The sequence below is a fragment of the Larus michahellis genome, chromosome 2 (genome assembly GCF_964199755.1).
Source record: "Larus michahellis chromosome 2, bLarMic1.1, whole genome shotgun sequence".
NCBI lineage: Eukaryota > Metazoa > Chordata > Aves > Charadriiformes > Laridae > Larus > Larus michahellis.
The window spans coordinates 137,191,312-137,335,490 of record NC_133897.1 but is presented as its reverse complement, the minus strand read 5'-3'; the positions used below and the strand labels follow the sequence as shown (position 1 = coordinate 137,335,490).

Genomic DNA, 144,179 nt, shown 5'->3' with positions numbered 1-144,179 from the left:
CCTAGGGACCATGAAGGAGTTACAAGAAATAACCATACAAATGATGTTAAACTGTAGTAACCTCCAGGGAAAAAACAGAGTAGTTTTCTCCTCTATTTTTAGACTATTTTTAGTAGGTTTCTACATTAACATGAAGACACAGTAGAAATAGCTATGGCAATCTTTTAGGGCATTGTAATTTTGCCTTTCTAAGAATAGCCCAGTGAGTGGTGCATGTTTGCCCTTTACTGCAGTCAACTGAATAATCTATCTGCAGAGACTGAAAGGTGGAGTGGATAGTTGGGTATCATGACTATTTGGCTGAAACAGTGAAAATATATTAATAATTATAGTGGCGAGGTATTAATGGGTTAAAAGATACCTATCTCATTAACTCATAGCATAAAAAGAGTAACCTTCTCAATAAATAAGTGCCTGGAAAAAAAAAATCGTTTCACCCATTAAAAGGAGTAATACAATCTTAGCTTATTGATACACTGTAGAAAGAAACATATCACTTATTTTAAACAAAGTGACATTAATGATGAAAATAATGTGAAAATAATGATATGAACTAGTCTTTTTGCTGCAGGAAAGCACTGAATACTCTTGGTTCATATTTACTTGAATCAAGCTTCATGTTTATTTGATTCAAATGCAATTTTGCTGTGAGCTAGCAAAGTAATCTGCAAGACAAGTTTTGGGACTAATATTTGAGAGAAGCAGAATTTAGCACTACTGCGGGAAGAATCAAAGATTCACCAAGAACTTCAGAAAAAGGTAAGACTGGAATGAAGGCGTTCAAACAGCCACCTCTGAGACAAGGAAGAGCTGATATGTATGCCACTTTGAAGGCACTTTCCATATTTAATAACTCTGCTTGACACAAAATGTGAATTGAAACTCTCACCAAGAATCGTACAAGGAAGTGACTATATACTGAATGGAAAAAGGGCTCAGGAAACAGGATGAGAAAGACACACAAAGCAAGAAGGCAATCAGGGGTGAGCTGTGCTGCACGGTGGTGGTAAGTACTTCTCTGTAGCAGGTTTGTTCTGAGGAGTCAAGTTTCCCCATAGCCCGTCTGTTTACGTCCTGTGACGCCAAAATCGTTACTGTGATCCTATGCAGCGTTTTCTATCATGTTACAGCTGTCTCATCAGTCCACAACAAAAAATAGAGAGGACTCCAGTGTTATCAGTTCAGGCCCAGCAGTGGAGCTCTTCCATAGGGTTTAAGTTACCTCATTCTCTTCTCCATTGCCTCTGACATGTAAGTTGGGTTTTTTTGGCAAAAATATATGCTACTTAAAAGAGCAGAGCAGGAATCCAGTGTAAAAAGTGTCAGAGATATCTCTATTTTCCAGAAGCTGAGTGTGGCACTTGGTCTCAGTGTGTTATTCTCGTACCAGCAGAGCATAGCAAGGAAGGGAGATCCTGCAGATGATACAGGGAGAATACTGTCACCTTCGGCAAAAGCAGCCTCTGATTGTTCGGTTGGCTTTATTAAAGTTTTTATTTATGTTATATCTGAGGATGAGGGAACAGGTTCCATTAAAATAGGTAATAACTCATGGAAAGATGTCTCAGGATCACAGGTAACAGTAAATCTCCACTGGATCTGGCAGTCATCTAGGTATTGTGGGAGAATATCTGGCTTGTCCTGGCTATGCAGGATATAAAATTATATTGGAGAACGGCCTTCATCTAACCATGATTCTCATACAATCTCTCACTGTAGTTTATAAAAATTATATATATAGGCAAACAACTATGCTACTGGCAGGTATCAACTTAAAAAAAAAAGGAGAGCAATTTTCTAGTAAAGTTCACAATAAATTGGCATTTTACTCTCCATTGTATTTGATTTTCTTGACCGGAGTATTGAAAACTCCACCACAGAGAAGGCATTTGTACTACTGGAACTGTTAAGAACCATCTCATACATATCCACGTTGTTCCCTTATTCTGGAAAAGTAAGATCTCATTGCTCCTCTCACTCCCCTGCTGAAGTAAAAAAAAAACAAATTTGAGTGCAGTTAGAGTGCTATGACAGCTATTACAGCTGTTTCCCTCCATAACAGGACAAAGGGCTGTCAAAGACTCAAAGGCATACAAAACCTTCTCCAGTAGAACAGCTTGCCCATGTACCTTAATACATACCTAAGTTTATTTCCCTCTGTGCAATGAAGAGCAAAGGAATTGAGGAAATGGATACTTCAGAGTTTCTCTGAAATAAACAGATCTTATAGGAAGCAGGTATTTAAATGTTTTGCTCAGTTCAGGTTAGAGCTGACCAATCCTAGAGAAACAGAAGACTGTGGGTTTTATTACCGTCTCTTTAATGTAAGCTAAATCACTTGGGTTTGATGTTTTTAATCAGTGGTTTTACATGAAATCAATAGAAAAAATAGATTTGTGACCTAAACAAGGAAACACTAACACAACTATCACCTATGACCTCCTTTTTTATTGTCTCAGAAGATGAGCAAGAGCCATGCTATATAAAGCTATCTTTCTTTTTTACTACATGCTGTAGTGGCACAGCAACAGAAAGGTTACTAAGAAAGCGGTCCAAGTTTCTTAAGCCAAAAATATAACTGTATTTCAGCCTATCCTATGAATAGTGTTCTTTTAACTAAGGCAGTTTTTGAGGACTGTCAAATATTTGTATATGTAATTTTAAGAGTTTAAACCAATGTGATTTACAGCAGTAAATCATGAAAAATATCTTTCAACTCCCTGTCCTTTCACATCATTTGAGATTAAGTTTCCAGCATCTCTGTCACAGTATTTTAATGGTCTGTTAGCACTGACCTTCCATTTTCAGAGCCAACAAGAGAAGTAAAAGTTAAGAACTGTAACATAAATAAATGCTAAAATGAGATTACCCAAGTCTTAAAAGCTGATGCAGTATGCTAAATTTTAAATGTCTCTCTCACATCCACAGTGCAATGTAAGTCCTACCTGCTTTTTATTGTATTGAATTCTTTGATCCTGAGAAAGTCTAGTTAGTGTTTTATATTCTTCAGTTAAGTGTGATGGAATACAAGGAAGAATGCTTTCTTGAATGACAAAAATTAGAGTTACATAGTATCCAACTTTCTAAAAAAATGTGCAGCCATCATACTCTAGTAATCTTTCTGGTTTTGTCACTTGTGTATATGGCAGATGGTAAGCATGGAGCCAGTCACTTGGCTCAGCAATTGAGTCAATTATACAAATTTTGACTTACAAGAGGTAGAATTCTCTTATGGGATTTCAGTCTTAAATGGCATCAGAGCATGGATGTTAGTCTTCACATCATTTATTTTCTAGACATTGAAAACTGAAATCTGTTACTGATTCAGGGAAGTGAGAGGAAGGAGTGGAGAACTGCATTTCAGGGTAATTTTTCTAAAATTGGTCCAAGACCTGGAAACTTTTGCAGTTCTGCAATCCGTCAGAAGACTTGATTTTCAAGACTAGGCATGTCCAGTATGAGCACAACAATTCATTTTGTCTGTGTGCCAGCAAATGAATTGCTAGCAGCATCATTAGGCTTTTAGTTACACAAACACCAATATGAACATATAAATGGAAATTTGGGTTTGAAACCCTCTGCGTCCCCTAAAATACCTCCAGCTACCACTAAGTATACCTATTTCTACCCAACAGGAATATCCAGGTAAATTGCTTAATTTTTATCTATATTCCTTCACAAAAGAAATAGTATTCTACTTTTTGAATCAGCTGTATTTTTCAGGTAGTCCTAGAAAGGGGAAGCACATGATTTTACAACTTCAGTAAAAATAGAAATATACATTTTGATTCATAAATTCATAGTGAAATTCACAGCTTTCCACTTATTCTGTAGTAGCCATGTGCTGGCTTACATTTCTTTCCTTTCAACAGCTGTAATGTGCTCCACCCAATAACTCTCCTTCTTTGACCATGTGTGCAGGGGAGAAGAAACAGGAGCCCTTTGGATGTGTATAACTGAAGCCAAACAATTCATATTCCCCCATCAACTAGAAATCAAGAGGTTTTCATCTACACAGCCATGAGGAGATCATCCAGAGACACCCCTTCACAGAGCTGCCAGCCCCAAGAGCTGTAGGGCCTCTGCTTTGGGGAAGGAAGCCACAGAAAGTTCCCCCAGGGCATACCATAGCTTCAACAAAAATCTGCTCATTACAAGATATTTTCTCTGAATTATTCTCTGCTGAATGAATAAGCTTTCTCGAATGAATCATTTTTATCACAACTTGCACAACAACTGTAAGTGGAGTGCCCAGATCATTGTACTATGAAGAACCACACAATTAAGACCAGAAGGTTGAGGTATTCTAAACTTTTAATCCCAGGCTTTTGAAGCTGCATTTGAATTTATTTCTCTTGTGCTATCCCTACAGGGCAGAAGTTATCTAACAACGCACTTATACACTTCTAAATGTTTCATGCTGACAATTTACTCTGACTTGTAGAAGGGTACCAGCATTCTTAATACCACTTTAACCTTGAGCTGTCTAGGAATTTCTTTCTGTTTCTATTAAAATTTTGTAAAAATAATAAAATGATTAAGAAATCTAAGGACAATGTAGCCACATTATTTTTATTTTATTTTTGAATTGCACAATTCGTCATAAATTAGGAGTAGTTAAATGCAACCAATTCAGGCTAGCAAGCAATACTAAGGTTCAACAAGCAGCTAGGTCATGCATCACTTTTATGTTCTGTAACAAGCATTGCCCTGAATACATTCCCTTTCCTTACCTTCCTGTTACACACTTACTATTGCCCACACGTATATTTGTTTAAACATGCGTGTAAATTATACCTGCACAACTGGAAAATAAATATCTAAGTGGAATAATCACTTTTGCTGCTGTTCTCAAAGCAACTACCTCACAGCAAAAGCTCACACCTCTTGAGGTGACGACCTGCCTAGTGAGAAGGTGCTGGATGGCAGCAGCGACCACCTTTGACAAAGGAAGCTTCTGGCTTCATTTGCATCAAGTGCAATGGGAGGTAGAAGCTGTTCTTATACAGGGACAGAGTCCTCTCAGAATTTTGTTGGACTTTGGCCAGGGATGGTGCTTGTTCTCCTGAAGAATATTCATTAGTGTCTTTCAGTTCTTTAAAATCCTTCCAAAGCAGCCTGCCCACAATGTGGAATCATAGAATCATGGAATTATTTTGGTTGGAAAAGACCTTTAAGATCGCCAACTCCAACCATTAACCTTACACTTCCAAGTTACCACTAAACCATGTCCATAAGCACCACATCTACACATCTTTCAAATACCTCCTGGGATGGTGGCTCAATCACTTCCCTGGGCAGCCTGTTCCAATGCTTGATAACCCTCCCAGTGAAAAGATTTTTCCTAATATCCAATCTAAACCTTCCCTGGGACAAATGGAGGCCATTTCCTCTTGTCCTATCACCTCTTACTTGGGAGAAGAGACCAACACCCACCTCGCTACAACTTCCTCTCATGTAGTTTTAGACAGGTCTTCCCCCAGCCTCTTTTTCTCCAGACTAAACAACCCCAGTTCCTTCAGCTGCTCCTTATAAGACTTGTTCTCCAGACCCCTCACCAGTTTTGTTGCACTTTTCTGCCCACGGTCCAGCACCTCAATGTCTTTCTTGTAGTGAGGGGCCCAGAACTGAACACAGTATTTGTGTCCAGCCTCACCAGTGCCAAGTACAGAGGTACAATCACTCTCCTAGTCCTGCTGGCCACACTGTTTCTGATACAAGCCAAGATGCTGCTGGCCTTCTTGGCCACCTGGGCACACGGCTGGTTCATATTAAGTCAGATTTTGACCAACACACCCAGGTTCTTTTCTGCCAGGCACGTCTGCAGCCACTCTTCCCCAAGCCTGTAGCGTTGCATGGAATTATTGTGGTCCAAGTGCAGGACCCATCACTTGGACTTGTTGAATCTCATAGCATTGGCCTCAGCCCATTGATCCAGCCTGTCCAGATCCCTCTGTAGAACCTTCCTACCCTCATATTGACACTCCTGCCCAATGTGGTGTTGTCTGCAAACTTACTGAGGGTGCACTCGATCCCCTTGTCCAGATCATTGATAAAGATATTAAAGAGAATTGTCCCCAATATTGAGACCTAGGAAACACCACTTGTGAATGGCCACCAACTGGATTCACCACAACTCTTTGGGCACAGCCATCCAGCCAGCTTTTTTACTCATCAAAATGTACGTCCATCCAAGCCATGAGCAGACAGTTTCTCCAGGAGAATGCTGTGGGAAATGGTGTCAAAAGCTTTTCTAAAGTTCAGGTAGGCAACATCCACAGCCTTTCCCTAATCCACTAAGCAGGACGAGATAAGGCAGCTGCCCAGGTGCAAATCATGGTTTAATTGTACTGCCTGTAAACAAGCAGTTGCATTGACTTCAGATGAGTCAGCTTGTATCAGAAAGAAGTGTAACCATCTTCGCAGGTCAGTACTCTCAGCTATTGAAGCTAACGTTGGCTTCCTTTTTTTGTTGGGTTTTTTTGTTTTTATTTTTTTTTCTTTTTTCTATGACAGCCTCATTGAGGGACTATATATCTTAGTTTAAATAGAGTCTGTGTTTATTCGTGCAATTCTTTTCACATGTTATTTCAACTAATTGACACTTGACTATATATGTGTTTCTGGAATATCTAAACACATTCTGTCACCTAGAGTTACATTTCTTGTGTGTTCAATTGTTAATTAAAGCTAGAAGCCAAGATTGCTGCTTTTTCCTTTTCTTTAAGCTTTAGGAATAAGAAGCAGAAACCAAGCGGGTTTTTTTAGGAAATGTTTCCTGGATAGGGACAGACTAGATAAACCAAAACTGTATTTGCTATAAATAATAGTTCACACTAACCAACACTAACCACAGATTACCTATTCTTTTTTTCTTATATATTTCAGTGATAAATATTTATAGAACCATAGAATCATAGAATCTCCATGGTTAGAAAGGACCTTGGAGATCATTGAGTCCAACCATACATGCACCAAAAAAAACCCCTACAATCTCTGCCACTAGAGCATGCCCTGAAGTGCCAAATCTACACGTTTCTTAAACATCTCTAGGGATGGTGAGTCAACCACCTCCCTGGGCAGGCTGTTCCAGGGTCTGACCACTCTTTCAGTAAAGTAATTCTTTTTAATATCTAACCTAAACCTCTCCTGCCGCAACTTCAGACCATTTCCTCTGGTCCTGTCATTATTCACCTGGGAGAAGAGGCCAACACCCACCTCTCTACAACCTCCTTTCAGGTAGTTGTAGAGGGCAATGAGATCTCCCCTCAGCCTCCTCTTCTCCAAGCTAAACATGCCCAGCTCCCTCAGCCTCTCCTCATATCACTTGGTCTCCAGACCCCTCACCAGCCTGGCAGCTCTCCTCTGGACACGCTCCAGAGCTGCAATGTCCCTCTTGTACAGAGGGGCCCAGAACCGAACACAGTACTCGAGGTGAGGCCTCACCAGTGCCCAGTACAGAGGCACGATCACTTCCCTACTCCTGCTGGCCACGCTATTCCTGATACAAGCCAGAATGCTGTTGGCCTTCTTGGCCACCTGGGCACACTGCTGGCTCATGTTAAGCTGGCCGTCCACCAGCACCCCCAGGTCCTTTTCCGCTGGGCAGCTTTCCAGCCACTCTTCCCCAAGCCTGTAGCGTTGTTTGGGGTTGTTGTGACCGAAATGCAGGACCTGGCACTTAGCCTTGTTAAACATCATACAGTTGGCCTTGGCCCATCGATCCAGCCTGTCCAGGTCCCTCTGTAGAGCCTTCCTACCCTCAAGCAGATCAACACTCCCACCTAGCTTGGTGTCATCTGCAAACTTACTGAGGGTGCACTCAATCCCCTCATCCACATCATTGATAAAGGTATTAAACAAAACTGGCCCCAAAACTGAGCCCTGAGGGACACCACTGGTGACCGGCCGCCAAGAGGATTTCACCCCATTAATCACAACTCTCTGGGCACAGCCATCCAGCCAGTTTTTAACCCAGCAAAGAGTACACTTGCCTATGCCATGATTTGCCAGCTTCTCCAGGAGAATACTGTGGGGGACAGTGTCAAAGGCCTTACCAAAGTCCAGATAGACAACGTCCACAGCCTTCCCCACATCCAGAAGGCGGGTCACATGGTCATAGAAAGAGATCAGGTTGGTTAAGCAGGACCTTCCTTTCCTAAACCCATGCTGGCTGGCCCTGATCCCTTGGCTGCCCTGCACTTGCCATGAGAGCTCACTCAAGATGATCCTCTCCATGATCTTTCCTGGTACCGAGGTCAGGCTGACAGGCCTGTAGTTCCCTGGATCCTCCTTCTGACCCTTCTTGTAGATGGGTGTCACATTAGCCACCCTCCAGTCATCTGGTGCCTCCCCTGTTGACCAAGATTGTTGATAAATGATGGAGAGAGGCTTGGTGAGCTCTCCCGCCAACTCCTTGAGTACTCCTGGGTGATAGTCATGCCCCATTTTTATTCATATTAATGTTGAAGACAGCTTATAAATATCTTGATTTCTCACAATTTTAACTGTACCAGCTAGACAAGCACTGTAAGTTTTGTTGGTAGTAACCACAAAAGGATTTTGGTGTTTTTACTCCTGTGGATTATGCTCTGATATATCTAGAAAGCAATCAGCCAGTCATATTCTAAATTAACTCTAAAATTTGGGATAGAATAGCAACAGCAAAGTAAATCATGCTGGTATAGCGACAGATTCCTGCCTTAAGATTTCCTCTTGATTCCTTTCTCATGCTTTTTATGAGTGCATTCAATTCACTTTATCTCTAGCTGTGGTCTAAATTCTGTTAGAGAGGATTTTTTTTTAAAATGTAGATAATTTGGTCTCAGAATGTGCCATGTCTCAAAAGATTGAGAACAGGATATTATCACAAATGTGAAATCACCTGGCAGTACATTTCTCCCCTTTCACTTTAAATGGATAACTCTCAGGCTAATTTTCAAAGGACCTGAATGATGCAGCTCCTGAGAAAGTCAAGCCTATGTAAAAGCAGCTCCCAAGTTTTTTGTGAGATACATTTTATTCTTTGCTAAACAAATATAACTTTTAGTAAGTTTTAGTAATACTACTTTTATTGCTCATTCTACATTGGGAATGTTTATTGACAAATCCAATGTTTTCTCTGTGTTTCCCTGACATAACAACATCTGCTATGCTATTAGGTCACCTAGTCCTGCACCGACTTATTTAAAACAACATGCTTTTGGTTTATACAGTTGTCCTTTGTTGTAACTCTGTATTTAATAATAGTGCATATACTGAGTCTCTTCTGGCTACATCTTAGCTCTCAAAGCCATTCTAGTCATATTAACAATTTGCTTTGCTTGATAGTTCTGGTTGTTGTTTGAAATCGAGCCTAGCTGTGAATATATGCCCAATCTTTGGATGCTTTCAGAGTCAGAGTGTTTTCCATGGAAATATAAATCAAAGGTGTGTAGTTTTTCCAAATAACCATTCCCAGCTCCTGTGTTTCAAAAAAATGACATCTGATGTGTCTTTCTCAGACTGAAATTCTCTTAATCTTTACAAATAACAAATGTTATCGTTATTCTTTCTCTCACTAGCACCCCAGTTCCCCTGCCATGCGTGCAGACTCTTGGATGAAAAATTCTGATACTTTTTTGTGTTGCACTTAGTCCACTGCCAGCAGAAGTTTTAGGGTGAGGGGAAGATGTCAAGCTCTTTCAGGGAATCTGTACATTTCTGGTACTGCTTTTGTAGAAGCTTATGAATAAAAATTAGGAAAAGCACTTGACAATTCCATGCCATTTGTATTTCAGCCTGGACCCACAACAGACATTTTTCCATCCAAATCTGTATGGCAGAACTCCAGTTATAGTCTATCCTACAGAGCAAGTAGACGGAACTTCCTCCAGACAAGCTAGATGTAGAGATAATATTCAGCATTTTCAATTTCTCATATTAAAAAACTATATAAATATTCAAAAATGTTGTGATGAACATTAGTAATGGAGTAATACAAAGGGCAGAAACATTAGCTACCTGACTGTCTCTATTACGAGGAATAATGAGTGACTGCAAACAACAGAGGGCAAAGATTATAATCATAAATGAAGAATAGTTTTCTCAATATCACACTGTGATTGAAGGAAAGATTCTCCTGAGGACCTTGTTAGCTGCTGCTGCATCTTACTATTTTTTCAGGTTTTTTTCATTTATTTCTTTTTTAGAAAAGAAAACCCCAGGGAAGAAAAGAACACCAAATAGCAAGGCTGGCAAGAATGAATTTTTTAATACAGATTTGACTGAATAACCCTCAGCTGCGATTCTGCTCTTGCTTTGGTTCTACTTTCAGGTTTTGATTTGCCTACATAAAATTTGAAAAAGTAAATAAATCTTGAAGAATGCATTCCCTTTATATGCTCACTTACGCCTGTTTCTCAGAGTCAAGCCAGAATTTTATAGCCTGATCCAACTTTTTCTTTACTTCCACCCTTCCTGAATGGCAGCGGTATTTCTCTCTGGAGATTTTTGAATGTCCCATTGAAAAAAAGTGTATCAGAACAGTGTTCTTTGAACATATGTCTATCAGGTTACACAAATATCTGCTCTAAGCATAAGCAGTTGGACTGATGCTGACTGCTTATTAGGAGGGTTCCCTCAGCCCTTTTTGACAGTGGGAGTGGAAATTGCCAGGACACTGCCCATCCTACATCTTCCAGAGTGCCAAGTTTCTGAACACAGGGTTGCCTTTTGTCCCCACGGACGGTAAATGCTTTTCACGACAGTCTGCTGCCCAGTTACTATGAAGCGTGGTTACAGTTTAGGCAGGAAAGGCTGTAGAATCATGTGTTCCTGCTATGCACAAATGGATTCATTCTGGATCCCACGCCAGAAGTCTGCCACAAATTTCACTTGGCAGAGCCTTCTGGCAAGCCATCCTAGTCTTTGGTATATTTGCAAAGAAGCCATCAAGATCAGACATGACAACAATAGTATGGAAGGTTGGTTTTGTAATGCTTTTCTGTCTTCATTTTGGAAATCAAGAAAAAACCCTGAAGGTTTTTCAGTTGGAAACTTTGTTTTTCACCTCACTGTTTAACCAGTTTAGTGTTTAACCAATTGCCACAATGATATATTACTCTACTGTAACCACGCTCCCACATTTTTAATAACAAGGGCAAACAACTGTTTGTCTTGCTGCCTTCTCTTTTTTTTTGCCAGTAATATGACTGGAGAGGAAATATAAAGAAAACAAATATAAAACAGAATAAATAAAGGATAAAGATGTCATTACAGAAGGAAATGTTGATTTATGAATTACTCTGACAGTAACTATAAACATACAGCCTGGGTAGAACTTTGTCCTGTTTTGGAAGGCTCAATTCAAGTCCTTACTAGTACAAAATATTGTTAGGCTTACTAATGCATATATAATACATGTGGGAGCATTATACCTCTCACAAAGGACTAATGCCTTGTTTACATATTGTAGGTTATTTTCCCATGAAAAGACAACACAAATACATATTCTGATAGTTTTAAAGAAGAGCACAAACAGTAGGAGAGAAGATCAAATGGTTTGGATTAGGGATTGCAAAATGGAATCTGTAAAAAAGCCCTTTTGTGTCCCTAATCCTCAGAGTTTATCCATGCAGCATCATTTGACATGTACAGGAAATACTGCAGATTGACAGTCAGAGCATCAGACGTTTAATGCAGCACCATTTCTTTACTGATAATTAAAAGACAAAACCGAAATAGTCATTTATCATATGGAAGTGTCACCCTACATACTTTTTACTACAGTCAGGTTCTAGTATAATTATGTCATACATGTCAGCATTTAGAACTTGAAAAGTAAAATGATGAAATAACTGAAAATTTAGTTTAGTCTATAAAACACATAACCCGTAAAGAAAATAAAACTAAAACCAAAATAAAACAACTTCATTTGCTTGCTCCGATTAGTAAGAATTGAAAAGACTGGGGCACCAAATAGGGATTGCTAAATCCCAGTGTTTAAATGTCAAGTTCCAAAATAAGTTAGAAAATATAACTGTTTAAAACATGAGTCATAAGATGTGCAACAGCATGCTTCCTTTTGCTCTAGTTAGATTCATTAAAGCTACATGGATCCTTCATCAAAAAGATACTACATAAGAGATGTAACTTCATTTAGGTTATTCATAGTTCTATACAGATTAAATAGGAAATGTTTTTATTTGGGTTGAATAACATATTTTTTTTCTCCTATGTAAATTAGCATAATGCTATAGTACAAGACCTTAGACGGTAACCTATGTACTCAGAAAAGAAGTCACATGAGAGCCCTACTTACATGATCTATGTCACCTGAAGCTAATGGAATGCAGTAGAGATTTTGGGTTGCATGGAACTAAATGCAGAAGCAAGCTCTTCATATTGAATATTTTTGTACCACAACAGAAGATATTCCAGGCTTGTTTACATATTCACTACAAAACGTGCTAAGCTAGACCATGTCACTGCTGCAAAAGTGAGTACAGCGGTAGAAATTCCCTGTCCCAGGATGGTTATTGGTACTGATGATTCTTGTTCTTCTTCCAGGAATCAACACAGATGTATGCTCAGCTTCACAACGCCAGCCCTGCCTTCATTCATGGCTTTCTCTGTGACAGAGGAAGATTAAGGTGCCCACGAGTCCTGTTCTTCATGGTAATTTTATTAGAGGCAAAACCCATTTGAGCGTTTCCCATTCTTTTAACCATTTACTCTTCCATACATAGAGCAACATACGCATAACTGAAGAAAACTGAAATATGAATGAGTAAAGTGGAGAAGAATGACCAGATGGAAGTAAGCAAAGATGAAATATCTTTTTAAATGGCATTACCACTTGTAAAATGTTAGCATTACACTGGAGCCTGAGCATGGTATCCACAAAGGTTAGCACACTGCATATGGATGCTCCTTGTAGGAGATGGGGGATTTGAAGAACCTTGCTTTTCTCCAGGATTTGAATGCAAAGCTCTGTAAAGGAAGGAGACACCTTCTCCTGATGAGGATTTGAAGGCATGGACCTCCTCACTGAGGTAATCACTTCCTCCTTTTTGCCCAAAGCTCAAAAGATAAAAAGATGACAGTCTTTATACCAACAGTTCAACAACTCAAATGTTCGCTCACAAGCAGAGAAATTCAACTTTTCTCCTGCATTTCCTGAGAGAGCAGCAAACTAAGCCAAAATCTCCTATTTGTCAGAACAGGGCATTAAGCTCTGGGGTAAGGGGGTGTCCTATTCCAGATCACCCTCAGTTGCTCTTGTTAAAGCTCATCTATTTACTTCATATTTCCACTGGGACAAGGAATGGATCATGAGTCATATATACAACTGGCTAGCTACCAGGCTGCAAAAATTCTTGGCCCTCCATATTTTTGGCTCAATAGTTTTGACACATGATACTGCTGTAAAACATAAAAACTGAAGGACACGGCTTCCCACAGCTCCATAATACAGGATCCTATTACTTTCTACATTGCTTACCATTATTATTACAATTTTAGAGAAAAAAAAGAAGAACCAACAAAAGTACTATTTTTCCCTACAGTTTCCACCTGACGTAAGAAAAGCGATGCATCAGTCTTACAGAGCAGAGGCCTAAGAGGATTAAAAGGAATTTTATTTGTATCTGTAATTCAGAGTTTGACTCACAGTGCACCATTTTAAAGCCTTGTATGCTAGAGATCAGACTTTTCCTAGAAGATCCAGAGAAATGTCCAGTGGCTTCTCACATGCCTTCTGTTCTCAGGGTCCACTACGCAGGTGCTTGTGACAGTGAGTAACTGAACACAAAAATTCAGATGGCACCCTTGTGTTATACTCCTGAAGGCTTCACATTTTTTAAAAAGCATTTTATTGGAATATTTTCACAGGCTGTCGGAAAGTGAGAATCACTTTCGCTCAGAAAGGCAGAAAAAAAATATCTGGCAGCATTGATGGATTTTATGCTGCTTGATCAAAAATTTATCTTGCTGTTTGCAGTTCTGGCTCTGCAAAGAGTTTGTATTAATTGCCTGAATTTCAGTGTCATTTACATTGTAAACAACAAATGAGATGCAGTTGCAAGATTATCCCTCAGAATATAATAATGCTCCCAAACGAGGAAAACAAAAAGGCACAGGCTTTATCATAGTATTTTCACTGAGGGTACCCTGTTGGGTTTAATGATCTTCATAACCTCTCAGCATTAAATAAAACATTGCCATAAGATCCATGGGTGGGTGAAAAATTAATCTCCAGTTATGACAACTATTGTGGTTAGACAACTTTTAGGGCTGTTTTCGTGACAATCAGCAATCTGCCAGGTTTTGATCGACTTCAGCTTCTGAATAGATTTAAGCTCCTCAGTCTTTTATAATCTATACATCTTTCAGATCTTGCGGCAATTAAAATTCAAGGTGAGAGAGACATGAATAGCAGAAGCAATCTGAACAAATGGCTGCAGCCTTCTGATCAGTCAATGTTGAAATGTTACTTCCTGATGACTGTCCCTACCTGACTACCAAGTAAGTGGTGAACCAAAGCCACTTTTACCTGATTTCACCTAACAGAATGTAATTACAACTATAAGTTCCACAGGTTTAGACACAAAAAGGGATAAAAAACAAAGACACTGCATCCGCAGATAACCAGTTTCTAAAGTTCTAAGTACTGAGAACTCTTTATTGGCTGCCCTGAAATTAAAATATCATGCATCACAGGTGAGAGCCCATATGACTTATTTTTTAATTTTGTTCTAACTCTTCCTCTCAAAACTTCCTCTCAAACTTTTGCTGTGAAGTTCTGAAGGAAAGATCCTCATCCTAAAATTTACTTTTCATCCACTTGAGAAGGTTTTTTCAACTTTTCTATCCATTTTATCAAGAGGCGCACTGTAGGATAATTTTAATCACGAATACTTCCTTCTCATCACTAGGAGGAGAAAAACTTCACAGGGAAAAAGATGTGGAATAAAGACTGCCAGGGTTAGAAGCAAACCCTAAGAGCCCTACAAAGTTCGTCTTGCATTTTGTGGAGGTTTTTTTATTTTTTTCTTTCCTAAATCTGTCTATCAAGAAGGGAAAAGGAAACCGCAAAGCTGCCAAAGGAAACAAGAATCTCAACAAAGTAATGTTTGGTTTTTTTTATTATAACTCAGATTTTCACAGAAAGCAGAAAGTATTTAGGCAGATCAAGAAAAGTGCCACTTTCACAGTGGCTTAGTCTCAAAATTCTAGGGTCTTACATCACGTTTTCTAGTCCTATCTATTCATTGCCTTATACTTTAGTCTTTAATTATTATTGAGCACTGATGGAAGATTTTTATGTAAGTTTTGAGCTAATTATTACTTTTAGAAAAGGACTAGGTTTCACTTGGCTCAAAGGAGACAAAAGTTTATGCTAGATCTCATCTCACAGTGCTGGCATTTGCCTACCTGGAAAGGTAGTTAAAAGGAATGCATAAAGCAGATGCAGCACCAGAACTAAATGGAATACATACTGGGACCTTTTTTTTTTAATATTAACAACAACGCAAATGTGCAGCCTTTGGCATCAATAGCTTTTTAATTGCTGTCAAGGACCAAGGAAATATCAAGGAAGCTGGAGAATTACTCAAAGGAAATAATGTACACTATTGCATATATATATATATATTTATCATTCTGACTTTTGTGAAGGCAAAACAGGTGAATGTGTGTACAGGTAAAAGGAGCACACTCTTTAGAAATGTTCGGAATAACAGGCAAATATCAATTTCTGAAAAGCAAAGCAATGTATTGCCAGAGTTATTTTTGCATTTATTGGAAATCAGGAGACAAAAGAGAGAACAAACCAAACATGTTTGAAGAAACACTCTGCCACGGAAAAAGATGGGTCTACTAAGGTGATAAGTAAGGTAGGAGAAGAGAGATACAGATATTATCTGGGAAACAGATTCCACAGGGAGAACAAAAAGCTGGATTAGGGGGTAGTGCTTCAGGGTTCGGGAAATCGTTACCTTGTTATCGGGTACATAAGTGATACTTAAGAATCTATACTTTAGAAAAGTAAAATGCGCTGATGGTAACACACTGTAGCCAAGTATGAAGTAACATATTTATGAATCAAACGTGATAAAATCTTACATTTAAAAAAATGGCCATATACCAGCTCATAAAAGGTTGAACTAGTCTGAATTGTATTTCCCTGTAAAATTAGTTAGGAAGCTTTTTGACTTATTGAAGGATATTGCCTCTGAAAAAGTTGAAAATCAATGACCTGGACGAGGGGATAGAGTGCACCCTCAGCAAGTTTGTCAATGACACAAAGCTGGGGGGGTTGGTTGACACACTGGAAGGCTATGCTGCCATACAGAGAGCCCTGGACAGGCTGGAGAGTTGGGCAGAGATAAACCTTATGAAATTCAATAAGGGCAAGTGTAGGGTGCTGCACCAGGGGAGGAATAACCCCATGCACCAGTACAGGTTGGGGGCTGACCTGCTGGAGAGCAGCTTGGTGGAAAGAGACCTGGGAGTCCTGGTGGACAACAGGATGACCATGAGCCAGCGATGTGCCCTTGTGGCCAAGAAAGACAATGGCATCCTGGGGTGCGTCAAGAAGAGTGTGGCCAGCAGGTTGAGGGAGGTCATCCTCCTCCTCTACTCTGCCTTGGCGAGGCCGCACCTGGAGTACTGTGTCCAGTTCTGGGCTCCCCAGTTCAAGAAGGACGGGGAACTGCTGGAGAGGGTGCAGCAAAGGGCTACCAAGATGATTAGGGGACTGGAACACCTCTCTTATGAAGAAAGACTGAGGGATTTGGGTCTCTTCAGTGTGGAAAAAAGATGGTTGGGGAGGGCCCTTATCAACACTTCTAAATACTTAAAGGGTGGGTGTCAGGAGGATGGGGCCAGGCTCTTTTCAGTGGTGCCCAGCAACAGGACAAGAGGTAATGGGTACAAACTTGAGTATAGGAAGTTCCCCCTGAACATGAGGAGGAACTTCTTTACTTTGCGGGTGGCAGAGCACTGGAACAGGCTGCCCAGAGAGCTGGTGGAGTCTCCAACTCTGGAGACATTCCAAACCCGCCTGGAGGCATTCCTGTGCCACCTGCTCTAGGTGACCCTGCTCTGGCAGGGGGGTTGGACTAGATGATCTCCAGAGGTCCCTTCCAACCCTATGATTCTATGATTTTATGATTCTAAGTTAGAAAGCTTTCACCAAAAGAAAAATGCATGAACTAAACACCTACGGGTACATGGTTGTCACATATTGAAATAGACCAACATTATGCCAACACAGCAGAAATACTAACTGAATCGATAGCAATGGAAGTAATGGAATAAAATTAATGTATTATAATTTCCACTGCCACTAACATTCAGATGTCAAGTTTGAACAGTATCATAAATCATCTTCAGGTTAGAGAGCAAGATCGGACAGAAAAGGAATTTTTGACAGAGAGAACTCCAGATAAAACAATGACCAGGAGTTGAAGGCAGTGTAGGAAAATTTCTGAAAGTTTTATTCTTCATCTTTTCTACTTCTTTTTAGGCAATGGTTTGTAATTACAGAGCAGAGATTCGTGCCTTAAGAATTTTTTTTCTTGTATTTGTAATAAAGCTATCCTTACAATCACTTAAGCTTTTGTAGGCAAAACTGAAAGCTTTAAAACTACAGGGCACTGTAACCTCTTGTTCTTAAGGGCTAGTTTCAGTTTATCAGAAAATTAACAATGATAAACTGAGGTGGAGTAGATATGTGGAAAGGTCATGACATTTCGTCAGGAGGAAGATGTTGTTCTAAGGCAATGGGGCCTGTAAATACATGCCATTGTGGGAATTTCTGCTACTCCAGCTGCTGCCAGTTTGGGAAATGTTCTTAAATGCTGTTTATCCCTATTCTAGTAAACCTGTTTCTATTAAAAAAAAAAAGATTCTAACCAAAATATAATTTCAAAGAAATTGATCAATTCAGATTAGCAACACTAGTCCAGAAATCTTGTGTTACTGTCAAAACTTTATTTATTTTGTTTATTCGGTTCCATGTTATTTCTGGAATGTCAGTTTACATTATTACAATTCATATGTATTTCAGCCCAGATAGGGCCTATAACAAATAGATAAACAACTTATGAGCCTGAGAAGCCACATACCTTGTAATCTAAGGAATATAATTTAGCAACAGCATATTTTAAGCTATTTTATTCTGATCCTTACAAGTTTTAATTTCTTCCTTTCATACTCTTCAGAAATATAGGAATGTGTAGAGAGGTAAGAAGGGAAAATTTAATAGCAATTAAGTGGGCTGCAGGCGGGCTAATCAATGGCATGAAATTTTGCAAGGCAATGAAGGCCACTTGTCATGAACACTGACACATGTTCGTGACGCGTCAAACCACGACAAGGTGTGTTGCACTGTGGGATACTCATGTTTCTTCCCATACAGGGGGAAAAAAAAAAAGAAAAAAACCACGAAATCTCTGACTAAAAAACAATTCTTCATTCCTGCTGATGAATAGGATTCCATAAAGCTGCCCCTCTGTTTTTAATTTCTGTGCTTCCATGGATCAGTAAATGTAGCTATTTGGAGAAATCTATTCTTAGCTCTTCAAAGCGGAAGTCATGTTTCAGGGCTCAGGGAGAAATGCAGTCACCTTTAACAGAGGAAAAAAATGAACACATATACAAAAGGTACATTTGCTCCATTAATCATGCTCTTAGGGTGTCAGGAGTTCTCTGTTGTATCTAGTATTGGCAATGGGGAAGGAGAAGGAAAACGATATAGTACTGGCAGTGTGCAGTTCTAAACTCAGCTGGGCCTTGGGAGCCACTGCCTCACACCATGACAGGCTATCTTTGGTGGTCTTCTCTGGGCAGAGAAGTGGCTCTGGGCTCTGGTTTGAAGGTTACCATGGAGTACACATGGAGTGATGCCCTTGCCTGAGGTTCCAGCTCACACCAGTCTCCTCTGCGATGCCCACGGAAAGGAACTCAGCAGAGGTTGGAGTCCCTTTTCCCCTGGAGAGGCCATCTCTGACTCCATGAGCAGCAGCCATTCCCACTGACTTCCTACAGGCATGCAGAAAACAAACTATTGCCCCCCCAATCAAATGGCATTGTGGTAGTCTCCAAAATGAATCATAAGCTACCTCTAGAGTTATGAATCAGCATATGATATGATGGAGTTATGGGGGTAACAGGATATTTAGCAATCTATCTGTCACAAAAATTCACCCATAGATTAAGCAGGCAGGAGAAAACAGTGATTATAAGTGATATTTTTTTTAGAGGAAAATATATCATGCCACATCCAACAGCTCAAGATAGGAGAGGTTACTGCAGCTCCATGTCCCCGGGTCCAACCAGTAGCGAGGCTGAAGATGTATTTCCAGCTGGTGCATGCACACAGAGCACACTTATACGTCACATATATACATGGTTGGCCCCACAGATCACAGACAGACACTCAGAACACCCACACAAACACAGACAGCACCGACAGTGTCACCCTGCACCCCTCTCTGGCTCACCAGGGTGGAGGTCTACCAGTCAGAATATACATATACGCATATGTAAAAGGTGGATCCCTGCAGCAATTGGCCTCACTCAGTCTGCCCAGTAGCTGGGGGAAGCTACTCACACACACGCTCTCACTCCCTTACAGACCCACTCATCCCCTGATCTCCCAAGGCCACTTCACCCACTCACCAGTTCCATTTTCGCTGGTCACCACTCGCTCACATCTACGCCCGCAAGCACCGCAGTCGCTGCCCCTCCAACTCACTGTCTGTTCCTGATGCTGCAGTCAGACCCTCATACACACACATGCACACAGAATAGAAACTCCCAGGAGAGTTAGAAAGGAATTTACTAAGACAGAACAGACTGCACTGATCTGGCACCGGGCAAAGGCAGACAAGCAACAATACTAACTGTGTAAGTGTAATAGCAAGAATTCAACCTACACACTTTGCAATTATTAGCAGTTCCAGTGATGGGCACAGTAACTCATAAATTTAATGTATCTTTCCTTAAATAATTGGCCTTCCATGACTGATTTATTGAGTGAGGCCAATACTATGGATTAACATAGCTGCCTACAGGCCAAGAATGGTATTCTCTGCCATATAAAACATCGCTTCCAAAAAAATGCCTACTGTTATCAGCTGAACTGGAGCACAGCTCTAATAGTGCAGAGTAGCTTTCCTAAAGGGAGAAAAACTAGTTCAGTAGCGGCAGGTGGAAATTTCAGAGAAAATAATCAGGTTCTGCCAGCTTCCTATCAACGGCACTGTGCTCTGTAATTACTTTCATTGATCTATGGGACTATTCATGCAGTAATGTTCTTTGTGTAATGGAACAAAACTGGTTCCATGTAAATTCAAACTCAACATGGTTAAGGTGTACAATCTGGCTCGTTTGTTTTGTAGCTACAACCCACTGGCTTTCCAAATTATTGTGGAAGTATCAACAGCTGTTCTCTCCACCCAGCAATTCAACACTGAGCTGGAATGCACGCTAATCCATCAGTAATGAGAATCAACCCCTTCACAGAATATCATTAAGCAAAGAAAATCTTACTGAAAAACTGGATATGTAAAAAGACACTTATAGATAAAAATAAACTAACTGTGTTTTGGAGAAAATAATATATAGATGATTCACATGAACAAACACCCTTGTGAAATGGGGGAAAAAAAGAATGTTCTTTTCCTGCGCTCGGCGTTTGAAAATCTTTGTCAAATTTGTGAAGACAGATTCATCCATTCCCCTGGGATAGAAAGGTATTAGCATTCACACACACAAAAAGACAGCTACTAATATCTGAAACTCATTATTTCCTTCTGATCCTTAGTTGTCAAGGGACTTACAGATAGTCCAAGACAGAAGGACATAACAAATGCAAGGAAAAATCCTGCACTGCAAAACATTTCACAGCAAAGACAGAATTCTCACAAAAATATTTTTACAGTATTTAAGGTGTGAAACACCACTGAAATACCTCAAAGGAATTTAGAGGTTTAGAGGAGTTCCTCTAAGAAGGTGACAAGAGCAACAGCCCAGCTGAAGTGCCTTCACACCAATACGCGCAGCATGGGGAACAAACAGGGGGAGCTGGAAACGACCATGCTGCTAGAAAGTTATGACCTAGTCGCCATTACTGAAACTCGAAGAGACGAATTCCATCACTGGATTAGAGTTATTGATGGCTATAGGCTCTTCAGAAGGAACAGGCAAGGAAGGAGGGGCGGAAACACTGCCCTCTACATCAAGAAACGGATAGATTGTGAAGCACTGTCTCTGAAGAAATAGCCACGAGCGGATTGAAAGCTTATGGGTGAGAATTTAGAAACTGAGGCAACAAAGGGAACCTTGTGGTTGGTGTCTACTACACGATGCCTGATCAAGGGGAGCCTACTGATGAAGCCTTCTTACTCCAGCTACAGGAGGCATTGCACTCGCAGGCTCTCGTCCTGCTGAGGGACTTCAGCCACCCTGAATTCTGCTGGGAAAGCAGCACAGCGAGCTGTAGGCAATCCAAGAGGCTCGTGGAGTGCATTGAGGATAACTTCTTAAGCCATGTAATAGACAGCCCTACCACAGGGGATGAGATACTGAACCTGTTGGTCACCAACACAAGTGAGCTAATTGGTGACGTCAAGATTGGAGGCAGCCCGGACTCCAGTGATGACACACTGGTGGAGTCTGCAGTCCTGAGGGACATGGGTCAGGCAAAGAGTAAAGTCAGGACCCTGAATTTTAGGAAAGCTAAATTCCAGCTCTTCAAGCAGTTAGTCCATAGGAGACCCTGGGAAACTGCCCTCGGGGACAAGGGAGAAGACCAGAGCTGGCAGATCTTTAAGGACACTTTCCACAGAGTGCAAGAGCTCTTGATCCCCAGGTGTAAGAAATCAGGAAAGGAAGGCAAGAGACCAGCATGGCTGGGTCAAGACCTGCTGGTCAAACTAGAGGACAAAAAGGAAATGTACAGGCAGTGGAAGCAGGGACAGGCCTCCGGGGAAGAGTGTAGCGATGCTGCCCGGTTGTGTAGGGATGGGGTCAGGAAAGCCAAGGCGCAACTGGAGCTGAACTTGGCAAGGGACTCAAAGAATAATAAGAAGGGCTTCTACAGTTATGTCAGCCAGAAAAGGAAGGTCAAAGAAAGTGTACCCCCCTTGATGAGCAAGACCGGCAAACTAGTAACGACAGCCGAGGAGAAGGCTGAGGTACTCAACAATTTTTTTTGCCTTTGTCTTCACTGGCAACCTCTCCCCACACCTCTCAAGTGGACGGCAGGGCAGGCAAGGCAGGGAGTGGAGAAGCAAAGTCCCTCCCACTGTAAGAGAAAAGTGTCCAGGTTAACTCATATGTCTGATTGGTTTTGACTTTCTATGGAAAATATTGAATCATAGAATCATAGACTCATTTACGTTGGAAAACATCTTTAAGATCATCAAGTCCAACTGTTAAAACTTAGCACGGCCTCTCTCGAGTCTTTGGTCGTGTTCAGTGAGAAAGCGAAATGACTAGTGCAGTTTATTTAAACAACAGATATACAGGTTCTTTAGGATTGCCAGTGATAAATACACTGTCTGCAAAGCACGTGCAAATAAAGATATTGTTAAGCATACAAAACGCACGACAAAATTATAAACGATACAGCCTGGCTATAAATGTAGGGTAGAGATTCTCTAGAGAAATTTCTAAGTCCCTGAGAAAGCGCTCGGTGTAATTGAAGTCTTACCCAAAGGCGTCCCTATGCGGGGTAAGAAAGGCTCAGCCCGTCGACTGATCCCGGAAATCAGCAATGGAATTCTTCGCGATGGTGTCTTCCCTGGCATCCCGTCTCTCTTGGGCTATTTTTATACTATTTTTTTATCTTCAAAGTGGAGTTTGAGTGACTTTAGTCATACGTACTTCTATTATGATTAATCTACTCAAGGAGGAGTGTTCGCACCTCGGGGGGCAGATAGTCTCTGGGATGGAGGTGTGTTTTGGTACATTGTAGTGAGCAAAGTTCGCACAAAGGACAGCATTTCATCAACATTTGACAAAATGTTGGCTTGGGTAGCATGCAGGCCGCTTATCTGTTCCGTGGTACCATCTCGTCCCCATATCTGCTATTCGTCACAAGGGAAGGCCACGGAACAAGCACGTTCCGTTCCATCCCTCGTGTAGTTTCACAAACAACCTTGTACAGGGAATCGCAGATGTTGCATTCTTCGCATGCCAGCTGCGGCTGTATTCTACCTCAGAAGCCTCTTGATTTTATGACTTTCCTTAATGTGTGAACAATGCTGTATTTTTGTATTCTTGGCCAATTTAGTAATTATTCCACGATGACTCAACCATTTCCCTGGGCAGCCTGTTCCAATGCTTGATAACCCTCCCAGTGAAAAAAATTTTCCTAATATCCAATCTAAACCTCCCCTGGTGCAACATGAGGCCGTTTCATCTTGTCCTATCGCCTGTTACTTGGGAGAAGAGACCAGCACCCACCTCACTACAACTTCTTTCCAGGTAGTTGTAGAGAGCGATAATGTCTCCCCTCAGCCCCTTTTCTCCAGGCTGGACAACCCCAGTTCCATCAGCTGTTCCTCATAAGACTTGTTCTCCAGACCCCTCACCAGCTTCATTGCCCTTCTCCGGACCTGCTCCAGCACCTCAATGTCTTTCTTGTAGTGATGGGCCCAAAACTGAACTCAGTATTTGAGATGCGGCCTCACCAGTGCTGAGTAGAGAGGTACAATCACTTTCCTAGTCCTGCTGGCCACACTGTTTCTGATACAAGCCAGGATCCTACTGGTCGCCTTGGCTGGCTCATATTCAGCTGCTGTCAAACAGCACTCCCAGGTCTTTTTCTGCCGGGCAGAAATTTTTATATTGAAAAGGATCATTTATAAAAAACACAATCAAATCTAAAATTTAGTCATTGAGTTCCAAAATGTTGCATTAGTCTATGCCCAGAGTGATTTGCTGGCAGTAAAACAGGAGAGTCACAAGATACACAAGAGGATACCTGAGTGGACCTCCGGGGAAAAGGGTGGTAGCAACAGTCATTTTAAGAACAAGCTACAGCCAAGTTCGAACCAATTCCTCCTGAGACAACCCCAGAACTAGTGGTAGTGCAGAGGCACCCACGCTCAACACATGGAAATGCCCACAGACAAGTGTTGTGAATGGCAGGACTAGTCAGCTCATGGGTACTGCAACGTCTGCGCAGCTACACTGGCTTGGATCTGAGCTGTTCACTCCACACAGTGCTACATTATCTGGACTCCAATGTTTGGGTGAGCTCCATATCCAAGCTTTTCACAGTAAGACAGCTTTGACTGAGATGTAGCTATTGTGATTTCTTAGAATTTTCGGAGAGTTATAGTTTTGCATTTACAAATAAATTATATTTAAAGAGAACCAGTTGTCAGAGAAAGATTGTTTAGATTTTGAATTAGTACACTGTTATGAGTTAACATAGACTTAGTGTAACAGCTATATTTTTCAGTGTTATATTTAATGAAAAAACTCATATTCTTAGTTGCTTTATATTTGTTATATTCTTGAAAAAAAATTCCTTTCCAATGAAAATGGGTCAAATTGTAACCAATTTTTGGCTAAAAATGCATTATTGCAATAAAACCTTCTATTTCAATTTGCTGTGGCTTCCAAAATGTTGCTGTTCATTATTCACAATTGATGTTTGTGCATTCTAATGAAAAAATATGCATACTAGCTACTCATTAACTCATCAGTAATCTCCTATAATACATATTGAGGCAAGGAACAGAAAAAGCATCACATGATTTATGGTTGTATTACTTACAAAAAGTTTAAGGTGTATATAAAATGCATCTGATAATTGTACTTAACACTTTTCTATACACTATCAGATGTTAACAGCCTTACGCTAACTTAACATTATCCTGCAGTAAACACCAGGAACACAGTTAATGCCCTTTTGCATTCTTTAAGCTTTAAGTTGCATTTCCAATCTGTTTGCAGGCCGTAGAATAACAACTGAAGAGAACAGACTGCATATTGCCTGCCCGAATTAGGAGGATATCCTTGTACTGGATCAGGCATGACTACTTGATACTGGCAAGAGGCAAAGGTAGGAGGTAAACTAAAGATCTCTAGCAAGTACATCTAGGCTGTGATTTAAGCAATTGTCAACCTGTTCAAACATGTCTCTTGTTCTCCATCTTTACCTGATAATGGGAGATAACGAAGGAGAAAATGTGGATCCTTGCTACTCAATGCATACAGTTCAGGGGAATGAGAATGGCGTTACGCATCTCATCTGCCCTCGTTATGTTGTTGAGGATGGAGAGCCATTTGGTCATGTAAGCTTTTCCAGAATTGCCCAATTCTGCAAGCTGACAGAGTAATGGGATTTATGGCCAGTGCATGCTAAAGCTCTCTTTGAATAATATAGGGTCATAAGTGCTCAGCTACAGGCACCACAAAACTGTCAGTGCAAGTCCAAAGAGCTACATTAGCAAATAAACGGGCACTGTTTATCCAGTATAAAAAGATGGACATGCAGATGGGGTCCAAATGATAACTGCTTACTCTCCATCATTGCTACCAAAAGGAGGAGTGTCCCATATTCAGTAGTTAGAAGGGTAAAGAGCAGTGGATTACTAACTGTTCTTTGCTGCATCCAGCTGACACAGGGCAAGATGAAATTAATCCCTCAAGCTAAGCAAATTCATAAGAAAACTATTTCTGACTGCAAGCCATCTGTGGCTGTAACTGTTCTGTGAATAGCAGTTTTTACAAAACCTGTTTGAAATTACTGTGTAGGTTAGCAAGGCTATTTGGCCTAAGGTTTCAACAGAGGATTTTTAGCTGAACCGCTGAACTGGTCTGACAGTTCACTGACTCCATCCAGCATTTCAGTCCTCAATGCATTCATAGGTGATGAACACCAAATGCTCAGAGTGAGATCAGCAAAAACAACAGTAGGATGAAAACTGCAAAACACCAATCCCAATTAGAGAAGTAGTGACTATGTTCTATTCCTGGGAAAGGTAAGAGCTTCAAAAGTCCTAAGACACCCATCCTCATCACCTGAGCATTCCTGACGCTCTCAAAACTGTCTTTCTGTGGTCATCAGTGTGAAACTGAGGGAGATGCTCTGCTCATGCTGCCTCGTAGCTCCCTGCCTGCTCTGAATCTCATCCTGGAGTAGGATGAGTTAAAACGTCCCTTTTCCACACAAGGAAAAGTCCCACATTGCAAAACATGGTCTTGTGACGATGTGAAATGAAAAAAATTATCTTCAGCTTTCACTCATCCAAAAAATATTGGGGAAAAAGAGACTTTTTATAGAGCTCTAAACATTCATTTTGACTTTTCATATTATTTTTCCATTATTTGACAGCATGCCTCTCTTGTGCATATTAAGCACCTAATGCTATTGTAGCCTTTTTATTTAAGATAGTTAAAATGGTTATAACATTCTATGCTTTTGTTGTTTAAAAAAAATTAGAATCCTTAAGACAGCTTCTACCTAACAGTGATTGAAACATCTTCTTTTCTAGATCAAAGTGTCTTTGTGTCAATATTGAAATAATTTTCACAAGCAGGAAACACTTTAGTGGTAAAAAAACAATTACTAAAACCATTTTTAAGGGATAGATATTGCAACAACAACCAAAATGATGCACAAATTCTTTGAAGATCTGAGCCCAAATTCTTAGGTAATGAATAGCTCAACCAAAAGTAGTTTTTCTTAGCAGTCCAAGTGTTTCGTTTCATCTTCTGTTTACAAAAGAAAAACAAAGAAAAATATTTGGCTGTCAAAACTTCTCCTTCTATATGGCTAGATGCCAAATTAGCAGTTACATGATATATAGCTGTCCTGAGATAGATTAGGAATGTGAATTAAAGTGAAGTCTGTTGTTCGTCCCTTCATTCACTCTGATGTGTTGAATTGACTTGACTTACATTATAAAGTTCCACTTTATACGCTCAAAGTAATGACGGGCATTAGGAGAGATTCTGAAAGATATCCCACATTTCTGTACTTCATGGAAAGAGGGGCTGCTGTAATACCACGCAATTAGATACACTAAGACTGTTAGAAACCAAATGTCAGAGAAAAGGAGAAAACACATCAAAAATTAGTACATATTCATAAAATATTTGGTCCTTAATCCACTCACAACCTGTTTATTTAGTTCTTTGCACAGTAGAAGATGTTGCAGGATTTACATCTGTCTCTCTCTCTGCATGCACACAAGCACCCAACCACAGCCACACCCATGCATGGTTTATAAAACTCCTCTTATTGATCTTCAAATTAGTGCCCTTTAATTTAATATATTACTTTCACTAAAATATGGTACAGTAAAAAGAAAAAAAAATATTTCTGAGCCCTTCATCATTTGCAGTGTCTCAGTCAAGTGCTCTCTAATTCTTCTGTGCTCCAGGCAGAATAATACTGGTGATCTATTTGCGGTTTCTCATTGTAATATGATGATATTTTCCCCTACAGAGACCTATAATTCTTCTATTGTTCATCTAGGCTATTATCCACAGGAGACTTCTTTTAAACCTGAGAAAGAGAAACTATTTTTGAGATAACTGATACTCAGCATTTGTGATTAGATGTAAACAAGATCAATGCAAAGACCATTAATGGTTACAAAGACACATTTTGAATCATAACAAAAGTTCACTAGAAATACATGGGAAAATTAATTAATTCCATATTTGTTTGCCTAACTTTGATAATAAGAAAAAAGTCACAGGAGCGCAGAGACTTGCGGATGAAATAAAGTCCAGATCTTTCCTCACTGCCTGTTTCGGTGATTTTTATGAAGGGATAATAGCATGATCTTGCATACAAATCCTCCAGACTTTCTGATCTAGATCCAATAGTACTTATGGCAGTCCTGTGAGTTTGGTTATTCATTATTTGTAAAGCTTTTTGTAGACAATTGCAATACCTAACCATGCTTGCTGTGTTTGGCTAACAGAAATGTCATGAGCAACACTGGGCAGCCAAATGAAGCACGACACCTCCACAAAGTGCGAATGCCTTTTTCCACCACACGCTGTGAGAAGAAGATGATAGATGCAAGCTTGTCTAATTTTCAAGCCTTATTGAGCTGAGAAGAAATCCTCCAGAAAATGTCGTCAAAACTGATATATCCAAGCCAACAAGAACAGGGGCTGGAGACGAGTAACTCCATTTTTAAAGGTTTTTTCTGTCCTGAGAACTAGGGAAATGAACAATTTCTGTGTCAAAAGAACAAACCCTTCGTAGGGAGAGGTTGTGGAATAGATTAAAACACAGCTCATGAACGATATGTGTGGCTCATGGCTGTGATAAAATATTCTTTGATGTGAGTCATAACTGGCAACTCTGATGAATAACAAAGCAACAGCTAGAAAAGGTCATGAGAAAGGGAAAGAAATACATGCCCGGCTCTTGCAAAGTACTAATTCTGTCTCTCACTGCAACAGCCTCTACCTGCCTGTTCCTGGGGTTTTTCACCCCAGTGCAAACCTCTTTAAGGCAAGTAGACACTTACATCCTGAGTATTATTTTATTCTAATAGCTCTGGTATATACTGAGAAGGTGGGGGGAACTGCTCATGACGCCCTGTCATGGTTTCAGCTGGGATAGAGTTGACTTTTTTACTAGCAGCTGGTATAGTGCTGTTTTGGATTTGGGATGAAAATAGTGTTGGTAACACACTGATGTTTTCAGTTGTTGCTAAGTTCTCAAGGTCTTTTCTGCTCCTCACACCGTCCCACCAGCGAGTAGTCTGGGAGTGCACAAAAAGTTGGGAGGAGACATGGCTGGGACAGCTGACCCCAACTGACCAAAGGGATATTCCATGCCATATGACATCATGCTCAGTATATAAAGCTGGGGGAAGAAGAAGGAAGGGGGGACGTTCAGAGTGATGGCATTTGTCTTCCCTAGTAACCATCACACATGATGGAGCCCTGCTTTCCTCGAGATGGCTGAACACCTGCCTACTGATGGGAAGCAGTGAATGAATTCCTTGTTTTGCTTTGCTTGCATGTGCAGCTTCTGCTCTACCTATTCGACTGTCTTGAGCAACCCATGAAGTTTTTTTCCTTTCCCCTCCTTTTCTCTCTCTTCTCCCCACCCTTTGGGGGAAGGAGGGTGCGAGCGAGAGGCTGCGTAGTCCTAGCTCTTGGCTGGGGTTAGACCACGACACAACCAAATGTCTACTTCTTCTTGCAGTAAAGTCAAGCACTGTTATGGATGCTTTCCCTGGATATAAGCACTGATGAAGGGTAACTTGCAGCATGAGTTACAGAAATAACATCATGGACAAGACCCAGACTTGTCTGCTTGTTCTCTCCAGTGAACTTGTATAACAAAGGGGCATGAAGAGGAAAAGAAATATGAGAGGGAAAAAATGTTCTCATCTTATATAAATAAAAAAAGAAGTATGAGACTGTTCCTCAGTAAATCAAACAGAGGAAGCAAAGTGGTTGCTGCCAAAACACATGAAAGACAATCCTTGCAGAGCGTCAGGGCAATGATACCTTCATTCATCGTGTGTCTGGGGAGATCACAGCCAACAGCATATTCCAGATTGACGGATTGTCCAGATATAAGATAAGTGCTTCTGTTAACACAGGGCAACAGAAAAACTCGTGTATTATGTGTTCATCAAATTGTCACAGTTTTTTTTGTAAAAGAAAACCACAGAGGCTGAATGGTATATCACAGTTTACTTTTTAAAAAGCGCTATATAAAATATTAAAGTTTTTTTTTTAAAGATTATTTTCTTGCTCAGTTTCATAGTAATCTATCACATCTTTAAACCAAGGCCAAAACAGAGACTAATATATTCATGGATCAATAAAAATCACATGCCTTTATAAATCATTCCTCTTGCTGGAGAAAAATCACTGTCATAGGATTTTGAACATCTTTTCAGGCAATATTGTTTCTTTTCAAAAGCAGAATACAAATGCAGACACAGTTTTACATCTTACCAACTTCCCGAGGTCTACTTTCTTCTACCTACAGCTTATTTATAGAGAGGTCCAAGGGTGCAGATAGGGAATTTGTATGAAAACTGCAACAGCTTAGTCCCAGATTATGATGCAGCTCAGAGATGATGGCCCTGAATCAATTTGTTCACAATATCCATTTTGCTTCTTTGAGCAAAATCCTTCGAGAAAATCACCAGTGGTGACTTACCGTCCCATCTTCTGGTTCAGCAACTCTCGCCAGTAACTTCTTAGGGATATTTATGAGGGATGAATATCTCCTCCATCAACTCCAGAAAAGGAATGGAGGAATGGTGGGGTGGGGGAGATTGTTTTGCAAACCTGGACAAGCTTATGGAAGCTCACAGGGACTTTTGAAGCCATTCGTATTCCCATTGAAGCTGGCTGAAAGTCTAGCCCAATGATTTCCAAGCACAGACACCAGCAGCCATGAAGATTTTCAGATGTTTTACAGAACCACTGAACAGGTTCTATTAAAATTTCTAGAGACAATTCACTGCAGTTTCTAGATTATGAACTTGAGTTTCTTGCCTGTAAGCAAGCAGAGCCTCTTAGCTTTGCCTATATCACTCATTCCTGCCCTCCTTGAACATTTTGGTGAAGCATTGTTCTGCCGTTACTTGCTTGTCAGTTCTCCTTATTGCCCTGTCATCTCCTTCTGTGGCTCAGTTAACCTTCCTAGTATTTCATCAAATGAAGCACAGTGTCTCAATAGAGCTGGCAGACTTAGGGCCACCTGCTACAATGACAGTTAATACTTTGTAGAACCTTTCATGCTTCACAAACCCAAATTAACATTTGAATTGTATATACGTGTATATATATATAAAAAAATGGGGATGTGTGTATTATCGCATAAATTACATATGACAACAATGCATGATATTTTGGGGCAGAACATGGGGAGTGCGGTAGCTAATTGAGGCGTTACACAGAAATAAGGCAAGTTCAGGTTACTGCCTGATTTAGTGTTTGTCAATCACTAGTGCTCAGTATACCTGTCCAAATAAAACCTACTCTACAGCTACATCAGGCCCTAAAACATACTCTGCGCCTATGATAGTTTCCGCAAACTTGCTGGTCCTCAGACAACAAAAACAAGTAAGGCAGTACTTTGCTTTCCTTACAGGTCTGGGTAAGAAAATGCATCTGCAGAAAGCACAATACCACAGTTTCAGAAGCTGTAGGGCTCTCTGTTTTATAACACTGGCAATGAGCAGAAGTGGCTCTGCTTTACCTCTCCTTTAGTAAAGAATCTCTAGCAGCCACATTTCCCTTAGCATTGTGTTGAACTACAGGTCTACTCTAACATTAGTTCTGATACTGAAATGACTTACATCAGTCAATGGGATTGCTTGTCAGCTGCTTACAATCACAAGTATCTGTGAGTCAGAGTAACAAGAATATGCAGGGATGACTACCGCTTTCCACTGCAGGAACTACTTAAGTAAGCTTTGAAGATGTTCTGTTCAGGACGCTGGTCCACTCCAAGCTCACTTCGTTTGGAAGATTTGACAAAAGTTGTTTCAAATCTCTATTGCTTCTATTTCTTTCAGGAGTTCTAATCCTATCAGAGCAAGACCATGCCCAACGTGACAAATCATGAGCCAGCACAGCAGATGTTCAGATGCTAAAGCCACTTTTGATCAAGCAGCATGGGTATTGTCAGAGAGAGAGTAAGCCTTCCAAGAGGTCAAAGTTCATGTGTAACATCAGAGCTTCAGCCAAAAGAGCAATTTTGTTCTTGCCTCTACTTCTCAGCAAACTGATTTCCCTTAATAGTTATCACTGTTGTGCTGAACCTTAATTACAGGTCAAGTAGATTGCAACATCACTAAAAGAATACATATGGCTGATTAATTTCTCCATATAAAAGTTAATAGCTTACTCATTGCACAAGCTATTTTAGGATAGCTGAATGCATAGATTCAAACATTTTCAGGAACGAGGGCTTGGCTGCTACCCGTGGGATGATTTTTACTTGCAGTCATTGTGACAACAGCTCTTTGCAGGACAGTTTGTGAATCCTCAGCAGCTTCAGACAGCCTGTATAAATGCTCTTAAGTCTTAACTACAAACAAGTCTCTGTTACTGAGTTCTGTCCAAACCCCAAGAACCGCTGGTAGCAGAGTGTCATCAGCCTCGCCCTCCTTTGCTCCCAGCCGAGGAGCCAGGGCTGCTGCCTTGCCTCTTGCCAGCACTGCTGCGGCCCAGGGAGCGGAACGAGACCCAGGTTGCAATGCCAAATGGCAGAGTGAGAAAGGGACTGAGATACTCGTATGCACGTGTATCTATCGGTGGACACGCACATTGGATTTATTTGCCTCTAAAACAATCTTTAATGGTTTAGTACTTCCAAGTTACATACGCTTATCCTGGACTTGCGTCACTGAAAACAACTCCTGGAAGAGGGACAGAATTAGACCAGCATGAAAGCATATTCCTAGCACCGTTACGCTCATTGACACATGCAGTGTGTTCTCCACTTTCTACTATTGTTCCCACGACTTGTCAGGACCTGGTTTGCATTGAATGCAAGTTGCTCTGGGCAAAGTGTGTGTGTACGTGCCCATATCTGCAGCTCCCTGATCCTGGCTTGGGGCTTAATTATTTCTATTGTGAGTAATCCGTGATAAAATTACTCACATAACCCAAGAGAACAAATACCACTAGGCTGTTTCTAAACAACCTGCAGATGGGAATTATTCATACAAACGATTCTGCAAGCATTCAGGATGAAACATTTGACGAAAGTAAAAAGGCCTTATGTGTTGCTAACTATAGGCAAAACTGTCCATGGCAAACTTAAACAAAACTCTGGTTTGTGTGAAAAGGTTTTATTTCCAATTGCTTAGAATTTTTCTAAATGTTAACAATTTTAAATGAAAGTTTTCTATTATACCTGTTAATCAAATTGTATCTTTTTTCCCCCCTAACATTTCTGTCTGAATATTTCAACCATTTCTGAGAATGAGGGTGGGAGACAAAAAAAACAACCTGCTGTTTAGTCTCGTATGAGAATATTTTAAAACTATTCAGCATTTTTAAATTTGAAAGGGAACATCATGCTCTTTATCATGATCAAAAACACAAATCAAAAGCAGTTCTGTTAAGAAATATTTAGAAATATTTTTATGAAAACCATGTGCATTGTGAATACTTTTTTAATGTCTTTGTTCAATATATATTATTACTGTTAGAGAATATAACCAGTGAAAATAAGTTGTGTATCTTCTGGTTATTGACAAAAGGAGTACATATACCTTGCTAATTATCAAAAGTCAGGAGGATCCAAAGCATGTTGTTAGAGCTGGTATGTTAATGATTTGTATCTTAGTGACTACAGCGTATGTCAACAAGATCAAGCTAACCCACAGTCTTGTAATATAAAACAAATGATCTTTCTTTTTGCCTTTTCCACAGAAGCAATTCCATATTCACAAACTTATTGGAAATGAGGGCAAATCAATATGTCTAAAGAAAAAGGTAGTCAAGCTTTATACCGGTAGAGCTAGCATAGTCGCTTACCTAAAAGTATAGTACAATTATGAAAAAAAGATCAATATATTTGTCCTCTGGTCTCGTGTTCAAAATTGAAGGCATTTCCATTCCCCAGGAGGGCTCTGCTATGTATTTTCTTAATGCAACTAGCAGCAATTAATGGATTTTACAAGTTGCTATTTATGAACCTTGGTATCTCGTTTCTTGTATCTCCTTCCCAATCAAGTCTATGATTAAAAGCAATCATATCTGTCAACTCTTCATCATATCTGACTCCTCTTCTGTAGTACACAATACTCAGAGGGCTTAATGTGAAGTCTGGGGCTACACCTACACCAGTAAATACAATGAAGTGCAAGCAACACCGTGGTGTACATCCAAATGGCTGAACTCTTTTTTCCTTCCCATATCCTGTGTTATTCCTTTCAGTGCCTGAGCAGAGACCTTTTTGGCATGGATATGGGCTAACACTGTTCCTTGGAGCTTGTTAACAATTTAAGACAATAAACAATTCTGGGTAGGGCATAAGCCCAAGTGTGGGCCATGCTATGTGTCCTGATAGAGAGGTAGCCCTAGAGTCTAAATTCAGTTCCCTTTCCTGTCCAGACCGTGAGTGTACTCCAAACCACAGATCACCCTTGGGGAACAGTTTTTGACCTACACCACATTTCTCTGCAGGGATGCATGTAACATTTCCTCCACACAACATTTTCTTGTGGTGCACTCAAGATTGTTGTTTATTTACAAGTCACAACCTTGCAAAGATGATTACTTGTATTAGAGTAAGCTGTGTCTTCACTCCTAACGTTTGTAACAATTATGATAAAGTTGTCACAGAAACTGGCAATTCCTGGTGGCAGCTGAACCTGAAAGGAAGAAGACTTCATGATTTAGACAGGACTGGCAAAAGAAAGGCACTAGGGCAGTATATATACACTAGGGCATTATATATACACCAGGGCATTATATATATTTATATATCTTTTATTTTTATGTCTTTGTGTTATTTGCAACAAGATTTTACTTGCTTCTGGAAAAAAAAAAAGCTCCTGATTCTGATCTTACTGAACATGCAGGTTCATGCATTCCAATGACATAAAATATTAAGATCATAATTTCTAAAGTTTATGTAAGATAATTTCTGAAAAGCTAAAGTAAATGGCAAGAGAATTGTAGAACTAAAATTAGCATCTCAAGAAGAACTATAGAATATACACAAGGAAATCTGAATTCTGTATTACATTCTTAATGTTAATGATGAATGACAAAGATCAGCAGTGTTCCAGATAATAAGTTTCTAGACACAATTTACTTCATGTGAAGTATCACGAACAATCCAATTTATATCCTCTGTCATTTTGGAGAGGAGAGACAGTAGAGGTGGTTTGGTTTTATCTATGTCTGTTTGCTGTACAAATTACAGTTGAAAGTTTGAGAAAGACACAGTGAGTCTATGTTCAAGGCATGACAGAGCTGGATCAAGATCTAACAGTATCTTAAAGTCAAACTGTATTGTAGAAGGTCATCAAGGGTTGCATAGCCCTAAAAGGGACTTTAGGTGAAATCTCAGTGCCTCACCTCCTCTGTAAATCTAGCCCCAGGAACAATTTTATCAACCTTCTATAATCTGCATTTCTTTATGGGCATGAGACATTACTTCTCGGCATTTGGAGGACTCAGTAGAGGTATTATAATTGGATTAAATGTTAGTAAAACAGATGCAAAACACAAATGACACAGAACTGACAGAAAAGTAGTTCTTCAGAGGAGACAGGCCACAGTAAAAGTAGAATATACTTTTTATTTCTTAACCTAGTCATTCCTGATCAACAGGTTGTATCACAGAAGACAACTACAAAGGCAGTGAGGCTTTACAGATTTTATTACATTTCCTTTAGTAAAGACAGATTCCTTCCTTTTCTAGTTGCCAAATCACTGTAGACTTTGAAATTCAAGTATTATCTGCCAAACATTCAGAATACACAGGGTCAGATACATATCTCAATAAAACTCACTTTCTATTTTATACTCTGATATTGATAGGGAAAAAAATCATAACATTTTCAAAAACTTCTGTTTCTGCTATAGGGACCAACCACAGAAAAGCTGAGAAACTCAACAACTATTCCCTTGGACATTGTCTGTTCTTTGCAAAGGTGAGCACTCAAAAAGATAGCTCATGAATGAGCCCAAATTTGTTATGTCTTCACAAGACTTTTTTTTTTGCTTTTTTGGCTGGATTTTCTTGTACTTCTAAGTTGTTTTGAAGATAAGAAAATATAATAATAATAACTCTGTGTGCCACTGATCGGTGTCTGGGTTTAAAAAAATACCAGGGAATTTAAAATGTTTTATGCTATTAATATTCACAGCATATTATATTAAATTATAATATTATTAACTTCCCACGCAATATTCAGTGCTGCAATAGAAAAGATACCGTGTCATTGGAGAGGTCTGTCATTACCATAAAAAAAGCACATGCAATGATATGCAGCAGTTCTGAACACCACAATTTATTGGCCTTGATTCAGGATAAGACTGAAGCATATACTTACTAGGACAAAGCTTGAATGCTTTGCTATTGGCACTTCATTAAATTTGAGGAAAAGTTTAGCCTGCTTTTTTTTTTTTTTAATTCAAGAACTGTGCTATGGAAATTATTATCTTTTCCTTTAGCTGAATGGAGGAAAAACCAGGTAGAAGCTAGGATTTTCCTGGTTCATATGAACCATACATGAAAAAGTAAGATTAATTTACACTACATAATCTATTCTAAAAAATACAAAGAAGAACACCTGTGAGTATTTTATTCCCCCTTGCTTTCCCCTCCTTTTTGCTTCCAAATACGTTTCAGTTAGGAGTTCTTTAAAAACTACCAGAAGAAATCCTTTGGGATTGGTGATGATTTGGCAATGCCCTTAGTTCCCCATCTGGTTCAGCCTTTTTTTTCCTATCTCAGAGCAGAATCACTGAAGTAACTTTCAATGCTAGACTAATAATGCTCCCTGAGAGCACTCTGACAGTGCATATGTGAATAAATGACATATCTTACACTTTGCAAATTTCAAACTGTGAGAACTAAAGCAATTTAATACCATTTATTGCCTATTTAGAATCCTCCTCTTCTGTTTGTTCCCTCTCTCTAACCTTCCTTTCAATCCATAAACCTATGCAGAATTGACGGATTGCACGATTTTGCTCAGGAGTATATCCATTGTTTTAGGAAAGGAAAAGTTATTTTTCAAAGCAGTCATCCAGAAACTTGGCTGCAAGGGGCCTGATCATAATGGTACTCTAGATCCCTTAGGATCCCTCCCTTTTGTTCTAGAAAAGAAGACATTAGAGAATATTTAATTACCAAAAAAAAATCAAACCAAAACACAAAAAAACCCTCAAACCCTACATATGGTAATGAAAAGCAAATAGACATTGGAATATTTTGCTTTTGTGAATAATTATGTTCCTGAATTGGGTACGACAAGTGTGCTGAAGAGAGCAATTGGATGCTTGACTAGGTCTGAGTGTCCTAAATTAATGCCTTTTTTCAGTTTGGGAGTGGGGTTCTGAGACAAATCTTCTGATTATCCCCACTTACCAGTTAGATTCACACAGGGAGCAGGCTCTGAGTGCTCAGCCTCGGTTCCTTTCAGACGAAACCAAGCCAGAACATGTGCTCTGAAAGCATGCTTCTCCAGACCCTAAAATATTTAGTCCACAGCCTGCTAAGTAAAGTAAACTTCCCTTAAAATGCATATAGTATGAACGTCAGATCCTTAGCACACGTTCATTTGCTCTCCAAATGCTTCTGTAGTGCTGTACTGATTGCCACTATGAACCCTGCCTCTAAGGCCACATTAGGATACAATTTGTGCACACGGTCATGAAACCTATTTGTGCAAATAAGAAAGAATTTTGCCTACGGCCATTCTGGGAAATCAGGTTCAGTGAGCGCTCTTTCTCTGAAACAGTTACTCTCCAAGTGCTGCAGGGCAGGATTTCAACACCTATGACAGAGAGACTATAGCCGAGACCAATAAAGGCAGAAACCTCGGGGGTTTTTTAATCTCTTAAAATGAAAATGTTAAGACATTTTTTTTATTTGTATATCAGGATATGTCTAACAGAAATTACCGCGCTGAGATTTTCAAAAGATGTCATTTTTATCACAATTTTAATTGTTGTTATATTTTCATGAGTAGCTGCATACTTATAACTACCTACAATTGCAAATTGATGAACTGACAACTCATTTGATTAAAAAGACTACTTGTAGATCCATGTTCACAGTGCTTCCATATGCCTATAAAGGGAAAATCACAGCAAATTACTGCAAAATCTGATCTAAATTTCCAGAAGCAGTAAAATTCTTGTTTGTTGCCAACCCTGACATAAGGTACCCCAAGAACAACATTTGGGACAAGTATATGTTTATGAACACATGAGAATGATCAGAGAAAGCTGGATGAATTACTCTATGAAAGCAGCAATGTCTTGTTATGTAAAGAAACCAGAGGCTGGCATAAACAAGCATTTCTGCATACCGAAGAAATGGAAGATGCATGTGTGAGTTGTTTCAAAAGCTGAGGTCATGATAGTTGTATGTTATATTCCAGACTTTTTTGTGAATATGAAAGTATAATTGCGCCAGTCTTTAAAAGAAGGAAGTAGGTAAAAAAAAAGAGTCCACATTTTCACTGTCTTTGGGAAGCACACGGGTAAGAGCTAAAAATAGTTACTAATGAGAAAAGTTTTGTAAAAAGACTATTGCTCCTTGTGAGAGGTGGAAGACAGAACGGTACGACAGCATATCAATGTGCACAGCTAATTAGGAAGAATTTTTAAGTCAGGAAATATCTTAAGAGTGGGAGGAAAAAGTGTTGCTCTGCTGTAGAGTTTTCTCAGAGACGTAAAGCCCTATATTTTTATGCAATACATTACAGAGCAAGCAGTTAGTATACTGTAGAAATGAACTTGCATTTGTAGGACGTTGAACAGGAAAGAATGTAATAGGTCTTTTTCAATCCAAATATGGTGTACTTTCCCTTGCAGAAATTGATTTTGTTAAACAGGTCTATAAATAGTTCTCTACCATGCTAGTGTAGTGAAGTGTAGATCACAGTTCCAGAGCCAGAGCCGCAAAACTCAACAAAGATTATGCTGTTGAGTATAACCAGGGACCTAGGCTACAATAGAAGAAATACAGTTTAATGCAACTGGCTTCTCATCACTTTTTCAGAAGACATGGTAAAGTTATTTCAGACAAACTATAAAATGTGAAGAAAGATCACAACACTCAAGTACACTTTTAAGGATTCTTTAATTATCTTGTTTCAGACATTTCAAACTCCTGATAAAGACTACTCCAAGTCAGACAAGTCACATTAATATATTTTTCTTACAAGTACTGCAGGCTGAAGTGAGAGATTTAGTTAAACTAACCTATGTTAGTGTCTTTGGAATACTGTTGTCTTTTTCCTCAGTGATGCCATTGTACAGAAGCTGATCAAAGAATAAATACAGGGTGATTACTCAAACTGTTGTGGTTTCAATGTTAGACTGGAGCACAGTTTCAGTGGCAGATATTATATAAGAAACACTGTTGTATACAAACAGTGATTTTATCAAGATGGAGAAGACGACTCCAAAGGAGTCCCCAAAGGTCTTCAAAGAAGAAAAAATCTTCATATTTTCAAACATACCAGATTCATCTTTTTGATTACACTCTAAGGTTCATTTGATGTAGGCAGGTCCTACGTTTAGACCAGTAAATCAGTTATACAAGAGTCCAGTCAGACCCTTAAGCACCAGAAAGCAGATCAAGCCTGTTCCCTTAGCCTTTGCCCTCCACACCCTCAATTTATTTGTGCTTTGTTTACATGGAAATCTGTGATAGGGAGTGTGTTACTTTACTGAAGTGATATTTAATAGATTAAAATGATCAAACGGCATTTTGGTGAAGATGGCTTGGACTGGAATTCATATATTGGTGACTGATCAGGATCAGGGTTTGGGAACAGAACTGGTGAAATAGCATGATTAAAAATGCTCCAACGTGACTGGAATTATTAATTAAGGACTCACACGAAATTCAGCTTTCCCTAATGCTGAAAGGCATCAGTCTGGAGCTTTTTTGTTGGGCTTGCAGCTCATTTCTTGCAAGACTTTGTTGCTTTTAGGTTAAATACTTGCACTACAATCGCTTACATTTATAATGGCATTCTAGAAGGAGAGCTGTCAGAAAAGCTAGGACCGCTTGCTAGTTCAATAACAAGAAGAGTTAGGGCAACTTGCTAGTTCAATATTTTGTTGAAAAGCCTTTTAAGGAGTCTGTGAAAAACAACATCACTTGTATCTGTTCTGCTAAGACCATCGTTGTCTTTGTCCCACAATATGGTACTTTGTCCTTCAATGCTCCAGCATGGTAAAACCTGGTGATACGTTTCCCCTTAAAACACTGCAATAGTCCAACAGCGGAGAAAAAACCCCACTACTTTATGAAAAACATACTGAGAAACAAATATGACTTTTTGGAAATGCTGCAGAAGTTTTATGTGTAAAAATCAATTGAATCATAGTGATAAACCCCCATATTCTTTACATTACACATTAATGATGTGCCATTCAAAAAAAATTACCCTTGGTTGCTCCAAAGAAAAAGTATAGATTACTTCAAAATTTTGGCAATGCCTTTTAAGTACCATGTTTCACTGTGTGAATATAAGTTTCAGCAAAACATTTATCACAGATTCACCAGCTCTGATTCCATATTGGTGATTTATACTTTTATATAGGACTAACTGTTGCCATCTCACTTTTCATAAATATATGTAGAGTTAACCCTTCATGACATAATTTTTCAAGTGATGCTTCAATTGGCCATGCAATGATATTATTACCCCTGGAGGTATTTAAAAGATGTGTAGATGTAGCACTTAGGGACATGGCTTAGTGGTGGATTGGCTGCGTTAGGTTAATAGTTGGGCTTGACGATCTTAAGGGTCTTTTCCAACCTAAATTATTTTATGATTCCATTGCCATAATGGCTTTGCAAAGGCAATTGTTTTGAATGCTCCTTTCTGGAATTTCACTCCGACCAGAGTCCACAGCTGGGATTATTTGGTTCAGGTAAAAAAAAAAAAGAAAAAAAAAAACCACACACACAAAAACCAACAAACATTTTTCTCTTTGGATTCGTACCATGTGGAACAATTTTTGCTCATGAGGTCAGAGCAGAAGGACAACTGCGGATCACAGGAGGATCACTTTGGGCACTGTGACACAGCAGTCCTGCTGATGGAGTGCAGAGTCAGGTTGGAGCTCCCTGATGAAATGGTGCACAGCTGAAGAAGCAGCATCAGAGACTTTGCGGATGGAGTATTAGAGATCACGGCATTAGCCACAGGAGTATTGCAGGAGCTGACTGCAATGCAGCTCCTCTACAGGCCATTTTACCCTACTTGCTGAAAATAACAAAAAAATCAGTCTTCATTCATATTGAATAAGATGGAGCCTTTTCATTTCTGATTCTCCAGATTTTCAATGTTCATTGTTTAAAATTGGTCACCTAGCACCAGTATATTTATAAAAACTGATTAATCACATCAACCTAGCAGTTGGCTTGTTTATGAGGTTTGTCTGTGATTTACAAAACAGGAAATTAAACTTGGCATAGGGAGTAAAATTTGATTGTTACTATTCCAATCATTAATTGTATTTCACTTGTAATTTTCATGCTGTCAAAAATATATTCCAGCTTGTAATTAGTTTAATAGCTATTGTTTATTCCACCATATCAACTTTCCTCTTAAATTTAAAGAATGTTTACATTTCCTAATCTGAAGACTATAATTTCTGATAAAATTATGATTACAAGGCTGATAATCCTTTCCAAGGAAGTGTTTAATTATTTGGGATGGATTGAACTAAGCGTTCTGGAAGAAAAACTGAGGACAGAATACAGTATCATTTACTTGATATTTTGGCATCAATATGGACTTCAGTTACTTATTCTGACCTGGATTCTCAAACAGTCCTACAGATGCAAAACATGCCTGCTCACATACAGCCTGGATAGTCCATATGCAGAAAGAGAAATTTAAATGTATAACCAGTCCCACACACAAGTACACTTCTTATGTACATCTGTTGTTACTTATCTCTAATCATGTCAGTCTAAATCTACTTAGAAAATTACTTACCTTCTCGTGTTGTCTACGCAAGCATAGGAAAATGCAGCTATAAATGCAGACTCACCCCAGTAAGTAGAACTACTTACCCCAATAGTTTGGACACATGATAGGCACTTCCCATCTATTTTCCGACATATTTATTTTCCATCTCAATATGAAGTACTCTGTTACTTTTAAGAGATAATATATTTTTCATACAAATATCATGCATTTTATGAAGATCCATCTTTAAAACATAAGTGAAATTGGTCAGATTACAAAAAAAGGTAAATAAAAATATTGACAAATATTTCAGTAAAAATTTATCCAGTGGAGCAGAGTAAATTAGGATAGGACCTTGATTAATATTGTCTGATAATTATTTATGAATGTTACATAATCTGTTATGTATAGGTGCCCTTAATATTTTTTAAGTATTCCTCCAGCACTTAGAGCAGCTAGTATGTTTTATAAGGAAGGGCAATCCCAAAGATTAAGTATTTTTACAATGGTTTCATTCTGCTGAAAAAAATACAGTCTATGCTACTGTAAGTCAAGTGTTTGTACCCAGTTAGGGGCCTAGCACTGGGGACTTCTGAATTACCTCAGTCCTGGAAAGTTCATCCATTTCTTCCACTCCTGCTCTGTGAGCTGTTTCAATAAAAGATAGTGCTTCAACCTATAAACTCACCTTCCCTCTTAGATAACATCTGGATGTTATTAATTTCCTTTTTATAACAGAAAAATATATAAGAAAAGCTTTGCAAATTTAGCTTTATCCTAGAATAAGCTGGTTAAAAACAATTTTCAAGTGGAAAATGGAAATTTCCATTGGAAATACGAAGCCTTATCACTTAGCTCACAAAGCAGCACAATCTTTCCTGAAAAAACATACAATCTTTTATATAAGAGTAGCATTCATATCACAGAACACAAATTATTTTAAATAAAGAGACAGACCAACATGTACAAAGGGACTCCTACCTTCTGCATATTTAACATATTTGTCATAAGCATCTCCTATGCAAAGTTAATGGGATCTCATGAGCTCACTTAAGCCCTGTTCTCTTGACGGTCCAGGAGCACAAATTCCACCAACTTTGAAGTCAAAGGATGTAAACCATCCAGCTTTTTGACATCCTACTTTGTGCCACACTCAGTCTTTAGGAACCTGCATACCTTTGAAATCAAGATTTTGAAAGTTATATTTTAGGATAGCTACACCCTCTCATAGTTACATTGGGAAAAGAACAGGTGGATTTCTCTCACCTGATTTTAACTACTTCTAACTACCATTTAACTACCACTACTGCTACCAAACATGGAGTTAGCTCTCCAGTTGTGGAGTCAATGCAGAAGCCAAACACCTCCAAAGGAGTGATTTATCCCTGGCTGTTTCATACAGTTCTTCTGGGATGAGATGAATCAGCCTCTGGCGGTGGTGGATTTTAGACAACTGGTCTAAGTTAGATGCCTAAATTTCAGATATCTGAATTTAGGTAAATTGAGGAGAGTTTTAATTCTCTTTAACTTAATATTGCAAGATCTTCGTTGATAATCTCTAATGTAAGTCATCTCTTCCAGTTGTTGAGGTTTCTGAATGTAAACAGTCTGAATTTATTTTGACTTCAGCATCTTTCACTGTCACATATTATAGACCATTCAGATGAATGTGGTTCTGTTCTATTCTTAAAATATTTTTCAAAACCATTTCACCATAGGGATATATAAACAATGCGGAAATCATCTTGTTTCCCCTACTATTTCTCTTCCAGTACAAGCTAGCCCATTGTTTTCATTTAAACAAGGTTGATGATTGTTAACTGATGTGACTGTAATAACTCAATACTATATCACCACTTCATTTAGCGCACTGTGCTTACATTAGCAACTACTGCTAAAAAGTATTCGTAACAACTATTTATACTGTTACCTACTCTGAAAGACACCTTTCTTTAGATCATGTATCATATCTAAGCATTCGAAATCTCTGAAATAGTACTATGGAACCTGGAAAAGGACCTAGCCATTATATCATAAACACCTATACGTTGATATTACATTTTAAAGTTTTTATCTCCATCACCTACAGTTCAGTGGAAGACATTCAGCGGGCACACTAACATTCATGCAGGTAGAATACGAATGTTTACTAGACAATTAGTGTAGTTTTCATTTTATACATAAGGTTAACCTCAACAGCATTTGCAAGTTGTAATGAATTACAGAGATTGAAATGGTTGCATAGTCAGGACAGTAAGAGCAGGAAATATTACAAAGAGAACAAAAGGTAACCATTACTGACATTTTAGCAGCTATTCCTTGTTTTGCTGTGACTGCACAAAGTGGCTAAGAACAGACAATTGCTGAAAGCATCATACTTTATAAATGTTACCCTATAGGCTTGTCCAAAGCCTCAATAAGAGCTAAGTGTTGTAACTGTATTGAGATAAGGCATCACAGGATGCACTTGTACAAGTAATTTAAAGCAACTGGGCATTTATAACTACCTGTCCAAGGCTGCAGCTGTAGCTACTGGAGAAATACTGGACAGACTCTCCGAAGCCTTTCAGTCTAACTTTTGTTACTGACTTCCCATACAACATTGGCCAAGTTACTTAATTTTTCTCTGCTTTGAGTCCTCCTCCTGCAAAGCAGAGCCAATTATACCTGTAACATGCTGTAAAGCATGCAAGCAAATGACATTCATCATGCCAGATGTGGACAAACTGGCTTTCCTGGGGAGAAAAATGTTACAGAGACACAACCTGGAATTCTTGGGGTAGGCACTTTGTAAGTCACTTCCATGCTCTCGGCTTGCAAGAGAACACTTTGTTAAATCCAAGTGGCATAATTTCCTTAAAGTTTCATGCAAATGTCTGGACTTCCTCTTTTTGTGTAATTTCTTAGTCAAAAAGCATCATGTTAAAGATGTTATTCACTTCTATGCTAGCCTTGGTGCATTGGAGTTCTGGTCTGGCTTTGCAATGAAGGCTTAAATCACATCTGTGTTCTTGGTGGTTGCAGGGGTTATTTGTGTATCTTTCTAGTTTATGTTGGTACGTAGTTATAGGCTACCGAAGCAGAATGAATACAAGCACCTGAAGAGTTGGTTTCTTCTGGCCCCGCCAGAGCATGAAGAAAAGCATGTAATTCCTACCTGAAAGGTAGAGCTGTCTTCCTAAAACTGAGAGACATGAAATTAAATGGAGATGTTTCTATAGATCTTAAGGCTGACTTGGAAACTTTAAGGCGTTTCAAAAGCCAATCAGAACATCAGAAATTGTTAAAATACTTCTAACATCCATAGAATTAATGTTACCATCAATTAACCTTTGCTGTATGCACTGATAAATTATTCAGTCACTTAATGGCATTTAAATTTAAGTACAATTGTATAGGTCCCTAGATTGTAGTTATAATTGGGTTTTAGATGCAGAGTCTGAAATGCACTTAAGTGGAGCACTGAAGGGCAGTGAAATCTGAAAGGCTAAAACCACGCAAGAGTGGCTACAGGTAGGATGGAGCAAGTGAGCAAAAGGGGTGCTCTCCTTTCATTCTTCTAGGCAAGAGGTGAGCTCTTTACAGATCGGCTTCCCAGGCCCTTTCCACTCGAGGAAGGGTAATGAACACTTCTACAAGCAGAATTCTTCGCCAAGAGTAGATACAGAGCTAAAGAAGGACTACTCTATTTTGTCTACCTCCAAAAGACATGAATGCCTCAACAGTGCAGAGAAAAGAAGTGGTGTGACCTGAAGATACAAACATACTATATAAGTACATTGTAAAAATGTGTTGAAATAATTTCATTCATCTGAATGAACCCAGTGCCTTGGAATTCAGTGTCCTGATCATTCTTTCCCTCCCACCTGGGAAGTGCTGGGGCACAACATAACAGAGTGGAACTCAATCAACCTTTTCCCTGTATATTTTCCTCCGATACAAACACTCTGCAAATTAAAGTCCCTATTTGCATTGCAGTTTAATGCTAGAATAGCAGATCCTGACTGAGACTCTGATGTTTATATACTATAATTATATCTCATTCAGCCACTTTTGCCTGTTTTACAAAGAATTTGTAAAATCTAATGTTAGTCACGCTACTAAAAATTGAATAGTTCAGAAGTATAATTTGGAAAACTAAGCTATGAGACTTCTGAATGGAGAGCTAGTCACTTAAGAATGTGTTTGTTTGTCGTTTGGCTAAATCAGACCCAGACAATGTAAGTATCACCAGCTGGAAAGTATTACTATAATAAAAATAAATTTAAAAAAAGAACTCCAGAGAGGTATACTTGAGTACGCACTGGCCTATATTGCTACTTAGATACTCACATGAAACCTGTGGAACTAAATATCCATGTAGGGTCATCCTGAAATTTGCAAGAGCATGGAGCAGCCTTCACTGAAGGAGTTCAATTTCTTTTGAAAGACAGTGTGGAAAACTCCAGCCAAGTTTTATAACGGCTGGGTGAAACAGTCACAGTAATTGAATCTTTCTCCAGCATAAAAACTAGATGGCTTGTAATCCAGTATTACTGCATCGGACCATATGTGCTGGATCATTAAAGGCAGTTAAATTAAACAGATAAGCAGGAAATCCAGGCTGGCTTTACAAATCTGAAGTGCAATCAGCTACTTCCACAAAGCTAGTATAAGTGTCCCAGAGCTCAGCAATCTGAACTATGAAAAATGTTCACGCATTTAACTCATAAATTGTCCTTCACAGAATGCTTGGGACATGGGAAAAAAATGTTAGGTTTGTGACCTTGAGAGAACAAGTATTCTTAGTCCATAATAAATATATATTTTCAAGTCCGCTCTTTAAAAAGCTAAATACATTAACAAGGAAATAGGGTCCGTTACTGAAACAAATAGGGCAGTACGGGCATGCAATACTGAAAACAATGGCAAAAGCGCTGACTGAGTGAGGTGAAAACTGAAGTCTCACTTGTTTGGATCTAAAATTCTTGTAAGGGGATCATGCAAAACCTGAGCTTGTCACTTCTGAAAATATAGTCATGCCTGTCCTACAAGAGAGTGGTCTGCAGCTTGAACTGCCAGAGCTGGGAACAGCCAGAATTTCCATGGCAGAGGAAGGAGATCCTCCCCACGTCCCGGTCCTCAGACAGTCAGGAGTTCTTTAAGGTTTCAACCGCTGATCCTGTATGCAAGGGCTTCTTAGGAGAGCTGAGGTACACAACAGCCTTTACAGGCTGATGCTGGGAATCAGCCACAGAGCCACAGATAATCAACATGAAAAGCTGAAGTTAGAACTTCAGCGGTGAAAAAATGAAAAGTTTACAAAAAAAAAAAAAATGTTTGCATCAACTTAAAATTCTGAAGCTGCCTCTTGGTGGAACAAACTCCCTCAATTTCATTTCAGGCCCTGTTCTCTTTCTCATTCAACTTTGGAAGAAATGTCTCGCTTTTTTTGCAGCCACCAAAAACATGCTCAGAACCTGGAATACTGTTCTTCCTATTTCATATCTGCCGTGACAGCCCATAAATATCTTTTACCAAATGGCTAAACAAAGGTTTATATTGCACTACAGCACAGGGTATTCATGGAAATCAAGAAATATGAGTATTCTATTTTTCAGTGATTTTTTTTAAGAATATTAATGAAAGAAAAATATTAATTAAGGGATTTTACCTAATGTAAGGTACATTCAGCCAGCTAGCATATCTAGGTGATAGTTATCCAGAACGCATGGCCTTCTTCAAATGGTCTGCTGAAAGCAGACCTCTGAAGATGAGCCAGAAATACACATTCTGAGGAAGAAACAGAAGAAAGAGAAACCAGGCTGATTATTTAAAAGACAGATGTTATATATTGGTATTTTTAACCCATCATTATTTATTTTGCCTGGAAGCCTGCCATTTTCATACCATTTGTTGGGGGTTTTTTAACAGTTTTATGCCACCGGGTAGTATCTACTGATGAAATGCGGTCAGAAGAGCTGTTTGTGTAATTGCACTTTCAGTGAAACAGTTAAATCCTCTCCTTCATGACTCGCTTGCTCTCACACCCACATACTCTTATTCGTATGCAGTGTCTTATCTCTTGCTGTCTGGCCTGTGAATTATGTGTCTGCTTTTATGTTTTCTGCCACTGTTTGCTCATCACTGGTTGGTCATTTTTCACCTCCTGAGATACACAGTCATCACAGTTACCAGTTGTACTTCCATGATAGAAAATGAAAAGTATGTCCCTTCACTTCAATATTTAACCCTGCTTGTGCTAAAAGCGGCTGAGGACTACTCGAGTCCCAACATGCTTTTTTTTCTAATTGAGATCAATCTGAAGCTGAAAAATTAGGTAATAATTACTTAGTATTTTGCTACTAAAGTTACTAGTGTCAGCAGCAGCCTTGGTCTCTTGTTTATGAAATAGATAATAGATCACTGTGGGGTTAAGTCTGCTCTTCCATGTTACTGTACATAGCAGGCTGAGTGGGGGAGAAACAAATTAAATGGAGATGCACACCAAGCGTGTGCGAATCAGAGAGTGCTGTAGGGCAGCAAATGGTTTCCTAAAAGGAGCGAGAGGCACTTAATCAGAGGGACCATGTGAGCAGCAGGAATTACTTGCTCCCAAAGGCGGGAGATGCTAGAGCATCTGGCTCCAACACTGTCATTAAGCCACCATAACTCCCCCCACATGCAGTGCAAAGAATCAGATACTGGTGGAGTGACTGTCTTCCTGCTACTGCTGCCAAAAATACTTCAAGGGCATGTGTGAATGGAGGAAAAAAAACCCAACAGGTGGCTTTTCAGCCTGAATTACTGGCACAAAAATGCATGCATTTTAATGAAAATTCTGTTCACGGAAGAGCGTTCAAGAAATTCGAATACCTATGGGATTTCCAATAGCATATCTTAAGGGTTTTCCTCTATTTACTGTGATTTTTATTAAGAAATTAATTGCGACAAATTTATCACACATTGCGTGCATAGATCTTCAGTCATCTTTAGCTGTGTGTTTCTTTACAGTGCTTTGTTCTTGACAACATCAGAAAAGTCTCTAGGGGTGCCAATAACAGCAATACTTATGCAAATTGCTTGGCCACAACTAGATGTCAACAGAAAAAAAGACAAGTTAACACTTTGCTAGTAAAACACCAGTATTGCTTACAAAGGAAAAAACAGCCTTAAATAATTATCCATTTATAAAAAGCTGAATCATGGACCCACATATGCCAGAAACCTTGCCAGGATATTTTTCCCATCCTGCCTGGGTTTTTTCAGTAGGCTTTAAGGGATTGATAGAAATGAATACTTTCTCCAGATCACCAAATCTTTGGAAGCAGCTATTAGGAAAACAAACCCATCTCCACCTAGGAAATTACAGTTTGCCAGCCCTCTCCCCGCTGCAAACCCCTCTCCCTCTGCGGTCTGACATGGGTTGGACTCCAACTTCAGAAGCGGGAGGCTGTCCAACCCCAAAATGTGTCCAGTCCAAAATGGGTTATCTGAGCAGAGAGGAGGTACTCACTGACCCCAACAGTACTGGTCATGGCTTCACCGCAATACCATTAATGCTTCAACCCAGTCAGACCCAAAAGGCAGCAACCCCACCAGGAGGTAGCTCTGGGGAAAAACCCCTCCTTGCCCACCCATGAGTCTAGCACCCTGCTAACACAGGCAAAGCTGAGCTGATCAGAAGCGTAATTAATGTGGTCAAACACCACAATGAAGCTGCCCATACCTTAGAGAGCTACAGGCTTTAGTAGCCGGAAATCGTTGCTCTTGGTTTCTTGCAGGCACCCAAGGAAGAACAGCACCTGTGGCGAGGTCGGGGGAATGCCAGACAGGACAACACTTCTGAAACACTTCCAGTTAAAGTTTACTTTTATGGCACAAAAGAAAAGAAGTAAAAAGTTGCTTTTCTGCAGACTTGAGCTAAATCACAAGGCACTCAGCGGTTTGCTCCCCAGGAGGGTTCCAGGAACAATCAGTACATTTGCTGCTGGAAAGCATAAAAGGCAACATATTCCCAACTATGGTTAGAATTCCTGAAATGGCTGCGCTGCCAGCAGTGGTCTATAAAGTCTGTATATTCAGTGTTCAAAGTGCTCTTTCTTTCACGAGAGCTAGAATTAGTGTGAGAACATTAAGGCAAAGGCTGTCTGGTATGAATTAAAGCCATATGCAAACAAGACTGGAGAAATGAATATGCAAAAATCCATGTTCTTGTCTTCTTCTGCAGTGTGCAGCAGCGTAAGTATACATCTCCGACCTTGTAAGCCTGAAAATGTACTGGAAGCTCAGTTGAGTAAAACAGCTGTTGTAGAGCATGGGACTTCTACTGCTTCAAAATATAGTTGTATAGCTAAATAGTGCTGCTGGTGGGAGCCTTCTTTATAAGACCAAAACAAAAGAATGGGAGCAACCTCTGGACAAGACACCTCGGGTTTTGCCTGACTGAACTCTGCTGCCAACACTCTTCTGACAGGAGACTCATTTTCAAGTGTACAGAGAGAAGAGCATGCTAAACGAGGCATGCTCCTGGCAAGCAGACCTAGCTCAAAACCTAGGAATCTTGGGGTTTACAGAGCAAAAGTCTAGGCAAAGCTGGGAATTTTAATATGGTTTGAAAGTTTCAGAGGGGAAAAATATATGCTTTCTCTCAGAACCTAAGAGCATCTCCCACAGTCACAGTAAAAGGCCTTATTTTTTTCACCCGTCCTGGCTTGAGGTAAAATGGAATGAAGTTTCTGTTCAGTAATTTTACTTTTCAGTTAAGTCTAACTAACTGCACTCTCTGAAATTAATGGCATATTTTTCAGACACTATCCACTTCTAGCAGAGATAAGGCCTGATGTTTGCAGTTAATACCAAGGAATTGTGCTCAGAGAGGCTCTTGTTTATACTTATTGCTATAATAACCAAGGTCAGCTAACAGGTGGCCCAAACTGACCAACACGGGTATTCCATCCCATCTGCCCAATGCTCAGTGTAAGAGCTGAGGGATCACAGGGTCAGCCTCTTTTCTTCAACGGCCGTTGTCCAAGGAGGGCAGTCTGTTCATCTGCCTTTGATCCTGATCCATGTCTTCCTGAATCCAGTTCCTGAATTCAGCTCTGCTCCATCGCTGGGACTTCCCAGTGCCTGCCAGTGACGTGATCATCATGTCATCCTGGGAGCTCGGTACTGGTTTCGCATATATTGTACATATTTTATTATTTTCTTTTTTGATGTTATCTTTCTTTTTATTATTAATATTTCATTGAAGTAGTTTCGTTTCTTTTAAACTCATAAGTCTCTTTCTCTCTTACCCTTCTCTACCTCAACGGAGAGGTTTGGGAAGAGCACCTTTCATTCATTTCAGTGGCCAGTCTTGCCCAAACCACAACATCACCTTCTAGGTTTTTGGAGTACAGATAGGCCACTTTTTAGAAAATTCATATTTACATTTTGTGACATTCTGATGAAACAAGGCATTGCATTCTGGTCAGCTTTGTCAAACAGTCAAGATCAACATCCTAATATTTGAAAAGTTCTCATATGACACATGAATTTTCCTGAGGGCTGAAAGATTTTTAGGACATGCCTTTTAAATGAGTAATCCGTTGAGAACTATCATCTTCTGCCATCTGCAATTTTGGAGTATGTGACTGAGTTCTAGTGCCCTTGAAGAGAAGAAAAAAAGCTGTTTTTCTCTTGCTCTGGAGACTGAAACCACTGAAAGTACATGGTTTTCTAATGCAAGAGCCAATTTCTATACTGAACATCTGGAAAACAAAAACAACCTAAACTTTTCATCACTTTGAATATATTCTAGAATAAGCAAACCTATTTTATTTCACGCTTGTTATTTTGACTTCACAAACATCATGGGTTCAAAAAGTGGAGCAGATGGGAAAACAAAAAAATAAGAAATACCAAAAAGAGAAGGAAAAAAGAAACCGCAGAAAACAAAGATGATGGAATGTTCATTTGCATAAAAATCTGGAGAAAAGGGGAAATAACCTCTTCCCTACCCCAAAAGGCTGATTCCTAGTGCCTGGGTTTCTGTACCAATGGTGACCTTTCCAGTTTTGCAAGGGATGCTAATGCAGCAAGCCCTTGCCTTCCTCTCTACTCCGCAGCAGGGGTGACAGTCATGCCGGGGAGACAATAACACAGGTTGGGAGGCGGCCAGGCTGCCTTAGCTTTGGAAAGCCCTCATCTCCTCCCCAGGGGTGCCTCTCCCAGCTGGCACCCCCTGAAGGGTCCCACCATGCCTTCACATCAGTTCCCACCACTGCTGGACGACTCTCAAATGCTTTGCTAGGGGTAGCTAGTAGGGTATCAACTCCAGGATGTGAGCAAGGGTTGGGGGAAGATATTCCACGTGAATAAGGCATAATTTCAGGTAAAGGCCTCTATGTGCTGCTGAGTAAGCTGTGCAATTGCTTCCCATCTCCCTGTGTGATAAGGACTGCGACAGCCCGTTGTGGCAGTGACCCAAGGTATTTTCCAAAGCACAACGGGTAAGAAAAACAAGAAATGGAAAGAGATTACATTTCATTCCCTAGCTGCTGCCACAAATTGTGATCCAAGGTAAAAGATTATGTGCGTCTGGCATGTGCATTGATACACACATACATACCCTCCATGCCATAGGGAGCAGCCACTATCTAGTGTTGCCAGTAATTGCCGTTTCTGTTGCCTTTCAGAACAAAAGCAACAGAAAGGAGAAGGCACTGAAGCATAATTTTGGTCTGAGAGATGTAATTACATGCTTCCACTTTTTTTTTTTTCAAGTCGGTAGCTTTCTAGCAAGTTTTGGAAGCACTACAAGTTATGCCAAATCAACAGCATACGGTTGCGGACACGCTCCTCTGAAAAGTGAAAGCAGCTCTTATTCCTGATCCATTTGATGTGACCAAAATTCAAAAAGCAATTGTGAAAAAGGAATTGTGCAAACTCTGCTAAACCAGACTCATTGCTGTTGAGAACTTTTAAATCCCCTATTACTTTTCATTACCCGGAATTATAAGGTTAAAATCACATATTTAATAGGTTATTTTTCAGTAATTAGGCAAATCCTTTCCCAGGCAATCACAGAAGTTTTTGAAGAAATTATTACTGCGAATGCTGTGTGTATACTGTTCTGCATTTCTACTTCAATCTTTTTCATATAAATTGACTTTTATCATTTCCTTTTTTAAACAAGTACATCAGGAGTCATGAATATTCTGAAATAACATGAAATTATCTTTCATGTTTCAACCATCTTTCATGTTTCAACCTTCATCCTTCAGCTACTCTTAAAAAAAGTAGAAAAAATGTCTTGCATAACATTTAATTAAAACGTGACGTTAACATTTAGAGACACAAACAGGAAAATACCCATATCAGATGAAAATCCACCAGGCTACTAAAACGTTCTCTGATTCAACAGATATAAAATAGTGTAATATAAAATTAACTGCATGCTGCCAGATAAATCAGCATGTGTCATACTCACATGTTACTACGTATTCTGTTACTACAGTTAAGCAAATGTTCACTTGAACCAAACATTATGAAAAAAAAAAAAGTATGTACAAATGCATGTATATACATTATGGTGGCATTAGTCGTAGCTCTATAATTAAAACTGAGCTGAATTTTGCATGAAAAGGAGGAATTCACCTCACCTTCAATACTCCACAAAAGTAATTTCAGCCTGCAAACATCAGCCCCACATTCAAGAACTCACAGGAGAACTTTGTATCAGGGAGGGATTCGGCTGACTTTTGCCTATTAGTCCTCTTTTATTCCTGAATATATTAAAGCAATATATTATTGTTTATATGTTCCAGAACAGCTTGTATTCCCTTATCTGCTTTTGGATAAAAGCTTTTTTTTCCTTACTCTTTTCATAGTCAATGGAGATTTCCTTTTATTTTTAGGTTTACCTCAATTGTTCACTTCAAGTTGTCAGATGACTTGTATTCAGTGTTATTACCTGTATTCAGTTCTTATATACTTTTATGCCACAGAGTCAAACCCCAATAATTTTTGAGTTTCTGATTGTATCAACACCACCAGCAGGTATTGAAGTCCTGTTTGTTATCACTATGATAATTATTATTTTGTACTACTCCTGGGAAAATTCCCAGAAGAAGCCCAGATTCTTTTGTTCCTATTCACAGATTAAAGAGAGCGGCTTTTCTGCTATAGATCAAACGTACTTTTTGAAGAGTTCACCAGTCTCAGTGTACAAACAAGATATTTCCTTCAGCTCCTTTTCAGCCTTACTGTCTGTGGTTCTGTGAGTTGGCATCTGATTTTATGTAGGTTTGTATATACATATTCATAAATAATATATACAGACATTTCTTGGTATTTCATTATTACTGTCATGTAAAGAAGATAGATTATTTTACTGCAAATCCTGAATTTCTCTTATTTCATATAACCATACATCTCTGTACCACAACACAACTGTTTGTTAGTAGGTTTGTTTCCCTGGAAGGTAAACTGGGATAAATATTTTGTAATGATTCATCTGTTTTTATACAGTAATGATGTTTTCTCTGACAAATAATTTACTTGTGGTAAGCTAACCATACAGGTTTTGAACAGTCAGTTCCTAAATTCTAATTTCTATAAGTCATTGAATTTACACCACCCCCCAGGCACCACCATGAAATCTATTTGCAATAGTATATATTTATTTTCTTTCAGAAATACAGAGCTTCAGCTACATATGCTCTTTGCAAATCCGTATTGCCACAGGTTTATGTACAGAAACACATTTTACTCTAGCAATGGGATACACCGTTGGCAAGGGTGGCAGAGCCCTGGAACAGGCTGCCCAGAGATATGGTGGAGTCTCCAGCTCTGGAGACATTCAAAACCCACCTGGACGCGTTCCTGTGCAACCTGCTCTAGGTGACCCTGCTCTGGCAGGGGGGTTGGACTAGATGATGTCCAGAGGTCCCTTCCAACCCCTACCATTCTGTGATTCTGTGATGATGTAAGGCTCCGTACAGTAACACCATGAAGAGTTGGCTCAAAATTTACATTGCAGTTACACTCGCCTTCCACTAGATGCCAATATATTATAGCATAAATTACAATGGAGGTCAAATCATACTAACTCAAGAATAAGGAGAATAATACACTTTTTTTCATATATGATCTTGGCCTGATCTGGATTAAAACTTCTACAGTTAACACTCCATCAGATTTGTATGCACCACCACTCCTTGTCACGGTCTTAATTGGAGTCCATTATGACCAAGTGTAATTTAAAGGTTCTCTAAATTAAATAAGTAAATTCATTAGACACCTAACCAGACAGTGTTCTGGGGCCTTCTGAACTACCATCAACCTGCTTAGCGAGCTTGGGCAGAACTGGGGTAGGCAATCATGTTTCCATTTCGCCCAAACTTTAGGTACCATTTGATCTGGCGTGATCGCCGGTGTGCCGTGCAAATCATGATAAGCTATATCCATCATACAGATAAGCAGCAAATCAATGTCTGCCCAACACTATCTGCATGCAGCACCACTGAGGTGGGCTTAGCACCACTAAGACATTTTATACTCACCATGAAATATATCGTGGCAGTGATTACAGGCTTTGGTTCCACAATATTTCATTGCATTGGAAACTCCTAATTTAAGTACAACCCATAGCCTATACTGAGGAGCCTACAGACATGAAAGAGAGACTTATAAAAAAAAAAAAAAGCAACTTGAAGCCTCCCATTTGTCTTACAAAACCATGGAGCTGCCCCATTCTACAAACTGGATTTTAGATCTGCTACACAACTGCTGCTAAACAGGTTGGGAACTGTGCTACCATTACAGCCCAGCTTCTGAAAGCTATGATATAACCTTTACATTGGCTATGCCTGAAGACTTTAAAGAGCATAGTGCGTGGCAAAGGCTCCAAAGGACTTGCTTGCTGATTGCCACCACTTGGGGAAGTTATGTTGATACAGTCTAACCACTAAGGCATTAGCACTTCACAACACTCTGCAATATACAGCTGCCACATTCTGAGCCTCTGACTCCTGTTTGATTTCTGCCTAATTTGTTTTCTCTGGCTGTGACACTGGCTGGTGGTGCCCAGGCTCCTGCAGCAGCAGCTCCCCAGTTGCTGGTGGGTGACCAGGGTGACCAGGTCACCAGGTGACCATGGGTGACCAAGAGCAGCGTGGGGTTGGTAAGGAGAAGCACGCACTGGGGTCTCGCTTCGGGGGAAGGGACAACGCATCCCACCCACCTCATCCCCAACCTGACGGCAACGGAGAAGGCACAACACGTGAACCAGAGTGAGCTCCCAGTTACCAGACACATGGGATGCTCTACAGACATCAGAATGATCTGTACCAAAACACTTTTAACTTAAATTGCTTAACTGGAGTTATTTTTAACTCTTACACTTTAGTTTCACAGAATAAAGCGCTGTTTAGTTAGATTTTGAAGTCAGCATGGGAGAGCTAGGCTACCTTCCCTCTTTGTATTCTGCTCACTACTCACCGTGCTGGGTGTTTAGGCATTGCAATTTCATTTTTATATTGATTCAGCTATTTTATTGGGAGCTCGTATCTTCTTATGTAGCAAGATTCTTCTTCCCCCTTCAGTTTTACAAGTTTCATTTGAATTCCTTTGAATGAGAGCACTGCATAATCCGAATAAAGCCACGGTCTCATTAATACTTTTTTAAATAATAACTTTTTGCAACCATGGTGTTTTGACTGACTTTATAAGAGAAGTTTTAATGAACAAAAGAGAAAATCTATAGTCATGCAATCTACTGAAAGGAAAACCAAGGAAGAAACACAAGCTGCTAAAGCTGCTTTGGAAGTTTTCTATCTCATCATATGAAGTCAGGATGCCTTTTTTATATAATATGTATTTTCTTTTTCTTTATATAAATATGTACCCCAGTTTGGGGTTCCTAAATTTCATAGGTTAATCAGCTATCATACAGTACAATAATTTGTATTTACATACTCAGTTGCTATAATACTATTGTCTGGACTGTGATTACTCCTATATCCATCAGAGATTCCTAATTTTCACTCTTTGCTTTAGCAAATACTGATTATCTATATCTATTTTTTTATATCCAGATATGCATTGGGAACCAGAAAAAACTTTTTGCATAAGCAGATAAAAAGCTTGCTTAAGATTTTTGAAATGTAACACAGTGATTAACAATACAATGTCTGCAATACAGAGCAGACATGGAGATTTATGTAGTATAATAATGAGAACACGAAATTTGGAATTATGTGCACAGTAAGAAGAATAAATATTGGAAGAAAAACAATAAATATTTTACACTAAAAGATTACTTCGAAACCCTAACAGATAGCTAGCTTATTGGATTAAACTAATTGTGGTAGAGTATTTTATAGTTTCTGTAAATGAGATGTTCTGTGTAAGTACGCCTTTAGCCTTAGAGAAACAACAGCCGTAAGGTTGCATTTCACTCACTGGGATAACAGATGACTTTAACATCCTCCTTCACTGCCCTTAACTGTTGAGTAGGATAGCTTCCCGTCTGGCAGAAAAAAACTTCTCTCCCCATGGATCTGTTCTTCCATAAAGGTCAGCACAGCCTCTGCTCTGCCTTTGTCACATAAAACAAAAAAGAAGTCAGTACGTATATCAGTATATTCTCTAACCCTTGAGTTCCTAGGGGTATTTTTCCCTTTTTTTTAAAAAGACGTATGCTGAATATATTGCTTGGTTGGTTTGGGGGTTTTTTTAGGAAAAAATGAGAGAAAGATATTTCTCATTGAAAATGTTTGCTTTATGATTTCGTAATATTTGTATAAAAGCAATATTCTAAAAAAACCCATATTGGTATTTGGCAAGTATTTCTCCCCTTGCCAGACAGAAAGTTATTTTTACTTAACAAATGAGGCACTTGCTAAGATGCTTCCTCAAAGATATTTCTTCCCACACAACTATTTTGTCATACGACTGCTAACATCAAAAAGAGAATATTTGTACTGCACTAACTTTTAAGAGATGTTTTCAATAAAACAAGCTGGCTGAAGAAAAATCTGAGTACAGTTTCAATTGTTGGGCGCTTGATATTTTAAATGCATTTTGGTGCTATACAATGTTACAGTTGTTTGCATTAGCTGGTAATATTAGCCTTGATTATAAGTTTTAGCCACACATGACTTTGTGTCTGAGCTCTCTAGTGATGCACTTTGTATTTTTAAGAATCAGTCATAATTCATACAGCATGCAAAGCTAAAAAAGAAGCCTGAATTATAACCCTGCTCAGTGTAATTTGAAGTGGCACTGTGAGCCACATGCAAATGTCAATATTATTCTCTATATGCAAATATTCCCTTTGTTTGCATAATCCTCAAGAGTATCATGTTTCAATATTTGGCTGCTTCTATCAGACCAAAGGGCAAAGTGGTGGAGACACCAGCAGTAATGTGTATTAGGAGAAGCTTTCGAACACAAAAAGCTTTTTGGCCTTCGGAAAACCAAAGTTATCAAACTCAGTCTCTGGTTACGAGTAGGTCAGTTTTACACATGTCAAGTGAAGTTTTCAGGAGTCAAACAGATGAGATACTGCCCAGCGCTTCACCCTCCTCCCACAGCCCCCATTGCCCTCAGCACAAGTAAGAGGAAGACACACCAAGAATTCCACCCTGGGGCGTGATACAGCAAGTGTTTGTACATACACACACACACACAAATAAATAAAAATAACACTTTACAATGCAGAACGTATCCCCTGCCTTAAGTCTTTTTTTTTTTTTTCATTCTTTTAACCAGTCTTTGCTGCCCCTCAACACTGGCCCTCGGGTGCATCAGACACCAGGCTCAGGCCACCAAGACGGACTTCACACATAAGCAAACCCACCGCAGATCACAGTAGCAAGGCAGCTTGCTTTGCACACTAGTCTAAGTAGCCACCAACCAGTTATTGTGTGCAGTGATTGAGATGTTTTGCCTCTTGAGTGAACTGCAAGTGTTGTACTACCTCTTTCACATGCGCTTAGATGCCAAAGCCTGAAATCTTTCCACCTCATGCCCAAAGAAGTGGGTTTTTTTGGTTTGTAACATCCAATGATGCAATAAACAATACTTTTCTCTGCAAAAATGAGAATGTTCTTACTTAATATTGTTGACTTGAAAACAGAAGTATTTCTACACTTTGCCTATTTAAAACTTTTCCATAATTTCTCATTTTTGTTATGTACCTACAGGTTTTCATACTCGCAGGTCTCTGTCTTTGGTGTTGGACACTTCCCTGACCCAGGAATCTCCCTGGAAAGGCTTCTTCGCAGGCCTCCCTCAGCATACACCCTTGCTCAGTTAGCTCCACATTTCCAGCATAGGATTCAGCTTAAGCTTCATGTGTTCAACCAGCAGTTCCAGCCGACCTTCTTAACGGACACTTACTTGCCAGAGGAAGGTTTTTTTTTTAGCTGTAGTACTCTTCCTTCAAACCAGTTATTTTTTATTGCAGTTAATTTCAAAACTCTGTGTCATTCCGAAAGTCATTATCATCCACGATCCGATTTTATAAGTCTGGGGTTTTTTTCCCATGTAGCACATGTATTCCTGGAAGAAGGTTCTAGTTAGTGGTTTTGTTTAAGTCAATATTAAGTACGGCTTTACACAGCCAACTCAATGATCCAAAAACTATTCTTTTTATTGCACAGTGAGGCGCTGCATGTTTTATTTCCAGCTTCACCCCCCAGTTCACCCCCCACATTTATTGCCTCAGATATGCAGCACAATAAACTAACCTTGCAGATAAGGAACTGTTTTGTTGTGGGTTTTTTTTGTGCTAATTATCCAAACAGGGCTAATAGCAGTGAGACACTTGCATCTTTGCACAGCCGTAGCACAATTTCTTCGCACTGCTCGTAATTCCTTGGCACAGTACACATCATGATATAGGGGGATATATACCCTCTGACCCGAGGGTGGGCAAAGCCCGTGGAGGAGCAGCTCGTTGCGTACAGCCTTTCAGCTCAAACACTGGCTTTGTCAGAAAATAACGTAAGCGCTTCAAGTCGAGTTTAGGCGGTGCTATTTGCCAGGCTTTCCTGCTAACGTTTTAAAGACAGTTCTAGCTCCCTCTGGTGGAGGATTAGCCACAGGCAACGTTTTCCTTACGAACAGGACATACTGGTTACACATTTGTATATTCCTGGCCCTAAAGTTTATATACTAATAAGATAAACTCTTTTATTAAACAGATTAAAATTACCTCACACTCTAATTTCTAAATAAAAAGTTATTTCATCTGCACTATCTTCCTACGCTAAACCACCCTGTTCATTTCTTCATCAAACTTCAGCAAAGCTTTGCAAGGCTCCTTTTCTCTTCTCAGGGCTTCCCCATCTCTGTCTGTGTGATATCCACCTTGCCGGCTGACCTCTAGCTCTTGCTCGCACCCTAGCTGAAGGTGGAAGGTGCTCTTCTTGCCAGAGCTCTCCCTCGGCACTCAGCATCGCGCCAAATGACAACTGCCTCTAGGATAAACCAAACCAACCGAGCTCTTTTTGAAGACTATATTTATACTTTGTTCTTGTGGTTGTTTTCTGAGCTGTTTCTGGTTTTTTTTTTTACCTTTTTTTTTTTACAGTATCTCTTTCATAGCTGTGATTGACAGAAAAAATGACACTGCGATCCGGTAAGAGAATAGCTGATGCCACATACAGAAGTAATACACATTTCCCTGTTCTTCCTTCATATTTCCATTCAGCTCTCCATGGATGCATAAAATACGAAGATGACATCATCTTCCTAAGTGCTCATGTTTATTTGATGGTCCTTCATGATCTGAAGCCCTTTCTTTCCTTCATTAAACAGAAGAAAAAGCAAAGTGAAACAAGAACCGGGGGGGAGAAGAATCATCTAGACTTAAATGCTTAAAAGTGGCTCCTACACTGTGTCTGACTGGTGAGAAACTACTTTGCTGTTTCATTTTTACAAGATGTCTTCTATTTATGTAAGGTATTGATATTGGATATCAAAAAAAGCGATATTTTGTTAAGGTCAGAATTCCACCGTGTGTCATGTTCATCACTGCACTTAAAGTACAGACCACATGCAAGAAGTCCATTTTTTGTATGAAAACTATTTTTTAAAAAAGAAGTTGTACAGCCTTATAGATACAAAAAGGAAAATGATTGCATAACAGCAGTGTTTGCTGTTCATTAACACATTAAAACAAGTAATTTTTATATGATGTGTTTTGTTGTTGTCTATAGAGTGGTAATATATATTGCAGCTGATAAGTAAAAAAAAAAAAGAAAAATCACCCACAAGACTGTTGTAAGAGAGGTGGATGATTTTACACAGAAGCATCCCTCAGAAACATTTTCCCAGCCTCCACTGAGGAAGTGAAACGGTTCCAGCACAGCGAAATGTTGAAATTCACCTCCGTGGCTGCAAAGTGAGCAAATACAACAGCAGCTTCCTAGGAAAGTGCAGCTAAAATGAGTAATATGGGTGCTCCTGAAGAAATAGTGGACACCTCCTACACCTCCCACATGTACTCTAGACTTGAAAATATCTGTAGTCCCAATCCAGTCCACTGCAAGCTACTTGATTATCCCAGGTTCAACTATTTGGACAGCCTAATCTTTGTTACTGTGTGAACACTCATGCCAGCGATAAAGTAAATAATAATAGTAATGGTGAGTACAATCTCCCCTGAGAGAATTTAATAATTTTGTTTTGAAACTTCTGTACTAGTGAAATCTGACAGAAACAATAAAAATATTTTGAAAATTCATGCTCCTCATAAACTAAGGATTTAATATGGTAATATATCTTCTCTTACATTTGCTATGTGCCTTATTTTCACTTTAATTTTCAGAAAAACAATTGCCCCTTGTAAAGAATCTAATTTGCAATAACATAATTCTGTGAAAGCACAAATGAAGCTTAGTAAATAAGAACAACATACTTTCATTATGGTTCTTGTGACTGGTCTTTGCAATGTCTTATTTCAGTATTTTGAGGCAGCTCACAATCAGCGAATTCACATCCACCAGGAATTTACCCTCCTACTCAGATGAACTGGAAGAAATAAGTGGCAAATACTGATTCTGCCAGTGTCAGTGGTGCTCGGCCAGCCAGAGCTCCCAGCAAAGAAGACTTGCACAGAATAATTTAAATTTTTTTCTGGCAAAAATATTTTTTTTAGATGATATTACAGGATTAAAAACAAAACAAAACCCCAAGTGTGCCCCCTTATTCTACCCTTGAACGTAAACACAAAGTACATCCTACAAATTGTTCCATACATTAACTGAAATTTGCAAGGGGCTTACAGAAATGCCAAAAATGATGTACATGTCTTGTTAAAACCTCCAAAACTCTGATAAAATCATAACCTTTGCCTTGCTACCATCATTACAGGCCAAGGCAATATTTTATTTGTACAGAAGTAATCAAATTATATCTTAATTGCTTGTCACTTGGCAACCATTGATTTTAAGATGAGTGTTCAATTCTTGGGGACAAAGAATATGCTAAATATAACCAGGAGTTACCAGTTAGCCCTTTAAATAATCATTAAAACCAAAGAATCACTCTTTTATCTCCCCAGAAAACTACTCTTTTTAACTCACAGCTTCAAAGAATCAGAGAAGTTACATTTGTGTGGTTTTGCTAAATCAATCCCTGCTTTTAATTATGTATGGGATATAAAAAAATTTGTAAATTTTTTTGTAAATTTGTAATTCTTTTCTAAAAAGAAAATGAAAGTGAGTATGAGAGAAACAGGCTTTAGTGTATCGTAAATCTTTTCTAAAGCTCAAGACTGGAAGGTATTATTGGGTCATTTTATTGTGTCTCCTACAACCTCCTAGCAAGAGTATTTTCATATTGCCCCTCCACTTTTTTTTGGGTCTCTTTTTCTCGCTGCCACAACATAGCCTAAATGCTTCTTTTAGTGGAAACTCCTCCAGAAATACGTTTTCTCCCTTGGTTAGCAGTCGTCTTCCAGTGTCTAGCCTGAAGTTATTTGTAACCTATTTACAGGCATTTGTTCTGGCATCAGTCACCCATTAGTTTACCTAGCTCTTCCACATTGTGCTCAGTCTCTAGATTTACCTATGAGTAACAATCCCATTCTCTGGCTTTGGTAAGCAAAGAGCTGATGCCTTTTAGCTTCATTTTGCACAAGAGGATCTCTGCCCTCGTAATCTCAAGCGTCTGCATCAGTTCTTGTCAACTTTCATTTTTCTGCGATACACTCCCGTTCCCTTCTTCCAGATCTGTATTTCAATAGTGCCTTACCACTAATATTTCCTCTCTTCATGGGAAATGTCTTTCATGATGACCTGACAGTTATATCTGACTAGAAGTGAGAAAGACATCTAGCATGATTATTCCTTAAAATAAGTGATACGAGGTGGCAAGGAAACAAAACCAAACGGTCCTTTGACAGAACGCTTCAGACATCTGTACCAATGAAAGAAATGTAGGAAACTGAATAGAAGACCCTGAACGTGTTAAATATTAAGTCTGATTACCTTTGCCAATTAGCATAACTGAGAATGGATGGGGTAATTCGTGCAGGCTGGATGTACAGCAGAGTGAGCCTGTTCAGGAAGACAGCTGGGGTGAGGGAAGAGACATGCCAGGGGAGCAAGGGGACCTTGTGCCGGGGGAGCACCTTGGCAAGGGGGGAGCGGAAGATGTTATGCTGAAAATGAGCAGAGAAAGGTGAGGAGAACCAGGACCCGCTCAGAAGAGTGACCCATATAGCTGTCCGAAAATCTGTCTCCTCGTGTTGGGAAAGAAAGGCAAATTCTATTAATGATTTCGGAGGGACACACACACATACACACAACACACAGTTTGACAGAGAAGGTGAAGACAGGAATGAGAGGAGGAGACTCCCAATGGTCAGCAGCACTTCTAGAAGAATCAGCTGTGCATACATAGGCAGCTCAAGTAGCTGAAACATTACATGCTAGTTTAGCATTTCTAGGAAAAAAAGAGGAAGAAGAAGAACAGTGGACACCAAGATAAAAGACGCCAATTTCGAGGAATTGATTACATTTCGCTGGCAGAAAAGTAGTACACTTCCTCAGAGAAAAATTAAAGCAATTGCACCACCTGAAAAAAAGAACGAGGAAACTTGACAAGAGATCATCTTGACAAAGTCGTGGGTCCTCAATAATCTGAACTCACGAAAAAAGTATACAACAGGAAATGAATGCAGAGAAAAAAAGTTTTTGAAGCATGACGGTCAGAATGAGACTGTCCAAGGCACAAAAGCAGATCCAACACGTGTGGCTCGACACAACTTGTTGAATATAATTCATCTCATTTTGATCTTTCAACTACTTACGCATATTTGGAATTTTTATTCTATAATTTATCTGGAAATTGAAGTTAGTTGACTGGTCTACAACTGCCCATCCACCCTTTCTCTTCCTCCTTTCCTTCCTCCGCTTCCCAACTAAAAGTCAGTACCACATGCATTTCCTCAGTGCTTTCCCTGTCTTCCAAGTGTGTAGTCAGTGCAAACAGATCTGATTTTCAAACAGTTTCAAAGAATTTTAATTTGGGGGTCCCCAAAATGTTGGCTGACACAACATCCTGCCTCTTCATTGCTGCTATGAATTGTATTACTGGAGAAAAGCAATAGCTCTTAATGGTATAAATTACAGACATGCCTCCCTACAAAGATTATTTCCAAATAGCTCAAAATCAGAGGCAGAATCAGAGGCAAACAAACAAACCTCTGTGGAAATTAAGACTAGGTGTAGAAATTCCAGAAGTTTGCACTTCACAAACAGTAAAAAATTAACAGGAATATGTGAAAATAATCAGTAAATATTCTGTTTATCTTTTATGTAAGGGTCTATCAGATACCCTAGTTTAAAAAAAATGAAAAGAAAGAAGACTGGGAACAGAAAGTGAAAAAGATTAATATATTACAGTACTGTGTTTACAATCATGAAGGTCATAAAAAAGGACATGGATACTATATAATTTACTTCACGGTATATTTTTGTTTTCTCTCCTCATTTCTAAATGAAAGTACTTGAATAGGCAAATACTTCTAATCACTACATTACCAAAGGCAGACCAGAGAAGCCTGGGAAAGAAGAGTCTTGGGTGAAATTGAGGACAAGAAAGAAATCCACATCTTGTAACAGATGTCTAGTCTTTGACATTTTAAATATTCTTTATTCATGCTTGCTGACTCATTCCTTGACTCTCTTTTTCCTGGAAGTCTTAGCTACTCACTGTCACATCCTTCACTCATGTATCTTCTGAACAAGAACATAATTTTTACCCAGTGCTGACAGCTTGTCCTCTTCCTCCCAAGTATTCATACTGACAGACTCTGATCTTGCGGTATATCCAGGATTGAAAGAATCTGCTTTTGGTTTTTGCTTACTAAGCTAAAATCAATAAACGACTCTGATACACGAGGTTGCACTGAAGTACTGAAATCCATTTTTGTTCATGCCTCTTTCTTCTCGGTGCAATTCTTTATTTTTTAATCTCTTTATGTAAGCATCCCTTCATGGAACCCTGTTTTGCAAAGCTGGTGGAATACACAGAACTCGAACAGAGTTATGCTACTTCTTCTAGTTACTTGTAACAGCTGTGTTTGACCTCCTCTCAGGAGAAAGTCCCCTGGAGTCATTTTGCTGTTCCTCCTTCCTCATTCTTTCTCCAGTGACAGGTTCAGAAATAAAGGGCTAGCCTGCAGAAACTCTGGACTTACATTGTCAGCAGTTCTCAAGCCTGAAGAGTTGTTAAAAAATTCCACATCATTCAGACATGGCTATACCCAAAGTCATGTCAATAGAGGCAAAGACTCAGTACCTTGGAGATTTGCTTGTATAAAATAATCCTCACTAATTAGACTGGGGGAACATCTATGTTAAATACATCTCATGCATTAGACCACCATGATGTCATGTCATACCTCTGAACAAGATGAAGTTTAACCAATAAAAAAAAAAAAATATATATATATATGGAGAGTAGAGTGGATATACAAAAGAGCAAGTAAAATCATATAAAATTAATGGTTTGCTCAAGTTTGTTTAGTTGCTTTTTATTAAGAAGGAAGCCTTGGGTGGCTGTAATTTTATTGCATGGAGTGTCACCCTTATTTAACATTAGAATGGGAGTTCACAAATGCTTTTATCATGGGGCTGTATCTCAACGGATATACGGAGATCACTACTTCCTTTTGCAGTCACACAAGATCCGTATCTGCCCTGCAGAACCGCATGAGATACCATTCTGTAAGCACTTAGTGTCTGGAGCGGCGCCTACTCAACATGATCAGACAGCTGTCCTAAGGCCACCAACAAGTGTTCTGCAGACCAGTAATTCCAAAACCCTTCAATGAACAAATATTTAGAGCATACATGTCCGCAAAAATGTTTTCTTACTATGTTTTTCAAACCCACATAACAACCTTCAAAGAGACATAAAGGCGGCAAAAGGGCTCCAGAAAGCACTATTGCAACAGCAGTATTCCTTTTAAGCTCTGCAAAACTCATACATGGATGCTCATACAAACTCATACATGCACATAAATGCAATCTATCGTAATTCGCCAAGGCAACACAAACTTGGGGCCAAAACTATGAGCACACTATAGTGTCATTCACTTTTGACCTTTCCTGTTCAGAAAAGGGCAAACAACTTCTGGTTCTGCTCCATTAGGAAAAAACATCATGAAGAATCCTACAGCTCTGTTAGGACACTTCAGACATAGCCCTAAGCCCTGCTCCACCACAGAGTGATGGTAGTACAGTGCCATGTACAGAAAAAAAACACCCACAAATGCACAACCACGCCTGGTTTTCTCTAGCTTTGCCTATCATGTTGGCTGCAAACTGCGAGGTTTCATAATTCTCTCTCTCATGTTGATTCTCTGATGTACAACAAATTGCAAGTTTATATTGAAGCCACTTCTTCAGTCAAGGCATCGGGTTTCTTCCACCCAGCTGCCAATTTTCACAAAACTTCAAGGAACTGCGTATCTTCGTGATTGCCGACTTGCTGCTCACATCAACTGACGAAAACAGCATTTTGGGATAACAAGGTACAAATCCAGTGAGAGCACTGCTGAAAAGGTAGCATTAGGCTAAGAAGAGGAGGCTGCAGTGACGATGTAGTGGGTGGGGATGGGCTCCTTGCAAAATATATGTGTTTATAAGCCAAATACTAACTGGCTCTAAATAAGCTCTCTTTAGAAAAGTACTGACAACAATTCAACATTTCCAAAATTGGTTTAAGTTGATTATAGTTCTAAAGTTTGGAAATCTTGGTTCTAACAAACTTATTTATTCTATTGAGCCTTTGAAATTTTTTCTCCTGACCACAAGAACTAATTTCTCATTTATTTTTGGCAGAGAAAAGAGCTGATAATGGGGTTTGTCTAATTCTTATATAATCCTTTTACTAAAAAGGAAGAGGCTCTAAAGGAAAAAGTAAATACTGTAAATGTTTTATAGTCTGAGACTACACACAAAATATTACTAGTACTCTGACAAGTTTTGGTTGCATATTGGTAATTGGTTTAAAACCAACTGTAGAATAACTTAAAAATACATTATATATATAAAATCCATAGCAGGATTCTATCAAAAAAGAAAGTTAAACCTGTGCTTTTTAAAAGACACTGAAGGACACCTTTGTGATATTCAGATGGTAGGTATTGTTTATGCTCTAACTCTGAAAGAAGCTTACCAGACCTATGTCCAACAACTACTGCATTATAGCATGACCTAGTGCTACAGGGAAGTCAATTATTTAATAAATGTTTGAATCACTGAAATTTATAAGAGAAGATTTTGCATCCTTCACTGTCAGCAGTTCACACCCTCACATATAAAAAAAAAATTTAAAAAATCATTAGGTCACCACTTCTAGGCGTAGTAGCCTGAAGAGATTTGTAGACCAAAACTTTAAGATAAATTAGGAAGACAATAGGTATTCCAGAAACTGACCCACTTCTGCACAGGTTATTTTGTTAATTTTTTCTACATGCATTCTTTCCAAGAATGTAATATCTAGATCCAGAAGGAGACACCTGTAAAATATGGCACATTAGGAAAGTCTGGTGTATTTGGAAGGAGTTAGTAAAAGTTAAATTACTATGAAAAGTCATCTAATACCTTTATAAAGCACATCATACAATTTCAGATAGCTACATACAACAGGAGGTCAGAGTATTATAATCTCAACTAAAGCAGCAGCTATAGAAATATTTATTAAAACTCCTAGAAGTCCACGGCATATCTGACCTTATTAAACTGGCATCCATTAAGGATATGGCCTATGCCAGCGATGAGCTATGGAGAAAGTTCCATACCCACTGCGGTGTACAAATTCGATGCATAAAACATCAGCCACATCAATTTCCAAATTGGTGAGACTACAGCTCCTGTTATCAGAGCACAGTATTTGATGTAATCTCCCAAACATGTTTTGTAGCTAACAAAAAGGTAAACATGTCTACGCAGAATTTAACTTCGCAGCCTACCTAGACTGCCAAATTTCAGCTGGTATGTGTTGACCAAAATCTGTTACACTAAACAAGCATTGTGTAACACGTCTCTCCCAACCTCTGCGCTGGGATCCTCTCACCTAAATTAGGAGATGAAAGACAAGGACTCAGAATGACTGTCAGGCATCTGTGGCTTTGGAGACGAGACTGAGGTTGTATTCTCATTTTCGCAAGTTGCTGAATTTAGGCAACTTTCTTTGTTAAAGGATTCGCAAATGTGATTTCAGGTAAGACCAAAACTGCATTCATCTCTACCATAGAAGGGGGGTAATCAAAAGCAGAAAGCATATTTATTGAATAAATCTTTTTTATTGTGAGCTTAAACAGTTTTTGTTCTACAAAAGCATCTGAAATAACATGGCATCCTGAGATGCACAATTATGCTCTTCAATTAAAAAATATCGGGTGCTTTATGACCACCAGTATTAGTCAATACCTAAGCGGCAGAGTTCAGAAGCTTTTGGCATACTGACCTGTTTGACTTGAAGCTCCACCAGAGATAATATATGCATAACATAAATAATTCTTCTGGTTTCTAACAGGTCTTCATATCCCATTATTAGCTTCTGCTTTGTGAAACTGTAGAGCATTTCTTCTACCTAATGGGTTATTTTCTTCAGGGCAAGAGGCAAATGACCTATTAAGTAAAAAATAATTGTATCTGCATGCTGCTTTTTCCATGTCAAAGGAACGATCAGGAGGGCACTTAGTAGTGGTAGATCTGAGTGTAGCAGCCACCGCATTAATTATTAATGACAGTACTGAGCGACAGTGGTACTTAGCTGAAGCAGTAACCGGATAATAATCCCTGTGGTGCATGCCATTGGATTCATTTAGCGTTACACTTACCAGTTTATCAGTTTATCACTCTACAAATCAAATAAACTATCTTTCAGCCTTGGCACTTCTACTGATACTACTTTTTTTGTGTATCTTATTTAGAAGTATGTATCTCTGAAATCAGTCTGCGTTCATGCTCTTACGAGGGCAAAAAATCGATTGTCTCGCAGATGGCACAGAAAGGGGAAAGCAAACAAAATCTTCATTGGTTATTGAAAAGGAGGAAGGGAAATCAGATTGGTTTTTGATAAAGGACAAAACAAATAATAAAGTACATGAGAAACAGCATGCAAATGTTTCCATCATACGCAACACCTTTTATTTTGGCCCTACCTATGTGAAGCAATGAACATCTTTCCACAAGCCTTTGCCATGTGCTTTCCATGTGGCTCTGGAGCAGAGGTCCTTCTTTCCCATCCCACTGCAAGCATCCTCGAACAGCCACGGAAGGGCACCCTTTAACATTTGCACTCCCAGGCAGAGCCAGCAAACACTGACAGATAATCTGCAAAAGCCAGCACAAACATTTGCTACAGCTGACAGATCACATCACGTTTTAACTGGAACATTAAAACTGCTTTGTGTGAGCCGTGCCAAATCTTCTCCCGATGTGGGCAGCTAGACTGAACGAGTTACATGCGTCTTAACAAGTATTTTTCTTCAATATTTGTCCTCCTTTCTAAAGTCAACCAGCCTGTTTTTACTTAACTTTTCCTAAATTAATCTATCAATAATATCGTCAGGCTGGGAACAGACATGCCTTTCTTCAGTTTAAAAGTAAAGGGATGCAAGACTAAAGCAGCAGCCAAGTTGTTGGATCATCAATTTTACATATAATTAATACTAAGCATTACAATCATCGTAGGGGCTTTCTCTAGCTTAAAAACTCTACTCTAGTCTATTTCCTTCCCTCCCAATAGCCTTGGAAGGGAAACAAAGACCTTCAACCTTTTTTTTTTGTGAAGATATTTTTAGTGAAGGATGATTTGCGAGTTATCCTGGTAATAATAGGAGCTAGAGATGTCTTACTTAGTGAAGCATGCTTTATTCACTTTTCCCATACCTGTATTGTGTAAATTTGTGTAATCGCCCATCTCTTCAGCACTTCTTACGGATACATTGAAAAATAAAAGCTATATGTGAATCCCAGTCCTCACTTCCAGGAGTACTTCCAAATTGTAAGAAATGGAGAATTTAATTTTGAAAAGCATGAACACTGTGGGGAGCAGCAGCAGCCAGATCTCCCCTAGTGAGCAAGGCATCATACAAGCAATTTCTTTCTCTTGGGGCCAAAGTATCCTGCATTCCTGGCTGCACTTTTAGCTTTCGCAGACTGTCTAGCTTATAGCCTTGACCCGGAAATCTCCACGTGGTCCATAATGCAGCAAAAGCTGCACCTTCTCATGTCATACATGCTAGCAACCCCTTTCCAGCCTGCCCGCTTCTTCAGGTACACCTCACACCTGTCTTACCATTTTGTTTTGCTGCTAACTCTGTTGGATTGACATGCAGCACGTGGCAGTCATTTCACATGTGACAGTCATTTCACATATGGCACAACCAAAACCTGTCTCACCTCCAGAGCAACATCCAGAGAGCTGCCTGGGTGAAAGATGAGGGTGATTCCCAGCCTACCCACTTCTTCCCCTCCTCCTCCTCCCTTTTGTCTGGTGCCTCTGTTCAAACAGGACCTGTCAAATGTGGTGATGTAATTTAACAAGAAAAAACCGACACGGGAGCTGGCTGCGGCTGACACCCACGGTGCCAGCTAGCCCTGCACACGTATGCAGGGTTTTGCCATTTTATTCCTAAACAACTACATTCCTTGTTTGCTCCGAGCGCAGTGATGCCAATACACCATAAGAGTTAAAAGGCCCTGAGCAGCGGCTAAGCCCCTGACAGACACACATAGCCCAGGACATGAGCAGAGCTTCATCCTGGCTCTTACCCCTGGGGTTCTCAGCATGGGCAAGTCATGAATGGACCCCCCACCTCTGTCCCACTCAGCCATCAGCCCATCTCCTGCCACGATAGACAGGTTCTCGCCTATGTCTCAGGCTACCTCTGCAGGGGTTTACACCAGGCAGGCTTCTTAGGGACAGCTAAGAGAGCTGGCTAGGGGAAAAGAAACAGGCTAGCCCTTGAGTTTATTCAGAGGATCTCCAACATTTTCGCAATTAGTGTTGTGTGGGAAAAGTCATGCCTACTTCGCCTTCTTGTTATTTTTTTTAAACACTATTTAAAAAGAATTATCGATCTGCCATATTTATGATCTTCAATTCCTGCCTGTGGTGAGGCAAGATAACCTCAAAATATTCTCACAAAGTGTTTCTGGAGTGAAAAGCAAAATGCTGTAGCCGTCTACTCCCCTGTGCCCATAGATCATGCAGACAACCTGGGAAGGGAAGGTTGTCACACCCCAGCTCCCTGTGAACACCAACCACCTTATCATCCATGTGGAGCCGGTTACTTCTCAGCGCTCTCACGCTGGCGCACCAGGGCGTGAATCCCCAGTGCACACCCTGGGTGCAGGGCTGAAACAGGAGGGATGGAATCTCTGAGTAATTAATAAGTCTGTTTACCATCTGGGCTGTCCTTGTCCTGCCTTTGCGTACTCCCTCTGGTTCATCCTACGGCACTCATCCAAGGAATGCTCCAGGGCTTAGTAGCAGGGACTCTGACCTTGACAATCCTGAGAACTTTTTACTTTTCTGGAACTGGAAGCTTTTTGAAATGCTTCTAGAAAAGGGGGAAGAATAGATTTAACTGGCACCAGAAAGACCTGGGAGGCAGGGATCCCACTGAATTCAGAGAGCCAAGGGATGGAAGAAGGCATCCCATTTGATTCTCTGCAGATGTACCTCAGGGAAAAAGCCTTGATCACTTTCCAAAGCTCCTGTTGGAAACACCTCCTGGGCAGGGACCAGAAGGATGACCTCCTGTTCCCCCTCCCTAACGGGCCTGCCCTGTCTTGTTCTGACAACAGCAATTTCTTGACTGCCTGGGTAGCAGATCCCCATCTGGGATTTAGACAAGCCTGATAGGTCACTGTAGGATGTGGGTTTCCTTGGAGGGCTCCTAGGTAATTTGCCTACCAAAAGTACTGACAACGGAGGGCTTCTTTGCAGGCCAATGACTAAGGAGATATCTTTTTACAGACTCAATGAGAGGCAGGTTTCCAGCAACTTAAGCCTGATTCCAGCACCTGGTTTCAGATTATTTCAAGATACTTCCTCAGGTGGCTTCTAGATGAATAGAGGACACTTGTTACACGAGGAACACAGCCTTGTGCTATGCACACACTCCAGCCAGTGTGAACAGGAAGGACAGAAGAGGAAGAGGCTTATAATCTTTCAATGAGCAAAACGGAAAAAACTGGTAATTGCTAGCACTTCCCATACTTCCCAACTGTTGGTAACTAATATGAACACTAATATCCATGCTGAAGTGCATCTAGAACCTAGCCCAAGAAAGATCAGTCCTTGGGAAATAGAGTCTAACTGGTGGTGATGACAGTGGTGCTCACACACCATTATATCTTCACGTTGTTCTTCATGCAGACCAGTTTCAAAGAAAAATACTCCTGATATTTCACTCCAAACTCTTTATAATGTTAGCTTTGCAGTTACATATGCACCGCTGTATCAACTAAAATACTGCTCGTGAGACAGACTTGGCTTTTTAACAATTTTGCAAGCTGCTCACATAGCACAGGTTTATTTCTGCTGTTTTGCTCAGCTTTGGTGAGGCAGCAGAAGAGGCCGTCATGGTCACTGCTGCCATGGAGCCAAAGGAGTTCTCCATACCACACTGAGACCTTGAGTCCTACTTTTTATGGGTACATTCTCTGTTTACCATCTACAACTACTAAGAGCCAAGGTGTCCTGGTTTATACAACAGTAAATATGTTTTTTCTTTTAACATAATTAGAACATTTGGTACTTTATTTGTATCTTGCCTCCTAGAGACTCACTTCCCTAGAACCTCTTTTCCTAAAAACACATAAACCCATGTCTTCCACTTGTGAAACTGAGTAACGGTGAGCTCTGATTATAGCCTACAGGCTGTTTCCAGTGAAGAGGAGAGGTTTAAATGCCAGGGAAATGGACGAAACAGCAGTTTTAGCTTGTGCCCCAGGATCTGTGGGTAGTGGAAGCTGGTCATACGGCTCCTGAATATCCCACTCCAAACCCACGGAAGAAAATGTGTAAGCTTTTGACCTGCTAGTACATACACCAATAAGCATTTGGGAAGACTTTTTGCACAGGCTCACAAGCTGTGTTATGAGCACCACTGGGTAATGTTTACATTCAAACAAGATCCTTATGAGCAGAGGACTAGGAATATTGAGTTAGGGCAGGATAAGTGCAAGAAGGATGCCACGTGGATTTGAGACTCATGTTTTGTCCAGGAGTACTCTGTGTATGGGTGCACCAGCAGTACCAGAAGTGCCTTAAGGTATCTTAACAGAAATGTGAGAATGCTATGGCACAGGGATTCCTTTCTAGGGTGTTCCTCAGAAGCAAATGAAGACAGTGTATATGATGCCATGATGTCTGCAAGACTCTGCCTTCATGCAAGAAAATGTGGCAGTTCCACCGCCTTATAAAACCACTCCTAATTCGGGAGACCAGGTTGCCAGTAATGGACTGGCATTCCCAAGGAGACCCATGGCTCCCTACTGCAACCCCCATTCATCTCCTTAAATGTCCCAGTCACACAGTCTTACCTAGACACATCTTTAGCTGCCTTGCTCACAGCCATGCCCTAATCTTAACCATACACAGAAAAAGGCACTACATTTTATCATCTGCGTCAGACAAGATAACAGACAACACTGGGTGTGACACACGGAAAATGCCACAGCTTCTCAGGACCCATATAAAAACACATCAAATAAAAGAGGTGGCAAAATGGAAGTCTGCCTGTGAAACGGCCTGTGAATTACTAGCAAGTTATTCTTCCTTCCAAAACTGTATGGCCCAGAAATCAAACAAATAAGCCAGGGAAAAGAAATGAGAGGTGTACAGTATATTTCTTCAACACCTCTAGAGAGAAAGGGGCTAAAAACTGCTGACTTGAGAAACCTTTACTATCGATTTACTAACATTCATTAGCTGCTTGTGCTATTGCTGTTGTTCCTTCAAACTGAAATGCTTTTTTATAGGCATCTACCTTGAAAGGGACTCAAATCTTCAATGCAATGTAGGGCATTCTAGAACACGTTTCTGAAATCACAACAGCTTATTAAAGACCAATTAATTTTAGATGGTAGTAATTGCGGTGTGGGGGAAAGAGAGTCTGGGCAACCATGTTTAGCTTTGTCTTTCACCATCATTTTAAAAATGTGACTTGAATATTTTGAGAACAATTTCTGGATGTCATTTAAAACAAAAAAAGCTACTATTGATAGCTCACTCATTTCTTCCTCATAGAGTTTACACCATTATTTGATACATTTTTGTACGTTAAAACCATTTATAGCTCTTCATACATTTTCATTTCAGGTCACTTGCCACTCTTGAGAGACAATGTTGTTACCTCTGCTGAAGGAGAGAACACAGATCAAAGAAAAGTTGAAGTCTCAAATGCCACGGAACAAGCACACATGTATCCATTCACTGCTTCAAAGTCAGGCCTTTAAAATGTTTATGATAAAACAGAATACACAGTACCTGAGCACTGTGCTTATGAAATACATTTGCTAGATTTTTATGTAATATTTAAGTGCACTTGGTCTGTTAAAAAAAAAAAAAAATTCAAGTCTCAGCTTGCACCAGCTCTTCTGATTTGCCAAGTGACATTTATCGAATAAATTGCATCGGCACACTATATTTTGATTGTAATTTTGCTTCCTTCATAACTACCCCCTCCCACTCTAACCACACATGGATCTTACGCTCGCAGCAAACAAGAAGAGAAAGGCACATTTGTAATGGGGATCTTCAAAGACAGAGACGTGTCTGCAATTATTTTAAGGTAACTCCAGACAGCTGCAAAATAAATGTCAGAAAGAAGTCAAAGCTTCGAAGTGGAGATGCTCTATTTTCAGCTGAGCTTCAAATCTTCAAACTAATCTTTTGCTTAAAAATTAGCATGTAATCTAGGCATGCAGAAACCAGGGCTATGCAGACACATGCTTGCAAGATTAGCTTCACAAAGTTCATGTTTATATTAAGTGATCTCTGTTTTAACCAATTTCTTTGTATCAATTGATTTTTTTAAAAACTAATTTTAAAAACAGACTTCCTCTTCAAGCTATTTTATTACCATGCAATAAAAGCAGCTCCTTGATAGTGAAGAGTGCGTTTCCTAAGATTTTTTAAGTGCTTGGATTTAAACATGTTGGTCGACTAAATAAGTCAAGTAAAAGTTGTCAAGACTGGGAAGGCATGGTTAGCAAAAGAAAAATCCCTGAAGTTCACATAAGTCTTCACATTAAAGTTTGTTTTCACACTTGGAGAAACTAGTCAGCTTTTTTTTATGTATTAAAGACACAGAATATCCTTTCCTAAAATAACCATTTATTCAGAGAAGGGATTTTACAAAAAAAATAAAAATCCCTATGATGGAAAAAAAAAGTCTTTCAATTAATTTAGTAACACACCTAAATCCTTCGTCAGAATAGTTGTAATGGGATACATACATTATTAATATACATCCAAAGCAAAAAGAAAATAACCATTAGCACCCTGAAACATATTTCCAAGATTTAAGACCTGAAACGTATTCCTTGGGTAGACTCTGGTTGTACAAAATTGCAGATATTTAATTTTACTCCCTGGCACTGTGGCTCCACTGAAGTTGTTGTCGCTTTCCAGGGTGACCCTCTGCCTGCTTCTGAAATTGAGAGGAAGACTCACAGTTCTCTTAAAAAAAAAAAAAAAAAAAAAAAGAGGAAAAGAAAGAAAGTAATATTTTAGGGACAGTTTGCCATGGGTATTACTCACCAACCACATTTTATCAAGATAAATAATGGACAATGAAGAGGAGGAGAGGAGAGGAGAGGAGAGGAGAGGAGAGGAGAGGAGAGGAGAGGAGAGGAGAGGAGAGGAGAGGAGAGGAGAGGAGAGGAGAGGAGAGGAGAGGAGAGGAGAGGAGAGGAGAGGAGAGGAGAGGAGAGGAGAGGAGAGGAGAGGAGAGGAGAGGAGAGGAGAGGAGAGGAGAGGAGAGGATAAAAAAGGAAAAGTTCAATAAATGCCCTTTTGTATTTGTATATGTAACATTGTAAAAAAGAGCCACCACTAAAAGACACGTAAGTTCACACAAATCATAAACTACAATTGATTATAATTTTGGAAAAAAACTTTTAAAAGCACAACACCAAAACCAAATGAACCTCCAAGACCTTGAAATGCAACGAAATTTTTCATAACTTTAACATGGGAGAATATCTGCAAAGACCGTTGCTGCTACCAAACCTCCCACCCCCCGGCCCCTGAAACTGCACTTTTTAAAGTGGGAAAAGCAAGAGAAAATCCATGAACAGAAACTTATCTCCCCCAGCCCCTTCTTCATTCTGTGTCTCACTGAAGCAGAAGCAGGATTTTCATAATTTGTCCTGGATGAAATATTAATTTCTGCCACATTCAAGAGCCTCGTCCGAGGCACCAAAACAGACAACAACCGGCTCAAAAACCTCTACCCGCTGAAGGCGACAACCCCACCAGAGCCCCTCATTGCCATGGAGTTGACATCAGCGGCTGATGTGAGCCCCAGGCACTGTAAGGGCTGGATCGCGGGCACACCCCGGGCACCGGCAAATGGTGAAACTTCCTTGGTGAACCGCACTAGCACCCCACTTTCTACCTGCAATCAAACCTCAATTACAGTAATTCAACAGCAAGGAGGAGAGCTTTAACAGGAGGGGCGGTGAGAACCCAGAAGGTGGTGGCAAGGGCTGTTTCTTGCTCCTCGGGTTGAGCGTGCTGACCCACAGGTTGGGAGCCCAGTGAGGTACCAGCCCTCAGGCCATCGTACCGGCATGGGCAAATCCTGACTTACACACCGGGCTCTGGGATGGATTCACAGCTGGGAATGTGGGTAGTACCCCCGGCAGCCAGGAGTGAGAAGCCTGACTCCCACTACTACTGCCTTACACCACACCACCTCCTCAACGTGGGTAGTACTGCTCTTAGGAAACTCTCCCTTCCCAGTGGTGGTTTATCAAAATCCTTTTATTTGGCATGTTGTTCTTGATAAAATCTTTATTAGCATCTTCCTGTAGTGCAAGACAGGAAGATAAAATAATTGCCACTTTCTATTAAAGGAATAAGCTTTCCAACAGCTTGATAATAAAAATTTCCTGTGAGCTTCCCACGCTTCCACAATTCGTATCTTAATAGTTTTCCAGAAATATTTTTTTTTTCTTTCCTAACCTCCATTGGGAAAATTGCCTTGAATTCCCCCCCCCAAAAAAAAAAAGAGACGTAAACATTACATTTGAGTGAATGTAAGATATAATTGTGCACTAAAAAAAAGTGTATCAGTTAGTTCATGTTTTTTTCAGCACACAGGACAAATGATTTGCACAGAAAAAGTAGCAACAGTAATTCAGCAAAATGGGCATTCTGGTGCGATGACAAAATTAGGTCCTTCGGTTTTGCTTAAATACGAGAGAAGATTAGAACTTCCCAGACCTGAGTATCAATGGGAGCTTTGGGCGCACAATAAACTTAACTCTGAATCTCAGTGAAGTATTTTACTCCAAAATAAAATAAAATAAAATAAAATAAAATAAAATAAAATAAAATAAAATAAAATAAAATAAAAGTATAACTTTTCAACTATTTTTATCCAATAATACAATCATTCACTAATGGTACTGTGAGTTTGCCCGCAGCCTAAAGTCAAACCTAAAGTCACCAGCAAAAGATCTTGTCAAGCTGACGAGCAACAGCTGCAGAAGGACAGCAACATTCTCAGAAGCACTTGGGCTTTCGAGAACTGAATCTTAACAAGAAATCATGTGCTTTGCAATCACGTAGCTACGCAGGAATACTGGTATTCCCGAGGAGGTTAATATGTAATGCCAAAATAGCTGCTTTTCTAATAATAAATTTGACCAGGTCAGGAGACAATTGGATCTTTAAATTGAAACTTGTTCAGAGAAACTATCCTCGGAAAATGGACAGAATCACGGAATATGCTCATCCATGAAGAAATAAAATTACTGGTGCCTTTCGGTTGTTAGCTACGTAATTTGCAGCACTCCTTTTACATTTTTAAAAGTTATTTTTGAAAGCTGGGTGAAAGAGAAAACTGCACACATTTGCACTGATGCCCTGCATTAGACTACATCTTTTCAGAAGTAACTTATTTGTAATTTTACTTAAACAAATTATTTACATAGTAAAGCTAATGCATCTCTTATTAAAACAGGCAGCCCTATAAATTGTCAAGGTATTAAAAAGAAGTGGGACAGCTAACACATGAGAAATTCTACAGAAATATTTCAGTTTTATTCGTTCCCCAAAGGTTTTACCCACAGCCACAGTGAAGCCGTAGCTTAAACCAGCTCCAGAGAGAGAGCGCTCCATTTACAGCTCCGCAGCAACTGCGTTTCGCACCATGGGCAAACTGGTGTCCATCATTTAGACTGGGTAAGTCTCAGATGGGATAAACTTTTATACCAGTCCTTCAAGACTCCTTTCATGAGTTCTTGACTGAAATGGGCTATTAAGATGATATTCGTATAATCAATCTTAATTTTTTTCTTTTACTGTTTCAACTGGATGGTGTCTGTTCTTTCTTTAAAAAATTGGCAATTGCGTCTGCTGAACAGACAATCTTCTGAAGACTTGGATTTGATCTTTCTGCAGTAATTTTTTCAAAAAAAAATCATTGCTAAATCACTAAAAATACTTTGAAAACGAAGTGCACATAACGATTCGAAATATTTTAAAAAGCACGTAAAAGTTACAGTCAGCGCTTGAATATTTAAGCATCTTCCACACACAAATACATCAAATAACATCTATATCGTAAGTGTATGCCACAGTCCAGGGTTAGGTCACATAACAGGGATTGATTGTCATCTAAATACACGATTAGGGTCACAGTAGGGTCACACAATCTATTCGTCACTTTGACTAAAGAAAAAGTTCCGCGTACGTTCAACAGACAGACTCTTCATCTGCTTAAAAAACAGAAGAGAAGACCCTGCCACTGCCAAAGAAAAGAGCAAAACTCCTATTAACACTCCAGCGTCACCTTTCAGAGTTGTGTTCCCCTTAATGCGTAAAGCTTCTACGCTGACTTGTTCCATCAATCACACTATTTTTAAAAAAGTTAAGTTGAAGCAATTATCAGTCTCTCTGATGTTTCAGCCAGAAAACTAGCATAACCAGCAGTTAACCAGCAGCTACGGAAGCTTTTTTTTATATTTTACACCCTGACAATTTACTAGCATCTACACAAAGTACCTCATTTTGTGAGCACACATGTACTATCATATGAAATTGGAAGAACTACTTGCCTAGAAGAAAAGTTGATCTTGTGGATAAGGTTTTGCATGACTGGAGCTTTATAGTACAGCTTTTTCAAAACATTCGAGTTTTGAAAGTGATGGTCTCTACGTGCCAGACCCCGGAAACAGACAGTCATAAATTTGCTTGCATTACACCAGGTACTATTCCCCCCCCAATAAAAAGCGTTCTGTGGCATTTTCTGACCAGCCCACACCAGCAAATTCAAACATTCACTGAGGGATGTTTTCAGACAATATTTGGCAGAAGAGGGAAAAGAAGACAATAAATGAAAAAAAGGAGAACAACTTAAGACACATTTTAAGAACTAGATCGTGTAGCTATTAGTGAGGCAAAATCCATGTCCAAATTCAAGATCTGAGCCATCCATCGCACCCAGCCTGGCACACATTAATGGAACAAGCAAGGACCGGTGCTTGCTCTCTGTATGGAGCTGTGTTGATATCGATCACTGTGTCCCTTGCACAATGCACAAACAGTACGGTAGTGATGTGAAATTATTACTAAAGTCAACCCGCGGTGAGCTGAAGGGGTGGAAAGCACCCTCACTCCTGAATCTTGTGAGCATACTTCTGAAGAAGGATTGATTAAATTTTTCCCAGAGAAAAAGTCATGAGAAATGTACACACAATCCAAAGCAGAGCGTAGCCCAGAGACAAGTAAAGAGGGCTAAGTACCTCCTCGTAAGTGAATGAAGTGGCACAATTCCAGTACGAGAGAACGGGAGGAAATCATCCTGAGCATCTACACCTTAGCCAGCTCCATGTATTTGCTCCTTGATATTCACACTCCACTATCTATTTCCCCCTTGGATAAGCACCCTTATGAGAAGGGAGAGGGGTTATAGAATCAGCTCTCTGTGCTCATGCAGAGCAGGAAAAGTGGTGTGGGACTCAAAAAGTGTGTCAGGCAGGAGATGTGAAGGGGATGCTGCAAAGACATTTCATACACTATTTCATTCCAAGCCTTTTCACCTGCACCAAAGCATCAGGTTTTGCATTCTGAATTTACCTAGAAAAAACACACCTGGCTATAGCTCCGTCTTTTAGAACTTGAGTTTCTTCTACACTAAAACACCTTCATAAGCCATTCACCGTCTCTTCTTAATCCTCTCAGATTTCTCAAGATCTGAGGGGGGGATGGGGGGGAAGCCTACAGAAGATCATCCACCTTGCGCTGTTGTCCCGCTGCCAGCAGCCTGGGGTAACCCTCGACCTGAGACGGAGCCCTCGGGGCAGTCCCGCCTCCCGCGACCCAGCCAGGGTCACAGCTGAGCGAGGGACAGGGCACTGCGGGAGCAGCTCGGAAACCAAGTCTCCCTCCTCCAAAAGAGCGACTCCACAACACGGTTGTTGGGTTTTTTTCACCCTCTTTTTTTTTTTTTTTTAATTTTTTTTTTTTTTTTTTTTTTTTAAGGATTTCCTCCCCGCGGATGAGCGGCTCTTTCCACGCGCACTGCCAAGGTCCATCCTTCCCTCCCTGGCCGCGCACCCGGCACTGGGCGTGTAACCGGGGCTCTATGTAACCACCGCCGGCGCGGCGCGGCCCCGCCACAGCCGCTGCGGGACGCCCGCGGGGACCCATCCCGCCGCTCTCGCCCTCCTCCGGCCCCGGCCCCGGACCGACGCCGGTCCCATTCTCTCCACCCGGCCCGGGACTCTTTGCCGACCTCCCCGGTGGCGGAGCGGGGGGATGCCACCTCCCCTGGCGCCCGGCCAGCCGCCCGCGCCGGCCTCGCCGCGCTGAGGCCGGGGAGCCCGGCGGGCAGCACCGCGGCTGCCGGCGGAGCAGAAAGTGAAAGTACCTGCCGCCGGCGGAAGCCCCATGGGAAAAGCAAAGCCCGGCCGCCCGGCAGCTGCCTCCGACCGCGCCGGGTCCCCCCAAGGCAGGCGGGCGGCGGGGGGCTGCTGAGCCCCGCCCGGCTCCTTTCGCCCCCGGCTTGCGCGGCGCTCCGCGGGCACCATGGGCGAGACGGCGCCGCCACCATGACCGCGGAGCCGCCGGCGCAGCTCCCTGCCACTCTCCCCGCGGACCATGTTCCATGGTAAGGAGCGCGCACCGCACCGCACCGCACCGCACCGCACCGCTCCGCGCCCCTCCGCAGGCGGCGGCGGGCAGAGGCGCGCGGGGCGCCCCCGCTCCACCTGCGCCCGGGCTGCGCTGGGGTGGGCTGGGCTCCGCCATTCGCTCCGCTCCGCGCCGCTCCGCACCCCCGGCCGCGCTGGTTCCTCACCGGCTCCGCTGTCTCCGCGCTCCCGGCCCCGCCGCCTCGCCTGCTGCGGCGGCGGCGCGATGCCGCCCGGTGCCCTTTTAAACCGGCGGTGACGGCCGGGGAAATTCCCAGTTTTACTTTTCGGTTTTGGTTTGGTTTGTGGTGGTTTTTTTTTCATTTTCCCCGTGGAATGAAAGCAAAAGCGCCCGGTTCCCATCCCGCCCGCTGCTGGGAAGCGGGGCCCGGGGAGCGGCGGAGGCGGCGGGACGGTGTGAGGGGCGGGGGAGCTGCGGGGGACCCTCGCTCCGCGCCGCTCCGCGGGCACCTGCCGCCCCGCCGTCCACGCCCGGCGCAGGTGCCGCTCAGCACCGGGGACGCCCCGTCTCCGCGCCCGCGGAGCCGCGGCGCAGCCCGTCCGCACCTTTGCCACGGGTTCAGCGAGGCAGAGGGAGAAAAAGCGGCTGTTCACGGCTGGCCGCGGGGGTTGCGGGCCGCGGAGCGGGGCTGGGCGGCCGGGGCGGGGGGCTGAGGGTGTCACCCGCCGAGGTGCGGATGGTTTGCGGGGACACCGGGCAGTTTTGGGGCGGGGCAGGAGCCCGGTGGGGACCGGGGGGGAGCGCACGCCTCAGGCGCCAGCGTGCTTGGGGTGCCGCTTCCAAGCTGCGTGCACAGAAGGGGGTTTTTAATTAAAAACAAAACAAAACAAATAAATAAATAAATAAAAAAACCCCAAAAAGCCAAGAGGGGCTTTTTTACGTTTGGAAATACTGGAATGCTAACTCTTCCCGGCTTTTCTCTGAGAATTTTTTGGGGCTTTCCAGATATGACTTAGGAGGTTTTGTGAGTTTACTGAAAAGATGGGCTACTACCGGTAATACATGCTCCCTTTCTTTTGGAGTGCTGGTCGTATGGAGCACTATCAGTTCCACTTCTTTTGAAAATACTTCATTTTAAGAAAAATCCTTTCAATTCTCAGGCCAAAGGTCCAGAAACTTTTTATGACATTCGTCTAACGTGTTCCGGAGAACTCATTTAGGAATGGCTGAGAAGGTTTCATTGCGATCCTGCGATGGGTCAAGGGACTTCATAAGTGTGCAGCATCCCTTTCAGAATTATCTGCTTTGATTCTGTAATTTACTCATTTGAAAAAGATTCACAGTCTGTACAATACAGAGAAAGTAAAAATAAAGAAATAGAATTGACTTTGCAGTTTTCATCTATTATCTCCACTTGTTGCTGGACAAAGCAACTTTTAAGTGATGGAATCAGTTATATTGATTTTAATTTAGAAGAATCTTATTTGTATCTTTTGAAGCGTATTTTTGACGTAGCATATCCATGTTGCTTGTATCACTGTTATTTGGAAACAAGCATTGCAGTTCTCTTTTTTTGCACTGGAATCACAGATGTTAGGTGGCTCAGTAAAGATTATTTCATTCCTTTCTTCTTAGTTATTCAAGATTTCTCTCTGAGGCTGGGATTTACTAGTGACATCCAAGTCTAGAGACGCCCATCTATGAGAGCTGGACAGGCTGTACCCAATACTCCCACCCTCGTTGGAGAGGAAGGAAAGTAGCAGCTGGGGTCAGGGCACCCCTTTTGCCTTTCCTGGCTGCAACTCCACAGTTACTTTGTATGCTGCTGTTGCTCTTACTTGAGTAGCAGAGATGGGTAGAAACAGCTCATACTGGTCCAGGAAAGATGCTGTGATCTTTGCTAATCCTCCAACCTAAATTTCTAGCTTTGTGTTTTTTCAAAACCTTCCATTTAAGCATCATCCTAGCCAGTCTGGCTGTAGGCCGGAGTCCAACTATGAATTTGCTAATCTTGATAACGTCCTGTACCCAGTCTCCCTCATTCCCAGCAACAGGCCAGTCACCTGCAGCCTCCAGTTACCTTGCTAGTCCCTTCAGGGTCTTTTTATATTTTAGTCTTTTCTCTCTGTCCAACCTCACAAAACGTCTTTTTTTCTGGATGTCATGCAAGGACAGAAGACCAAAGACCTGGACAAATCAAGATGTTCCACTGAAGGGAGAAACAAAGTGAGGGGCAATGAGATTTGCTCCAAAAGATCGCAAAAGTCTTGCAGAGAAGGGTGTATTTGCTGCCTTATCTCATGTTACGGCCGCTCGTATGGAATTGTACATTTGGTCAGTCCAAAAACGTGTTTAAACACACTTTTGATGTAAAGGCATGTTCGTGGGCATTTGTAGAATTTATCATATGAAAATTTGATAATTACAATGGGATTCTTCTGCAGATTAAGACACTTGAATGTCTACACCTATCTGACTAAGACACTTACTTGTCTACATATGTACTAGGTGGCTATGGTCCAATTATGGCCAATGGAGAGACCCTGTCAATGCGCACAGTGAAGCCTGGAGATGAATTCAGCCCAAGTAGACACCAAGTGCCTGCTCAGCAAAATAGCTGTAGGCTTTTAACCACGCTGGCTAAACCATGAGTAAGAGGGAATTTAGACACCCAAATAGTGTCTTAATCTGGATCTGAATCCTTTCCTCAGGGTACAAGTCATTTGGTTATACAAAGGTCCCTTTTAAACTGTGTAAACGGATTACAGAATGTATTTGTTAACACAGCATACACTCTATGACATTTAATACGTACTTAATTGCTCTTGTTATCCAGCCTTTTTTAGATCTATCTTTCGGGTTCTGCCACTGCTCCTTGTTCTGTCTCCAGTGAATTCTTCTAGTTGTGCGATGGGAAATAAAACAACCGAAATCCGTGTGAAGTATGAGAATATACTAAGCCACGACATCGATGAGCTGGTAAGTAATAGCTCTTCGGCTTTCGAGAAGTGTTGATTGTTTTTAGATGATGGCAAATAATAGTAACAAAAAGCTCTAATTTTGACATACGGTAAAAGACCAATTTAAAATCACACATTATCCTGGAATGGTGGCTTTATTTGAGGGAGTGCAAAAATTCAGTCTTTTTAAAATCTCTGAAATCTGTGGATGCTGCCAATTTGCATGTACAAATACTGTGATGCAGGTATTTGTGCCTGTGCACCATGTAGTTCAACACATGTACCATTTGGCCCTAGATAGAATATTATATTAAAAAGTACTCTTTTCTGAAGTAATTTCATTACTACTTCCATTTATATCTTCTTATCAAGAGCAGAAAGCATTAGACAACCTGTAATTTATTCTGCAAATTGTAGACTTCTTGACTGAAGCTTTATGTTGTCCATTGAATACAAATGCACAGAGGCACAAAATCCATACAACAATAAAAGTGTCTTTGTATTTTACCTGCTAATATATCTTGTTTAGCCAACAAAGAGTCAGCTTTTCTAGATGGCACCAGAGAAAAACTTAACTTTCACAGTTGTAAATCTCCTCCTTTATGGCTTTATCAGCCAGATTTATTACAGCTTTGCAAGAAAGTATCATAACAGTTTACCGATCCATGCCCAAAACCTACCTTCCAACTCTTCATCATGAATTGTTAACAATTAAATTCATCTGTCAAGAACACTTTCATGGGAGAAAGCACTTTCCACGGTTGGATTAGCAGAGGCATTTCCACGAAAATGGGATTTTTCTGACAGTTTGTCACTAAACAAGAACCCACCAATCTGTTGCAGTGTTAAATCAAAATCTATTTGCATGAAATACAAGCAATACAGAGTGCTTTTCCAAAGTTGTCTGATGTGTCCATATGCATGCTTAAGTAAGGACATCTAACATGATCATGGAATCATAGAATAGTTTGGGTTGAAATAGATCTTCAAAGGTCATCTAGTCCAACATCCCCTCTGCAATGAGCAGGGACATCTTCAACTAGATCAGGTTGCTCAGAGCCCCCTCCAATGTGACCTTGAATGTTTCCAGGCATGGGGCAGCTATCACCTCTCCAGGCAGCATATGCCAGTGTTTCACCACGCTCATTGTAAATAATTTTTTCTGAATATCTAGTCTAAATCTACCCTCTTTTAGTTTAAAGCCATTACCCTTTGTCCTATTGCAACAGGCTCTGCTAAGAAGTTTGTCCCCGTCTTTCCTGTAGGCCCCCTTTTAAGTACTGAAAGGCCACAATTTGGTCTCCCCAGAGCTGAACAACTGCAACTCTCTCAGCCTGTCTTCACAGGAGAAGTGCTCCAGCCCTCTGATCATTTTTGTGGCCCTCGTCTGGACTTGCTCCAACAGGTCCATGTCTTTCCTACGCTGAGGGCTCCAGAGTTGGACGCAGTACTCCAGGTGGGGTCTCACCAGAGCAGAGCAGAGGGGCAGAATCCCCACCCTTGACCTGCTGGCCACGCTTCTTTTGATGCAGCCCAGGATATGGTTGGCTTTCTGGCTGTGAGTGCACATTGTCAGCTCATGTCCAGCTTTTCATCCACCAGTACTCCTAAGTCCTTCTTGGCAGGCCTGCTCTCAATCCCTTCATCCCCCAGCCTGTATTGATTCTGGGGGTTGCCCTGACCCAGGAGCAGGACCTTGCACTTGGCCTTGTTGAACCTCTTGAAGTTCACATGGGCCGACTTCTCGAGACTGTACGGGTCCTTCTGGCTGGCATCCTGTCCCTCAGGCCTGTCAACCACATCACTCATCTTGGTGTCATCCACAAACTTGTTGAGGGTGCACTTGATCCCACTGTCTATGTCACTGATGAGGAAATATACTGAACAGTACTGGTCCCAATACAGACTCCTGAGGGACACCACTCGTCACTGATCTCCATCTGGACATTGAGATGTTGATCACTATCCTCTGGATGTGACCATTCAACTGAATAGTCCACCCATCAAATCCATATCTCTCCAATTTAAAGAGAAGGATGTTGTGGGGGACCGTGTCAAAGGCCTTAGAGAAGTCCAGATAGACAACATCCCTAGCTCTTCCCTTGTCCACTGAAGTAGTTGCTCCATCATAGCAGGCCACTAGATTGGTCAGGCACAATTTCCCCTCGGTGAAGCAATGCTGGCTGTCTCGAATCATCTCCCTGTCCTGCATGTGCCTTAGCATAGCTTCTAGGAGGATTTGTTCCATGATCTTCCCAGGCACAGAGGTGAGGCTGACAGGCTGGTAGTTCTCAGAATCCCCCTTTCTACCCTTCTTAAAAATGGGTGCAATGTTTCCCTTTTTCCAGTCACTGGGGACTTCACCTGACTGCCACGACTTTTCAAATATCATGGATAGTGCCCTGGCAACTATGTCAGCCAGTTCCCTCAGGACTTTGGGATGCATCTTGTCAGCTCCCATGGACTTCTGTACGTTCAGATTCTTCAAGTGGTCACGAACCTGATGTTCTCTTACAGTGGGAGGGACTTTGCTCCCTAGTCCCTGTCTTGTGGTCCATCCACTTGAGAGGTGTGGGGAGAGGTTGCCAGTGAAGACAAAGGCAAAAAGAAGTTGTTGAGTACCTCAGCCTTCTCCTTGGCTGTTGTTACTAGTTTGCTAGACTTGCTCATCAGGGAGGGCACGCTTTCTTTGACCTTCCTTTTCTGGCTGACATACCTGTAGAAGCCCTTCTTATTATTCTTTGAGTCCCTTGCCAAGTTCAGCTCCAGTTGCGCCTTGGCTTTCCTTACCCCATCCCTACACAACCGGGCAGCATCGCTACACTCTTCCCCGGAGGCCTGTCCCTGCTTCCACTGCCTGTACATTTCCTTTTTGTCCTCTAGTTTGACCAGCAGGTCTTGACCCAGCCATGCTGGTCTCTTGCCTTCCTTTCCTGATTTCTTACACCTGGGGATCAAGAGCTCTTGCACTCTGTGGAAAGTGTCCTTAAAGATCTGCCAGCTCTGGTCTTTTCCCTTGTCCCCGAGGGCAGTTTCCCAGGGTCTCCTATGGACTAACTGCTTGAAGAGCTGGAATTTAGCTTTCCTAAAATTCAGGGTCCTGACTTTACTCTTTGCCTGACCCATGTCCCTCAGGACTGCAGACTCCACCAGTGTGTCATCACTGGAGTCCGGGCTGCCTCCAATCTTGACGTCACCAATTAGCTCACTTGTGTTGGTGACCAACAGGTTCAGTATCTCATCCCCTGTGGTAGGGCTGTCTATTACATGGCTTAAGAAGTTATCCTCAATGCACTCCACGAGGCTCTTGGATTGCCTACAGCTCGCTGTGCTGCTTTCCCAGCAGAATTCAGGGTGGCTGAAGTCCCTCAGCAGGACGAGAGCCTGCGAGTGCAATGCCTCCTGTAGCCGGAGTAAGAAGGCTTCATCAGTAGGCTCCCCTTGATCAAGTGACCTGTAGTAGACACCAACCACAAGGTTCCCTTTGTTGCCTCAGTCTCTAATCCTTACCCATAGGCTTTCAACAATAATATTTTCATGAGCTGCCTTTTTTAAAGCCCTGCTGGTTGTACTAGGTTAGCTGGATATAGGCTGAAGACGAAAGCGAAGGAATTCTTTTCAGTTGGGTTCAGTTGTCATCTCAATGACAAGTATGAGAGTAGAAGAGAAAATAACCCGGAGAATGAACCGTTGGTAAAAGATTGTGGTCATGCAAAGTGAGCAAGTGGTATTGCTTAGGACTTCTTCTGTTAGTGCCTGTGCAAAGTGAGTGCTCCAATCTGTTTAGATGCCTGGGGCATGTATTTATTGAGGCAAACATTGACAAATATTGTATTTGATGTCTGCGTAAGTTTTAAATATTCCTGTATGTTTTAAAATGCCAAAGAACCAAATAATTCGATTGAATGTGAAAGTTTAAAATGAATATATCTGTGTCCAGTTCTGGGCTCGCCCATACGAGAGAAATACGGAGCTATTAGAGAGAGTCCAGCAAAGGGCCATGAAGATGCAAGATGCTGAAGGGGCTGGAGCACCTCTCCTGTGAGGGGAGGTTGAGAGAGCTGGGACTGTTCAGCCTGGAGAAGAGAAGGCTCAGGGAGAATCTTATCAATGTCCATAAATAACTGAAGGGAGGGTGCAAAGAGGATAGAGCCAGGCTCTTTTCAGTGGTGCCCAGTGACAGGACAAGGGGCAATGGGTGCACACTGAAACACAGGAGGTTCTCTCTGAATATCAGGAAAGCGTTTTCCACTGTGAGGGTGACCAAGCACTGGCACAGGTTGCCCAGGGAGAAGGTGGAGTCTCCATCCTTGGAGATATTCAAAAGCCACCTGGACATGGTCCTGGGCAACCAGTTCTAGGTGGCCCTGTTTGAGCAGGGGGTAGGACCAGATGACCTCCAGAGGCCCCTTCCCACCTCAACCATTCTGTGATTCTGTGTGATTTTGTGAATACCTTTAGAAATTGTAGCTGGATTGGCATTTTCTTTGCCTGCTTGCCAAGGAAAAGATCCGAATTGTACACTGACCCTGCTACACCCCAGGAGATGCTACAGAACAATTTAGTGTCGACATCTCCATCTGTTTGTGAGAAACTTCTCAATTGATTAAAAGTACTTCCATGTTTAAACATATATGATATTTTACAGGTAAATATGTCTGCAGAGTATCGTGACAGGTGCTGCAAGAATAAAAGACATGAAAATAACAAAGTGTTTTTCTGCAATGATACTCAGGTAAAATTTAACTTCTCAGAATTTACTTTAGAGAATAAAAACTCAAATGCGCTCTTTGTACAGTCCAGTCTCTGAATAACATACTGTGATAGAGAGGAATATTACCTTTTAATAGTCAAATCATGATATTCAGCATTGTTCCTTTTTTGAATTTGGAATCAAACAACTTGTCAAATAAATTGGTATTTTAAAAATTAAAATAGTAAGCAATCCCATACCCGAGAAATGCTTTTTTTTCCTACTATAACGATTCTTTTATGTTTTTATTCAAAAATATACAGAAAACTTACTTTATTTTGCTAGTGGGAGTAAACATAAACATTTCTCAACATCTGTTTTCATTTTTCTTCAGAAAATCTTATGAGCTAAGCATTTCACTTCAAATCTGAAAGCTTTGAGTGTAATAGTTTGGGCGGATCTCAAATGACAGAAAGCACAATTGTCAGCTGTTGCTCCACATTTTATCATGACTTGATAAAAGGACTGACGCCAAAAATCATTCATTGTTTTCCTAACTGCATCAGCTGGTTTCATTACGGCTGTGATTTCTCCCTAACATCCTTACGCTGTTATTATTACTACTATAAATTGGTACTTTAAATATTTTGAAGAGATGGCGGGTAGGTCAGATTAGTCATGTGTTTTATTGGAAAAGATTGGCACTATGAAAGCAAAAGAAACTAATGGTGGATGATGGAGCGTTTTTTAAAAGACAAACCAACATTATAAAGAATTAACGGTGCACAGACTTCTCAGGACGTATTTTTCTTGCTGTCTTTACAGGAAGTAGAATCACTACAGAGTATGGCGTGCAACATGCTCAGATTCTTTCATAAGCAAAAAATCAGCAGAGACTTTAGATGGAAAGCAGCATTAGTCTCATGTGGGACATTACAGGTTCTACAGTGCAAATGTGAAAGACTTAAAAAAGAAAAGGTGAGTGGTAGTGGTGGTCTACAGCTTATTGGAAGTATGTGACATTCCTTAGAGCTCTTCAGTGCAGCCTATCGTATCAACCTCTCAAAGGTACAATTATCATGCACATGTTACACGCATGATGAATTTTGCTCTGTATAGCGTACGACTTGTAATAGACATCAAGCCCAGTGCAAAGACTAAGACAATGATGTGGAAGTCTATAGTGAAGATATATACTCTGGTTCAGTGCTGAAATACCTGAGTTAATTCTCCAGTAAAAGACAAAGACCACACTTGTGTGAAGAAGGCCTTTAATTTCTCTAATGTATAAAATCATAGTTGCTACTTCTCATCGGGGTTCTACCCTAAGATTAATGTTTAATTTGGTTTGTTTCAACAAACAGTGGGAGTTTCTCTCCTTTCCATAATCCCTTTGATCTTTATTTTAACCACAATATCTCAAACTCAACAAGAATGGTTAGATAGGAAAATATTTGGATTTTTAGTCATTGGCAAGATCTGCTCTTTGATGTCACTCAAATCTAGCGCAATGATCTACTGACTACCATAGCAAAGGAAGACCGTTCTTCTAAGTGTGGTTCAAAGCTATTTTTTGAACACAAAACTATTGATCAACATCAAAAAGCCTTCCCATAGGCACCAAAGGATATAATTCTTTATGACTGGCTTAAATAGTTGGATGGAAGGCTGCATTTAACTCATTCTTTTTCTCCTTGAAATGGAGAAGCTCTTATAATCTAGGACCAAGTCTTCAAAGTAATGTTGACACCTATATTTCGCTTAGCAACCTGTGGTGAATCCAACATTTGCCTTACCATAAAAGGTATCCCAGTGTTGTGGTTTAACTGCAGCCAGCAACTAGGACCGCGCATCTGTTTGCTTGCCCCCTTCCTTTTTCCCCCTCCAAAAAGAATCGGAGTAGGGGGGAAGAGCGGAAAAAAGGAGGGGAAATGGAGGAATAAAGACACTTCTGTGGGTTGGGATAGTTTAATAGAAAAAAATAACAGAAAAGTAATAATAACAATAATAATAACAATACAAGAATAATAATGACATGGGTCACTCTCATCATCCTGAGCAGTGATTGCAGATCCCGCCCCCCAGCCAGCCCCTGTTTATATACTGAGCGTGACATCCATGGCGTAGAATATTTCATTGGCCATTCTATCATTCTGTCTATACTTCTACGGGAAGCTGGAAAAAGTCCTGGAACATTGTTGTGTTGTGTCCTAACAACAATAGGTATTATTAGCATTCCTCTCACAGAAAGAAAATTAATTCTTTCCCAGCCAAAACCAGGACACCCAGTTACGTCATAGAAGCCAAAGAGTGTCACCCTTGGAACTCCTGCCTAACCTTGTGGATGCCTGGTTTTATTTAAAGACCAATTAAAGTCATTTGGTAAAAGTCATCAACAGTCATTGAATGTGGACAAGAACCACGGTCATCTTGTCTCTGGGTGAGATCCTGAACGCTAGGCCATAGCACCAGCCCCTGGGAACAGGTCTGTCTTGTCCCACCAGGCTCAAGGTACCACACACGTAGTCATACCTTTTGAAGTTTGGGTCACAATTTAATTGGCTTCATTTTACCAGTCCTTCCAATAACAGAGGATAAATTTTAAACCACTGACAGAGGATGTACACGTTCTCAGTTGCATGCACACCGGTTTCAGCTGTCCACGTTAAAAGCCGCACTGTCCCAGTCCAGTGGGCAGGGGCGGCCACACGGCTGTGCTCAGAGTGAGAACATCAGAGTGATGCAGGCCATGTACCGCCACGGCATGTTTTGTGAGTAGCCCAGCTTTCTGGCTTAATGACCATGGAAGGTACCTCCATTATTTATTGAGATGTAAGACTCAGATTGTTTTAAAATAGGTCTATATGAAAAGAAGAAGCACGTCTCAATTAACAATACAAACTATTCCTTTTCAGGTTTGCACGCAGGTAAATACACATAATGAAGATACACAAACAGGTGAACAGTCCAGAAAGAAATGCAACCAAGAATTTTGTGAACTGAAAGAAAATATATCTAGCCTTCGATCCTGCTGGAATAAATTTGAAAAAATAATTTCCAGGTGATTCCAGGTGCATCCCGCTCTTTTCTTTCGAAGTGGCATTACTTGGTATCTTTGCATTTTATATGCATTCTTCGAGTAACTCTGTTCGCTTATATGAACACTTTATGCCAGAATACTGATGGAAAGCTACTGTACCTTGTTCCTGGAGATGGAATAAACAGAAACAGCTAAACCAAGCTGCTGAAGTCCAAGAAGTGGAAATAAAAGACCAGCATTCAAAGCAAAGAGCTCTGCAGAAGACTGTGTCCCATCTTCATGCTCTGGAAACTACTTTGAATTTTCTGATCTTTCGAGTAACTTTATAATACCGTCATATGAAAGCAATCTACTTACATGTCTACTGCAATTTATAAAACCACCTTAGAAGCTGCAGGTGAAGAAAACAGCATGGAAAAGTAGCTGGTGTCTTTATATCCATGTAAAACACATCAAGGACCAAAAGGAACAATTCACCAAACAAGCAGCTGATCTTGGGTCTATTCTGCTGATGCAATAATGTTATAATGTTTTCAGCGTGGGTACCTAATGGATCTGCAAACTGACTTAGGTTTGGAAAAATAGGGAAAAGATTAACTTTTTGAAAACCTTAGGAAGGGCACTGATTTTTGAGGGATGTAGCACTGTCTGAAGTAGAGGCAAGACAGCGAGACCTATGGAAGGCCAAAAAGGAGACGCCTGAATGTAAGTTTGTTCAGCTGACTGGAAGCAGCACTAGCCTTACGTATTTGGTTATTCTAGAGTTAGCTGCAGGAGGAGCTAGAATTTCTTACCTTCAGATTGTGATTTCTTATATGCCATTATTTTATATAACGCGTTTAACATGTTAGACAAACATGACTTAAAATGTGTGAATATTTTCAGAGAATAATATATTGGCATTTAACTAATAAAGCGTTCATATTTAATTTTGGATAAATAGAAGTATTTTTATAGTTGTTTGTAACTCTTTTGCAGTTTCTTACTTTGATATTATAACTCTTTTGGTAATAAAATATTTGTCTTCTATGGAATTGGGTTGTTGACTTTTTGGGTGTTATTACTCCTTTTTTAGCGTTGTTTCACAGCTAGTTATTAAAAGCTAACCTCCAGCTGCTTGGGACTTCCCATTATAAAATACTTACTTCTTGGTTGCTTATAACCTGGCCAGTTTAGGTAGACACTTCCATCCCAGGTATCTCCCTTGGATTAAATATTTTGGGAAATCTTTAGTTAAGTCAGCCTGTCATTTCCTGTTTCAGAGTGAAGTAACAAATATTGTTTTAGCTGTGCTAAAATAAATTTTCTGTGGAACTACTCTGAAAAATTTTTGATACTCAGAACAAAGACCTGAAAAATTGGTGGGACATGCTTCAAAGAACTGTATAGAACTCCTTTGACTATAACAAGATCTGAAACCCAGTGTGCCCTGCTGCTAATGGTGAAGGAAGAGGGTAAGTGCAAAGCAAACACATTGTTATGCTTTCCTGAAATACGCTCCCCGCCAGCCCCCGCATCATATATGGTGAAGAGGTAGGAGTAGTATCTATGTAAAACTGTGATTGAGACTTTCACATATTCTCTTTAGCTCTTGATGTAAGAGATTGCAACTTTAACTGAAAATGGTGGAAAAAAACCCCACCAACCAACCCAGCCTATAACTCTTTTATGTAATAGGAAAGGGAAACAGATTTCCTAATATCATACTGCAAATCAGAGAACATAACCACTATTGTAAGGACTTCTCTGGAAATTCCTTCTGCTGAAAGAAATCCCAGGAGACTGAGAATTAAATTTGTCTGAAAATGAAGAACAGTTGCTTTTTTTTTTTGGAAATTCAGGAACAGTTTTAATGCCAGGATTTATTTCCTAATAACCACTTGGCAAGGAAAAGTCAGTGGGAAGTAAAAGAAAAACACACAGCTGCAATATTAGCTACTACAAAACTGTAAGTTCCGTCAGCTTAAAAGACTAAAACAGCAGTCCACAACTTAAATCTTGAGGCAAATCAAGCAGTTTCAGGCCTGTCCTGGGGAAAAGACCAAGGTTAGATCCAGAGCAGTATTTTAAACTGAGTGATTATGAAATTGTGGGGTTTTTTATGATGGCTTCTCTTAATAAATATCCTGCCCGCCTGATTCTTATTGCCAAATTTCCTGAGTCAACACTTATATGCAAAGACTAACCGCTAAACGCAATGACTTGTGCCCTTTGATTTTTTTCCTTCCATTTGAGAACCTTCTCTGGTTTCTCCTGAAATTACAAATGTGACGATGATAAACTGCTCTGCAGGAACGGGCGAAGGGATGAAAACCTTGCAAGGTGTCACCACCACGCCTACCTCCCTGCCACTTTTATTTACATATTCATTTATTTGGCCACAGCAAAGAAGGAATATGAGTAGGTCAAAACCATGACTTAGAAATACACGGAATTTAGGGGAAGGTAGCAAGGGAAAATAACGTGGGTGTTTAAATTACTAAAAAGGATTTTAGCACTGTTGTTGCAAGGGATTATGAGAAAGCAGAAATGGGTGACTAACGCCTGTCAGCAAGATAATGTGTCACATTTCTAACAGCAAGAATGAGTTAGGTGCTCTGTGGTTTATAAATGGAGGAAGAATTTCTGGTGTTTAGGAAGCCAGATCAAGGAAGGCAACTGGAAGAGAATGTTCAAATCTCGCTTTATACCACCAAATTTACAGCTGTAGTTCTTTAGTTAAAGATGCAGGAGTAAACCTCTCATGGCTGATTATGTTTCCTACCAGTTCATCTCTTCAGCTTTGTGCTAAGCAAAAGATAATTCGGCTTTATGATAGGTTGCATTCAGCAGCTACTTAGGGTTTTGTTGGGGTTTTTTTTTGTTGTTTTTTTTTCCCTCTTGCTATCTGATTGGAATGGCTCCTGGTGAACTAGAATAAAAAGGAAAGGATCACGATGAATATCATAGAATCTCAGCGGTGACAAGAGATTTTGCAGACTCTTGGCACATAAATGAGTTTCATCTAGAACAAAAGGGAAAACGTATCTGCCTTCCTCTGAAGAGGGTGTGGTGAACAAGAGAGTCCAGTAGAAGGAACTCTCCCCTAAAAAGAGGAAAGAAAGGAGGAATTGTTCTCTATTCATCCATATTTAGCAAAAAAACAAAAAAAAATAATCAGGAACCCAAACCCTTATTACGATTTCTGCTCACGTAAGTGAACTTCACAGGAAACACATAACTTCTGCTTTTTTTTCCTGCTTAATCATTTCATCAAGAAAACAGTGTTCTAACCTCACGAGGGAGAACAAACCCAGATCAAGCTTAGGTTATATATTATGCCTTACAGCCTTATTAAAAAGAGAAAAAAAGAATTATTTACTACAGGTATCACAGTGATAGGCTCTATATAAACTAAACTCTCCATGTAGTTGTGAAAAAGAAGAGATACAGAGTTAAATTTATATAAATGGATCACGTTGATTTAAATATCTGGTATACAGTATTTTTCAAGGTGATTGAGGAATCCAAATCTCATCTTGCAAGTCAATTAAAACCCCCTGTCCTTTGAAAAGAATAACTAAGCAGTTCTCTCCCATCCTCAAGGACAAGGCAGTGGATGGTCCTCACATCAGGTCTGCTGTACTTGAGACCAAAGACATCACAATATTCATAAGGTTGAAATGATGCTACCGATCCCTATACTATTTTATTTAAGACAATTTCATATTTGGCTACAAAAATATGCGCATCACAAAGTTTTATTGGCATATTCGCTTTATTGTTAACAAGTGGCAAATTACCATTAGGTGGTGATTTACATTTATTTATTAAAACAGAACTGACACTTTAAAATAAACATAATATACCAAATAAGATGCAAACAAACCCAGGAATTCTGCAAAAAAACCCCACTGGATGATCACAAACACAAATATTCAATGTACTGAGAAGCAAGGCAAACATCATAAATGCAATGCTGACAAAATTAATAACCTCAAAGACATGAATGAACACTTCATTTGAAAACATGGAACATCAATAAATAAAAACTTATGAAGATACAAATACTAAGTATCATATGAAGGATGAACAACAAGAGTTTAAGCAATCATACAAGGTAGGTGTGGTAACAGTCGTAGAATACTCAGCACTTTACAGACCAGACCGAAATCCATTCACGCTTCTGCCAGAAATCCAAATACAAATATAGGGCTCTGGTAAACCATGCACTATTATTTAGAACTTAAATTTGATATTCAGCTATATTAAACTGAATATTTGATTTGCTGACTCAACAGCTAATGTTCACATTGGAGAAACACAATTTCCCTATTGATTATTTTTGTAAAGAAGAAACACTAATTAAGAGAAAATCTGAATAAGCTGTTTTCTGGCAAAACGAAATGGAATGAGGCTAAGTAGGATCATCCAGAAATGTGTATTCTGGAATGACATAACAAAAAAAGAAAACCCAAACCACCAAAACAGTACGCAAGAGTAATCTCTTATAGTGTGAATATTGTAAAGAAAATACCAACCAAGTAACCGCTGAACACAGCTAGAGAATCTTTTACCTAACATTTCTTCCAACCAATTAGGTAACTCAAACCTTACTCAGCGAGCTGAAAAAAAAAAAAAACAACCCAGCAACAAAACCATCACAAGTTGGAATAAGCTCTACTTGAAAGGCAACGAAACTCTTTTCACCAGAATTGCCAAAACCAATTTCACCAAAGATGAAAATTCTACCGTGTCATACAACCCAATAATTACTGACAGTTTAGTCAAACTGAAAAGAATTAAAGTTGCGCAAAGTGCTCTTACAAAACACAAATTTGTCAGCCAAAGTTAAAAAAAACACATAACAAGTTTGTTCTTTGCACATATACAAAGTCTATGTGATGGAAACTAACACTTCTTGAGAACTTTGCAATACATAGACAATACCATTTCATTTTATACTCAGACTAATTACATAGCCTACTTCAGTGTGCGCTGCTACATGCCTTGTTTATTAGCATTTAAACTACTGCAGTTGTACCTCCTTCCACTGATTTGATAAGCGTGCATCATGAAACTGTTCTCTTTGCATGCCGCATTTCAGACACCAACTCTCAGTTGCAATGGTGCATTAGGAGCTTGTCCCTCTCTCGGATGACAGAGAACTTCCACGACGCTTGGGTAAGGTTTTCAGATACGTTTTGGAGTTACCAGCCTGTGAACCTCGCTACCTGCCGCACGCCTGCAAGAGCCTGAGCAGCCGCTGCCCGCGGCGCCGGCGGAGCGGGTTCCGCGCCCGGAGCAGCAGGGAGACCATGGAGCACCATGGAGAGCTCCCCAGCGGCCACCGCCTCCTGCCCGGCCCCCGAGCCCCGGCCCCGGCGCCCTTCGAGGGGAGCCCGGTCCGAACCCCCCCGGCGGAGTTTAACGGCTCTCCCAGACGAGCTGAAAGGGTGGTAAAGCACCTCCCCATGCCTGCTTCCCGGGAGTGGTGTGTAAGACCGAGGGCATAATTATCCATATAACCACACACTTAAGTTGCTGTATGTTTAGAGATTCCAGTTCTGGAACTCCTTAGGGAACGAGTATCAGACATAAATATAAACCCGTGTAAAATACATCATATAAAGATTAAGCCTTATGCTGTGTTGGTTTTACTATTGAAGCTGGTATTTTTCATAACACCATTGCACTTTTTATCAGAATAGTTCCAATGACCCTGCACTCCTTTCTGGCACAGAGATGTCCCTTGTGCAACAGATACTCACAAAAGCAGAATGGGAATGCAAAATACCCTCAGGCCAGACCTCAAAACCAGCCTTTGCCTTGTTTCTTTAGATGGAATTTTACCTATAACTTTTTTCTTTTTTTTTTTTTTTTAATTTAATGGAAGAACCTTAGTAAGCACAGTAGGAATATACAGTGCCACATGGCAAAAGAAAGTCTGTCACAGGGTCACACATTGGTATAGAAATCATTAAAACAATCATATCAATAAACTTCACTTTAAATAGACAGTAACTACATTAGTCTACTGTGTGGGGCTTCAAAATCCTCCAGTACCATTTAGTCCTGTTTTATATCAACTCTGCTTTAGCAAAACAGCTTTTTACATTTGTATAACTTACGAGTTCTCACAAAATACATGTGTGTGCTCACGTGCACACCCTACATATACACACACAGAGAACTGGAAAGACAGATGCAAAACAGAGTGATCATATCATCCTAATTTTACACATGAACTCTTAGGAATTTAGGCTTTTAAGTTAAATACCTGTCAACAAGGCATCCAGAGGATGACACTAGCCAAATTTAGACTCATCAGTGAAGTGCATCAGCGGTACGTAGTTCATTTAGGGATTTTATCTTCACAATTACCATTTTGACTCTTGAGACATTCTGGAACACTCCCCTTTCAGGATATGCATCCATGGTTTTTCCTCCCCTGAAATCCAAGGCATAAAGGCAGGAGGGAGTGCTAGGGCAAGAGGGTTTGGACCTAGGTCATTAATAAATTAAAACTATGTGTAATATAGCTAAAGATTAAAAAAACCCAAACATCTCCTTTAACAGTTTATTTTTTCTTTAAACGTAACAGATTTGTCTCCCATATTCAGTTCTACTGGGGCACTATGAAAACAAACTGCTATTTCCTAACAAACATTCCACTGAAATGTAATTACAGCAATCTGTGCTGATAACCTGTGTAATATAGCCTATGGTCTGTAACATCAGAGACTTTAGAAACCTATGTCATTCAGTAACAAAACCAGTTGATAAAGTAGAACCATACCAGGCCTCTCTGATAGTCTCACTATACAGTAGTAAACTGCATAGTCAATTATATTTTCATTGTCTGCTTACATTTATTGTAGATTCAAACACACATTATCCAATGTTACTATCAACAGTCACTTATGTTACAACAGAACTTCTTGTAAGGCCAAATTAAAAGTTCAGAAAATCTTTTTAAAATTTTTCTTTCAGTTCAGGTTAATCTCTTGTCTAGTCCTCACTATAAATCACAGAAGTGTAAATAAGGTAAATGATGCGTCACAAGTAATTTACTAAATGCTGCATTGGAAGCAAGGAGTTACACAAACAGCTCAAAAAGCAGATATTATGGTAACTGTATGTGGATGATTTGAAACTAGGAAACCTGCCACCTACAATTCAAAGGAGAAACAGACAATATGTTTTTTCTACAATTACAGCAATCCTGGACCATATTTATTTCCTTACTAAACTTTCCCATTGTAAAAAGCATTTTCAATAAACGGTAAAACACATTTTTCCAGTTGAAACAAGTACAGGAAATTCATCAAGTCAGACAAAGGAACTGACTCCTCTGTAGATTCACTAATTGATCAAACCTATTCTGGACTTGTACCTTTGCTGACAGGCACTCAGCTTGCAATAATTCAGCCTGTAGACCTCCACGGCCAAATCCAGAGCAAATTTTCTAAAGCAGGCTTATCTGTGCAAAGGATGTAGAGCTCTGACTTTTCAACTAGAGATATGAATGTGCTAAAATATGGATCCCAGAACCTAACCTACCTAGAACATAATTTGGCTAAGATTTGTCAGTTCTATCATTACCAGTCATCCATCCTACCAAGCTCAGTAGCCAGCTTAGGCAAATTATAATAAGACTACACTGAATGAAGGCTAATTTCTAAAAACAATTTTGTATAAAAAGTGTAAGACAATTCCACACCATTGAACTAATTCTAAAAACATCAATAGTTTGTGGCCCACAACATGACTACATCAAGTCTCTTAAATCTCTTATCCTCCAAGACTGGTATCTGCTTTGGAGATGCTTTTCTTCAATCATGCTTTCTTCAAAATTGGCCCCATTGACAGTAATCACAAGTTTTGAGAATGCAAACAATGATCATAATCCTATAATGGAACACTACATTATATTTTGCATAAGCTACAACGAAATTATATGAATTGATACTAAATGGTGTTTGTGAGCAGAAAGTAACCTTTTCTGACAAAAAGAGTCTATTTATTGTGGGAAAGGCACAATTAAGTTCTTTCAGATTGTTCTTTCACGCATAACTAAGATGGTGCCAGAATTTCAAAGCAAAACTTCACAAAACAAATTACTACATTCAGATACAAGTTAAGTGATTCGGCTTGTGAATGGTTTCAATATACTGTGCAATTTATAAAAAAAACAAACCAAAAACAACAACAGCTTCCAGGGCCTGACCCTTCTTCACAACGAATTAACATGAAGTCTGTTACTAGTTTCAAGAGGCTGCTCTTCAGAGCCCAATACTACAAAAAATTGCAAAAAAAAAAAAAACGTGTAAGGTTTTAACATATAAAGCTGTGGAGCACATTACTCCAGTAAGCCCTCTTATGTAAGCTGTGCTATTTGCACAGGAATAAGAATAAAAACCAGTCACTACTTACATCAAGTTCAACTGCTCTAATAACATACATTTTTACGGAACTCTTTTTTTTTTTTTTGTATTGGATACATCAAGAAGGCTGTTTTCAAAATAAGAGTTCAATATTTAGGTAGGATAAGCATAGACTTTGTCTCTCCTTCAGGAAGTGAGGGAAGAGTAAAAAGAAGTGGGAAACCTTTGGAAACCTTTAAAGACAAAAAGCACAAAACTTTTAAATATGTAAGTCACGGTGGAGCACAGGTGGAAGATGACAAGTACGTCTGAACAAACGGAACTTAATAAAATGATGATACCATATTTGTCCTTATAAATACATAAAAAGATTAACAGATTCTTATTGGAAAACAGAACATGGAAAGCCACAAACAAAAATCTTGCTTTTCTTCTTACACGTGAACAGAGTTCTCAGATAGTTTTTCAAACCAATTCTTTAAAAAACTCCTAGGAAGTAACTGGAAAGTCCAACTAGGATACTACTGTTGAAGAGTTTAAGGGATCCAGACTTTTTGCACTTTTAACTAGGAATTTATAAGGAGTTGCTCATGTTGTTTTCACTTAGAACACAGCATCTAAGTTACTGTCACATACGAAGGAAACGCCTCCACAGAGAAACTTTTGAAGCCCGAGTTCTCCATGGCTATTTCCTTATGGGCAAGTATTATCCTGCTAAGTGATTTAAATAATCGATTATCTAGTAGGATTTACAAGAAAAATAACATTGAACCACTTCTACTATCTAAGTTACTTAACACATTTTTACCTTAATTTTAAATATTTCCAGCAGAGATTAAAGAGTATTTCATTGAATGGCACGGTTTTAGATACCTGCCATTTTTATATACAGTATATATATTTGTTTATAAATAACTGTGTAACCAGAAGATTGCACTCAAAATTACAATATGATGTTTCGACATGTTTGCAGCATGAAGTCTAACTGGAAGGAGTGCTCTAGCTTTCCATGCAGCAATACATAGCAGATGCTTCTGATTTCTCATTTTCTTTTTGCTTTTAAGAATGTGTTCACACAACCATTCTTCGAATTCCACACTCGCAGCAAAACTTTGCCCATTCCACTGGATACCTTGTTCCACATTCATGGCAGAACTTTGATAACTGTACAGTTGAATTTCCTTCGCTGCTTTTTGAATTTCCTCCATTGACTGAGGATGGGTAGTCTCCACTGTCATAACCAATTTTACCGTCAGATCTGAAAATCCCCAGATAAAGAACATTCTCTGTAACTCAGTTCAGTATAACTTGATGCAAAGTTATTTTAATGTATTTAATCCAGGACAGCAGTGGATTACTGCTATTGTTACTGACATTTTAATGCTTACAATTCCCATTTATTTACAATGGTATACCTTACAACTCTACCTAGACTCCCCTGTTTATCTCCAGACACCCACCTTCCCTTCCCCGCAAGAAAGCAAAAAAAGCCAAAATTTTATGAGCAGGATCAAATATTTGATTCACCATTTAGATTAACTAGAGTGTTTGAAAATTTAAAACTTAGCTTGTCAAAACAAGAAAGGCTAAAACAGCAATACTTTTTTTTTTATCTCCTACCCCTCAAAAAGGCCATTTCTTTGTGTGCTTATCGTGCAAATTTCCTTCAATTTCAACTGAACCCCTCACTTCCCATTTGAAAGGCCATTCATTATTTTTTTTCAACAGCTTCTAAGGTTTTTCACATTTCTAACAGTCTTCTGTGCACATCTGAGACAGCTGATAACAAAGGTGTTCTGTTAGGTGACAAATATGCAAAACATATTGAGTATCTTAAACATGCCACATAACATTGACCATTAACAGCAGAGAACAGTATTTTCCCCAACTTCTTCTGCAATAAATACTCCCCTTTAATGAAGGTTCTATTGCTGACAAAATCCACAAAGTTAAAAGCTACCTTGAGTAACTGTCTGAATTGCTAGTTTTTCTTTTGTTTGTTAGAGCACCCGTGCTCATGGTTCTTGACACACTAGGAGGGGTTGATGTCCGTGTTTTTGTTGCGCCTCTAAAACAGAATAAATATCTGATGAATTACATACACACAGAAATATATACAAGAATACGCATTTACAAGTGATACAAAAATATGAGTTCAACAACCTACACGTCAGTTAATTGTATGAAAAAATATAAATCATTTCCTACCAAGAGCAGGCAGAAGAGCTTTGGCATGAACTTGCCTGCTTTGGACTGAATGTGACTTGAATCTTACAGCGACAAGCTGAACAGAACAGCAAGTCCCCTCCTGTTCACGTGTTTCACTCGCTACCACACCAAAATACAGGTAGATCCTGCACTACTGGTTGTTTAGTATGTTCTGATGTCTACCTTGACAGACTACGAGTTACTTTTTAGGACTGGCAGGGATTTCAGAGAAATAGAGAGCAGCTGACCACAGGTCTTAACAGTTCAAAAAAAACGCAGAAAGGGTAACATATTCTCAATACTTCATAACCAATATGAAGTGAGTCACAAGACTCTTTTCTTCATAGCCACAGACTTTACTTAGGATGCATACTTCTAAGATAATGCTATAGATACTCTTTCTTCAAAGCATAAATATTATATTTATAATTATAAATAGAAGGAGAGGAAATACAGCCGGGCATTAGGGCCTAGTTTTTTTCTAGCCTGCCACAGTGTTGTTAAAGTTGGTATTGATAGTTTGACGACATAGCTGTGAAAGCTGCTTTCCTCAAGACTCATGGGTTTTACAAGAAGACAGTATGCAATAAATAGCACATCCTAAACATATAGAACATCTCCCTTCTTGCTTTGATGAGAGGAGAAACATCAGAATCCCCTAAAAAAATCTGAGTAGCACTAAGAAAAAGAGATAGGAAGGGGCATCCTTTTATCATCAGTGACCAAAGACAGAATTTTCCATCGTTGCTCAAAAGCATTAATATTCACTGGGATTTCTTCTTCTTTGGCAAGAGTTCAGTGACTATGACATCTTACACATAATCCACCAAGTTTTTCTGTTCTCATTCTTGAACACTGATGCACAAATTAAATTTAAGATGAGACTGGCTCATGGACAGTAAAAAAAAAAATTAAAACAGGACTCCATTAAAAAATTAGTCACTAAGAGGCCAAGCAGCAACAAAAACCCAAAAGTGATTTTTTTTCTTCCCTTCAGATGAACTTAACTGTTCCTTTCAGAACTATAAACAACTTAGTCTTGGTTTTGTTTTCAAAGTATATACAAGGAAATGCATTCAACTTCAGTTAACTTCAAATGCAACACTGACACAACTGAGGAACAATGTAGTAACTCCTGAATTTTAGACATGTTGCATGTCTAAAGGACTTCTTCCTTCATGTTATGAGTGCAGCTAAAGATGGCTTTTCAGCTCTCTCCATCACCTAAAACGTTTCAGTGGAAGAGTGATCAAATGACTAAGCACTAAAGTGGAAATGAGGAACTAAATTTAAGACTAAAATTGAGCGAAGTTATATCTAACTAAAGTATTCAAGTTTAGAGTGGAACCACCAAAGATTCTGGCTCACTGGGCTGAACATCAACCTCCTCTATTAGTTTCCCTGTCTGTCCTCTTTTTTAGCAAGGAGATTCTAAAGTCAGTTTTATTTAAAAAAAAATCTACTGTCCAGAATGAAAAGCACTACATAAGTCACATCAAAATTAAAACCTATTAAAAGTTATGTCAGTCTTTCAAAAGTTACAGAATTCTAGGATAAAAGTTTTAAGTGTAATCTAAATTACACTGTTACAAGTATGCACAACAGTACAGATGCTAAATACTCCATCTTGTGTTATTTCCCCCATGTCATTTCACACTGAAGAGAGACCTTTCCTTACCATTGAGTAAAATTCATTAGAGCTCAATAGTGGAAAAAATATACTGGACTGTTACGTTATTTGTTATGGAAGCTAGAAAAGCACATAAAGACACAGAAGTGGTATGGATCATCACGGATGATCAGGCAATGATGCAAAGAACTGAATCGTGTCTCAATCCTGTTTAGATAACTCCAATTTAAAACAAAGCTTTCAAAAGCATTACTGATTTGGTTTTCTCTGGATTTTCAAGTTGGGACCAACATATTACTTTCTCAAAACTAACAGCATTGATTTCTCTTCAGGTTGTACTTTGAAGCAATCATTTTTGATCACAATGCTAGGAAATTTGAATTTGAAAGCAATTAACATGAAAAACTGTCCACTATTCTTTCCTGTATTTCAACTGTTCAGTTCTCTAAAATTCCTATAATATACCCTCATTCCACTAGGTAATTTGAAAATTCAACTGATGTTATAATACTAGGTGTATACTAGAGAAATTTTACAGAAATCAGAGTCTTAAAAACATGATTTGCATGGTGCCTAGTAGACATACAGGCCACTGACTGAACCAGCAATAAAAAAAAAAAATTTAAAAAAACCAAAACACTGAAAAGCCACATTGGAAGTGCACTGTCCACTCTGTCTATGAACGGAGGCAGATTCCCATGAACAAATAAAACATAATTCATTAAAGGTTTAACAGGACATCTTAATTCTGAAATATTTAAACATAACTTTCTGCATTATGTCTGTAGATTTTTTTCCCCAATTAGTTTTCTAAAAATACAGAAAAAAAAATATGTTTTCAGTCTAGAAACTTATATTAAAGTCTTAGAGTCTTATAATTAACTGCAATGATTTCTGCTATTTTGATGAGTAAATCAACAGAAGTAGCAGGCTGTCACTATCTATAACTCCATTCATCCCAGATCTAGGCACATAATTAGCATCAGCTTTCATGTACATTTGATGACAAATCTTGAAACTGCATCCTTAAGTTGCAATATGATCTTTAGAGACATATGTCTTCCAAAAAGTCAGACATTCGTGATTATCTCAGCTTCTGTCACCACATCTTGGTCTCTTCTTGGTCTCTGTCCATTCTCTGCCACTTTTATCTATTTGTCCACTTCTGTTGTTTTTCCTGTTTGGTTGGATTTGTTTGTTTGTTTTGTTCTTGCAAAGCCATATAAATCCCTGTTCTAAGTTGTATCATGTGAAGGATGTATCATGAATGGAGGCTGATGAGGTGGTGTACCAATGCCACCTTGAACTCTTGAAATCTGCACATGCCTTTAAATCCATTCTCAGTTTCAAAAGAAATAAGATTGAAGGGGACGTCCCTTCCTAAAGCAGCTCCATGTTGTACATCTAGATGAATTACCACTGCCTGCAAAATAAAAAACTGGAAGAAATTTGTAAAAGAAACTTGCCTTTTTCTATTTACACATTCGCAATTTGGTTGGATTTCACCATAAAATACTGAAATACCAAGCTTGCTTCCTAGACAGGGCGTTCTCAGATATTCTTGACAGCTATCGCTGTCACCCACAACAGCTCATAGTTCAGTGCAAAATCATAAATAAGTACCTTATGACTAATGGCATGCATGCCAAAGTCCAGAAACCTTTGCCATAAACTGTAACCATCCACATTGCTGTGCTGAATTTAACAATGTCTAGTGGTTATTCACATTCGTCCAGTGCTGCTGACACATAACACATTGAATAACCTCCTGCAAGGGAGGCAGACTTAATTCAAACACCCAGTGGACATCTGAATAACAGTGAAGTTATGAAGAGCAGAGTGCCTATACTCCTAAAGAAGCTCTCAAGGAGAAAAATCAAATCACTGCTCTATGGATAGGGACTATCGTAAGCTCACTTAGTAACTCACTAAGACAAACTTTCAACATTTTATTAGTGTATTATAAAATGAAAAACTGACTTAATTTTGATGGTTCACAGGATTTATAGATGTAACTGAACATGCAGAGGAAAAACAAAAAAATTTCTGTTTGTCTAAAAAGAGTTTCACTCCTCTTGATTCCTTCCGCTTCTTCAAATAGAAACACAAGTTCAAATATTCTGTCCCTGTCTCAAAGATACTTCAGCTTTGGTTACAACACTGAAACAGCATTAAGAGATTTAGACGCATTTCTACTATTTAAAGCATTACATTCCATGTATGTGACATAATTCACTACTATTTTCTCTTTTGCAATATGCTTTAAGGTATTGTTTACCAGAAGAATCAGCCCATTTGAATTTGGCATCTTCCAAATGACATCAAAGCAATATAGCATATGTTCTGTTTTTAAAAGATTGGAATACCCTATCTTCCAAACTTCGATCTGAAATTTGCTCAATATCCAGAAGTCTTTATATGAGGCAAGTTGGACTTAATAAAAGACTTTACAAAACCTGACTTACATTCCTGGACCACCACAGCTATCTTACAGAAGTAGGAGATAGATAAATATTTGACTTTAAGGGAATAAAATTACGTTGTCATAGAACACCTGCCTATGAGGCAGATATTCCTACAGTTATCAGGCTTAAATGCTTACTTCAGCTTTATATCATGCAAATTCAGTTTTATCTCAGTTTTACAAAGATAAAAGTTAAATTACTCTTAGCCTATAATCAGTCACTGACAGAAGAAAGCAAATCCAAGAAAAGTCTTCATCCTTCCTGTCCTAGTATGAAGCTGTTTATCTGTTTCATGCCAGCTACTTACGCTAATTATATTATATACTCTTCTCTCATAGCATTTATATTGAAGACATACTGGGCAGCAGACATCTGTCAAGGTCACACTTTTACTATTCCAATGCTTTGGAGGAACATTTGTGCAAAACAGGTAAACGACGCTGCTTTGTAATACTTACTTCTTTATAGGCAACAACTCATTTGGTCTTTTGATGGTACTGTCTGTTTTTGTATCAGTGTCATAAAACCTTTGCACATCTCTTCCAGTTCGCAGTGGTGGGCCTAACTTGTCCATCTTACTACTAAAATATATAAAGGGGTACTCATAAGGAGATTGCTAGATTGCTATTAAGTTATCACAAAAAAAAAAAAATATAAAGTACTCAAATTAAATACTTATATTCCCAAAGAATTCCCATTGACTAAAAAAATGTACAAATCACACTTTAATAATCCCGCAAACAAAAAGCTTCTTCTTACTTTAAGAGGAAAGGATTTCATTGACTTATATTTGGATTAGGTTTACAGTGCTTTTTTTAATATTCTTTTTTTTAAACAAAACAAAAAGCCTAATGCCAGTTATCCTCACAGGCGGCACAATGCAAAGGCATTTGGCCTTTTTTCTTTTAAGAGCAGCTTTCATAATGTCAAACTTATCCCATCTAGAAAAGGAGGCTCATAATTACAAGTCATAGTAACTTTATTAAGATGTTAGAAATTAACAGAGATGTAAATACAAGCCTCCTTAACTTCAGAATTAGCAAGAAGGAAAAAAGTCTTCCTTTTTCACTTTTTTTTTTTTGGTATATGCTTAACATTGTGCCCAGAGAGAATAACATGCTTTCCATTCTCTTTTCTTTTATGGGGATGAGAAAAGAACAGAGAAAAGCCTGAAAGAAAAACAATTTTGTTTTAATATCAAAACCCCATTCACGACAGACAGTACTATACACACAGGCAATACTTTAATACTTTTTTTACTATTACGGATAACATTTCCAGACCAAAAAGAATAAGCCAAAAATCAAATTTTAAAAACATTAATTAAATAAAAAACCAACAAAATAAAACACACCACCATCCCTCCCTCCCACAAATCATCATAAGCAGAATTGTAGCTTTTGAGAAGTCACAACTTATATTAGAAAAATTAGGTCTTCAAGTAAAGTTCTGCATTTTTATCATCTTAATCCATACAGTAAAACCTGCAAAAAAGCCCATTACATCACCACCCATACCTCAATAATGTAACAGAAGTTTCTTCTTATTCTCAAAAAAAGCCTAGTAACTTAAGCCTTAACTGGAAAATTATGACACTTAAGAGTACTTTTATTGATCTTTCTGAAATTAAAGAACTATAAAGAAACAAACCAAGCAAGACTGATGGAAATGTCTGGGTAGCTGACGCTTAGCTCCCTAAGTTTCCCACCCCTAAAAGGATGTCATAAGGAAAAAACAAACAAGCAAAACCAACAAAACACACCCTCACACAGAGAGAAATAATTTCTTAAAATTCCTGTGCAGTTTTCTGATTCTTATCATACACCCTTAATAAACTTCAATGCCTGGAAAATTACTAAACAGCTGATTGCTGTCAAGGAAGCATATTATTTTCAATATAGCTTTTGATACACCAGTCTTTTTTTTTTTTTTTGGATGTATCTCCAACACCCATATACTACTTTTCATACTCTTTTTACAACAACATCGTATTAAAAGGCACAGAACCTATGAAGTTTGCAACATAACTTGTTTTTTGGGAAGCTTCTGGTGTGAACCTCGAAATCCACATTACATCCATAAAGCATCAAGGGAAATCTCCCCATAAGGAACAAAAATTCAACAATGCTAAATGATATTCATTCATTATTAAGTCAGGAGGGAACACTGAGATTTTAGTCTTGACAATTTATCCCCAAAGAATGCAGGCTGTAATAAAAGTTCCCCTAGAGTTCCTCTTCCCACTCCTCCTCCCAAACAGATGTTCTAGTTCAAACTAATTAACTCGGGAAATGCTTAATCAATTCCTGTTTGACCACATACATACTCTTTATATATTTCCCAAGGACTGAGAAGCAAGACTGAGGTCTTTGACACTGCAAGACACATATTCCAACCTATCATGATTTTCTTAGCTCTCTTCTGACTGAACCTTTAACAATTTATGAACATTATCTGTGAACTCCAGAACTCTGTAGAATACTGAAGACAATAACTTAGAAGCAGACACAATACTGCCCAAATAAAGATCTACAGTATTCTTCCACTCTAAATAAAACTAAAAAACCCAAAGCTGAGAGACTTTTCCTGTACTAATGAAAAAAAAAACAAACAACCACAATCATAAGAATGTTCTGAAATGCAAAGACCACCAAGACCTTGATTTCGTTGAACAAAGCTGTATAAGTTAGTCTTAATGAACGAGCTATTTAAAAAATATAATGCTTTTAAAGGCTACATAAACATGCTCTATGGCAAATATATAAGTGGAATTTAAAGTTTACTGATACTGGTTAGTTTGCCATTCATATCGTATTTTGGCTGTAAGACAGCACCGGATATGTCACTAACAGGCATGGTTCCCAGGAGGCCTAACTTTGATCAGCTTAACATTAAATAGTATGTTTTAACCCCAAAATAAAATAAAAGTGACAGAGTAATCTCTAAGGGTTCATTTGCCATACTGAAAAACATCACATTATTTTCCAAGTCCCAGTAAGAAAAATAAATAACTATTGTTCATAAATGAAACATGCGTAGACAATCTGTACATGCAAAAGATCTCTGGCTGGCCACAAGCATTGGTGTCAAGTTCTGCCAGGCAAAACAGTTTGCATGTGAGGGTGGAGTTAATCTGTTTGCTTAGCCTTAGGATAAAAAGAATCACCTGCCCATTTTTTTCTCCTGAAGATCTAATTACTTTTGACAGCTTACTAGAACTGCCCTACCCTTCAAGAAATACAAGATAGTGCTAAACTCTGTACTCTTACAAAAATATGTATCAAACTTAAAATCTTAACATGATTCTCTATCAAAATATAAGCCTAACTACAATTTCTGTAGAATTTTCCTTTTCCCAGTTCTTTAACATCAAAAAGATGAAATCCTATTTTCACTCAAGTGAATGAAGGTTTTCCTACTGACGACAATACAGAGTCACAGGCTACTCTTGCACTCATACTTGCTTCTGTAGGACTCAGAAATGATGTCCTTATGCTACGCTTCCATTAATACTTATAACTGGCTGTCCTCTTACTCTGTCCAGGCAGAAAAAGAAAATTGTCATAGCAGAACTCAGCTGACACATCCTGGTCTACATGTACAAAGTAAGCCTCCCTGACACTAACCTATCTTATGTTGATGCTGTGGTGTGCTCTCTTAGTAGTCCTTTACTTGGGGAGCAGAAGAGGAGAATTAAAATTAATTAAAAAAAATAGTAGGGAGTTCATAAAATTTGGTTGCATTTCTGCCTATACAAAATAAAAATTTATACTGCAATATTGAAGTTGAACTTTATATGAAATGAAGTTCAAGAATCTTTCCTTTACAGAACTAAACACCTTAGAGACCCAGTTCGTTTTAGCCTTCCCCTTTTAACATAAATGCACGAATCAGCTTCATGTGCCTTGTACAATAGTTTCAGGCAGCAGTTCAAGAGTGCCACCTAAAGAGCAAGAGGGAAACTGCACGCCTGTATATGTTAATCTCTTCTGGTTGTTACATTAGGCAGCATATAGTTGTTTCTGCCCTTTTGCATACTCATTACAGAGAACAGGTACCACGATTCTACAGAAAGTAGTGGTGTCTGATTAAATTTCCCCCCCTCCAATACCCATATAATTCATCCTTGATATTGTACAATATAATTGTAATTCTACTATTAAGCCTCACTACCTCTTTGCCAAATCTGGAATTACAACAATCTAGGCAGAATTGGAAGGTTTCACTTAATTAAGATATAATAAAACCCACAAAATTACAGTTTGTGTTACAGAAAACTGCAGGAGCTTGTTTCTTACAGCAAAAACTGGAATTTAACCTAGTCAAAAAAAAAAGTGTGTAGGCTCTTAAGTATTTGACAAGGAAAAAAAATAATCACGTAATCTCTTAAAATTCCATTTGAAAGACTGCCCTTAAAACAATACATGTGCAACAATGTGCTTGGTAAATCAGTTCACTAATAACTCAGAAAGAAGAGCACAACATCTTACAGCATAAGCTCTGCCTGACTTATGTACAACGGAATCCCAAATCTCATGCTATGCCTTGTCATTTTACTGTTCAAATCATAAAAGTAGCAAAAGAAATACATCTTGCTTCATCCTAATGAAGGTTATTTTTATAAAATTTTAAAAGCCCTTTTATTTATAAAATAATTCTAGCTGCAATTAACCACAGCCTAAATTATAAGATATTTTAATGTTTAAAATCTTTGTCACTACAGTATTAACTATTTTCACTCTCTGACTTAGGATGTTGACCATTAGTGTCTCGGTCCCTGCTCTGATGTCATTTTGTAGGTATTTCAACAGAACCCTACATATTTCCCCCTCACACCCCAATACTAAGGCTAAAATTGTCACTAGCGAGCAATTTGAGGTACCTAACTCTTCCATGTTGTAACTGCGCCTACACCTCTTTCTTCAACACAACTCCTGTCAAACTTGTTCTCTGAAGTGAACACAAAGTAGCCGAAAGAAAAAGAAAGAATTGCTAGGTCTCAGGTATAACACTTAGAACACATTTAACAGGCATCTGTGAGAAGACTGATTAGTATGACCAGCAACAAATCATAAGGACCGGCGGACAAAGGCAAGAAGAGAACAGAAGGTTTTCAGAACAGAGAAGTGGGAAGGACTGCAGGAAGAAACACACTCATCACATCCATACTGTTAAAAGTTGTGCAGGCAATTAAGTGAGGTTATAAGCCAAGCTAACATTCACTGCCTCTCACGCAGAGATCATTATCTGAGAGCTATGCCAACCAGAAGTCATCTATTTGCAGTTAAGGAGCATGTGTGAACAGAGAGAACCTGTGCAAACACCTCTCACTATATTAACTGCTCTTTGCTTTGGTCACATCACAGTTCTTCTCCAAGCTTCAGAAGGCAAAATGGAAGACTACAGAATACAAAGTAGTAAGTTCAGTGAGCAGCTGACTGGTAAAATTAAATAGAACTTCCTTGTTCAGATGTAAAGACCAAAACCTGTGCTCCCCCACAAACCAATACAGACTACAATTCGAAACTCTATCAACAGGAAAAAGCCTTTTTCAGACAGCTGGGATTCACCACTGTGGTCAGAAACATGCCTTCAAATTATCTCAGCTGACTTTTTTACTGTGGTTTGCAGACCTACTTGTTTGCCACTCATCAGCAGGTGTTAACTCAACTTCTGAAAATGAAGAAATGTGATATAAAAAACAGTCAGTGAATAACAGAGCCTGGGATTTTCTGACATAGTCATAGATGCCTACAAACAGAAGTGAAGCTCACCCATACACCAAAGACTACTAGGACACTGGAGGGGGGTCGGGGGATGATGGTGCAGGGAATAAAATTTCTGGCAGCCTCACAGACTCTGCCTCCAGTCTGTGTCTGAAAGATTTAGTGTGAGTGGGTAGAGCAAGGAGGGACAAAACTGCATCCTCCTGCTACATGATGTTAAGAGGGAGGTGTCACAGAGCTGCAATTTCTACTTGGATGTAACTTGTAATACTTAAGAGTGATAAACTAAAAATCATTAGTTTTGTGTAACTAATAAAGCCCTCCATCCCCATGAGTTCTTTCAGAATGTCCTTTTTCTTCCTCACAAGCTCAAGCCATTGTTTTTCTCCATCTTACACAGCCTTCATCAATCTGATAGGCATCTTTATAGGAATAAGTCTTCTTCGATCACCAGTGTTGTAACTGCAATCACTTTGTTCTATGTTTTCACTCAATGATCCTTAAACTTCTGTATAATTGCACTACTTTTCTTCAATCCCTTCCACACATTTCTTTGAGATAGTGTGCACTGACTACCCCCCGGCAAAATATCAGTAACAGTGTTGATCACACCAGCACTTTCACTGAACTCTAGTAATCTACATTTACCACTTTTGTTGCTGTTGTAGAGCACTGGTTTCCATTGCTTTATTTGTGCTCATTCATTTGTTGTCTCTTGCATATTTTAAGACAGGAAAGGGAAGAGGGAAAGTATCCACCCTTGTGTGCGAAGAGGGAAGATCCTGTCACAATAGGCTTGTGGTCTGTGACAGAGGCCTCTTTCTTTTATTCCTACAAATTGCAGGAAATTATGCCTAATGTTTTCTCATTTTTGAATGAATTTGAATGAAAAGTCTCTTCACTATTACAAAGAAAAAAAAAATTATAACTCCAACCACTTCTGCATATCCTATAACTTTTTAATCTACTTTTTATATTTTTATCTCTTGACCCCCTTTGCTGTTATTTTAACAGTAGAAAATGTATCTTTGCTTACTCCAATGTTCCTTAAACATTAATTGTGTTTATGAATAAAGTATAAATTCAAAACACTGCACTTAGGCTCACAGGAAAAGAAAAATGCAAGTGAAACACACCACAGACGCTTCTAGAACAAGCACAACATAAATACAAAATAAAGCATAAATGACAACATTAAATGGAAGCTTACCCTGCTTGTGGGTTCACCATTCCCAATGAATTTTTATGAGCTGGTGATAATGTCTGAATTTTGCTCCCACTGGATCCAGACGAAGAGAGTGCTTTACTGGAAGAGGCACCTTGCATTTGAAAGCGAGCATATATATAAATATAAGAAAATGTAAGATTTTACTGCTGGAATGATACAATTCATTATGAATTTTTAATTGTAAAATTCAAAACAAGAGTTTTAGAAATATCAAGATACGAACAAGTGTCAAGATAATAGGAAAAAGCAAGTATGTTTCCAGACATTTACAGAAAATATGCAATTGAGACATACTGTTGTATTCTAATAAAAAATGTTGTATCTCAATTACTTTCTTCAGAAAGAAAAAGGAAAGAAGCCTAGAACATCAAAGCATGTAGAAATAGAACATGTACGATATCTGGTGACATCTGAAATCAGATTAACACCAGTGTTTGCATAATTATAATATACATAGCTTGACTATGTATTTTCATCAATTTATGATCATATTCAGCATACAAATTAGTTAAAGAATTAAGTAACAGAAAAATCTCTGGTGAGAAATCAGTATTAAATACAATTATGCATTACTAGACAGAATGATTTTGCAGATTCAATTCAGAAAAAAAACAAAACTAATTTGACCCGATATATAAACCAGCAGAGAATCCTACGTGCTCAAGAGTCTTGCTGGATAGGTGCTAATCAATTCCCCTTCCAACTTTACTTTAAATGAGTTTTTACAAACCACTATATCAATTTCAACAATAAAGTATACAGCCATCATATACGTAAGTAAAAAAAAAAAAAAAATCAGGTCACAAAAACATCGACTAAAAAAAATTGTATTATGAAAAATCAGACACCACCTTATCCACTCATGTAACACTGAACTCCTCCTATGAATCTTTTTACTTTGTCAGTTTAAATCACTGGTCAATGCTGTAGAAATTCTTTCAGCTATTAAAATTATACTACTTTTACTGCATAGTTTGAGAACTAATATTTAGAGCAGAAATGGAAAATTCATAACATTCATTTCATACCTACAACAGTTTTGCTAACACCACTTGGCTGTGGTAAGCGTGATGATAATGATGGTGGCGTTGATCCTACAGAAGGCATCTTCTTAACTGGAGCAGGTTTGTACTGTAACAAAATACAACCTAGAAATTTAAGCAATTAAATCAAACTATCTATATAACACAATAGGTAGTTAACTCAGGTACTGTTAGAAAACAGAATATGATTACCTAGTAGGTAAACTGTTTCTGGTACGTGATCATGCAAATGTTTCCTCTAGTCTGCTTTCTTTTACATACAGATGATACTAGTAAGAAAGATTACCTAATTTCACTCAGTGGATTTGTTTTTTTGTTTAACTGTATGTCTTTGTGTATTTTACGCTTTTCTACAGCTTTTCTCATCTTTTTCAATAGCCGTCTCATAAGATTAACATTATCACCTCATTACCAGTTAATTTGTAAAAAAGAATACTCAAGGACAGCATCATTTTTCTCATTCAAATCTTACTTTCACCTGTGCGCTCCGGACCAGTCCCAGCACTGATCTGGAATACAGTGCAAGAATCACTAAGTATCTGCTTTTGTCTGTTTAATTCTTCACAGCTTCCAGAAAAAAAGAGCATTACCACCAAATGAAAAAACACATACGCTTTAATCATTCATTTGTTTCCATCAGAAGTTAACTACTGCAGCTCTTACCTTAACATGCCTGTACTCCTCTAAGCCTCTAATTAGCCAAAATATTGATGTCAGTTGTCCTGTGGTCATCTACCTCTATTTGTCCACTTAAGCAACAGTCTTGAATTGGATTCAGAAGACTTGCACAACAGAAATTCAACTTTCTTTACAAACAGTGCTGCTACCCTTACTTGTAATTTTCACAAATCTCTGAATTACATTTATGGTTGTTTTTGGCTTTGCTACTGCTGCCATCTGATTTATAGATCTCTGCAACTCTTGTAAGAAAGGAAAAACTTCTCCCATGCTTAGTGTCTAACTTCAGTCTAGCACAAATAATAAAATTACAGAATAAAATAGTTAAATCCATTTAAGAGCAACATACTATTTAACAAGCTTGACTTGATGTCGAATGCAAGTTACAAGTTAAGAAAAATGTAGTTCACCTGTGTTCGAGTAGGAAGTTTCCCTTTGGTATCAGCTGCCAACTTCCCCTTATTAGTAATACGTGCTGCTTGCTCCTTACAGAAATTGATGTGTCTGTCAGCTGCATTTTCATTAAATCTTCTCTGACAATATGGACACTGAATGTAATCTTAAAAACATAAAAAACTAACATTAATAATGTGTTTTAAAAATAAAGTGTTTTAAAGTCTTTCAAAGACCAGCCCCACCCATAGAGAAAATTAAGACCTCTTGAATCTGAAAATGAAATACAGATTGCTGGGGAAGAGAATATTGTCCACATGTAACACAAAAGATGTTTCTTGTTTGATGGATAAGAATGAGAAGGGTGGTTGAAGATCAGAAATAACCTAAGTGAAATCAAAAACACTTTGAGAAGTAATATTCATTGCAGAAGGTGGCCAAAGAGGTACATGGACACGGCAGGGATATTAGCTGGAAGGAAGTGGAGAAGAGAAGAAGCTAAACAAAACTTACACACACAGTTCAGTTTGTTCAAGATATGAAATGGCATTAAAACCTTTCCCCATACAAATAGCAAAAGACAACAAAAATCCTCCTCTTGCAATTTGGAAAAGTCTGGGAAATAGTAACCACAATTGATCATTTAAAAAAAAAAAAAAGTAATATTGGAAATGTCACAAAAAATATCAAGAGGAAATCCAGCCAAAATTAGGAGATATCTATAGAGACACGCACAACAGGGTAAGTGGTGGCTGTATTATTTTTCAAGATGAATTCAGTCACATTACAAACAGTACCACTTGCAGGAAATATTATTACTAACATTTGGAAAAACCCAGAAAGACTATGTAGGTGTGTAAAATACTAAAAGATCCCTTATCTGTATGCTGGAAATATACTCCGTAAAATACACTGGGGAAGTAAAATGTTTGGACTGCAGTTTCAGATAGACATTTTAGTGCCTAGAGATATGGATGTTGTATTCCCCAAATTACAGTGTTCAAAACCGTGTAAGCATCAACTTCAGAAGAGCTGGACACCGGCAAAGCAGGTTAAATCAGTACATTCCTAGGTGATTTTAGAAATGCATTGAAGAAAATGAGGAGAGCTTCAACGGTCACTGCCTCCAAGATGACTGTTAGATATTATACAATCCACAATAAGATTTGGATTACATGTTACTACTCCAAATGCAGCAGATCTGGTTTAAATAGTTACCCCTTTAAATTAACAAACAATTTTGAGTAAGTCAAATGATGTAGTGGCCGCCAAACCATGAACTGTGACCCAAGAAGTGTGAAGAACACAGGAGGAACACAGGAATCCTTCAGAGAAGTGACAGCATGGGAATCTTACGTGATAACAACAATGAATTTTTATTTATTTTACATAAACTGCACTGCTGTCAGAATACTCAAACATAAACTATACCTTAACAGATATAAATTCAGAAGAAAAAACACCTACAACACCTATACGGTCAAACCAAGATAGGCCCAAAGTTAAAAAAAAAAAAAAAGATAAAAAGTTAAACAGATTAATAAAGCAGCTACGGAAGCCTCTATATAATAATACAAGACATTTATAGCTGGGGCACAGCTCAGTTCCCAGCTGACTTTCAAAGCCCACTAGAGTAAAAGGATCAGACTGTAGAGGATTAATGTACACTCTTTTAAGAATGAGGGATTGTATCTTCATCCTTCTGTAAAATGCTTAGCACCAGTCAGCCACCTGGCTATCTGGAATTACTGCTCATACTGTCCAGAGAACTGTTAGGATTCAATGTAAACTTTATAAAATACAAACTAATGAACAAAAGTGGGCAGTACACATATGCAGTCAAGTTCAATGCAAATGGGCTGACTTAAGGTCCTTCTTAATAGCATGAGGCTATTCCGCACTTCTAAGGAAAAAGTGGAAGAGAAGTTTGAAGAATGAGCTATACTGCTTGTTTGCAAACTCAAAGCACGCAATTAAGTAGGAAATATTAATACAGAACTCTTTTCCTTTAAAGGAAAAAGAATAGCAGCTAGTTAGAAACAGACATGCCAAAGACAGAGCCGAGTAGCATAAGATGGATATACTCCATGATACCACGAATAATTCTCGCCCTCTCTTACATGTAAAGTGGACAAGGAGCAACAGTAGTTGCCCCTGCTTTATTTTTGTTCTGCTCTATTTGTGGGAAGAGAATCCACTGATCAATTTGTGCATCTTCTCTTCATTCCTGGTTCCCTCCTCCTAAGTCATACACAGTGCAGAAGGATGAAGCCAGGAGACTACAGACAGTACGATTCAGCATGGAAAAAGTAAAAAACAGATGGAAGAGAAACAGAGGTGTAATAGCTTTCTTTTCCTTTTATCTCCTATCTGCTTTCTAGTGGGCTGAATAGCTACCTCCTTCGCTTGAAATTCATTTGTGGTCTCTGGAACCACAGGAGCACCATTTTAGTAGCTTTTCCAAGCTAGATTTAGTTCTGGGCTCTTCTGCTCGTAATTCAGAATCTATACAACTAGATTATTAACGATCCTTTCCATAATCGAGTTTATGTTTCTTATCCACAGTGTTAGCTACGGAGTTTACTTTACTTTAAAATGCACATGGCATTTCAAGACAGTGTGTACTGAATGCTGAATAAAACGACTTCACTTCTTACAAGAATTCAATTCTTTCAGGACTAACATGTTTCCTGCACAGAAACAAGGTAGGGAACGCTCACATCCTCACTCCACCACAGACAGGCAGAAGCAAACAGATAATTTTTTTCTGTTTTTCCCAATCTTTCTGGAAGTAGCCATTGAGGTGGATCAAATGGTTTAGCTTTTAGGACAAGAGGAAAAATATATTCTCCAACCTGTTATCACATCACAGAAGTTACTGAAAAGCATATTTTCTGCTCACTCGCATCAAACTGCTTCAACACTTTGCCCAGCCTCAGTTCTGAAGGCACCCAAGTACCATCACTCCCCTGTTAATACAAACCCCACACATCTCACATACCCAAAACACAAGTACCAAATGAGGAAGGATCACATGCACACTACAGCATACACTGCATACATGAAACTAAAAGAGAATTCAGCAACAAATGGGAGAGACTACATGTGAAGAACATAGTTGATGTGCATTCCTACAATGTAAATAGGTTGTGAGTGTCCAGCATCAGCAGCTAATTGGACAGAAACAAGGTGTTGAAGCAGTTTGTCCAGCCTATTGTTGCAGCTTGCAACTTGGCCACAACTACCTTTCAATGCATTAAAAACAGAGTCACGGGCTTCGAAAGCTACAGAGGATGCTAGCCAGACAGACCCACAGTCACAAACCAGCATTTGCATAGGGATAATCAGATAGTTGTCTTCAAGAACTTGTGAATATTCTATTTCAACAAATTCCTTTCCAATTGAAATTTTTACAAATTAAGCTAAAAAAAAAAAAAATTCTCTAAAGAAGGTTTGTTTTACATACCAGGGTCATATGATGGCGGAGGTGGTGGAGGGAGTTTTCCACCATCTTTAAGATTAAGTCCTTTGGCTGCTCGTATAGTTGCTATAAACTCCTCGTGCTTTCGTCTCCAGTTGGACGGCTTTTTGGGTGGTTCTGGCTAAGAAGCCAAATGAGAAAAAGCTTTATATGTCTGACGCTTTTACTTCAAGCTAAGTACATGCCTTATTTTAGTACAGAACATTATAGTTAGATTTCTTCCAGATCCTAGTTGATCTAATTATCACAAATTGCCAGCAGAAATAAGCCTTATTATAATGCATACCTAGTTTGCCTAAAATGTTCATATGCAGAGTAAATAATAACATACCCGTGGCTTAAGAGGTTTTACTGTGGGAATGTCAGTTCCTTCTGCTCTTTGTCGGCTAGAATCGAATGTCTTCCTTTTCTTGGCAGAAGTTTTTTGGCAAATGGGTCCATGCTTTTTCTACAAGCAGAAGAAAGACAAAAGGAGAATACAGAACTTATGTTTTGAAAACTTAAGTTATTAACATGTTATTTCCCTCTTTCTCAAGATGCCAATCAGCAAACAAGGTACGACTCTTGATAAATAAGATCAGACTGCTTTCACTCAAACATTTATGCCAGCCATTACTTTTAAAATGGAACTACAGGAATTCACAAATGCATATACATGGTCACAAAAATTTGGGAGATGAAGAAGAAAAATAGGAGGCATCTGTATTTGCTCCTTGCAAATAAGAAATTGATGTAAGGTAGGCAGCATTTGCATTGAGTGGCGAGACAAATCAGAGGTGTCTGAAATCCACATTCATATTTAAGGACAGACCAACTTCTATTAAGACTGGAGAACACAGTGTTTTGAAGATGGCTAGCAAAACATTTACTAGCTGAGACTACCTAATACTAGGGCTTACGTTTGCAGAGACAAAAAATGATTCTGTGACCCTAGAGAAGACGCTTTTAGAAGTATATATTTTCAGAAAGTGATGGGATGCTGAAATAAAATTAAGCTCCTCCTTCTAAGGAGCTTCAAAACTGAGACAACTGGAAACATTAATTATTTAGGACAAAAACCCACCAAAACCAAGCATCTAGATGTACTTTATTTCGCTATAGTGACCATCGCTTAACTCTCATATCAACTTATCAGAGCTAAAAGCTAACAGTGCTCATACCACTTACCAGTGCTGCTGGAAAGAAAGTCCTTCCACAAATCCTACATGGCAACAGGTCTCCAGTTTGCACTGTAACCTCACCTTAAAAAAAAAAAATATTTCTATAAGAAAGTTTGTTTAAATTTGCGATAAAAGTTTCTTCCTAGATTGCTAACCTCATACACTTAGCAATAATAACAGTTGTTACTGTACAAGTATACATTCTTTGAATTGGGCAGACACTATGCAGATCAGAAAGGAAAAGATGATACTCAAGTCCTTACATACTTTTGGGAGCAGTCAGGCCCAGTAACATGTCACCATCAATTCTGATAATTTACAATGCAAAACTCTGCACCTTTAAAAGGATGGCTGTATGTCAACATATAAATGACAGAATCACTGTAAGTCACAATGACAGCCCAAACACACACACCAAGAATAATGATATTTAGTGGATATTTCTGTGTCTTTGGAAGAGAATCACCTATTATAGTATGAAATATAAGTCATATCCCATCACTTGTTTTTCTCTACTAAGTTAAACTATTCCACTTTCTCTTGTAGTAAAAAAAAAAAATCTTTAATGCTATTTTTACTATATTTTTTATTCAGATCACTGACAGTTTACAAAAGCATACTTGATGTTGCTATTCAAGCATTAGTAACAAAAATGGAAATGGTATACCTGACACACAACAGATTCACAGAACCAGATAAAAGACCAACAAATCAAAGTACCCAAGCCTATGCAAGCAAATATATTCATATAGAATACATTATGCAATGGAGTCATGGCAGAGATGCAAAACTCCTTAGGGATTCCCAATAACAGGCACCTATTATATTTAGTACTGTACCAGTGGGATACAGGGATATTTTTATACCACATATACATCAATAACGAGGCAGTAAGTTTGGATTAAGTTTGAGACTTACTAGTTGCTTTCTCTGTTCTCAGTCTGACCACTGCAGACAATACAGCTCCCTCTATTTATACAAAGTTAAAACAAAACCACTTTGAATTGACTTGTATTTTAGGCAAACTAGTGGCTTAAATTAACAAAGTTATGAACATAGCAACATTCAATGATTTGATCAGCTTTTGTTCCCAGTTCCCCAGTGGAAAACAATTTTCTATCTAAACATAGATACCTGTCAATTAACTGTAGGACAAGTCCTAAAGAGCACAGGTAACTTAACAAAATGTTTCACAGCAAACAAATGTAGATTCGGGCAGCCCTGGTTCCCACTGAAAACCACTTTTTCCAAATGTAAAGATTAAAACTGAGCAAAATTTCTAGTACCAATATGTAACTATTAGGTCTATTTTTGCCTTTTTCAATTACTTCTATAAAATGCATCATCAGTATGTACCTACGTATAATGCATGAATTGTATGAATAAACTACATTCTATACATACTATATTCAATTTAAGAATCACAAATCATATGAAAAGTGTTCTGCAGTTTAAAACATTTATGTTCATACCTTTAATTTATATACTGTTTCCATACAGACATGAATACGCCCTCATCACACATAGCAGGACTGTACTGAGAGTAAATGAGTTTTACAACTGAAGTCATAATCAAGCTTCCTTCTCTGTCATCTAAATACACGTGTTTAGATGTACACAGGTAGGGCGAAATAGGAAAGATGGAAAACATGCAAATAAATCTTGTTTTTCTTCTATTCTTGCACGTGAATTATACTTGTATGTTATCAACATTTATTAAGAACTTTTGGGTTACTGTTAACTGTATTTTTTCAATTTCTATTTTAAACAATCACGTCTGAAAATTTTTCCAGAGGCCTGTTTTCTTAAATCCACAAGCCGGAGCATAACATTAAACACAAGTAATAACGTGCACACTGGTCATACATAGCTTAGATGGCTGGAGCCCGCCTTTACCATTTTCCTCAAGGGTAAGCAGCAATGGTTGTAAGGTTTTTCCCAATTGTCCCACTCAAATATGCGAGGTCTGCACAGATTGTTTGTTTTTTCCATTACTTCATTCTTCAGTGTTCTCAGCACTCTTAATAATGCTAACAGACATCACTGCAAACCCACTTCTGCTAAAGAATTAAACTTCCTTTTATCACATTATTCCAATAAAACCTTCAGCTTTGCAGAAACAAGCGAGAGGGCCATTTCATGGAAATACAAAGTGACACTGTTTGTGTCTTTAAGAAATTAGATGAAATAAATCAAAATTAGTGATCTTGAAATCAGGTGTATAGTATAAGATTAAGGATTTGACTGAGATAAGAATTCTTTCAAATATCTGCCTTAGTAAAAGAAGAAAAGCTACATTTTCCACCTTTTTATTTTGTTCGCTGAACTCTGGAATTCGAGCTTGTGTTTAAATTCACCATTAAAAGAGGTCGACTTGATAGATGTTCACCTGATCGAGCAGTATTTACATATGACATACCAATGCCTAACAAATGCCAATTAGCACTCACTGCAGCTACAGTTACAGAGCTGGATTTCCTTACAGCATTCCTACCCTCCTTTGCTGCTGGCAGGTACTCAATCACATTTGCCAAGAGCCATTTCTACTGCCAACACCTCCTCCCCTAGAAAACAAACCACTGACCCAAAACACAAAAGGAAGTTATTTTAAAACATGAGAGTTCCTTAAGTTTTGTTGAAAATGGGAAGCTACAGTCCTTTAGATTTGCACACTTATTCCTTCAATTTCTTAATCATTCCTCACCTTTAAAGTTAATAAAAACAAACAAACAAAAATACAACAAAAAACCCCATCAAAACAAAATGACAAAACCTTAACATTTCTCCCTAGGAGCCCATGAGCCTTCCCTTACAGAAGGGTTAACAATGCCATCAACATGACATCTGATAATTTAAAAATAAAACATGAGAACAAAATTGTGAAAGTTGAAAAAGAGGGGGGTTTTTTTGTTGTTGTTTTTTAAGGCATTCATGCATGATGTCTATCCCACCTGGAGTACTGGATCCAGTTTTGGAGTTCTCAGCACAAGAAGGATATGGACCTGTTGGAGAAAGTCCAGAAGAGGGCCACAAAGATGATCAGAGTGATGGAGCACCTCTCCTATGAAGACAGGCTGAGAGAGTTGAGATTGTTCAGCCTGGAGAAGAGAAGGCTCTGAGGAGACCTTATAGCAGCCTTCCAGTACCTAAAGGGGGCCTACAGGAAAGCTGGAGAGGGACATGTAGTATAGGACAAGGGGTAATGGCTTCAAACCGGAAGAGGGTAGATTTAGATTAGATATCAGGAAGAAATTTTTCACTATGAGGGTGGTGAGGCACTGGAACAGGTTGCCCAGAGAAGCTGTGGATGCCCCATCCCTGGAAGTGTTCAAGGCCAGGCTGGATGGGGCTTTGAGCAGCCTGGTCTAGTGGGAGGTGTCCCTGCCCATGGCAGGGGGGTTGGAACTACTTGATCTTTAAGGTCCCTTCCAACCTAAACCACTCTATGATTCTATGATCTAATTGCAGTCATGGACTGACTGAACTTTTTTCCTGAACAAAAGTTAACAGAAATGGTTGCTAAATTGGGATGCACCAGGGGCCAGGGGAAAGAGGTTGGAAAAAAAAAAAGGGGGGGGGGGAAACACGCAAATCAAGAAATAGAAGGATTTGCTTGGCGAATGAGTCTGAGAATAGAAATTGGTCGTAAGCGCCATGGCAATTTCTTCAGTCTTCTTTAAGTCTAGCAACAATGCAGGGTTTACCACCATTTTGGTTATACAACCACAGAAAACCCAAGACCCAGCAGCTACACTTCTTTTTCCTTTTACTATCTTTAATAACACTAATCACCAGCAGTTTACATCCTTGGATTAAACATGAATGAATATAGTTAACTTGGAAAAGGACAGACATAATTATTACTGTTTATCTAATCTAAACACACTTAGGGAAAAGAGAAATATGTTCAAAATGGTCATGTGAATACCAAAGCAAAAGGAATATTTCAGCTGAAGTGACGCCAGAACAATGATATACAGCTTTACACCCTGTTCTCCTACTGTCTGCCTGAGACCAGGTCTCAAATAAAAACACGGAGTTCAACCTAGTAAGACACTGGGTATCTGAATTAAACAACGAGATTGGAAGTTTTATTAGCAGCACTACAATAATCTCATCAATTCTGTTTCTAAACTATCCCTGTCAGAGTTCCTCTCGCTCCACCGACTTCAGTACAACCACCTTCCAAATTATTTTTTTTTCTACCTGCATGGAAGTTATTGCACACATTCCTTTTGAATGTGGTCACAGTCTAGTTACCCATACTTTCTGATCTTGAAGTGGGAGTTTAGCTGTAAAGTTTGAGTGGACCTCAAAGTCTGACAGCATAGCTGTACGGTCAGTCTCTCAGATGTAGCACAGTGTTTTCCATACTCTCATATATGAGTTTAGACTTCCTAGAAACCTAGATTTCGAGGGAACAACTTTTTTCTTTCTCTCCTCTCAGGTTCAAATACAGCAAGGAATTGACAGCAGAAAGCGCAAGCCGCCAGTTCTCAGATTTATCTTTCTTAGTACAACGTGTGGATCCATCAATACACACAGGTTTCCTCTGACACAGTCACAGACATAATGCTCGCTCTTCCTGTCCTGTTTACAAATTAAGCAGTTGTGTAAATAGACTCCACACTTAGAGGCAGAAGTCTTCAGTATTGCTGAACAGCTATTAATTGAAGTTTTATTACAGTTTTCTCTTTTGGAGAGCTTTGTATACCCAAGTATGTGTCTCCACTTAGATATACAAGTGCAGAATGCTTCAAAGAAACAAGACTGCACTTAGTCTCAGTAACAGTATGTTGTCATGACGTAAAATCTGTCTGACTGCCCTTCAAACCCTTTTATTCATCTGCAGCAGTGACAGTGCTAAATGACTTGGGCCAGACAACTGTGATAATCAGAATTATCAAGCCTCACTGAATTCAAACTTGCAGAAACACTCTGGTATGATTTCCAGCCTTGAGACTAGGTACCTATTTGAAAACAGCAAGAAATTACAACTGTTGAAAATTATTACATGAAGAGTGCTTGCCAAATTCTCCTGCAAAGTTGTATTTATTGCTTTTAGCATAACTCCCCTCTCATCTCCAAAAGTATATATTTTTTTTCCATATTTATTTTCCATATACTTCAGGTATGAAAAAAAATGCAGTGCATTCCCCAGATGAATTGGAATCTATATCAAGCCACAGCATCTAGTTCTTTGGGGACTGTCAGTCTCCCAACATATGTCCACTAATCAGTACTGACCGGGCTATATTTTTTTAATCAACACACTAACAAACAATAGTCTGAAAAGACGAATGACATATACTATAAACAAGAATCACCTAAATGCAACAACATTGGTAGGGAACACTTCTTTGGACAGCCAAATACAATTTAGAGCATTAAATAAAATAATGAAAAATGAATGTATAGAAGTGCAAAAAAAGTATATCAATAATGGTGTAAGCTTTGCAAGTTTTCATTACTTTGCCAAAAGGAATCCTGAAATGCAAATGCAAGTCAGACAAATACACCATGCTGCTTAACAGGCAGTACTTGCCATACTTCAGTAAAGTCTGCTTGATCACTGACGACGTGCATGATTCACCCCACCAAGCAAATCCCTTCTTGCCTATGCTATTCAGCAGTTCGCAGGAAGAGTTAGAGAAAGGAAGAGGAAATCATAGTAAGTTCTGTCTCTTAGCATTCAACCTTTCGCGTACTTTGGAATTTTTATGCAATTAGGTTATTCACAGCTGTATAACAAATAGCAAACCAATCTACTTTTATCTAACTACCCCCAATTTTAGAGGAAAGCCTCACGAATTCTTTCCTACTTCTGTATTGACAATGCAGTCTAATCTCATATAAACCTGTCACTTCTGCTTCCAAAAGATAACAAAAAGCGGTATACCTTCCATTCCTTCAAGCTGAAAAGCTTGACTAAGACTTTCATAGCACCTCTGCATGTTTTTATATCAGCTCTTCAGCCTGACAATGCAAGTGCATTATATTTGTCAAAATTACTGTTATTGCATTGAACATGACTCTGACGATGGTGAGTTTGGTATTACTTCCTTGAAGTATGAAAATAACATATCAAGGAGAGTCCCGTTGCCTCAAAGTGACAACCTGGAGGAGGATTCTGTGAAGTGGGGTTTTTTTCTGACTGAGAAATCAACTGCACGCAGTCAAGAATGGTTGTAACAGCAGCACACACACAGCACACTTGATGGTGTACTCCCCTTTTCTATAACTGTCTGTTCTTCTTTTCTCTCTTCCTCATATGAAGCACAACTTTTAATGTGAAAACATGCCAGTGTTACACTAAACATCCTTAAAAAGAAACAGCTCTCCTGGACTCTTCCCCCAGGCCATATCTCATAGGATTCCTCCAAGCAGACCCCAAACCAAGTCAAAGTCCAGCCTGAAGCCTCAACTTCAGGAGAAGTCCGGGGTTGAGATCGTGCTATTTGCCCAGCTCCCTCCTCTCAGTATCCCAGATTCAATCATCCCATGGTCACTGCAGGTAAGGTTGCCCCTGACCTTCATATCCCACTGTTTGTAGGTATGAAGTCCAGCAGGAGTGCCTCCCCTTGCCAGCTCCTCGATCACCTGGGCCAGGAATTTGTTATCAATGCATACCAGAATTCTCCTGGATTGCTTGTGCCTTGCTGATTTGTCCCTCCAGCAGCTGGTTAAAGTCTCTCACGAGGTCCAGGGCCTGTGAATATGAGGCTCCTTCCAATTATCTGAAGGAGGCTTCACCTTCTTCCTGATCAGGTGGCTTGTAGCAGGCACTCACAACAACATTTCCCACATTGGTCTGCCTGCTAACCATGATCCATAAGCTCCCAGATGGTTCCACAGCAAAGCTCCATGCATTCCCGCTGCTCTCCCACATAAAGGGCAACTTCCCCCCTTGCTGTCCAGCTGGTTCTTCCTGAAGAGCCTGCATTCACCCACTGCAACACCGCAGTCCTGTGAGCTGTCCTACCACCTACGCATGATCCCAACAAGATCTTAGCCCTGAAACTGCACGCAAGCCTCTGATTTCTCCCATTTGTTCCCATATTGTGTGTGTTAATGTACAGGCACTTAGAGAGGCATTCAGTCATGATGATTATCCAGAAAAATCTATGAGAGTGTCCCCTGCAATGCATATGGAAACACAACAAAACCAAAGGCAAATAAGCAGCACTATTTGATCAGTCTGACTTCCAGATACGCTATCTCATCTGCCATTAATGAGCTTTAAGATCAACTAAAGCCACTAAAAAGCATGTGACCTGCAAAATCTACATACATGTTATACATTTCTGCTTTGTCATCATAAATTCACTATTCTCCTGTATTAGGTTACAAGCACCACAATGACTGTGAGCCATCAGTCAAGCAAAGACTAGTCTTCTCACACTAGTCTTAAACCAAGACTGCGTTGCACTGCTGAGCCCCAAAGCAATTCTGGACTTACCTACTCTACTACCCAAATGTCATTGGACAGAGCAATCCCAATCTAAATCTGCTTATCAGAATATTACTTGGCTAACAATAATATGTTAAAAACATTTTTGATAATAAACTTCATTTATAATATATTGATTCCTAGCTCGCTCACTCCCTGGAATTTCTTTAAGAAGTAAGCCTACCCCTCACCACCTCCAGTCAACTGTTTAACATACTACTGGAACTAGATTTTACTGAAATGCAACAACTGCTTTTGATAATAACCACATCATGTGCATGTGTGCAGGTAAAGAACATGCATCTTCCCACTATATTCAACCAACTAATTCAATTACTAGATCAATCTAGTTTCTGCAATTTAAGTTAAAAATGTAAGAATTGTACAAAAACTACAGAAAAGGGTATAAAATCTATTAGTTTTAAAATGCTGAAGAAACTAATCTGAAACACTCAAATTCCTGTTTGCACACATTACCTCCTTTCCTTTAAAGGTGAAACACTCTGGTAGCGCACTTCCCCTGTCCTATGGGCCTAAACTTAGCTTTCAGAATATTTCTTTAAGTATAATATTTATTTCCAATTTCTTCCCCAAAACATAAATATTAACCAAAAAATAAACACATAAGTGCCTTAGAAAAAAGTAAATACATTGACCACAATTATAGCGTATTAAATGTCAAAATTAGATCACTTAACATAGGTGCAAATATGCCTAGTGAAACCTAGCAGTTCGATGCAAAGTCATACTTATCATTGTGTTTTAATGCCTACCGGAGACAAACAACTTCTTAAAAACAATATGCATTAATATTAGTTTTGCATTTAAATCTTTAATAGTTTCCAACGTGCTGATTTAAGAATAGTACTGTAAAATTAATTCTTCCTTTTGTTGGACTGATAAGATACCTGAAAAAAAAACAATTTAAAAAAGCTGAAGTATCCTAAGAAGGCAGGAGCCTCTCTCAAATGGAGCTTAAGAAAATGGCTGCCAAAGTAAGGAAGCTGCTGCATGCAGCCAGTGAGGCAAGACAAAGATGAACACTAAAGGGAAAAGACGACTCATATTAATACTATTTTTTGTTTTCAAAACAGAAATAATTCTCTACATTACTAGGGGGAAAAAAAAAAAAAAAAAGACTTGGCATTAGCTTATTCAGAAATTCTGTCAAAGCAAGCATAAGCACTTGCCTTCAACAGTCATGTTACTAATATAAACCACCCCAAACAGTGCAGGCATTCTAGTTTGGGGGAGCAGCGTGTCTCTGACGTTTTCAGTGCCAGTGAAGGTTCTAGGGACAAATGCTGTTACAGCACAGCTCTCAGCAGAAGATGCTATACAGTGAGCCTTATTCTTAGGAGACCTCGCAGACACACCCAGACTGCTGAGAGTCTAAATGCTTAATCACAGTAGTCCCTACTTGGCATCTGCAAGGGAAAGCTCTGGGTTTGAGACTGCAGGCTATTTCCTGAGCAAGCAGCCACCCATCCCCTCCCAACCGCAGCCAGCCTTCCCCGGCTGCTAGAGCGCAGGCTGAAGGAGAATGCTGGGGCTGGGTAAGCGCTGCCATTACCCACCACAGAGAGCTGGACTTCTGCCCTCGGGCACAGCTGCCCCTCTGCCCATTATTCCTTAGGCAGCAGCAGTCCTGACCCGCTGGGATGGGCTGTGAACAAGTGTGGGAAGTGGCATTTAGTCGGCTCAAGCAGCTGTTGCCGGCATCCTCCCAGAAAAAACAGCAGGCTGGAGAGAAGCCGATCAAACGCCACCATTGGACTGCTCCAGCTTAAATGAAGTCAGGAATTCAGTGCTTGGATCCCCTCCTCCATCTCCTTCAAGCAAAACAGAGAGCAACAAATACGCCAATGTGACAGCTTGCTTTCTTGCCATCCAGCAGTGAAAGCAACAAGCACACATTAACCCATGAAAAATGGTCCTGAGATTCAGCACACGGTGAATTCAGCACTCAGGAAAGGACTTTTAAAGTCACCTTAGAGATCACTACATTGTGCTCAGTATTTTCACCAGTAAGTTCAATGAGAATTGAGGAACAGCCAAACAGCACACGGGCTATGAAGTAACAGCGCTGAGCTACCAACTTCAGATTTAACATAAAATTTGTCACTTGTAATGACAAGCGTGCACTGATTCCTTTTACAAAACGTGAAAGTTATAAATTTGACTTTCAGTATCAATCTAGTACTATAACAATACTGATATACAAACAAAATAATAAAGCTACAGACTTAAAGCAACAAAAGTAAATTTTAGAAGAAACATTTAAGTCATACAGAAACCTACTTTGCCATTTCACTGAACATTTAATCTTGCACATAGTGAGAAAATGCAACTGCAACATTGGAAATATTATTTAGATTTTTAAATGTCACCAATGCCAACTAATACACATTCAGCTCTCTGCGTTATGGAAGGAATCATTATAAACTGGGTAGAGTTCTTTCTTATTAATAGCATGCTTAAATAACAGATATAGAACAGATCTTTCATCTATACTTCTGAGCTTCAGAAAAGCAAAGCACCAGCTTCTGAGGGCAGAAAGTCCAGGCCGAGCATCATGAGCATGAGGGGGTGTTCCACAGTCATAAAAGCACACCATAGACTGCTGCCAAAAGACAAAGTCCTGACCTCCAGCATAACCATGTCCCTCACACGCACACAACTGCCAGGAGCTGCTGTACAAATGAGCTCTGGGAATTGATTTTGCTAAGCTCCAACAGAGAGAGGGAGCAGGCCGAGCCAGATTTCAAAAGTAGCCCATACATTGACGTCGGATGGACATGATTGTGCAACTGTGCTTCTAAAGACAACCTTAATCTAAAATGGCAACTAGAAACATTCTTCTGAGTTGCCAGTAGATCAATGACTGGAAAAAAGCATTAATAACCAATTAAATATTTTTTTTTACTGGTTTTGCCTACATTTTTCCTGTCTTAGGGACACCTTTCTACAGAAAGTTCATCCAAGCCTAACTTACTGTGCATCTAGAGAAAATGCTTGAACTGGAAAACTGTAAATAAAAGCAAAAGCACTTGCTTCAAATGTTTTGAAGCAAAAAAGGAAATTATTTTATTTTGAGACAGTTTGTTTAAAGAAAGAAAAGCATAGCACAAAGTGACCCACAAAAATGTAAAATACTATATCCTTCAGTTTCAAGAACTTCAGCATTCAAGGATGCTGGGTAACAGTGTGGGGATATGAGTGTTCACAATGAAAGGGCATCTAAGTTTTAGAAATAGCTTATTGCCTTTGCTGTTCTTAATCTCGTGAAGGAATATCTCACATCATGGAAAAACACTTTGATAAGCTGTAGCTTTTCAAAGTACTTTCAAGAAAAGGTTCACAGAGTAAACATGAGATCTAGCAGTTCTTACTCCCACCACTCCCAGTACCTACTGAAACATGAACAAAATGTAAACCATTCCCAGCAAAGTCAGAAGTTGGACAAATTCTGCTGCAAGAATGACATGTTTTTTCAGGCTTCTGCTTTTTTATCTGTAGATCTGCTTTCTTCCCACCCTTTGTAATGAAGGTGCTAGAGCTTATGCAGCACAGCTGGCATAGCTGGCCTTGCTAAGTTAGCTCACAGCCAAATCAATTGATGGATGGGCTGCAGATGATATGCAGTCCCAACTGCAGTCAAACACATAGCTGACTCAAAATTAAAGCAAGCTTTCCCCTTCTGGACAGGCAACATATGATTGTCACAGGATTGCCATGAGAGTTGGAGCACCTGATAAAGCACTATTGGATAAGTCACTGGACACCACCTTTCAAATTTAAAAGGCATTAATAGTCGCTAAGCATAAAGAATAAATAAAATAAAACAGAACCTCTTGAGATTTTAATGCTGAATCATGTTGTCCAAATTTATAGTCTTGATGAAGTCACTAGGCATAAGAATAGAGTCTGATGATGGTAAAATCTACTAAAGATGGAAGACAGGTATTCAGTAAGAATTACTTCACTTCTCCAATTTTGCTAGAAGGGATAAAGAACAAAGGCTATTTTGTGGTCACCCCTATTTAAGTGTTTAGTTACCTCTAGTGAAGCAGAGCATGGAAGGCTTAATGTCTGTGTTGTCATAGTTACTCAGAATAGGTCTGTATTTTTTGAAGTAATAAGGTTAAAACAGCTTGCAAAACACAGTAAGGACAGGCCTACCGAAATGCTCAGATAGCAAGCTCTTAACTTCATCAATTCCAAGCTGTTATCTATGGATACTCTGGAGGGCGATGATATCTTTATCAACCCAACTGGCACAGGACAAAGTTGCAAATACTCTGTCAGCAAACACATACCTGCTCTTCACTGCACTGAACACTTCCCCAGCATTATCGGCGTATCCTAACACCCCCCCTTAGCTATCTGCTTGCAAAAAAAGGATGCCTGGCAAAGACGCCCGCGCGGCTCGATACCGTACACCGCCTCCCCCCGCCCCTACCCCGCAGGGCACCCGCTGCTTGCGGCGGATCACGGAGCAGGCTCACCCCGCTCCGAGTTCCGTGGCAGGATGGGACCGGCGAGGAACGGCCACAACCCCGCGGCTCGACAGCGCCCGAGACAAAGCCCAGCCCGGCCGTCCCTGCCCGCCGCCCCTGCCTCCCACAGCCCGCCGGGCTCTGCGCAGGGGCCCCGCTGCCCCTGTTCACCGACCCTGCTCCCCCTCAGCGGCGCTCCCCCACCTCAGCCCCTCAACACTCCCGGCCGCGGAGCCAAACGAGGCCGCCGCGCCGCCTCAGGGGGCTCCGAGAACGGGGAAGGCGGCGCCCGGGCCGCAGCTCCCGCCGCCGCCCAAGCACACCCCGCCGCAGCACAAAAGCGCGACACGACACGACACGGCCCGGCCTGGCTCGCCCCAGGCGCCTGCCGGCTGCCCCCGGCGAAGGGGAGGGTCCCCCTCCCCCCGCCGCTGCCCCTCACCTTCCAGCCCCTCCATGGCGCACCCCAACCACCGGCTCCGGCCCCGCCGCTGCTGTAGCAACGCCGCCACCTCCCGGCCCGCTAACAACCGCCGCTCCCATTGGCCGGGCGGCGCGGGCGGGCGAGCCCGGGCGGATCCTCACGGCCACAGCCCCGGGGCGGGCGGACGGGCGGAGCGGCCTCCCCGACGGGGACCGCCTGCTGCTGCCACCGCCCGGCTCCGCTCCGACCCTTCCTCCTGGCCGGCAGGGCCCCAGCGCCCCGGCCCGCCCCACTCTCACCGGCCCGGAGCACGGCTGTCCCCGCCGGGAGCTCCCAGCCCGCCTCCGCCCCGACAGGCCCGGGTTGTGCCACCCGCCCTCTGGTCGGTTTCCCAAGGGAGCAGGGGACCAAGTCTGAGCATCTTCCTGGAAAAACCAGGCTTAGCCCAACTCTGGTACCATCTGGCATGTCATCTAGTCCATACGTTGAGGTTAAGCTATGATCAGGATCTTTTTCTTGGTCAGGGTTGGAAGGGACCTCTGGAGATCATCTAGTCCAACCCCCCTGCCGGAGCAGGGTCACCTAGAGCAGGTTGCACAGGAACACCTCCAGGTGGGTTTCGAATATCTCCAGAGAAGGAGACTCCACCACCTCTCTGGGCAGCCTGTTCCGGTGCTCTGCCACACTCAAAAGTAAAGAAGTTTTTCCTCGTGTTCAGACGGAATTTCCTGTGTTCCAGCTTGTGCCAGTTGACGCTTGTCCTGTTGCTGGGCACCACTGAGAAGAGTGGACCATCTTCTTGACACCTGCCCTTCAGATATTTATAAGCATTGATGGGGTCCCCTCTCAGTCTTCCCCAGGCTAAACAGACCCAGGTCTCTCAGCCTTTCCTCATAAGAGAGGTGCTCCAGTCCCTTGATCATCTTTATAGCCCTTCCCCTGGACTCTCTCCAGCAGTTCCCTGACCTTCTTGAACCAGGGAGCCCAGAACTGGACACAGTACTCCAGATGTGGCCTCACCAGGTAGAGTAGAGGGGGAGGATGACCCCCCTCAACCTGCTGGCCACGCTCTTTCTAATGCGCCCCAGGAGACCATTGGCCGCCTTGGCCACTAGGGCACATTGCTGGCTCAAGGTCAACTTGTCCACCTTGGCTCCCAGGTCCCTCTCTTCACTTGTATATGAAGACAAAGTAAAGTAAGAAGAAATAACTGTGCTGTTGAAAAAGCAACAGAGCCATCAGTCCCCAGGTGAACACGGGGAGCAACTGAGGTGGTGCCAGGGGCCCATCACACTCAGCACCAGTGAGCTGAACCGAGGGGCGCTGGGGTGCAGCACAGCGTGAGGCTGGAATGGGTGCCCCCTTGCTTGTGGGAGAGCTGTGGACACCCACAGGAAAAACATGAAAAATGGTTTTCAGGTTCATGTCCTGAAAATAATTGCAGGCAGTGGATTCCACCCCCTTTTTCCCTCCTGTTATTTTCTTAAATGAAAGAGATGCTAATATAAAATTAATATCTGAGGGTATCTCCTGCTACAGGATAACGTTTGAGGAATGGATGTTTTTGGAAAATAGTACTACTAAATTGCTGTTGACTAATGAATGTGAATGATGCTTGATACATATTGAAATTCTGTTCCTCTTACAAAAGCTCGCCACATTTTTAGCAACAAAAACATTTCAAGATTTTTTTTTTCTTCAAGACATTATTTTAGAATTAATTCTTAAGATTGTTATTTATCTTTCTTGTGGCAATATGCTATGAGCAACTAATACAGTTTTTCTATGTAAACTACAGTCTTACAGAAATTACTACTGTCTTTACAGGCATATGTAAATTCTTATTCTAGACCAGTTGGTTGATATAGATTTGCCTGTCCATAGAATCACAGTTACTGTCCCAATCATGGTACATCTGGAACGCAACTCAAAGAAAGCAAAACAAATACATAAAACCTAAATTAAATCAGAGATTATGATCACGTTGTCTTCTCTGCGTCCCCTTGGCACGGGACAAATAGATCCAGATGCTGCACGCCAAACAGCCAGCATGTAAACCCTGATTAATATATGATTAAAATCATCCTTTGAGACCACAAGCTTGAATATATATGGCAATTCTAGCTGCAATTTTTCTAGGTAGTTTAGAACCATACTAAAAATACGTTTCAGATTTGCCTTTGATCTATAGAGCTTATGCTTATAAAATTACAGGCCACGCCAGAAGGAACTAGTTTGCCACCATGTTGCAGAGTCCCAAACTTTGCAAATTATCCATTAAATCTTTGATGTAAAACTTAAATGAGCCCGTAGCTAGCAAGCATTTGCTGTTTAACTAGCCATTAGGGCAGCATATTAGAAGTGCTCTTCCTTGCATGGTATTTCTGTACTTGGACTGCAAACTCAAAAACAGAGGCCTAGGATCATTTCATCTCTCAGCTGGCAAATCCTTTATAATGAAAACATAAACATAAACATAATTTTTATCTTGTATTCTCAATTTAGTGAAGGGTTTCATATTAGAGGAGCATTTTTTTTCGTTTGGTTCATTGTTTTTCTTTGAAATTCATGGTTATTTTTGTTAAAAACTAGGGCAGGAGATAACTTCAGCTCACCCATCTTAGAGTGTCTACAACGTGTTGCTCACATCTGAGCTCCCCATCAAGTTCCCCCCTATAGTCTACAGAGATTTGTCGCTAATATAGGCTACGGGTTGAGGGTGCAATCTGCCTGGCCAAATGTAACAGCTGTTTCAGGATGTGAGACAAGTAAATAGTCAATACGCGCATTAGAGTAGTCAAATGTTACTCTAGATTTCTTCAGGCTTAGTCTTTTACTGAAAACAGATTTAATGCTTAGTTTTGCTCTGCAAAAGTGCCGCTGATTGACTTTGTCATCCCATTACTCATCTAAGAAGTGGAAGAAATAAGAGCTGGCTTATAGAACGAATGGGCAAGTGGTCGTTCTGCTGCAAAGATAAAAGATTCTCCTGGCTCTTGTGGATGGTGTATGAACATTTGTTGTAACTAAGCATACGGACAGCATACTTTAAAAGACTCCCAATGCTGAAAAGTAGCTGTCTTTTAATTGTGGTGTTCATGTGAGGAACAGGGCACTACTCCTCATCGCGACCGTGCCACATGAACCTTTTCATAAATTTACCTTAGCTCCGTACTGACCCCCACCCCTCAAGCCTGTGTTATTCTGCTGTAGACCTACTACTCCAAACGCAAGTCGGTTCTGCAATGACATTCCTGTAACATTTAGGATTTTTTTTTCCCCAAATTCTATGCTAAATTTATTAATTGCTAGTTTGCACCATGTATGCTTGTGCCAACATTGATTTCTGGCTTAAATATTGTCCTTATTGTTTATATCTCTGATGTATTTTAGGCAATTAGCATGCATTCTGTTTCAGTATTTGACTTGTTAGCCTAAACAAAGTAGGGCTTTTCTAAACTATTCTCAGAAACTATGCTTGCCATTTCCATAGTCATCATGGTACCCTTTGCACCTATTCCACATTAGCTCATATTTCATACATGATCAGAATCCTAAACTGTCCCTCAGATGTGATCCTACTGCATTGCTTAGAGTTCTTTGCCTCTGCAGGGACTATTTCTACTAAAGCATCTTAGGTTACATTTGCTATGTTATGGTAAGCTTGCAGGCACCATGTATATATTTAGCTCCTTTTCCATATCAGTTGTTTTGCAGAGGCAGCAATGACGATAGGAATTTTTGCCTCTAAAGAGTAATACAATCTGAACACCTTCTGTTCAGAATCTTCAGTATCTCTGAGAAGGACCAAGTAAACATGGCCCTAAATGCAAAACTCACATTTTCCTTATTCACACTTATTTTTAAGAACTGAAATACAAGACTAACATAGACCTGACTACCTGTCACCAAATTCCAGAATGAATTCCGAAGAAGAGAGGCAAAAGTGGTGGTAAACTCAGACATCAAGCAGGAGTATAGGGATGCCACCTTAGATCTGGACAGTTTCCAAAAAGACTCATGTCTCTTTCTGCTGGCCAGTAAAGAGATAAAGAGATGGTTTTTCAGTTTTAGTTGGTAAAAAAGAGGAGTCTGCCCCCAGGGAGAAGTTGTGAGTGGTAAGTTATGAGTCTGTGATAAATTATGAAGACCCATTTTCCCTACTCTTTGTGGGCATAGATAAAAGTTACAGCTTAGCCTGGATCTTTGGTTGCATAAGGCAACATCTTCAAAAGTGAAGTGCCTGGAGATGTGGAATCGTGGTCTAACGTTTGAAAAGGTCCTGAATTTCAAAAGGCAGGGAAGCAGTGATGACAAATCTTTCTGCCAGAATCTGTCAAGATCTCTTGTAAAAGAACTGGAGGACTGTACTCACAGGTCCCAGGTGTATTACTGGTGCATGAAGTTGTCTCTTTCCCTGGATGTGATGCTCGTGACCAGCAGAGCCTGGCTGGTCACACAATAAACTCGAGCCATCTCCCATGTGTAAGCCCTGTTTGTCACTCAGCTCCTCATGTGATAGTAATACCTGGATTTTGATCATCTGAGAGGCACGTATAGATCACAGGAGATATTTTGTAAAATGCAAAGGGGAGAGGATTGTGGCATTTAGAAATATTCATATGGCCATAACAGTCACCCCAGGTAAGGACGGCTGCTGCAGAATATGTGCTGTGAGTCTTATAAGCAGTTTAGGCAGGCCAATGGGAGCTGTGGAATACATATGGCTTACTCTATATATCAGTATAGAAAAATCCCTAAACTGAAGCGCTCCAAATCTTTAGTCACTTTAGAAAGTGATTCTGCGATCCAGACTTTGACAATGCATTGCCCTGGATCTTTGCAAAGCTGTGCAAGTCCTTCATTTGGGGCAGAAGTGTCATAAAAGGCCTAAGTCCTGTAAAATGATCAGAATTTCATTAACATTTCAAATGCTTTTCACCATTTGAATCCCTGTCACAATGACTAAAATCTTTATAGAAAATCAAAACCTGTTCACTATCTTTCATGTTAATAATGAACATTGGATAAAGCAGGATTTCCCAAAGTGGCATTTTAATTAATACACTTTGCACTGTAACTACCTTCTGGGAATTCAGATATGCTTGCACAGGGAGACTTTAAAATTTAAATATTCCTAATAAGCTTTTTCTTACAATTAACACTAATTGAGGACTACAGACAAGAATGATTAATCTCCTACTAAAATAATTCCTCAGTTGAATTACTACAAGAGTGCCTTTTGTTCTTTTGTGGGTTATAGTCCCAATTTATATTCAGGATTGGGCTATTGTGATTTTGCTATCAATCTTTTTAGCAACCCAGGTTTTTTTCAGTACACTTTTATACTTTTGTTTGCTGTGGACTCCCAAATTAGGCAGAACAAGACCAGAGGCCACAATGAAAATTGGTGAGCAGTGCTGGAGTGAGCAGCTTTTGTTCTGTCCAAACATGAATTGCTAAATTTATAAACTTGAGTACAAACTGGTATTAGAGCAAATGTGATGTAATAATGCCCAAAACACAGATAAAAGAATAGTTTAAATTCTAGGATGCCACACTGTTAGATATATTTTCTCAAGCCAAGTAATAGGAGGAGGCCGGGGACTGTGACTTCATCCAAGGCTGTAGTTCTTCAGTTGGATAGCAAACAACAAAAGAAAGACTATTTTTTCCATTGGACACTCTACAGCTGGAGTAATTCTGTATCTTCTTGATCAGTAAACCATTATTGCCACCAAAACCAGTTATCCTTCTGTGATGACCATGGTTTCTCAGCTCTTCACTCTGACCTCCTTCTCCTCCTCGTTGTGCTGGCCCAGAAGATGTTCATGTGCTCAGGTGGTTTGGGGACTTACCCAGCTCCAGCATCCTCCTGTCTGATCTGTGCATCTTTCTGGCTATGTGAACAGCTGTGCCAGCGCAGGGGAGGGTGTCTGCATCGAAACCAGAATGGGTAGCCAGTCTTTGGGGAAGACAGAACAGACACTTTCGGTGGGAGTTTGTGTGGGCTAAAAGAGCAGGTAAAGTCAAGAGTTACTTTGGCTCAGCCTGGCGGATGCAATGAAAAAATATGAAGTTTTTTCTCCAGCAATAAGCCTGAAGATTTGCAAAAAGACTGCAAGTTTCTAATCTCCCATCTCAGATGTTAAATATCTTTCCTGATCTCTGATTTTGTTTTTTGTTTGTTTTCTTTGTTTTTGTTTTAAATATCCCATGCCCATTAAAATGTTGTTTTCTGATCTAGGAGCACAAAATCCTGAGCACTTAAAATACAGCCCTGTGTGTAGGATTGGGCTGTGCTGTCTCTAAGGTGCTATATGAAACCCTAATGGATCCATTACAAAAGTCTCACCGGAGCGATTTTTTTTATTATTTAAATGAGCTCAAATCCTGTCATGGGTTTGTAGCAGCCATTTCAAAAACAGAAGGGACAAAATGAGGAAAGCAGGCCTTCCTGTTTGTTGCTGAAATGTGAACTGTTGCATGTTTCTTCTTCCTGGTGTTTTCAAGAATTTCTGACATTTTGCTCCTGAAATAAATGTCTATTTAGAGACTGAACCAAAATAGCAACTGTGGAAAATGCTAAACTGTTAGAACATTAGGAACTTCTGGAGAAGTCAGTTTCCCAAATTGTGCTTCTGCCAGGCATGTTCTCCCATCAGCCTTTTTCCACTCCTCAAAGTACCCCATAGTGTCCCCGGCAGCGGGGAGAAACCAGAGCTCCAGAAGAGAGTGAGAGCAAATCCTTCTTGTTCAGGGTATGGTGACAGTCTCCTCTAATTAGGATAACAGCTTGCTTCTGCTACCTAAGGTATGCTTGTGGTATCTGTAAAGCTGGTACTGAGAAGCTGAAGGAACAGGAGGATTATTAAGTTCTTTGCTTACATGTTCCTTACATTTTACGTATTTGCTTACATTTTCTCTTTTAAAGCAGGTTTGCCTATGTACCACCCCCTCACGGCCCCAGCTGCACCTTTCTGTCTCAAGAAGCTTCATTTACTTTGCAAGACCAATTAGGTAATTCCAAACTTATGATTTGAGCATAAAATTCTGGCATTTACGACTCAAATAACACAATACACACAGTTTTTCTATGCAATGTGCTTCCAAGTCCCGATTAGAGAAATAGTTAAAGTTTCATGGCAGGTAGTACCTCTGCTGTTTTCTTATTTCCGTATATTGGCATTTGCAACCTATATAACAGTCCTCAAATGTTGGGGTGTCAGTTTTCACAGTTCTACTAGTAAGATAGCTCTTAAAAAATGAGTGGGAAAATCAAAGTACAGAATAAGTAAGCTAAACAGATTGACTTTTAGTAAATCCCCTATACTATTTGTATTTCATCTCCAACACACTTCCACTCTTCAGCTTGTTGGTTTAGGACACAATCTTGTTTTTTAAGGCATGGCACAAAGCAGAGCTCAGAGATTACTGCGAAACAAAGCAATGCTACAAAGCTGATTTTGCAAAGCCGTTTTATATGAGGGAGTTCCACAAAGCACTTCATGTGTTTCTGTTGCCTAAGTCCTTGCTTAGAAGATGGGCTTTGCTGGGTAGGCATGTAAAAATCCGTTGCGTCTATGTATTGTACAAACAAATAGACCACAAAGCTGATGAAATATTCCACTCCTATTGAATTCTCCAAATGCCTTGTATGGCAATTAAAATTATACATATGTACCACGGTCCTGTGGATGGGATGAGGTGGTAAAAATCCCTTTTAAGAGATTTTTTCTTTAATTGAGAAATTAAAATGGGTCTACAATTTAATCTATATTTATAATAACTTGTAATGTTATAGTGTTTTTCTTCACTATTCAGAGGAAATGGTCATATTACATTGCAGTAGGAGTAGAATTTATTGACTGAACTTAAATTTTGTTTCAGAATAAAGTATGTTGACATATTGGTTCCTTTTTTTTATTTACCACTTAAGATACTCAGCTTCTTGCCATTTTCTGTCCCACAATGTGATCTGATGATTCTTCTATTCTTAGACAGAAACCAAGACAAATTATGCAGTGCATATCATCCCTTATCACCTTGCTATATGTGCCTAAATTTGCACATTTGCAGTTCTTCTCTTTGGGAATATGTAGTCACAGATATGGTGGTAAAAATCCTTCTTAAAGCATTTTTACATAGTGCAGTGCATATTTTACATAGCAAAGAAGGAAAACATTAAAGTTTCATCTAGTTTTAGATGAACCTTTGGTTTCATCTAATCCATGTGTCATTAAATTGGATGGGTTTTCCTTAAGTTAAACAAAAAGAGCCCAATCAATGAATTCTCCAGGCCTGTTTTAGCTGCAGCTGTTCTCCCAGTGATTGCCTCATAGTATTTTTCCTTTCAAAGCTACAACCTCACTCCATATGTGTCTTTGCCTTTACTCCCTCTGTCTCCTCTTACTAGTAGCATTTGGTACACAGCCATGGTGAGAATTCCCTCTGTTTAATAATGATTTGTGATTTTTTTTTTCCCAAATGCCAGCTATCTGCATGCCCCATGTTGTTTTCCAGTATTAAGAAATACCAGTGATTACATCTACTTACAGTGCAGGGTGAAAATTGGCTCTTCGGCCTCTCTAACGCCCAATTCAACAGAGTATTGCAATAAATGGCTTTTTAGGTATAGATCAATATACTGAAAGTTATCAACAAACTGAAAGTTATTAGGGTAAATGTCGTGGCTCAAAAAATAATTTCAACTCCACTGGTACTTCCAGATTCATGTGAATACTTACTGAAAAGTTTTGACACTTTTGGCATAGACTAGATTGTAAAACATTAATCGTGATGATGAATAGTTGCTCATGTGTGACTTCAATAATTACTGCAAGTTCTAATACAAAGAACTCGTACAATGTTCCACTTTAATGTGGATTTACCATCTGACATGAAGTTTTCTTTTCCACATCTTTATAAAAAATCACCAAATATACATCGGATCCAACAAGAAACACAGAAATATTAGTCAATGCTTTCATTTTGGGCAATGAACCCATCATACTGATGGCATCATACTGAACTAATTCAACAACTGGGCTGTGGTGTACTTCCATTTTTAATCACAGAAATCAGAGATATAGGGGATACATGCTAGCACAGAATTATTTTCATAATATATTCTTAAGTACTTTGTGTTATTTGATCAAACTGTTGAATTTAGAAGTGCAAAAATCTTTGATTATTTGATTCAGTGGAGAGTATTTGATTAGACATAGCTTAATGTTTCCATCTCTTCTTTGGTTAACTGTGAAATTTCATATTGATTTAAAAGATTTGCATACATTGGTCTCAAAATCGAAATTGAGTGAAGGTTTCCATTTTTATCCAATACTTCAAGATACATTTTGAACTCAAAACCTGAATTAAGCTTATCTTTGCTCTAAGATACTCAGTCTAAAAAAACCTATTTGGATATAGAAGCTATTACTTATGAAGATAATGGCTGGCAACTAAGGAAATCTTTCGGTCTCAAACTGTTACTGACGCTGGCAGTGTAAGACATGGAAAGGGGAAGTGAAATCACACAAAAAATCACAAGTAGAATGAAGAGTTGAAATTATGTCCCCTGACTCGTACTCACAATCATCTTTCTTTTGCATGAAGAAAGCTAAATACTTGCACAATAAAAAAAATAAATATGTGGGTTTAGCTTTCATTCAATGCTAGGTGCCAAAGGAGGTTTTAAGAAGACGATATTCCACATTGATTACAACACTGTTTAAGACTGCAGTATGGTGGGCTTTTTTTTTCCTTATACCACTTTCATGTTATTCTTGAGAAGTTTTTTTATTTTAAACAGAATTCAATTTTATTTTCTCAACAGACAACTTATAAATAAAGTAAATAAATACTAAAATAAGTTTAAGACAAAATGGGCAGAACAAAATTCCTCAAATTACATTTTTTTTATTTTGAGTATATGTACATCCACATTTCTTATGACCCTCTTCTTAGTCTTTAACCCATTAACAAGTTTTCAGGGCTCTGTCTAGTAGATTTTTATGTCCATTTAGGAAGGCCATTTAGATCTTAAATGTATCAGATGGTGCCAAATATTGTCAATTAAAATGCAAAGGAGTTACTCAGAGGTCAACCAGAGGCAGTAATGAGAGAAAAAAATGGGTGTTTTGCTGGCAGGCACTGCTGGTTTCCCCCTTCCTTATTGATTCATTCCTTTAATTTTTCTTTAAATACTTTTGGAGAACCGATTCTTTGAATGGTCTGGTTAAATCTGAAAAGGAGAAACAAGGAAATAAAACTGAGCTTCAAGCCCAAATTTGCATTTTTTTGTATATGATTTTTGTGTGCATCTAACTGCCACTAAGCCAGCACAAATCTTTTACAGCTCTAGTATACCGACTTGTTACAGCTCCTGAAAAATTCACAATACAATATCCTCTTTCCTACAGCTCCATCTTCCTCCCTGTGGTTCTAGGGATCACGTCATCCACTTTCCAGCATTATGAAATTCCTGCTTTTTGTGGACTTAAATTCATTAGCAGTAGAACAGAACAACATTGCTTAGCGATGTCTTGCAAGTGGCAGTTCAGGTAGAAACCCCACTGAATTCTATTACTCCTTTGAATACCTTAAAATCAGTAACTGGTGTTTCTTTCTTGGCGTGACTTTCTCTGGATCTTTCAGACTGCTATTTCCTACATCCTTGTCCTGGTTTGAGGTAAAACAGAACCACCTTTCTGTTCAGTAATTTTACTTCTTAGCTAGGCCTCTTCTAACTTTCTGAAATTAACAGCATATTGTGCTGTTCGTTCTCAGAGTGATAAGACCAATGTTTACAGTTAGTGCCAAGGAATGGAATGCAAAGAGGCTCTTGCTTGTACTTATTGCTATAACGACCAAGGTCAGATAATTTCATTATTTCACCCGTTGGAGGGTCAGAAATGGAAAAGCGTAGAGGGGTCCCACCTGCAGGGAGGAATGGACAGGTGATTCAAAAATTGACCAACAGGGGTATTCCATCCCATCTGCCCCATGCTCAGTATAAAAGCTGAGGGATCAAAGGGTCAGCTCTTTCTTCAGTGGCTGACATCCGAGGAGGACCCTGGCTGTTCATCTGTCTTTGATCCTGATCCGTGGGTTCCTGGCTCCAGCTCTGGAATCCAGTTCGCACCCATCGCTGAGTCCAGTCTGGGACTTCCCAGTGCCTGCCAGTGATTTCATCCTGGAAGCTTAATACCATTTTGTATACGTTGCATGTATTTCATTATTTCCTTTTTA

The 144,179-nt window shown here is 39.7% G+C and overlaps 2 protein-coding genes across 7 annotated transcripts; one reads left to right on the top strand and one right to left on the bottom strand.

Annotated features, from left to right (window-relative positions):
* Positions 1–80,356: 80,356 nt before the first annotated feature.
* IL7 (interleukin 7) lies at positions 80,357–93,206 on the top strand. The gene is made up of 5 exons (XM_074577320.1): positions 80,357–81,501; positions 84,322–84,464; positions 89,094–89,180; positions 89,964–90,116; positions 92,054–93,206. The coding sequence occupies exons 1-5, from the start codon at positions 81,492–81,494 to the stop codon at positions 92,201–92,203; spliced, it is 543 nt and encodes a 180-aa protein (XP_074433421.1). The 5' UTR covers positions 80,357–81,491; the 3' UTR covers positions 92,204–93,206.
* A 2,723-nt stretch (positions 93,207–95,929) lies between these two features.
* ZC2HC1A (zinc finger C2HC-type containing 1A) lies at positions 95,930–133,057 on the bottom strand. Of its 6 annotated transcripts, none has more exons than XM_074577313.1 (11): positions 132,948–133,057; positions 120,564–120,637; positions 119,728–119,844; positions 119,382–119,517; positions 115,933–116,081; positions 114,830–114,932; positions 113,784–113,892; positions 107,306–107,428; positions 102,505–102,612; positions 101,677–101,802; positions 95,930–98,641 (listed from the first exon to the last, which is right to left on the bottom strand). In XM_074577313.1, the coding sequence occupies exons 1-11, from the start codon at positions 132,961–132,963 to the stop codon at positions 98,485–98,487; spliced, it is 1,218 nt and encodes a 405-aa protein (XP_074433414.1). In that variant the 5' UTR covers positions 132,964–133,057; the 3' UTR covers positions 95,930–98,484. The 6 variants fall into 6 exon arrangements, with proteins under 6 accessions (XP_074433414.1, XP_074433415.1, XP_074433417.1 ...); XM_074577314.1 differs by having other exon boundaries at positions 95,930–98,608; XM_074577316.1 differs by lacking the exon at positions 107,306–107,428.
* Positions 133,058–144,179: the final 11,122 nt, after the last annotated feature.

What these genes read in the sequence shown, in the direction of transcription:
- IL7 (XM_074577320.1), top strand. An exon ending in GCCACGACATCGATGAGCTG is followed by an intron (nt 84,465 to 89,093) that starts GTAAGTAATAGC and finishes GATATTTTACAG; the next exon opens with GTAAATATGTCTGCAGAGTA. An exon ending in AAAGACTTAAAAAAGAAAAG is followed by an intron (nt 90,117 to 92,053) that starts GTGAGTGGTAGT and finishes ATTCCTTTTCAG; the next exon opens with GTTTGCACGCAGGTAAATAC.
- ZC2HC1A (XM_074577313.1), bottom strand. An exon ending in AACTTCCTACTCGAACACAG is followed by an intron (nt 114,933 to 115,932) that starts GTGAACTACATT and finishes ATTTTGTTACAG; the next exon opens with TACAAACCTGCTCCAGTTAA. An exon ending in GAGTTGTTGCCTATAAAGAA is followed by an intron (nt 102,613 to 107,305) that starts GTAAGTATTACA and finishes ATTCTGTTTTAG; the next exon opens with AGGCGCAACAAAAACACGGA.